This window comes from Trachypithecus francoisi, unplaced genomic scaffold (genome assembly GCF_009764315.1).
Source record: "Trachypithecus francoisi isolate TF-2019V2 unplaced genomic scaffold, Tfra_2.0 Lachesis_group14, whole genome shotgun sequence".
Taxonomy (NCBI): domain Eukaryota; kingdom Metazoa; phylum Chordata; class Mammalia; order Primates; family Cercopithecidae; genus Trachypithecus; species Trachypithecus francoisi.
In genome coordinates this window covers 29,155,209-29,294,274 of record NW_022681459.1, presented here as the reverse complement: position 1 = coordinate 29,294,274, position 139,066 = coordinate 29,155,209, and the positions used below count along the sequence as shown (strand labels likewise).

Here is a 139,066-nt window from a genome sequence, read left to right as displayed (position 1 = left end):
CAGAATTACACCCACTCAAAAGTACAAAGCAAATCAGTGGAGGATGGACAGCTTTTCCAGCAAGAGCTGCTGACGCATTTGGGTATCCATGGGCAGAAAAAATGAACCTGGACTTAAATTTTCTTACATAAAAGTTAACTCAAAGTGCATCATAGATGTGAAATAACCTTTCAGGAAAAAAAATATTAGGAGGATATCTTTAGGATCCAGAGCCAAAGAGTTCCAAAAGCATGATCCATAAAATGAAAAATTGATAAATGGGACTACATCAAAATGAAAAGTGTTGACTCTGAGAAAGATCCTGTTAAGAAGATGAAAAGATAAGTATTAATAATAGACCAGGAGAAAATATTTGCAAATCTCATGTCCAACAAAGGATTAGGATTCATAATGCCTGAAGAACTCTCAAAATTCCCAAATATTCTACATTTATGATGCATTTTTAACTTTGGTACAAGAAAATTTAAGTCCAGGTTCTTTTTTTCTGCACATGGATACCCAAATGCGTCAGCAGCGCTTGCTGGAAAAGCTGTCCATCCTCCACTGATTTGCCTTGTACCTTTGAGTGGGTGTGATTCTGGGTTTTCTATCCTGTGTCATTGGCCTTTGTGTCTGTCCTTTTGCCAATAGCAAACAGTCTATGCCAAGAGATAGCTGTGACTGTTGAAGTCTGGGCACTGTGGCTTACACCTGTAATCCCAGCACTTTGGTAGGCTGAGGCCGGAGGATCGCTTGAGCCCAGGAGTTCAAGACCAGCCTGAGCAACAGGGTGCAACCTCATTTCTATAAAAAATTTTAAAGATTAGCCAGGCATGGTGGTGCGCACCTGTAGTCTCAACCACTCAGGTGGCTGAGGTGGGAGGATCGCTTGAGCCTGGGAGGCAGAGGTTGCAGTGAGCTGTGATCGCACCACTGCACTTCAGCCTGGATGACAGAGCGAGACCTTGTCTCAAACGAAAAAAATAAGGGAGAGAGACTGTTGTGGCTGTTGAGTGAAATTAAGATGTGGGTGGCTAAGTTACCTGGGAGCTGCCAAGAGAGGGATCGGGGGAGGGAGGCGTGCATGCATTCAGCAGCGTTGCACCCTAAGATCACACCCCTCCTCTAACCTGCCGGCCCCAGTTTTCACTGCTCATCTTTCCCCAGATGGCTTTACTCCTCCATGCTTCCTGTGCTGAACTGTTGTGTAGAAAGTTCTGCAAGGAAAAGCAGGTGGATGCATGCACAAAGGCACTCCCACCAGCCTGAGATCTTCAACCCTAGGTTTGTAATATTTCAATATTCAGGTTTTCACTAACATGAAACCCATCTGAATTTACATATTGATTGTCAACTTCCCTTACAAGTCTCTGGGAACAGCCTGGTGAGGGAGTCAGAGGAGCCTGGAGCAGAACCCTGGCCCCTATACTCAGTAATGGACCAACCCGAACAAAACCTGATCCCAGGCACGGTCCGGGGGTGGGGATCCATCTGTGGGTAAACGCTGCTGCCGCGTGGAGCTGACATCGCAGAGGGCAGGGACAGGCACCGGCACACTCAGCAGGACTCCGCGCCATGCATGGACCAGGAGAACCACAGCATCAGGATGAAGTGGTTTGGGGGACAAGGGCAGAGTTCAAGTCCCCAGGGTGGGGTGCCTGGAGGGATGACCCTGAAGGGCAGACGTGCTGAAGGCTGGAGACGCGGGTCCCCTATTTGCCTCGGGCTGGCCCTTCCCCAGACTACACAGCAGGAGCTCCCGCAGCCCATGTCAAGAAACATCTCTAGACTACATCAGGCCCACGGAACGAGTTGAAACAAGCCCAGCCTAGATCTGAGCTTTAGCTTCCAAATCCTTCCATGTCTCTTCTGACCACACTTGAGGGCAGGGCTCTCTCTGTTTTGTCCACCCCTGCGTTGCCAGCATCAAGAACAGCTCCTAGCACAGGAGTGGCAAGTGACAGTTAAGCTGCATCTGGTGGCAGGCTTTATAGTAGCAAGTGAGTTGAAAAAAAAAAGCACAATATGCTGGGCTTAATGCCTAGGTGGTGGATTGATAGATGCAGCAAACCACCATGGCACACGTTTACCTATGTAACAAACCTGCATATCCTGCACATGTACCTCGGGACTTAAGAAAAATGAAAAACGATAAAATAGAAATAAAACAAAATACAATAAGCACCATAGGCAGGGCGTGGTGGCTCATGCCTGTAATCCTAGCACTTTGGGAGGTCGAGACAGGTGGATCACTTGAAGTCAGGAGTTTGAGACCAGCCTGGCCAACATGGTGAAGCCCCACCTCTACTAAAACTACCAAAGATAGCTAGGCACCGTGGTGCATGCCTGTAGTCCCAGCTACTCAGGAGGCTGAGGAAGGAGAATCACTTGAACCCAGAAGGCGGAGGTTGCAGTGAGCTGAGATCACGCCACTGCACTCCAGTGTGACAGAGGGAGACTCTGTCTTTAAAAAAAAAAAAAAGGGGCAACATAAAAGTATTGCACTTGAATCATCCCGAAAGTATCCCTCCACCCCACCCCCCAAACCATGGAAAAATTGTCTTCCATGAAACCAGTCCTCGGTGCCAAAAAGTTTGGGGGTCATTGATCTACGAAGACTGCAGGTAAAACGGTTGAAAATTGAAGCCCCACACTTCCCAGGAAGACTGTATTCATGCCCAATGCTTGATCCGAATTCTTCTCCACTGGCTGAGAGGGGGAGGCTGGGAAGCCATGGGATGTACCCAGAGGCTTCTCTGGAGGGATATAGAAACCTGCTGGGACCCTGCAGAGGAGGAGGCAATCCAAGCCACCAAGCCAGCCTCACCCCGATGGCCTGGCTGGCTGCAAACGCTCACCAGGGACCATGGGCAGCCCTGCCGCAGGCTCACCTGAACTTGTGACTCCTCTGCACCCACCCTCACAGACACCGAGTGCAGGATCCTCACACCAGAGCCCAAGTCCTCAGGGTCCCCCTTTCTCCCTCTCATGTCCTGGACTCTGACTCATTCTCACTGCATCTCCCAAATCCAGGCAGTTCACCAATATTTGCTGTCTGACTGGTTAGGTCACAGATACTTTACATCACAGTTTAAGTCACAAATGATTGCTGCCTGAACTAGGAGACGTGGCTTACATTTTTCTTAATCGAAATCTAGTTAATTACACTTTTTCCATACATTTATATTTAAAAATATTTTCTTACTAGAAAGCATTTTGTCAGTGGCTCACCCACAAACATAGGTAGTTCTGCTGCTGCCCTCTGAAGGGACATATATTTATTTTGCAATTAATAAAGGGAAGAAGAAACTCCCCTAAGTGGGACAAAATTTCAGTTTTCACCACTGCAGGCATGTAAAAACCCCAAACTACAAATGATTCAGTGTCTGTGTAATGCTACAGGGAGGATTGTTTTAAAATCACCATGATGCAATTCCATGTGTAATAATATTGCCTAATGTAATTGTTACTGCAGAAAACAGGAAGTGAGCGGGGTTACTAAAGGGCAGTTCTGTTTCCTCCCAAGTTACTGGGCGTAAAACAGCACCTAGTACCTGTCTACAGAAGGACCCAAGTAGGAAAGTCTACCCATCTCTCACTTTTGGTCAGATCATACGTTTTACATTTGTGAACATAGTGGAATTTATTTTTTATAACACACATTGAAAACAATTATGGCAAAAATTGAAATTCCTCTGGGTCTACAGTGTAATAGTTATAGGTAAATCAAATTTTTGTCTAGATTAACTTTAATGACATATCACAATACCTCTAGCCAACGATTATTGCAGCAACGTGGAGGAAAGTGAGCTGGTGAAGCCGCTGAGATCTCAGCCCTGGAAGGGAGTTTAGCGGAAACCTGGAAGCAAGGATGAATGGGATGGAGGCTGTATTAGGTGCTCTGTGCTGAGACCTCTATCCATTAACTCACTTAACCCATCACAGCTCCACGAGCCAGACGCTGTTATTATTCACAATGGGGAAGTAAGGCACCAATGATTTTACTTGCCCAAGATCACAGCAAGAAAGTACCCAATTCCAGAGTCAAAACAGGTGGGTGTGGCTCCAGATGCTGCCCTTTTTTTCCTTCCTACAGGGCCTTACTTTCCTTTTAAGTAAAGGGCATAAATCTTTCTGTAAAGTCTGATGAATATTACATGCCTATACACCTGTATATTCACCATCCCCATCCTGATATAGACCATTTGCATTGTGTAAAAATGTTCCTGTTCCATTTCCTAACCAATTACTATCTCTAGAGGTAAACGTTATTCTGGCTTCAATTACCATAGATTAGTTTTGCTTATTCTCGATCTTTATATAATTGGAATATAGTAGTACTACTTTGTGTCTGGCTTCTTTCATTCATATGTTTCTGTGATTCGTGCATGTTGGTGCTTGTATCCATAGTTTACTCTTTTACATCACAGAGTAGCTTTTCATTCTCCTATTGGTGGACATTAGGTTTGTTCTCAGTTTAGGTGCTGCCTTTCATAAGATTTAGAAAATAGTTATTATTTCTTCAAATCCTGCATCTCCCTGTCTCTCTCTCTCCCTCTCCCTCCCCACTCTCTCCCTTTCTCTAGGACTCCAGTCACACCTGTGTTGGTGTTGACTATATCAACATATTGTTCTGTTTTTACCATTTTTTTCTCTCCATGATTTGTTTTGGATATTTTCTATTGATCCGTCTTGAAGCATATTAATCTTGTGTTCTGCTAAATGCAGCCTGCTGTTACGGCCATCTGCAATACCCATGTCAAATATTTATTTGTGCTTCTGGAATGTTCACTGGTGACTTTTGCAGATTCCAGTTCTCCACTGGGATGCTCTCTCTTTGCACCTTTGCACATGATGTCCATCTTTTCCTCTGTTTTTAGCACATTTACAAGCATTACTTTTCAGTCTTTGGCTGCTCACTTCCTTCTCTAGAGCATGACCCTTGAACACACAGCCGTTTCCAGAGGGGAGGAGGTGAGGCTGGCCTCCCACAGCTGCGCTGCCTCTCACCCACAGCCTGCTGCTGCTGGGGTCAGCTTTGTCTTCCCACGTGTGCATCATTTCTTAGAGTCCCCAGCATTCCATTTCCAGGAACCAGGCCAGGAGCTGAATGTTGCAACTCGTCTATAATAACAGCAGTGCAATCACCCAGACTGCGGTGAGGTCACCGGCCTGTGATTGACAGCCAGGGGTTGTCTTTCCTTTTCCACAAACGACTTGGGAACCTGTCTTGGGCAACACCAGGTCTATACATAAAAATTGTTTTCACCATTTTCTTGAATCAGCCCATCCACATCCAGCAGGACACACCCTTCAGCCTCTGCTCTCTGGCCACCTAGCTTTGGGTGCATTTGGATTCCTCAGCTCCCCCCATAGGAAGTTGTGACTCCCCCACCCCCAGCTCGCCTGAGGGGCCTGAGCGCCCCAGAGGAGAGCAGGACCCACTTTTGAGACAGCACCTTTCCTGTAGCCTGAGATCAGTGCAGCTTCCTTAGCTGCTGGCATTGTCCGCAGGCGTCTCCATGAAGCCCATCATGTGTCGTCCGCCCATGCTCCTGCAGCACCTGCCCTTGGCCGGCTCCTGTGGCTTCTCCAGCCGGGGCAGCTGTGGGTGCCAGCACCTCTAAGGAGCATCTCGAGTGGGAAAGGCCTGAGTGTGGGGCTGCCCGGCGCTGACCTGCGCCTCCAGCCACATTAACTCGCTTTATGTGTGCTTGATTCACTCCCGAGAGGTGGAGGGTCAAACACTGAAGGTCCCTCTCTGTTCTCTGTTCAAGCCACTGTCCTTTCCTGTGTGGCAGCCGAGTGTGATGAAGGGGCATTCCCAGCATCTGTGAGCCCAGCCACAGCATCAGAGATGTGGGGAACAGAGAGATGTCCCTTCCTTCCCTTTGCTCCATCGCCTCAGGCATCGGGATGATGGCACGTGCCTCTCCATCCCTGGGTATGCAGTGTCCTTCTTCTCAAACCCAACTCCTGTCCCCCTGCAGGGACCTGGCCCAGGGGGTCTCCAGCTCCCTGAGTCCCTCCCCCCAGCCCTTTCCCAATGACCTAACTCCATGCCCCACCTCCTGCATATGGCAAGGCCCACAGCCTGGGATCCCTCAGAGATTCTGATGGTGAGACTGGGCATCTCCCCAGGTGATTCGAGTCCTCCTCCCAGGCAGTGAACACCTGAAGCTGAATGTGTGCAAGAATCGCCCGGAGCTTGCCCAATGCACTGGCCACATTCTGACTTGGTGGGTCTGAGACTGCACATTTCTTTCTCTTTCTTTCTTTCTTTCTTTCTTTCTTTCTTTCTTTCTTTCTTTCTTTCTTCTTTCTTTCTTTTCTTTGTTTCTCTTTCTCTCTCTCTCTCCCTCTTTCTTTCTTTCTTTCTCCTTTCTCTCTCTCTCTCTCTCCTCTCTCTCTCTCTCTTTCTTTCTTTCTTATTATTTTTTTGAGATGGAGCCTTGCTCTGTTGCCCAGGCTGGAGTGCAGTGGCGCGATCTCGACTCACTGCAACCTCCACCTCCCAGGTTCACACCATTCTCCTGCCTCAGCCTCCCCAGCAGCTGGGACCACAGGTGCCCGCCACTACATCCGGCTAATTTTTTGTATTTTTAGTACAGATGGAGTTTCATTGTGTTAACCAGGATGGTCTCAATCTCCTGACCTCATGATCAGCCTGCCTCATCCTCCCAAAGTGCTGGGATTACAGGCGTGAGCCACTGCACCCAGCTGAGGCTGCACACTTTGAACCAGCTCCTTGGGTATAAGTGCCCACAGCACTTCTGTATTCCTTCTTGAAAATGGTATCAGCGTAATGTCGTCCCTGGCAGAGCGTGCCAACTCCTTCCCTGTCTGTCATGAACACCTAACGCTCCAGCCCCACTCAGACTAGCCAGGCCTCCCTGCCCCTTGCACAGTGACTGAGTGTGATGCCATCACAGTTCTGAAGCCAGGCTACCCTGTGGAATCACCTGGGGAGTGACGGTCACCCTGAGCCATAAGGCAAGAGCTCAGGGTATGGGATCCAGGAACAGGGACTCCAGTGAGCAACCAGGGTTGAGGGCCATGCCTCAGGCCAGTCCTGAGCCACTGGAGGTGGCATCGCTGATGGTCATTGTCCCCCATCTCTTTCACAATACTTTGCCAGTCCCCCTGCACGCATACCTCAGCGGCTTTACACCCCTGCTGCAAGTGGCCATCTGCTTTCCTAACCTGGTCTGTTGGTCTAAGCCCGTCGGGCTGCCCTCGCCGCCGGCCTCACCTGCTGGTGCAGTCTGAGGTCACTGCAGGCGGGATTTGTGTATGAGGTCAGGCCACGAGGACATGAGGATGAGGGTTTTGCTTTGTTTTTTCCTGATGAACCACAGGATAAGAAATGATTCACTCTTTGAAAAATACATCACAGACTATTTTCTTGCTCTGCTAAAGGCTCAACAGGTCTGAGAAGAACCACAAAACAAGCAAGGAAACTGTGGCGTGGAGACTGTGGTGTGGTGGCTGGCTGGGATGATGACAGGCAGGGGAGCGGCTCACCTGCGGGGGCTTCACACTGCTGGAGCACCGTAAGCCACACTGGGAAGGGCAGGGGCTGTGTCTCTGAGGGCCCCCCCGGAGCCTCCTGCGGGGACCTCCTCTGGTCACCACCCCTCTGCATCTCTGGTGTCCTTGAGGTCAGTCATCCTCTCCTTAACTTTCAGAACCTGCTCTTGGCATCTGAGACCAGCTGTTTGGCCCTTGCTCCTCTCAGGGGTACTTGCATTCAAGCTGTGCTGCGTGTTGTGGAACTGAGTTCTGCCATTTAAAGCCATTCTGGCAGCAGTGGAGGAAGCTGTCTAATGGGGGGGGGGGGGGTGGTGTCAGGTACAAGTCCTGGAGCAAACATGGTCCTTTCCATGTAAATAGCTTGATTAATAAAGAATAATGAAGATTATGAAGTTAATGACAATCAGTGTTTTCAGCATTAAAAAGATGTCTTTCTCTAAAGCAGTCATTTTCAAACCACTGAGTTGTTTTCTGTAGTCCTCCTGGAGTCTATATTCTAGAATATTCTGGGCAGGATCCTGGGAGGAAACCCAGAAGAGAGCAGGGTAACTGCAAATGCCTTTGGTGGGCAGGGGAGGCTACAGCTGGGAAAGAGAGAGCTTGAGATGTGGAATATTTTTCTTCTTAATAAAAATAAGGAGAGGATTGAAGAAGGGCCCCGTGGGGAGTCTAGCGAATCTATGCCAGCTTGACGCACCTGTCCTTTTTGATTCACAGAAAGAGCTGCCCTGATCGCTGACTCTGGCCCACTTCCAGAAAGAGAAACTGGAAAGGTGTGAAAAAAAAAAAGAGAGAGAAGGGTTTGGGAATAGGAACACGAAGAAGGAGGCCAGGGGAAATGGATTTGACTGCAAGGAGGCAGAGGGGGTGGTGTGGGAACAGGGAAGTCTGGTCACAAATTGTCACACGTAGTGGTTTCTGTACAATAGGTTTAGGGAGGGGGTGGGTAAGCGAGGGAAGGAGGGGACAGCCAGGTCCAAAGACAGCAAACACAGGGCCCAGTGGCTTCACTGCTTTGCCCTGAGGCCGGCTGCCCTGCCTTTCCATATTCTGATCTTTGGAGAACCTGCCCAGGCAGTGTGATTTAGTGAGCGAGCGTGGCTACGAACCAGACTGACACGTGGCTACGAACCACAGTGAGTGTGAAGGCACGCCTGGAATGTAGGCCCCTCCGTTTGACTGGACACTGCGGACACATTTGTCTGCAACCACAATGACCATTTTAGATATAGCCTCTAGTGGGAACCCCGCTCCCAGGAGCTTCGACTTGGAGAGAACTGGGCTCCTTCATGATTTCATTTGTAAGCCTAGGAGGGCTTGAGGCAAGTGCAGACTGGCCACACCTGCTTTCTCAAAGATTTTCACTTTCTGCACTGCTGTTGGCCCTGTCCTGGGATGTTAACAAATGTCTCGGGCTCCGGTGGCCGATGAGTTCTGGGATGTACGCTGCTGTTGGCAGCGGGATGTTTATTGTGTGCTTTCTATAGAGAAGCAGCTGCCAGGATGAGGACTGTCCAGAGCAGGTCAGGTAAGCATGAGCTGGGACAGAAAATGAAATCCTGCCATCAAAGCCAAACGTAGAAAGTCATGTTGGGACGGAGCATTAAGCTCCCCAACACGGGAAGAGGGTTCCTAAGAGGTTCCCAACTGACAGCAGCGGAATCTTACAGCCACAGCACCTATTAAATAATTGTAGGATGTGGAAAATGGAAAACCACGTAAAAATATCTCATGTAGCTGGGGTTGAAAGACATATGTGTGTAGTAGGCTGCCATTTGATATAAATCACAGACTGTTTTTGACCAAATCTCAAATCTGCTCACCAAGACAGTCCAGGTGCTGCCCACATGGTTGGAACAGTCCCAGCGGCTGCAGGAAAACCAAAAGGTCATTTGTGCATCATGGGAGCCGAGAGGACAGAAAAACAAACCCAGTCAGTGCCTCCCCAGGGCCCAGAGGGTTTTGAAGGCAGTAAGTCAGGCAGCTTGGGGTCTAGATGAATGCTCCTGCTTAATGTGCTGTGAACCTCCCACGGTCACCGCTGGATGTGGATGGCTGTTCCCTACCTTCAGGTCTCCAGCGGATGGCAAGGGGTCCGGGGATAGAAAGTGGAGCTGAGTGGAGTGGGCTGCACAAGGTAGCATGGAACACCTGATGTTTGGGGCCACAGAAAGCTCACCTGCTGCCTGGAACCCATGAGATCCTGAGCTGCTCAGAGCAATGGGCAGGGCCCTTCCAGCAGAGCAGAGCCAGAGGCAGCCAGGGACTAATAGTGTGATTCCGTTTCAGCCTTCCCAGCTCCTGGCTGCGCTCTTTAAAAGTCAGACTGGGGGCCCTGTGTACAAATGTGCCCTGATAACAAAGGTTTTGTCTTTAGAAACCATTGAAATCTTAACTTAAGAACTTCGAATATTCGGATCTCTTAGCAAAACCTGATGGAGCACTGGACACAGGATCTTTAAAGTTGCTGGGGCTGAAAGCCCACCTCCTCCTCAGCCCCAGCTCTGCAGCAGAGGCCCCAGCGGCTTGCAGCAGGCGCCACTGTCCACTCCTCTGGTCTGTGGGCAGTGCAGGCCATCCCGTGTTGGCAGTCCCAGGCCAGCCAGTGCTTTCGTGGGCTTATTGTTCAGAAGTTAGAATGCATTTTCCCATCTGTGCAAGGGTGAAGTTCCCAGGCCAGTCCATAAAAGCCTGTTTTTGTTTCATTTGTAAATAGATTGCCTCACTGTAATTCCTCATGGTACCAAACTGTAGGACTCAGTATAGAGAGCTCTGCAACACTGTGGGTGTTGGAAAAATATTCCAAATTCGGCCCCTGGCCTCCAGGGCTATAGGCTTGGTCTTCCCTTCACACAAGATCTCCAGCAGCCCACACACCACAGCCACACAGGTGCTGAGGAGTCCACTGGGGCCAGGCGGGGTTTTGTGTAGGGGCAAGTGTGGCCCAGCATTGCCTACAGGGTGGTTCTTGGCCAGGGGGGCAACCACAGGGCCAAGGAGGTGAGATGGAGATGACAGGATATTGGTTAACACTGTCATTTCTGAAGGTTGAGACTTGAGAGTTCTGATGGCTTCTAAACTGTGCAGCAAGGGCTGATGAAGCGAACACTGACAGAGCTCCCGTCAGCACAAAGGATCTCACCTGGGAGCAGGCCATTCAGGTTCATCTCACATGCCCAATCAGATCCATTGGTAAGGCTGTCACTGCCTTAATTCCTGTGGAGCCAAGTCCATACTCAGCAGGGCCCCAGGCTCTGATTGATTAGTGATGTCTGCCACGGAACGGGGCAGGGACACTGCTGGGAATTTGCCAACCCTGGCCACATCTTCACTGGGAAAGTCAGTACCTGCCATACTTTTAGAATTCCCCATGGAAAAATGTGTTCTTAAATGCAAGCTGACACTGAGTCATTTTCAGAAGTCCATACTAGAAGCATTATTCGTCAAGGATTCTACAACTGGGCACATAAATCTAAAAACGTTCTATGCCAAATGGCATCTATGCAATGTCAGGGAAAAAGCAGGCAGTCACGTTCTGGGGAAAAGGTTCTGTTTTCTCTACACAAAATTAAGTGTAGTCTAGAGAGCTGAAATCACGAGTTTTGAAAAGTTGAACATGTCCCACTTCCATGTCCGGAAAAACTGAGCTACAAAGTATGTTTATAGCCACTGTGTACTGCACCTGAGTTGTTACTGTAATTTTATGTTGCCATACTTCATATCTCTTCAAAGTTGTATAGACACTAATATATTTTGGGACATTAAATAATACATTGTCAACTGATTTACAACATAATTTAAAAGATGTGTTATAACTGAAATGTTATAATTCAACCTTTTTGTTTGTTTGTTTGTTTTGGAGACGGAGTTTCACTCCTGTCGCCCAGACTGGAGTGCAGTGGCACAATCTCGGCTCACTGCAGCCTCTGCCTCCTGAGTTCAAGCAATTCTCCTGCCTCAGCCTCCCAAGAGCTGGGACTACAGGCGTGCACTGCCACGCCCGGCTGATTTTTTGTGTTTTTAGTAGAGATGGGGTTCCGCCATGTTGGCCAGGCTGGTCTCGAACTTCTAACCTCAGGTGATCCGCCCGCCTCGGCCTCCCAAAGTACTGGGATTAAAGGCATGAGCCACTGCGCCCGGTCCAATCATTGTCAATTTGAAGTGTTTTTCATCTATAACTGTCCTCTAAGATGTTAGGTGTCAGTGAGTCTGGGAACTTCTCCATAAGCAGCTATTGAAGGACAAACAAATGATTAAAGTTCTCAAGGGGAGTTTCCTGGGAATTCTAGGATAGCAGAGGATCCTTGGCTGACTGCAATATTCATGCCGTCCCATTGCAAGAGTGTGCACCATGGCACAGCTCAGCTCAGAGCTGAGACAGGGAACTGTTGACCCAGAAGCGTTCACAGGGCTTGCGACCTGCTTCCCAGTGGATGCAGGTGTTGAGCCTGGGGCTCATGTGGGAAGGACTGGCTTCTGACCCCACAAACATCAGCTTTCCAGTGAAATCCACTGCACAATGTTCATGCCTCTTAAATTAAAAAAAAAAAAAAATCTTTTTAGCAACATAATTGAGCTCAACCAATATGAAGCAACCATATGTAGGACCTGTTTTTGAATGAAGGAAGGAATGAATCAATGAGGAACAGATCGATAAAGAGATAGATAGATGATAGATACATAGACAGGTAGGCAGAGAGAGAGAGAGATGATAGATTTCTGAATGAGTAAATGCCTTGCACAGCCCCCTTCTCCCTGGGCTATGTCTGACTTCCGCTCTTGGTTTCCATCTTAGCCCGCAGCCAAAGCTCTTCCTGGTTGCTCAGCCTTAGAGCCAACTTCTTAACTGTCTCGCTGTTGCAGCCTAGGCTGTGTGACTTGATCACAGGAAATACACTGGTTTCTCTTTCTGGCTGAGTTGTTGCTAACACTCCTACAGCCCTTCTCTAACTGCAGAAGAGAAGGAGACAGTCGGCGAGGCCTCCACAAACTCTAAAAGCCTAGCGGTTCCAGACTGTGGGTGGTGGACGGTTTGCCCTCCTGGAGCACTGTCTCCACCTCACATGGCCTTCCTGAAGAACAGCTGCTATGTGTGAATTAGACTTAGAGGGGGCTTGGTTATGGGGAAGGAGTGTGCCTTTTGGCCAGCACTGGCCTTACCTAGTTAAGTAAAACAAAAACATGAACTTCCGACCAGCCACTTAGATTGGCTTCTTTATCATCACTGATCTCTTCTGTAAACCAGATTTTAATGTTTCATACTTTTTCCCAAGCAGATGTCTGTAAACTGCTTCCATTATTATGAAAGCAGTAACTACCTGTTACCAAGTGCCTGCCCCGTGCTCAGCACTTTACGCTCAGGACAGCCTAGCACTTTGGGGATTATTTAGGGTGGCTTTGCCAGGACTGGGAAGGAGGGGAGAGGAGATCCTGGAAAGTGGGAATTTCAGGAGTTTGAGACCAGCCTGGCTAACACGGCGAAATCCCGTCTCTACTAAAAATACAAAAAATTAGCTGGGCGTGGTGACGCACACCTGTAATCCCAGCTACTCAGAATGCTGAGGCAGGAGAATGGCTTGGACCCAGGAGGTGGAGGTTGCAATGAGCTGAGATTGCTCCACTGCACTCCAAGCTGGGTGACAGAGTGACTCCATCTCAAAAAAAAAAAAAAAAAAAAAAAACCGCCAGGGGTGGCTTCGAAAGCATCACAAATTAGGCAGACAACTGTAAAAACTTATATAAACTATTATGAAATGACTTAGTAAGGTATTCAAAGCCAGTGGATTGTTAGATGTCTCCATGTGTTTTAGAATTGTGGTTTGCAAGCTTATGTTGCATGAGAACTTGGATTTCTGTTTTTTTGTCCCCCGACCAAGGAGCAGCTCTGGGCCCCATCTCTGCCAGCTCCCTCCCATCCCAAGGCTCACCTGGGCCAGGCTCCTTCTCCCCAGGGGCTAGGGCTTGTCTAGCAGAGTTCTCAACACTGTGACACCCATCCCCATCTATGACACGCATCACCTCCCTTGCCCACAGTGGCCTCAGCTGAGGAGCCTAGCCCAGCCCAGCCAGCAGCAGCAGCAGCAGTTTTTTCTCAGTCACTTTCGACAGCAGGGCTGGCCTGACCCCTGCCCTGCTTTAAGTAGGAATGCTGCCTCCTGCTGAGGCAGGAGAAGGGCGTGAACCCAGGAGGTGAAGCTTGCAGTAAGCCGAGATGGCACCATTGCACTCCAGCCTGGGCGACACAGTGAAACTCCATCTCAAAATAATAATAATAATAATAATAATAAAAGATGTGAGTATCTCAATATCTTAGGTCAGCCGGGGATAAACAACATGGTCATTCAAAGACAAATAAGCCCAAGTTGTTTCAAATATAAGAGGAAAAAATACTGTAAAATTGTCCATTTCTTAAAAGCAAACTACTAGTTAAGGGAAAACCATGACTAATAGAGAAGAACATATTATTGACCATTTCTAGAACATGCACACAAAAGAAAAAGCTAGAGTTGCCAGTATTAGTATTAGCAGGAAAATTACGCCAGTAACAGTATTAGCAGAAAAAAAAAAGGCAGCAAATTTCATGTTCCTACATCAGAGAATAGCTGAATAAATTGTGGCACTTACAATTCAATGAAAGATGATGTGGCTAATAAAATCATGGGTGGGATCTGCACATAGGGCCATGGAATGCTTTTGTGATATGGAAAAGGTAACATGGCTAGTACAATTCCATAGTGATTTAAAAGAAAAACTACCTCACAAAAATCACACACACACACACACACACAGTCACAATTACTGATGTGCTATGACTAAAGGGAAAGTTATGGAAGGATGTTGTTTTGGTCTGCTTGGGGTGTGATACGGTTGGGCTGTGTCCCCACCCAAATCTCATCTTGAATTCCCACGTGTTGTGGGAGGGACCCAGTGGGGGGTAGTTGAATCATGGGGGCAGGTCTTTCCCATGTTGTTCTCATGATAGTGAGAAGTACTGAAGAAATCATTCAATGTAAGAGAAGCAGAAGAAATTATTAAACAAAGAAAAAAGATATAAAAAGAGAATCACTTTAAAAATTTTGAAAATGAAGAGCAGAATAATTGAAATTTAAAAAAAAAACCTTACACCTGGCAAAAAAGTAAAAAGAAGGAATTAATATAGATAAAAGTAGAAGTTACTGAGTTAGAAATCAGACATAGGTAGAATGAACGAATGGTCTGGTTCTTTGAAAAACATCTCCAGGAGAGAAAATTAGAAAGTCAACTTAGTTCTTTAAAAACAGGTTTAAAATACAAAAGTTGGTTTTCTGCTCATTCTTAAAGCTGCATCATTGTAGTCTGTTACATGATTCTCTCTACTTTTATGTTTAGACATTTTTATATAAAAAACTAAAAAGAGAGAAGAGAAATAGCAAAAAAAAACAGTAACCAAAGACTACATGTGAGTAGCAGAAAAATAAATGTAAGGCAAAACCATGAGCAATAAATAGAGTATCAGCATTCAATGACAAAGCTTCAGTTCACCAGGACAATAAAACAAATATGTCTGTAGACAGGAGGGGGCCTTTCCCCAGCTCTCATCCTCACTGTCTCTTGGGTTTTCTTAGGAGTGTCAATTCCCAAGCACTTCTGGCCTGCCCTGCCCTGCCTTCTGTAGCTCCAGAAAAGCCCTCTGACACAGAGATGCAGGCATTGCTAGTTAGAAGTAATACAGAACATCCCAAAATGACAGGGCCCCAGAGATATAGGTGACACCAGCCACATCTGTGACATGAGAGAACACAGGCATGTTTCAGGCACAAGCAGAACATTTACAAAAATTTACCTAATTCCAGGACACAGAGCAAAACTCAAAAAATGTTAAAAGTTTGGTTTCATTAACATCTTATTATTTATCCACAATTAATAATTAAACACAAAAGATAACTGGGGATAGGAAGCACATATTTAGGAATTAACAAACACACTAACTCACTTATGGGTCAAAAAAGAAACTATGTTGAAATTAGAAAATAATACAAAAATTACCTCAAGATGGATTAAAGACTTAAATGTAAAACCTAAAACTATAAAAACCCTAGAAGAAAACCTAGTCAATACCATTCAGGACATAGGCATGGGCAAAGACTTCATGACTAAAACAACAAAAGCAATGGCAACAAAAGCCAAAATTGACAAATGGAATCTAATTAAACTAAAGAGCTTCTGCACAGCAAAAGAAACTACCAACAGAGTGAACAGGCAACCTACAGAATGGGAGAAAATTTTTACAATCTACCCATCAGAAAAAGGGCTAATATCCAAAATCTACAAATAACTTAAACAAATTTACAAGAAAAAAACAAACAACCCCATCAAAAAGTGGGCAAAGAATATGAACAGACACTTCTCAAAAGAAGACATTTGCGCAGCCAACGAACATATGCAAAAAAAGATCATCACTGGTCATTGGAGAAAAGCAAATCAAAATCACAATAAGATACCATCTCACACCAGTCAGAATGGCAATTATTAAAAAGTCAGGAAACGATAGACGCTGGCGAGGTTGTGGAGAAATAGGAACGCTTTTACACTGTTGGTGGGAGTGTAAATTAGTTCAACCATTGTGGAAGACAGTGTGGCGATTCCTCAAGGATCTAGAACCAGAAATACCATTTGACCCAGCGATCCCATTACTGGGTATATACTCAAAGGATTATAAATCATTCTAGTATAAAGACATATGCACATGTATGTTTATTTCGGCACTATTTATAATAGCAAAGACTTGGAACCAACCCAAATGCCCATCAATGATAGACTAGATAAAGAAAATGTGGCACATATATACCATGGAATACTATGCAGCCACAAAAAAAAAATGAGTTCATGTCCTTTGCAGGGACATGGATGAAGCTGGAAGCCATCATTCTCAGCAAACTAACACAGGAACAGAAAACCAAACACTGCACGTTCTCACTCATAAGTAGGAGTTGAACAATGAGAACACATGGATACAGGGAGGGGAACATCACTCACCAGGGCCTGTCAGGGCATGGGGGGCAATGGGAGGGAGAACATTAGGACAAATATCTAAGCATGCAGGGCTTAAAACCTAAATGACGAGTTGATAGATGCAATAAACCACTATGTCACATGTATACCTACGTAACAAACCTGCACATTCTGCACATGTATCCCAGAACTTAGAGTAAAATTTTTAAAAAAGAAACCAGAAAAGAATAGTTTAGCCATAATAAATGATCTTAAATCTTAAAGAGTGCAGATTAAATGTTTCTTAAAGTGATATTTAGAACCCTAAAAGCTTACATTAGAAAATAGGAGAGGCCAAAAAACAAAAAAAAAGAATTAAGCTTCCAGTGTAAGAAATTAGAAAAAGACCAAGCAAATAAGCACAAAAATATCACAAGGAAGAAAATAATAAATACCAAATCGACATTGATAAATCAGAAAGCAAACTGCACCAGGCCCCTGTGCACATCTCAGATCTATGCAGTTTCTGTCTCGTTCCAGCTGTGGCCTCAGCCAACAGCTGCATGGGGGCTCCATTCTCTGCCAGCTGACGGCCTCTCTTGTTACCTGGACAAAGAAGTCTGAGGGAATTCCATGCCCTCCTCAGCAGGTCCCAGCAGCGTCAAGAAAAAAAAAATTCAACAATTGCTCACAGCAGTGGCCAACATTTTAGCATCCAAGAAATAAAATAATTATTTCAAGCACATGGAACCAGGTTAAATAACTGTAAATGAAGTTAAAAAAAAAAAAGTTTCAGCAAATTTTTAAAATTACCACCATTCAGAGCACTTTCTCAAACCTCAGTGCAATTAAGTTAGAAATCAACTATACAAGCACTTCAAAAGTATGTTTAGAAATTAAGGGCCAGGTGCAGTGGCTCACGCCTGTAATCCTAGCACTTTGGGAGGCCAAGGTGGGTGGATCACCTGAGGTCAGGAGTTTGAGACCAGCCTGACCAATATGGAGAAACCCCATCTCTACTAAAAATACAAAATTAGCCAGGCGTGGTGGCACATGCCTGTAATCCCAGCTACTCGGGAGACTGAGGCAGGAGAGCCGCTTGAACCCGGGAGGCGGAGGATGTGGTGAGCCAAGATCGCGCCATTGCACTCCAGCCTGGCTCCATCTCAATAAAAAAAAAGAAAGAAAATAAAATGTCCTCTTAAATGACTCTGGGGTTAGGAAATGGCAATTTCTAACCCAAGAATCATTTGGGTTAGGAGATGCCAGCTCCACCTGAATGGATGGATGGCAAGAACACGTCATATTGTCATAGATGAATATTAGCCCTCGAAGCAATTAAAAAAATCAACAAACTCAAAAGTGGGTTCTCTGTAAAAACTAATAAAATAGACAAGCATCCAGCCAGAATGACATAGAAAGGGAGGGAGGGGACAGAGAAGACAGAGGGAGAAGAAGAGGGAGTAAAGAGAACAAATTATGACTTAAAGCACATCTCTGAGATACTATGAATTACTTTGTCCAATGAACCTGAAAGCAGCAATGGAATGGATAATCTTCAGAAAAGTAAACATCACCAAAACCGAATCAAGAAGAAATCAAACTCCTGGAAAAACCTATAACCGTTAACACACATTGATTTGATAATCAAAACTCTCCCACCCTTCTAGAGATCTTAGACAGAATTTCAGATGAGTTTTTATCAAATCCTCAAGAAATAGAGTATCTTTATCATCCACAAATTGTGCTATACATACACACATTAGCATTTATAAAAATGTTAAATCCTTCAGAATCCCTGAAATCAAATTCGAAGAGTATTGGTAGAACACTATTCTTCATAGCAACGCTTTTAAGATGCTAGTGTAAGTTGAAGGGAATATACATGTACAATTCGACCAAAAAGATTTAACATCTATATAAGAAATTCAGGCCAGGCATGGTGGTTTACGCCTGTAATCCCAGCACTTTGGGAGGCCAAGGCTGGAGGATTGCTTGAGCCTAGGAATTCAAGACCATCCTGGGCAATAAAGTGAGACCAAGTCTCTACAAAAAATACAAAAATTACCTGGGTGAGGTGGCTTGCACCTGTAGTCCCTGCTACCCTGGAGGCTGGGGTGGGAGGATTGCTGAAGCCCAGGAGGTTGAGGCTGTAGTGAGCCAAGTTTGCACCACGGCACTCCAGCATAAGCAACAGAGACCCTGTCTCAAAACAAAACAAAACAGAAAACTGATATTGGAAACATGCAATGGATATGAACAGAAAATTCACAGAAGAAACTCAGATATCTACCAAACACATAAAAAGATGTTCAAATTTGTCAGTAAACATGGAGCTGTAACTTAAAACAATGACAGACCATGTCACACTTGTTCACATGCTTAGACATATTGAGCCTGTCAACAACAAGTGTACCCAAGCATGCGGATAACAGGATTTCTAGCACATTCTCAGTGGAGAACAACATGGTACAACCACCTTGGAGGGTAGGTTCATGACATTTGGTGAATTTGAGGATGCGTATCCTCTATAACCCAGTCCTTTTAAGGGTAAAGGAAAGGACACAGGTGGTCAAGATTACAAAATCAGTGCATGGCAGTGCTCCGCTCCATCCAGGGCTCTGCCCTGCCCATGAGGCACCCCGCCTCTCAAAACAAGATTAATCATGTGAGATGATCAATCTCTAATGGCATTTGGACATTTTTAAAAGTCCATGTTTTGTTCACTCTCATGATCGCATGGTTTGTTTTCTCATAACTTATAAAAAAGAAACTCCAAAAGTGTTTAATCCAAATGGAAAATCTAATCATCAAATGTTAGCTCCGTGAGTGTGTCAATACAAGGGATGTCAATATTACAAGAGGAGAAGAAAAAAAAAAACGGTGGGTGTATTTTGAGCTTTAATGTTAACACAAAGTATTCAGTGCAATCATGTGAGAATGTTTCCAAGAACATTTCAACCACTTAAAAATGGCCTGTTTTCTAAAAAGAAACCAAATGTATTTTGCTGGAGGAAATCCATGCTTCTACGAAGTCAAAGTGGATTGCTCCATCCTATAAGGGCTGAATCATGTAAGGGGCTGCTTCTAAATGATTCCCCACCAATCCTGCACACGTGTTTGTGTCCCTAAGATTTTTAGCTGAAGGAATGTGGGGGCCAGGTGCAGTGGCTCACGCCTATAATCCCAACACTTTGGGAGGCCAAGGTGGGCATATCACCTGAGGTCAGGAGTTCGAGACCAGCCTGGCCAACATGGTGAAACCCTGTCTCTACTAAAAGTACAAAAATTAGCTGGGCATGGTGTCAGGTGCCTGTAATCCCAGACAAGAGAGACTCCGTCTCAAAAAAAAAAAAAAAAAAGAAGGAACATGGGAATCCTCATGCCCAGCCCCTTTCTCCGGATAAGGAAAATCCTCTGTCTTTTCCCCTATTTCACTGTGAGTCTGAGGTTAGGCTTTGTGTCTCCCCAGTCACCTTGTGATCCTTCTCAGCTCTGGGAAGCGCATTGGCAGCCTGGCAGGAAGGCTCCAGTGAGCCTCAGCTCTTCTAGGGAATGCACTGATACCTCAGTGTTGGGTTTTGCATGTTCAGATCTTGAATCTTAAAGCATGCACCATTTTGAGGTTCCAGAAAGAAATACCGAAGCAGCTGCACTGTCTCCCGCTGTGACTGTGTGGCCATTAAAAACCCCCAGAAGGCTCTGGCAGCTGAGCAGGTGTAAGAGCAGGCTGGTGGTGGGGGTACTGTGGCTTCAGATCTGCGAGGGCAAGGTGCAGACACGGGAGTAGAACAGAAGGAAAACACCTTTGTAAATCTTGAAGTAGGTCTTGAGTTCATTTAAAAGTGTTTATTGAGTGCTGGCTAGGAAGGCACTGTGCAGAATCCAAAGTTCTGGAACACTTGGTACCCAACCTTAAGTTGGCAGGCTAAGTAATGGAGCTAAGTTTTGTGCACGTGCACACACACGTTCAGACACATGAATGTGCACGCCCACTCGAGCATCCAAAACACGGCAAACATTTAAGCAGCATTTGATCAAATGTCCATGGTTTGCAGAAGCCCAAAGGAGACAGCACTTGCTGTGAGATGGAGCAGGATCCCTTCTAGATGGAAGAGGGAAGAGTGTCATGTCTATATTGGGGTTAAATCCACAAGCATCATACACCCACTGTATGCAGGGAAGAAGCCACTCAGCGGATGGCCAAGTGAGCAAAGGAGCAAGGTTAGGTTCCCTGACTAAAGATCTAAAGCGGTTTGTTAGTGCTTCATAAAGCCAGCTTCAAAACTGTGGTTTGAGGTCTTTTCTTACTCAAATAATCAGATTTTAAAAATCCACATGGTAGCCAAGAGAAAGCATGTGGAGCCAAGAAGCTGAGAAGCTTCGAGGGGAAGTTGGAGAGATTGCAAGGCTTCTGCACAGGCAAGTGGCTTGGGTGAAGGGGTGCAGACAAGTGCTTGCAGGCCACTGGGGAAATGGATTTACATTTTTAAGGCCATGGCTAGGAAGAGTAAGGACATCCATGGAGCTCCTCTGCAGGAGGCATTCCTGGCAGGTTGAAGGTCAGTCTGTTAAGGAATTCAAATAACCAAGGACAGTATGTAGAACAGTAGAAATTGCCAGGATGTTTCAGTGTTAAAAAACTCACTACTTAGAGGCATTGAGGGATGACTTTGCTAAATCTCTCGGAACTCTTTTCCCTCCCTCCCTCCTTCCCTCCCTCCCTCCCTTCTTTCCTGCCTTCCTTCGTTCCTTCCTCTCTTTTTTGACAGAGTCTCGCTCTGTCACCCAGGCTGGAGTGCAATGGTGTGATCTCGGCTCACTGCAAATTCCACCTCCTGGGTTCAAGCAATTCTCTTGCCTCAGACTCTCAAGTAGCTGCGATTACAAACACTTGACACCACGCCCAGCTAATTTTTGTATTTTTAGTAGAGATAGGATTTCACTATGTTGGCGAGGCTGGTCTTGAACTCCTGACCTTGGGTGAAACATCCACCTCAGCCTCCCAAAGTGCTGGGATTACAGACGTAAGCCACTGTGCCCGGCCTCTCAAAACTCTAAATCGAGTTTGAAGTGTATATCGCTAGAACAAATGACCTATATATGAAGAAATAAAGCCAGACTAAAAGCTAAACACAATCAAGGCAGTAACAACAGAGACAGCAGGCAACGAGGTTTTAAAATAAAACAGTGTATAGTTATACATTTATGTATTGAGACCCAGCCTTATTCCAGGAAGGATTAGGAGGGTATCATCCACACCATTCGTAGGACTGTCAAGATTAAAGTCATTTAAGACATGAACTAAGGGCCAGAAAAACAGGGTCTGGTGACTTTTGTGTGTATAGTACCCTTTCGTGTCTTACTGATGTTAACCAACTCCTTTTCCCAAGAGGGATCCTTTCCACCTGGCCCAGACGGGACTGACATCTTGCCAACCATATGGTCCAGACCTGACCAATCAGAGCACCCCAACTCCTGGCTATGGTATTGGTTTAAACCCACTCACGTGACTCAGGCTGGGCCAATCAGACTCTCTCCTGGCCAGCACTGGAACCAATGGGAAAAGCTCTCTCCCTTCATAGATGTGTTGCACCAAGAGGAATGTGAAACCCAAGGGTCTATGTGCCTCCTCTCCAGCCTGGCCCAGAAAGCGACTTTGAAAGGTAAGAGGATCGGAAGGGGCTGGGGGAGACTAATGACATCATTAGAGCCTGGCCAAGGGCCACTTGGGTGCACCTGGACTTTCCATTTGTGTAAGCCAAGGGGCTCCCTGTTTTGTCTGGGCTGGTTTGAGATGGCTGCTGCTCAGACTAATACAGTCTTTAATCATAATGGGGTGATAAACGACCTTTTAAAGAAACTCCAGCTAATAATTCCCCAAAATAGAAACAGAACTAGCCGTTAATTCAGGCCACCGAGAGAGGAATGAGCTGCATTTTAGAGTTGTAGAGAAACCTTTGCGTTTATACATTATTTCTCTAAAGTAACTCTGTGTCTCTCTCCTTCTCTCTCCCACCCACATGCATTTTAGAGAGTGTTATGAGATGAAACCAATGTTCTCAGGTGCTAGAATGTCATTAAATACTCCAGAGTAGTCATTAACTAAATGATAGTTGATCATTTTGGAATGAGTTCATGGAACTTCTAAAACAATACCTGGCTCGCTTTCTTAGAGCAGTTTTTGAATTGGTTGAATCAGGCTAAACACTTCTAGAAAACTCTAAGCTCTAGGGATAATGGCCTCTTTAAAGGCAAAGGAGATACTGACCCTATCTTCTGTGACAGAGTCATTGGAGGTCTTAAATGATGATCTGGAATGTTCTGGAACAGATGGGTTGCCTCTCCTCTTTGATGAACCACATAGGGTATTTCCCGCGGAAAAAATCCTGTCCCGATTCCCCTTGGAGGATCTCCTGGTCTCTCTGCCATTCCCTGCCATTCTCTGGGCAACCTCTAAACGAGAGGTCCCCTCTCCCATGCCACCACACCTGGCAGGTTTCCACACTGGCCAGGGCCCAAATGGACCGAGAACAGGCTTTCTCACGGGATCCTAGCCTTAGCCTTCAAACTCAGAGAGGTTCTGGGTTCCAAGACTCCCTGGATGCTGGGAGCCCTGGACACTAATTCAGCTGGTCACCACTGCTCAGCTGGTCAGGACCTCACTCACATGCTCAGCGGTGCTGGTGCTTCTCAAGGCATGCCCTCTCTTCCACACCGCCACTGCTGCCCTCTCCGAGAATGCGGGTACAAGGGAAACCACACAGGCCCAGGAGTCAGAAGACCCCTATCGAGGCCAGCTCTGTCGCGGCAAGGATTGAGGAAGGGGTGCAGGGGACCTTGGCAGGTCACAGAAACTCACCGAGCTGCATTTTCCCCATGTTTAAGTGAAGGCAGTAGCCGAGGTCAGTGGTTCTCTACCGCCCACTGCGCAAGTCTGGGGAGAGCAATGGGGAGGTGGTGAGAGGCAGAGCCATGAGCCCTGCCCCACTGCGACCTGCGGCTCCACTTCCACTTGGATCACTGAGCAGCAGGCCCCTGGGCTACAGAAGAATGCCTGAACCACCATGGCGCGTGACCTTCGAGGGCTTGCCGGTTCCGTGATGCAGTGGTAAGAGGCATTTCTACGATCCATACATGTGTGGGAAACACAGAAGCACGCCGGGAGCAAATGCTGAGCACTGGACAGAGACCTTCCTGCCTCCCTTCAAGCGAGTCACCCCGTGGGTCTTCCATCAGAGTCACGGATGACAGAACCCACCTCTCCCCATCCAAAATGCAAAAGAAATCCGTGCTCAATAAATGAAACAGGAAACAGGAAGGCTGTTGAACTTAATTTTAATTTTACATTTGAAAGAAAATTCTTTAGTGTTTTAAATAATGCTATAGATGCCTTAAACATCCCTCTATGAAATAAGTCCTCTTCTATAATAGAAAGTTGAAACCAGCTGGGGGCCGGGCACAGTGGCTGGCACCTATAATCCCAGCACTTTGGGAGGCCGAGGCAGGTGGATCGCCTGAGGTCAGGAGATCGAGGGCATCCTGGCTAACACGGTGAAACCCCATCTCTATTAAAAATGCAAAAATTAGCCAGACGTGGTGGCAGGCGCCTATAGTCCCAGCTACATGGGAGGCTGAGGCAGGAGAATCGCTTGAACCCGGGAGACAGAGGTTGCAGTGAGCCGAGATCGTGCCACTGCACTCCAGCCTGGGCAACAGAGCGAGACTCTGTCTCAAAAAAAAAAAAAAAAAAAAAAACTAGCCAGGGAGGGCAAGAGTATTATTTTATTGTTTTTGGTTTTTTGTTTATTTATGTAGAAACTTTTATTAAAGCACATTGTGAACATTTTTCTAATCATTCCAACATTCAAGGATTAAAAAATTAGAGAAAGGTCAGTAAAGCAGAGTGAAGTATAACATAATGCTATCATTGTTCTGAACTCAAAATGCTAGAAGAGAAATACTTCCACATCCTCATTTTTAGAACTGAGAACACTGTTGTACACTGTGAGGCAGCTTTAACTATTCCTGTGGCACACAACCGCTTTAGAAAGCATTTGGGGTGTATAATTTTAAAGCTCTAGGCATGAAATTTTTATATCCCAAACAACTAACACCCACATTATTAAGTATTCAATGCTCCACTTTAGTTGCAGAGAATTATTTGCAGTTGATGCTGCTGCTAAGATGTCTCAGTTTCCCCAATGAGATCAGGAGCAAGCATGGGCTCTGGGACACTTTCCAGGCCCAGCTAGGACACCGATCCAGAGAGACCCACTCTGTTTCCAGACCCCACCCACAGTCACATGTGTTCACAACACAGACACATCCAAGGCCTCCAAACACAATGACGCACGGAACAGGGCCACGTTCAGCAGCTCCTGGCAGGCAGCCAAACTTAGGGTCCACCTGAGTCCTATTTGTGACGTTTAAAAGTCCATTCTCTTTAAGGCACTCTTCAATGGTCCATGATTTCCTCTTTCCTCTTGCCAAATTTTAAATGAGAAGCTGAGCATTGAGAGGTGAGGACAGAGGGGAGGAGGCGCACATAAAAGTTATCAAGGGGGAGGGTGCTTATCCGGTTGTGTGTGCTAGAGCCTGCCCCAACCTGCGTGTGGTACGTGTGCTTCCGTAGGCTTATCATTCCTTCATTCATTCAGTCAGTCACTTGGACAGTCAGAAAATCAGTGATGGTACAACATTTGTTGACCTCCTGCTGAGCGCCAAGCATTGTGCTAAGGTTACGAGATGAATAGATATTGTTTCTACTCTCAAGGGCCTTATTGTCTAATGCAAGAGAAAGACAAATAAATAATAACAGCATAAAAATGCTGCAACTGAAGTACAAACAATACATTCTAGAAGCAAGAGGAAGAAGGCCATGTAGTTGCTGTGTCATTTTGATGTCTTATGTTAATATTTGTATTTAAAAATTATTTTTCCATTAAGTTGTGATTGTAAAAGAAGTGCTAAAAAATGATGTGGAATGTATTGTAGGATTCATGTGTATCCTACATGTGTAAAAGTAAAATGTATGAAAACAATAATACAAAGGGAGGGTGGGGAAATGAAAGGACACAGTTATAGTTGTAAGGTTCTTATACTACATGCGGAAGAGGTGTCCTGTGATTTGGAGGTGGCCTGTGACAAAACTGAAGATGGCCTAGAGCCTAATACTAAAAAGCAACAGAGCAACCACTAAATAACAAAAAAAGTACAACCAACAAGCCAGTTGTGGAGATAAAATGAAATGCTAAAAACCACTCAATTTAACTTTTAGGTTATGAATATTTTACCATGATTAAAAAAGATACTGAATATTCAATTGATCAAAATAGGGGAAGAAAAAAGGAAAAAGAAACAGGTAAATTATGGGACAAATGAAGCAAATTACAAGATAGTAGACTTAAACTCAACCACATCCAACTTATCTCACATATAAACGGGCTAAGCACTGCAATTAAAAGACAAAGATTGTCAAATTGTACAAGAAAGCAGGGCCCAAATTTATGCTGTCTACAAGAAACTGACTTTAAATCCACATAATGACACAGATAGATTAAAGGTTAAAAAAATGGGAAAAAATATACCATGCGTATACTAGGCATGATATTAGCTGGCGTAGCTATGTTAACATCAGGCAAAGTAGACTTTAGAACAAGGAATATTGCCAGGGATAGAGAGGGACATTTCAGAATGATAAAGGAAGAAATGTATTACGAGGATATAACAATTCTAAATGTGAATGTACCTAATTATAGTAACTTCAAAAACACATAAAGGAAAAGCTGACAAATCTCAAAGAAGAAACAGACAAATCAACAATTAGAGTTGGCAATTCTCAGTAACTGATAGAACAAGTACACAGGAAGTTAGCAAGAATATGTTTCTTACTCAGGAACAAAGTATTAGCCACTATCAACCTGCTTGCCCAATTCACAATTACTGACACTCCACCCAACTACTGACAAATAAATACACAATCTTTCCAAGTACATGTAGCATGCTTACCAAGATAGACCATATCCCAGGCCACTAAACAAATCATAATAAAGGTAAAGTGGTTCAAATTATGTAATATTTGTTTTTTAACCATAAGATAATTAAACTAGGAATCAATAAGAGAAAAATATGTGGAAAATCTTTCAAGTATTTGGAAATTATAACACAAATTTAAATAGCCCATAGGCTAAAGAAGAAATTACAAAGGAAATTAGAAAATATTTTGAATTGAATGAAAATAAAATCACACCATATCAAAATTTGTGAAATGCAGCTAAAGTAGCACTTAAAGGGAAATTGATAGCATTAAGTGTTTATGTAAAAAAAAAAAAAAAAAACAAAGGACTCAAATCAATTATCTACAAGAAGGAAGAGACAAGCAAATTAAACTCAAATTAAGGAAGACAGAAAATGGTAAACCTAAGAGTGGAAATCAATGAAACAGGAGATAAAAAAGGAATAGGAAAATCAATGAAAATAAAACCAAGTTATTTGACAAGATCAACACAATTAATACATCTCTAGACAGGAAAACAAAAAAATTTTAAAAAAGAAGAAAAACAGAAGTCACCAATACCAGGAATTATAAAGAGGACATTACTATAAATACTATAAATTTTAAAGAGTGATTAATAAAGGAATATTATGAATAACTTTATGCCAATAAATTTGACAAGTTACTTGAAAACATTTCTTGAAAAACACAAACTACCACAGCTCACTCAAGAAAAAAAATCAATAACCTGAATGTTCCTCTATCTATTAAAGAAATTGAATTTGTAGTTAAAAGCTTTCCTCAAAGAAAACTCTAGCCCCAGATGGCTTCATTGGTGAATTCTACTAAACACTTTAGGAAGAAGTAACATGAATTCTGTAAAACTCTTTAAAAAGCTTAGCATTCTTTTTTTGTAGAAGTTGATAAGCTGATTCAAAAATTTAATATGGAAATGCAGAGGACCTAGAACAGCCAAAAGTTTTTTTGAAAATGAATAAGTTAGAAGACTTCCACTACATACTTTTAAAGCTTATAAAGCCACAGTGATCAGGACATTGTAGTATGGGTATAAACATAGACGTAAAGATCCATGGGACAGGACAGAGAGTGCAGAAGTGTACCCTCAATTAATTGTTGACAAAAACGCTAAGGCAATCAAATGGGGGAAGGGATAGTCTTTCCAACAAATGGTACTGGAACAATAGGGGGTCCATATGAGAACAAGAAAAAGGAACCTCAAACCTTCCCTCAGGTCATAGGCATAGAACTGTATATTTACAATGGATGCATTGTTGAATGTGCAAATTACATCTCAATAAAGTTAATTTTTCAAAAAGGGCTGTTTATTTTTAACCAATTCGCTGATTATTCCAGTGTTGTTCGTGAATTTCCTCACAGATGAATGTTTCAAGACTATTATTCTTAGTCTTACTCATCTGTAAGCACATACACAAATGTTCACAGTGGGCAAGTACAGAAATATTGATACACAAGTGTTCACAAGAGCATTTAGATGACAAGAATCGATCTAATCTTTTTTTTTTTTTTGAGACGGAGTCTTGCTCTGTCACTTAGGCAGTAGTGCGATCTCAGCTTACTGCAACCTCCACCCCCCAGGTTCAAGAGATTCTCCTGCCTCAGCCTCCTGAGTAGCTGGGATCAGAGGTGTGTGCCATCATGGCTGGCTAATTTTTGTAGTTTTAGTAGAGGTGGGGTTTCACCATGTTGTCCAGGCTGGTCTCGAACTCCTGACCTCAGGTGATCCACCCGCCTCAGCCTCCCAAAGTGCTGGGATTACAGGCGTGAGCTCATCTAACTTTTTACTTTACAAAAGAAGATACATGATGTCCAAAAAGCGCATGCAAAAATCATCAGCATCAGGAAAATACCCATAAGCCACAAAGAGATCACAACAAAATGGCTAAAATGAGAAAGAAAGGCAACACCAATTGGTAAAGATGTGGTATGACGAGAACTCTCACACATTGGGAGGCAAAATGGCACAGCCACTTTGGAAAAATGTTCAGCAGGATCTTACAAAACTAAACATGTACCAGCCATGAGTTAACCTCCCACTCTTAGATATTTACCCAAGACAAGTCAAAGCAAATCCTGGACTCAACTTGTGTGTCCGTCACCAGGAGAGCGAATTGACAAGCCACGGTGCATTCATGCCGTGGAGCAATACTCATGCATCCAAGGCTTGGCCTACCATTGAGTGCAACAGTGTGATTCTCAGAACACCACGCCATGTGAGAGAAATCTTACACAAAAGAGTACAGACTGTGCAACTCCATTTATAGGAAGGTCTAGAGCCAGCAAAACTCATCCCCAGGGAAGAAGATTCAGCACTGTGGTTGCCTCAGTGGTTCCATAGTGCCTGGGAAGGGTCAGTATTGTGAGAGAGGTTTGGATGAGACTTAGAAGTTATGCACATTGCTGTTTGTAAATTTTATTTAAAAAAAGAACTATAAACTCATAATGAACTCTAATGAATGATGTGAATGCTTAAGCGTTTGCAAAGTGAAGCGTATTGGTGTCTACAACTTACTTTAAAATGCATCCGAAAAACCAGTGGATTTGTCAACAGGTAGAGGAATTGACAAATGTGTGATAAAGCAATAATAGAAAAATGTTCACTTTAGAATCTAGGAAGAGTTTGGTACACTTTTCTATAAAGGGCCAAATGCATATTGCAGATTTTATGGACCAGACAATCTCAGTCACGATGGCTTGACTCTTCTTCTGTTGTTGCAAGAAACCAGCCATAGTCACTATGCATATGATGAGTGCGCCTGGGTTCTGTTGTAAAATAAATGCAACTTCATTTATAGATGTTGAAAGTTGAATTTCATGTAATTTGTATGTGTCCCAATATATTTTTTCTTTTGACTTTTTAACCATTTAAGAACAGAATAACCATTGCTATCTTGCAGCCCATACAATAACAGGTAGTGGGTGAACTTTAGACCATGGGCTATAACTTGCTGACCCATGACATAGGAGGAGGGCATGTGGTTGTTTCTTGTACAATTCTTTCAACTTTTCTGTGTATTTAAAACATTTTCATAGTCAAATATTGGGGAAAATACAAAAAGTAATTAAATACATTACAACCGTTATTTTCTTTACAGTGTCCTATTAGCATTGTGGCCCCACATGTATCTCACTGTATCCCCCACGATTTTCACCCTATGCATGTTGAAGCACCTTTTTGGTACATAAATATTTGTAGTTGGGACATATCTGTTGTCAACTGCATTCTTTATGATTCTAAAGAGCCCATTCTGGTCTTCCTTGGTACGTTTCTCCCTGAACTCAGCCTTACCTGACTTTAAGGATACAAATCCAGCTTCCTTTCTGTTTGGGGCTGTCCATTCCTTCTTCACCATCCTTTCATTTTACCAGCTTTCTCGGTCACAGAGCTTTAGAACTGTCTCCTGGACCGGCACGGGATTGAGTTTTTGAGTCTTCTGTTTATCTCATGTATATTAAATGACCTGACATGTTTGATCTTGATTCTCTCATACTTGTACACGGGAGGCTTTCTCTTTTTATAATAAAAAGGTACAACATCAACACACAGCTTCCTCTTTGTATGGTTTGCTGGGTAATTCTTCATTCAGCCCCACATCTTCCACTTCGCAGAACCAACACAGGTGCAGGTGCCCCTCTGCCTGCGCACGGACCTCATCTCCCTGCTACATACCGGCTTTCGCCTTCGTGATGCGATCCTTCATGGCCTTTTCTGAAATGTGCAGCTGCAAGTTTCTGTCTCCATTTCTTCCTGCACCCTTGCTCTGCCCAGGCTGGAGTGCGGTGGCGTGATCTCAGCTCACTGCAACCTCTGACTCCTGGGTTCAAGAGATTCTCATGCCTCAGTCTCCCAAGTAGCTGGGATTACAGGGGCCTGTCACCACGCCCAGCTAATTTTTGTATTTTTAGTAGAGACGGGGTTTTACCATGTTGGGCAGGCTGGTCTTGAACTCCTGACCTCAGGTGATCCACCCACCTCGGTCTCCCAAAGTGCTGGGATTACAGGCGTAAGCCACCGGGCCTGGCCAGCTACCGCTTTTGAAATCTCTTCCACCTCTGTGGCTTGAGGTCTCACGTACACCCTGATTTTATTACAGATAGAGTTCATGTTTCTTACTCCTCTTGTTGTGTGCGGGTCTTCCTAGATGTTAAGGGGGAAATTACGCCTTTAGACGACTGTTTTTGTTTGTTTTTTTTTGAGATGATATCTTGCTCTGTCTCCCATGCTGGAGCGCAGTGGGCGGGATCTAGGCTCACTGCAACCTCCACCTCCCAGGTTCAAGCGATTCTCCTACCTCAGCCTCCCAAGTAGGTGGGATTACAGGCATGTGCCACCATAACCAGCTAATTTTCGCCATATTGGCCAGGCTGGTCTCGAACTCCTGACCTTAGGGATCTGCCCCTGTCGGCCCCTGTCAGCCTCCCACAGTGCTGGGATTACAGGTGTGAGCTACCACACCTGACCTAGAACACTGTTTTTAAACTGAAAGTCTTGCAGTGTATTTTAAATCAGCTTTAATCATCGTTAATAGTCTTACTGGATTTTTTTCTATTTAAGAAGAAAAACAGATGTTTTCTGTATTCAAAGAGAATCTAAAGCCATTCTTTTATGTTGCTGCTTGTGTTATTAAAACGAATTAGTCCATAGGTTAATGTAATATGGTTGGTAGGTAAGCCCAATTTCCTATAAAGGCACAAAGCATGAGTAAATATAAGTAAATATAATTTCTCCACACAAGTAAGTAAAACGAACATCATAGTCTCCAGGTTAAAGTTATATACAATAAACCATCTGAGTTTGAGTAGACTCTCATAGGGAAGTTACTTGCAATAAGTGACTCTGTTTCATGATGGCAAGATGCATAACTAGTTTTAAGTACAATTTCCCAGATAACTAAAGGTCTTTTTGTTCTCTGCAACTGATCTGCACGCATTTCAGCACAGTCTGCCTATCTACACGATGTCAGACACGTCCACACTGGGACTCGAACTCTCAGATGCACTCGTCTTGCACCTCCGCACCCAAACGTTCTCACTTGAGTGTCCTTGCAACTTCTGGGCTCTGGTGCCAGCCATAATTTTACCCAACATCGAACCAAGATCTGGGGGTCAGATTAGTCTGTTTCTTTCTCCTTCCTCTAGCCACAGTTGCCTGACTTTGGACAGCTGCCTTTGATGCTGTGTGCAGGCTTAGAGGTTGTCAATCAAGCAGCTCCACCTCCTGGCCAAGTGTGGGGTTGGGACACAAACCAGGCCAAGGAGACTCTAGTTTGGAACCCTGATCAGGGTGATGGAGGGATGGGGGTGAAACTGTCAAAAGCAATTCCTCCCAGGGCAGTGACCTGCAGACTCAACTACCTGGATCCCCAGAGCTACCTGGAAACTGCTCTTTCTTGGTTGGTTCTTTAGCTGTTCCCCCAATTCTGAGTTCCCACATACCCTGGCCTCTTGGATTCTCAGCCAGATCCATATTCTGTGGCTTGCAACCAAAGACCTTGAATAACTCCTCTGATCACTAGCCTCATTCTAAAACCCAGAGGCCCACGCCAGACACTGGGTCAGGGCTAAGGGTTCTCCCAGGTGGTCTGCAGGTTGGTAGACCAGGCTTTCTAATTAGGTCAAAGATGGCTTAGAAATCCAGGGCAGGAAAGTCAGGGGCATGGCCACCATGAGGAGAGCCTGGGGGCCAGAGCACAGGGCAGAGAGTCCTGTCAGGCAGGATGCTATCACAGGCAATGGGAGGCGGGCACATGAGATCTCTGTATTATTTTTGATAACTACTATCTTATCTACTCTTCTTTTTTTGTTTGTTTGCTTTTTTGTTTTTTGAGACAGAGTCTCGCTCTGTCACCCAGGCGGGAGTGCAGTGTATCTTATTTACTCTTCTTACAACAATTGTCTCAAAATAAAAATATTTTAATGGCAGAAGTCAACAGGCTGGTACCCATTAACTACTCACCACACTCCCCAGGCCATGCACTCTGACCTGGGTCTCAGCTCTGGCTGCACTGAGGACTGGGCACCTGGCACATCCCCCATAACCAACTTCCACTCCACCAGCGGGCCCGACCCTGGACCCCGCACCCCGCACTGAGCCCTAATATCTCCATGTCCACTCACGTTCCCTCCTTCACCACTGGCTCTCCATCCGAAGCTGGCAGAGCCCTCTGCTCACAGCGACCCATTCCCCATGTCTCCAGCAGCTGCTCTCCAAGCCCCTCCTCCTCCCCCTCATCCAGGCTGTGTCTTCACCTCCTGCCCTCCAGTCCACAAACCTGCCCATCTTGCACAAGGCGAAAACAAACCCTTCCCTGCAACCAGGCGCCTCCTCAGCAGCTGGCTGCCTCTTAGCATTAGCGGCCCAGGTCCCTAAGGAGCAATCTGCTCTTTGCCTCCATTCTTCATGCCTCATCCACCCCTGCGCAGTCATGCAGTCTCACCCTCACTAGCTCCTGCCAAGCCATGTGAGTCTCCCTCTCTCACACACCCCTGCACAGCCCTCTGAGTCTCCTCTCACTCACCCCTGCCCAGCCATAGGAGTCTCCCCCTACTTACCCCTACCCAGCCATGTGAGTCTCCCCCAACTCACCCCTGTGCAGCCATGTGAGTCTCCCTCTCTCACTCACCCCTGCACAGCCATGTGAGTCTCCCCTCACTCATCCCTGCCCAGCCATGGGAGTCTCTCTCCACTCACCTCTGCCCAGTCATAGCAGTCACCCCCTACTAACCCCTGCACAGACATGTGAGTCTCCTCCTCACTCACCCCTGCCCAGCCACATGAGTCTCGCTCTCTCACACATCCCTGCCCAGCCATGTGAGTTACCCCTCACTCACTCCTGCCCAGACATGAGTCTCCTCCTCACTTATCCCCGCACAGCCACGCGAGTCTCCCCCCACTCACCCCTGCACAGCCACGCGAGTCTCCCCCACTCACCCCTGCACAGCCACGTGAGTCTCTCCCATTCACCCCTGCACAGCCACATGAGTCTCCCCCAACTCACCCCTGCACAGCCATGGGAGTCTTCCCTAACTCACCCCTGCCCAGCCACGCGAGTCTCCCCCCACTCACCCCTGCACAGTCACAGGAGTCTCCCCCTACTTGCCCCTGAACAGCCATCTGAATCTGCCCCTCACTCACCCTCACTCCACTCTGTCCTGACAAGTCCACCTGCAGAATCCGTGGCTGTGCTGGTCCTCCACCTCATGGGTGACTCTGTGCCTTCCACCAGGTCCCCCTCCCCTGCTCCCCTTCTCTGGGCTTCCGGATGCTGCCCTCCCCGCCCCCGCTCTGCCACTTCCTTCATCTTCTCCCAGGCGCCTCCTGGACTCCTTGTTCCTTTGTCTAAAAAATAAACTGGGGAAAGGCAGCCTCCTCCAGACATCGTTGGAGGGAGGATGTCGTAACGATTTTGAAAACTCAAACGGGCTGATGAAGGGGATGTGTTTGGCGGTGTCTGTACAAACAGAGAGGCCGGTGGAAGGTGGGTGCTGCGTACGAAGTGTGGCCTGTGTGGCCTCAGGGTGGCATGTGTGCCTGTGTGTGAGGCTTTGTGTGTCTGTATGTGGCTGTGTGTGTCTGTGTGTGTATATCTTCTGTGTGTGATTCTCTGTGCATATGTCTGTATGTGTGTGTGTGTGTATCTTCTGTGTGTGATTCTCTGTGCATATGTCTGTATGTGTGTCTGTGTGTGTGTATATCTTCTGTGTGTGATTCTCTGTGCATATGTCTGTATGTGTGTCTGTGTGTGTGTATCTTCTGTGTGTGATTCTCTGTGCATATGTCTGTATGTGTGTCTGTGTGTGTGTATCTTCTGTGTGTGATTCTCTGTGCATATGTCTGTATGTGTGTCTGTGTGTGTGTATATCTTCTGTGTGTGATTCTCTGTGCATATGTCTGTATGTGTGTCTGTGTGTGTGTATCTTCTGTGTGTGATTCTCTGTGCATATGTCTGTATGTGTGTCTGTGTGTGTGTATCTTCTGTGTGTGATTCTCTGTGCATATGTCTGTATGTGTGTCTGTTGTGTGTATATCTTCTGTGTGTGATTCTCTGTGCATATGTCTGTATGTGTGTCTGTGTGTGTGTATCTTCTGTGTGTGATTCTCTGTGCATATGTCTGTATGTGTGTCTGTGTGTGTGTATCTTCTGTGTGTGATTCTCTGTGCATATGTCTGTATGTGTGTCTGTGGTGTGTATTCTTCTGTGTGTGATTCTCTGTGCATATGTCTGTATGTGTGTCTGTGTGTGTGTATTCTTCTGTGTTGATTCTCTGTGCATATGTCTGTATGTGTGTCTGTGTGTGTGTATCTTCTGTGTGTGATTCTCTGTGCATATGTCTGTATGTGTGTCTGTGTGTGTGTATATCTTCTGTGTGTGATTCTCTGTGCATATGTCTGTATGTGTGTCTGTGTGTGTGTATCTTCTGTGTGTGATTCTCTGTGCATATGTCTGTATGTGTGTCTGTGTGTGTGTATATCTTCTGTGTGTGATTCTCTGTGCATATGTCTGTATGTGTGTCTGTGTGTGGTGTATCTTCTGTGTGTGATTCTCTGTGCATATGTCTGTATGTGTGTCTGTGTGTGTGTATCTTCTGTGTGTGATTCTCTGTGCATATGTCTGTATGTGTGTCTGTGTGTGTGTATATCTTCTGTGTGTGATTCTCTGTGCATATGTCTGTATGTGTGTCTGTGTGTGTGTATCTTCTGTGTGTGATTCTCTGTGCATATGTCTGTATGTGTGTCTGTGTGTGTGTATATCTTCTGTGTGTGATTCTCTGTGCATATGTCTGTATGTGTGTTCTGTGTGTGTGTGTATATCTTCTGTGTGTGATTCTCTGTGCATATGTCTGTATGTGTGTCTGTGTGTGTGTATCTTCTGTGTGTGATTCTCTGTGCATATGTCTGTATGTGTGTCTGTGTGTGTGTATCTTCTGTGTGTGATTCTCTGTGCATGTCTGTATGTGTGTCTGTGTGTGTGTATATCTTCTGTGTGTGATTCTCTGTGCATATGTCTGTATGTGTGTCTGTGTGTGTGTATATCTTCTGTGTGTGATTCTCTGTGCATGTCTGTGTGTGTGTGTGTGTATATCTTCTGTGTGTGATTCTCTGTGCATATGTCTGTATGTGTGTGTTTGTGTGCGTCTGTATGTGTTTCTCTGTCTGTGTCTGCGTGTATCTATGTGCATCTCTGTATGTGTCTGTGTGTCAGTGTATGTGTTTGCGTGTATCTCTCTGTGTGTGTCTGTGTGTATTTGTGTGTGTGTGTCTGTGTATATGTTTGGGTTTGTCTCTCTCTGTGTTCCTTTTTTTTTTTTTTTTGAGATGGAGTCTCGCTCTGTTGCTGGGGCTGGAGTGCAGTGGTGTGATCTTGGCTCACTGCAACGTCTCCCTCCCAGGTTCAAGCAATTCTCCTGCCTCAGCGTCCCGAGTAGCTGGGAATACAGGCATGTGCCACCACACTCAGCTAATTTTGTATATTTAGTAGAGATGGGGTTTCACTATGCTGGGCAGTCTGGTCTCAAACTCCTGACCTCAAGTGATCTGCCCGCCTCGGCCTCCCAAAGTGCTGAGATTATAGGCCTGAGCCACCGTGCCCAGCCTGTGTGTATTTCTCTGTGTGTGTCTGTGTGTCTGTGTCTCTGTCTTTGTGTGTCTGTGTGTTGTGCATGTGTAACACGCTGAGGTCAAATACACACACTTGGTAGCCCTTGCCAGTGAGTCATTGTCACCTGAAGCCCAGGACTGCTGAGCGGAGGTGTCTCAATCATGTTTGCAAACTCATTGACAAATCTGTGATGTTTCCAGCTGGGGCTACCCAAGAACAGTTCTTGCCCCAGCTTACCGTCCACCACCCTAAATTTCTCTGGACTATAAGGAACTGTGGGTCCTCGTGCCACAGTGACCTTGTTGTCTCCAAAAAGAGAGCTGAAAAGGGGGGTTGGCAGGGGGCAGATGCTGGGCCCAGCTGCTGGAGGCCGAGTGGGAAGGGCCCATCTCTCCTCCCGAGCGACCCTCAGGCCAGTAAAGCTTCCTGGAGAACATCTGGGGGCTAGAGCCACTCAGGCTCCAGGACTCAGAGAGGCGTCCACCATGTCCCCAACACGGGCTGCCCCCCTGGCCTGGCACCAGACATGCACTCAACACCTGTGCTGCCTCAGTACTGCCCCACAGCTCCAGGGAGGGCATTTCCTTCCGAGGTGAAGGTGTGGGGAGGGCCCTCACGCTGGCTCAGCAGCCCCCCACCCAGCCCCTGCCTGCGGCACCTGCAGAGTGAGCAAGCACAGGGGTTAGCGCCACACTCTGTCCCAGCGCACGTCCACTGATTTCACACTCCACGTAGAGGAAGAGGCAGAGGAGGCGAGGGCCTCCCAGGATGGGGGGCACCACCTGGTGGGGGTGGCAAGGACAAGAGAGGAGCCCCCGCCTCACAGCCACCAGGGCTCCGGATGGAGAGGGAGGGCAGAAGGTGCCACAGGCGCCTGGGCTCTGTGGGAACCACAGCCTCCATCAGAGGAGCTTGCAGGTGGCACTGAGTGTTTTACGATCATGATATGGAGTATTCTGTGGTGGTTTCAGGGCCTCGATGGAATGGCTGTCCTGGTGCCAACATTCACCGGGCGTGCAGACTTCAGTCTCCCTGCTCATGTGTCAAATGGGCATAGCCCTGAGAGTGTCCATGTGGACTTGGACACAGGGAAAGGGGCTGCCCCTGCCTGGCTTTGGAGGCCACCAGCCAGCACTGCCATCATCACAATGACTTCACTTGGCATCTCTGGGACCCTTCAGGTCTCCCCTCCAACCTCCCACCGTCATCCCATGATGAGCTGCACCCACAACGTGAAGCGAAGGAACCCCATGTGGCCCCCAGTGCCCCACCATAACGGAAGCCCACACAGACGGCCTCCATGCCTGGCCAACTGCGCTGGGGCTCCCAGAGGACTGCCTCCCAATTAACTGCCTCACCTGTTTATCCTCTGAGCACCCCTGGCTGCAGGATCGTGGCTCCCAGGGTCCCTGGGGGGAACTCTACTCTGCCCGCTCTGAGTCCTGGGTTCCACACCCCTCGTGCATCTGCAGAAAGAAATGCCTCTGTCAAGAAACTCATCATGGAATTGCAGGACATGATGTCAAGTGAAATAAGCCAGGAGCAGAAAGAAACACTGCATGAACTCTGTCAAGGATGTCAGGTGCCTGCTCTGTTGAAGCCAAAAGGGGTCCAAAGGGCCCTCCAGACATAGAAGCTGAGACGTGGCATTCCCCAGTGTTCCCCACCCTTGTGCCCAAGAGTCTTCATGTGCCAGGACCCAGGGCCCCTTCAGAACCACGTATCCATCAGCGCTTTACCTTCCCTTGTCTGTTTCCTTCTGTGTCCGGGAGGAGACCTAACTCTGCATTCAGTCAAGAATGCAGCTCCTTAAGTGAATATTCTGTTTGTTCTATTGAGTGAGTGTTTATTGAGCATCTACTATGTAGGAAATGTGCTAGATTCTGGGGCACAAAAGGAGAGTTGTACGGCCCCACCAACGAGGCAGCCAGGGGCCAGTCCTAAAGACAGAGAAGCAAGCACAATTCCCGCAGGGTGCAGTGGGGGAAAGCCTGGGACCCCCAGAACACAGAAGGGCACTGACCCAACCCCGTAGCCAGGACAGCCTCCTGAAGAGAACAGCTGAGGAGACCAGTAGGATGGGCCAGGCAAGGAGACAGGGTGGTTGGGGTGGGTCATCCCATGCTGCACAGAGGGCATCGGTACAGCAGGAGGGCTCTGGAAAGTGTTCGTGGCTCAGAGGACGTGAGCACAGAGTGTGGGGCTGGGAAGGTGAGGCTGGCGGGGTGGGAGTTGGGAGGGAGGTGGTGGTGTGCTGGTAAATGTTTAACAACCAGCTCTCTGCAAAAAAGATGTGTGTGTAAACATCTGTACATCCGTCCATTCTAAATTTTATTGATAAAAAGGAAGCACGCAATTTGCAAACAATAAATATACAGGATTTTTTACAATAAATTCCATAGAGCCAATTGGTCCACATGGATGCTTTTGTTGGTTTTGGCCAAACTCTCATATTTGTAGCCAACCTATAGCTGCAATTCAACTACGATTTGACAACTTTTTGTGATATTTACAATGTAACAGTTACAAGCATAGCACACTTGTAAATTAATCTGCATTAATTGAATATTTTTATCCTCATTTTAAGTCTAGATAATCAATAAGACAATAAAATCAAGCCCTGATTTGTAGCACATGCTGATTTTTGCAACGTAAATGCTCTTGCGATGGTATGTTCCAAGCAGTGGACACGACGAAGCTCAATGCAGAGACCAGTGTGCCCTAGCAAACCTCCTGTTACCAGGATTTCTGCCATACAGATGCAAGAGAGGTAATGACTGCCACAGCATGATTATCATACAATTACATCATAATAATACCATAACATGTACAATTAACAAATTGTATTAAAACAAAGGTAACAAATGATCAAAACTCATGTTACTTTTGTTTTAATACAATTTATTAATTGTACATTTCAGCTATTCCCCACTGGGCTCTCACAAGCTGGTGTGAGCTGACTCCAGCACCTGTCCCTGCCAGCAGGGACAAGACCCCAGCAGGACTGCCAGGCCAAGGCACAGAAAGGCCATAGAGAGCACAGATCTGAATGCATTAACCCGACTGAAGCCCTTTCCGCCTCCTAATCCTGGAACCTGTGACTCAGTTGCCTTACCTGGCAAAGTGAATTAAGGCATGGGGGAATGAAAATTGCTAATCTACTGACAAAATAAATCAGGAGTTTATTTTGGATTATCCTGTTGGGCCCAAAGTGATCACCAAGATCCTTAAATGTGAAAGAACAGGTGGAAGAGGAGCTCAGGGGGATGAGATGTGAGAAGGCCTCCACGCCAGCGCTGCCTTTGAAGAGGGAGGACGGGCCGAGGGCCAAGGCCTAGAGGGCAGCTCTAGAAGCCGGGAAAGGCAGGAAGTGGATTTTCCCTAAGCCGAGCCTCTGGGAGGAACCAGCTCTGCATACCTTGATTTTAGCTCAGGGAGACCTGTGTGTTTGGACGAACGGAGGCAAGATGGTGCACTTCCGGGTTCTTCATCCCCCGCCCCCCCCAACTTTTCCCCCGTGGGCGAAAATGCAGCCGGCGCCCAGGACGGTGCAGACCAACTGGGCATGCGCCAGGTGACGTCAATCCGAAGAGACCAAGATTTACCTGGTCGCACCTGCCGAACGCCCCCCGACACGCCCGTGCCCCGCCTATTGCCCTCCCACTCCTAGAAAAGCCGCTCCGGAGGGACGCCATGCGCAGCCTTCCTCAGTCCTCCACTCCTGTCGGGTGTCAGGACTGCAGGAACTCCGTCCGAGAGCCCCACTGGGGGGCTCTGTCGGCCTTTGCCGGAGGCGGACAGACCTCTTCCCCACACCTTAGGTGACCAAAATAAACTTGCAGTTTTGCTCCTGCACTTGCCTACTCGCTGGTTCTTTTGTGCCCCCTCTGGTGGTCTTAGAAAAACAAATCACTGTGTTGGACTTCAATCTCTAGATCTTTAAGAGAATAAATGTGCATTGTTTTAAATTACCAGTTACGTGGTCCTCTGTGACAGCACACAGAAGCCCCTAGCACAGGAGCCCTCTGCATTTGTATGTCCCCTTCTTTCACCACTGTGACCCCAGGCTCTGGGGGCTAACAGCTGGGGGGCTCGGGCTGACCGATCCTGGGGCCCTAGGCAGTTCCTCAGCTTCCTGAAGGGGAGCAGTGACAGTGGTATTGACCTTGCCCGATTGCTGTGAGGATTAAATGAGATTATAAATGCGCAGGGCTCAGTACAGGACGGGGCACTATGAAGCTCTCCGCGGCTGTGAGCTGTGATTATCGTGAGTACAGAAGGGTTGTGTCCTTATTAAACCCGCTTCTCTGGCAAGACTGGGCCCTCTTTTTCCAGAAACAGCAGTGATTGAAAGGCAGCCTGCGTCCTCGGGACAAGGGCCACTGTGCATTGTTTCCCAACAGATGCAGCAGAAGTCCGCTCAGCCCCGCAGGCGTCATGGCCCGGGGCCAGCCAGGCTGATGGTGTTTTCGTGTTTGCCTTTGTCTGTCCATGACTTAGGAGAAAGGCATCTTTGGGTGTTATTCCCTTCAAACAGATCAGCAAAGTGGAAAATGCCCCTTTTCTCGGCCACAGCTGGACTGTGGGTATCAGGACTCCCACATCTGGAGTCCCCAGCAGCCTGCATTCTAGGAGGATCTGCAGGTGTCTGCTCCAGCCTGACTTGCATTCTCACCTGGGAGAAGGTTGGGGAGGCAGGGCCGGTGCCCTCAGGACCCAGGGGCAGAGGTGAGCACCTGGAGAGCAGACCTCATCTTCACAAAAGCATCTGCGGAGACAATGAGGGGTAAAGACCCAAAATCCAGTCTTCTGTGTCCAGGGCACCCCACACCCCACCACGACAGACTCTACCCTTTACCTTCTAGTCCCTGCCAATTTGGCAATCCCGGATCCTTCCAGATCAAAGGTTTGGGCCTCAAAGTCTGAAAAAACCATGGACTGGACTTGCTGCTAGCAGGGTAGACTGAGGGCAGCAGGAGCTGGGGGTCTCAGGTTCCCCTTTTGTTTGTTTGTGTTTTGAGATGGAGTCTTGTTCTGTCCCCTAGCCTGGAGTACAATGGTGAGATCTTGGCTCACTGCAACCTCCACCTCCCGGGTTTGTTATGCCCAGACCGTTTATTCCCCGAAGAAGACCACCAGAGTCCAGAGTCAAAGCCAAGCGGCAAGGATCTTTACTGCAAGTTCGAACTTGGTCCCTCCGTTCCACAACATACAAGAGGGCCCCAAACAATGTGTGCGCTCGCTTTTTATAGCCCGATGTAAATAGGACTTGTAAGGTTACAGAGGAACAAGGGAATTCTTTGGGTTACAGCATTACAATTGGTTAACATTTTAAGTTACACATTTAGCAGTGATCTGTTGGTTCCCGTGCTTTCAGTAAAACTACAAACAGCTGTGTCGTTATCAGGGATTTTTCCAGGTGGTGTTTTTCTAAAGTTGAGATATATGGTGGGACGTGTTTGTACTGGGCTCAGGAACTTGAGACGTATGAGAGATATATGTTGTTTGTACTGGGCCCAGGACTGAGGAATGTGCCTGTGTTTGTACTGGGCCCAGGACTGAGGAATGTGCCTGATTTCTTTCAGGTTCAAGTGATTCTCCTGCCTCAGCCTCCCAAGTAGCTGGGATTACAGGAGACTGCCACCACACACAGTTAATTTTTGTATTTTTAGTAGAGACGAGTTTTGCCATGCTGGCTTGGCTGGTCTCGAATTCCTGATCTCAAGTGATCCGCCCACCTCGGCGTCCCAAAGTGCTGGGATTACAGGCATGAACCACCGCACCTGGCAGGCTCCCCTTTTAGCCTCTGCCTCCTGGCCCCTCCTTTGCCCACCCTGGTCTTATGTCTCTGATCTGTTCCTCTCTCCAGTCTAATCAGTGTCCAGGCAGACGGGATTTGGGAGGGAGGACAAGCTCCGTGACCCTGAGTGTGAGAATCGGGGCCACCTCTCCCTCGCCAGCAGGTCGGGGAATGACCTTTTCCCTAGGAGGAGGCTGGGCCTTAGGAAGAAGGTGAAAGCTTTGCCTGGGGAGGTCATGTAGACGGCTCCTACCTGAAATCAGTCCTGGAGAGCTGCGGCCTGGGTAGTGAGTGCCTGTGTTGCTGGCTTGTCTGAAGTTTTGGGACGAGGTTTGAGTGTGTTCACAGATTCCCACGCACATTGTCCACGACCCAGAATTGCAGGGAGACCCACAGCCTCTCATTTCTGCGGTATTGCAGGGAGTCCAGACGTTCACTGCGGACAAGGGAGAAATGCCTCCTTGCTCTGCTGCCCACAAAGAAGGCAGCCACAGTGCACTGCGGGATTCCAGTGACCAGGCAGCCAGGAGAGGAACTCTCCAATTGCCATTTCTCAAAATGCCCCAAGTGCATGCGGGATGTCTCTAGGCGCAAGCAGAGGGGTCATTTGCAGGGCTGGGCCCCCAGGCCAGGCCCCCAGGACAGGCCCGGCCCCTGCTTTTGGGATCAAGTGTGTGACGTGGCCCCTGTGGTATCACACATTTTAATTATTCTGACCCCACAGATGGGCAAGCCTGGGCCGGCCACCTGCCGCTGGAGAAAGGGCCGAGTCCAGCACGGCCTGCATGTCCCCGCTACAGAACCGGGAAGGGCTTCCTCCAGCCACGGCCTCCAGTCAAGCTGAGCTTTTCGAGGTTAAATTTACGGCCTCATTCTCCGTGATGATGTAAGCATGTCACGTGGACAGTGGAAGGGACACTGGCCCCCTTGGACTGTCACCAGGTTGTCTCCTCTGGGCCTTCCCCAGGCCCAGCCTCTTTCTCAGCCCCCAGCAACCCCCAGGGGTCTATGAAGGTGGTGCCTGGGCTGTGCACCCCGGGAGCTCCAGCAGGCTGACCCCTCTCGGCTCAGCCCCATGGGCGCAGGCCTCCCAACACCCAGCCTCGTGCCTCTTCCTTCATCCGTTCACTGGGACCAGAGAACTTTCTGGACTCCATTTAATGGGAACCGCAAACCCGCAGGAAGGGAACCTCGAGTGCTTGCGGCTTGGCTTGTCTAAGAATTCTAAAATAGCTTCCACAAAACATTTATTCTCTTACTACCAGTCACAACCCCAGCTAAGACCCCGGAGACTATATGAACACGCACAGACCCCAGCTCACGCATTCCCGCCAGCAGCAGGCCATGCCTGGGGGCCCCTCTGCTGGAAGACTCAGGGTCTCTGGCCACCCGCCTGGCAGGAAGTCCCCTTCCCTGTCATCTCTGTGGAAGGCCCTGTCCTGTGGCTTATCTACCCCACTGCTGCTTAACACACCACCCCAGTCATCTCCTGTTACAGGGTAGGGAAGGTTCAAGCCTCAACATCTTTGTCCTAACAGAGGGGGGACTCCCATGCCCTCACACCCCACTCTTAACTGACACTCTCAAGGCTCTAACCTGGCGGCATCGATCAATTTTCCATAGAAGATTCTGCATGTTAATTTGTTTTCTCACACTGTTAGTTCCTTAGAGTTTTGTTGCTGTTGTTTCTCTCTCGCTCTTGCTCTCCCAAAATCCACAGAGAGAAGGCTGGCGTGCACCGGTGAACTTTGGAATATGTGAGCTTCTCGGCATCGTTGCTCTGCAACGAAAGCCCAGGCAGACCGTGGGTCCAGGCCCGAGGAAGGAAGCCTGGCTGAGCGGTGCCCAGGTCTCCGGCCCTGGGTCCTAGTTGGGTAAAGCCCCTCCCCAGGAAGCTAGTCGTGGCCTCAGGAGACCAGCCCGGGCACCAGCAGCTACAGCCCCTGTCACTGTTGAGGCCTCCCAGGTCACAAAACAAGGGCAGACACCTGCAGGGAGCTTGGAATTCCAACCACCAGGGGCTGTGAAGGGTTTCAATCAGGTCTAGTCCACCTTCAATTGAATCCAGCCTTTAGATCCATGCCTGTGCCTCTCTGTCTGCCTGAGGTCATTTCTACCCAGTGCTGGAAGGCTGAAGTCACCATGGTTACCGATATGTTTATTTTTGCTGGGTCGATGGCGATTTCTGCTACTCGAAAAAAAAATTATAAACACCTTCAGGGATGTGTAAAATACGATGCAGCCAAAAACGAAAGGCGTCTCCTCTCAGCTGTGCGCCATCAGCTGCACACACCAGTTGTCCCTCCAGCACGTGCTCATCGTTTCTGCACAGCTGAAGTCAAGGAGCTCTGAGCTTGAGCTAATGCCCCCCCTTGACCTTTACTCCAGCTGCGCCTGGGTGCCTGGGGTGGGGCAATTTCCCCACCCTGCAAGGAAATCAGAGCCAGACACAGGAGGTGCTGACCCCCAACAGCTGGGACACGCTTTTATGAGATGTCAGTGCTCAGAGGGCGGCTCCATGGACATAGGCATCCTCAGACACTAGTGCCCCTCCCTTCCAGACCACCTGTCCTCTGTGCTGGGAGGCGCTCACTCAGTGGGGCTGGGCATCCAGACCCTGCACATTCCACAGGACTGGCTCCTGCTGGGCCTGGGGAAGACCTCTAAGCCCTTGGAATATCCTGCCCGACAAGCGTGTCTTTATAGACCTAGGACCTGGGGCCCTGCTGGACGGTTTACCCTAACCAGGGGATTTAGGGTAAAGGTTTGGCTTGGTCTTCCAGGGCCCTGGGCCACACTGTATCAGTTTTGACCTCTTGGGGGCTGGGGGCTGAGAAGCCACGGGCAGTCATGTGGGTGCTCCATGCTTTCATGGCTGACCCCCCATAAAAATGTGGACACCAAGGCTCAGGGCTCCTAGGGTGGTGGCAAGGAACTGTGTTGTCACACATGGACGCTGAGGGAACGAGTGCTGACTGGTGACCCCACTGGGGGAGGAGCTGAAAGTTTGTGCCCGGTCCCTCCTGGGCCCCACTCTGTGCCTTTCTCATTTGCTGATTTTAATCTGCCTCCTTTTGCTATAAGTTACTGTGACTTCTGTGGTGAGTCTTTCCATAGAAGCATCAAGCCTAAGCATGGTCCTGGGGGGCCCCAGCACATCCTTCTTCCCCCATAAACTGCCCTTGACTAGAGCCTCTGTTGGAACAGGATGGAGATGATCCTGCCCCCTTATGAGAGAAGGATTTGCTGAGATTTGACACCTTGTATCACAACAAGCGTTGGGAGGAGGTAGCTATGGGGTGATGAGTAAAAGGGCACACTGGTCCCCAGTCCCCATGACCTCCTTCCCCTGCCACTGAGACCTGAGAGAGGGCCATGCACACTCGGCCCAGCTCGGGTCCCAGGGCTCAGGCTATAGAGAATCAGGGTGTTAGCTCTCCTGTCCCGTATTCCAGGGCTCAGTCTCACACAGCCTGGTGCTGCTCCTGCCAGTGGGCCGGGGCTCCCCAGCCCGGCTTCTGAAGCACAGAACCTTGGTGACCTGCCCAGGTGTGTTGTGCTAGATCAGGCCTGACACTGCTCATGGATGACCTTGGTCAAGCTCCCTTCTCTCTGCATTCAGTTTCTCTGTCTGAAGAATAAGGAAAACGCTTCCTGCTGCCAAGAGCACACTCAAGGGCATCATCTCTGTGAAGTGCATCACTGCCCAGCACATAATAAACGTTCAACAAACATTGGCATTAGAAACCTTGCCTCTGCCCAAGCCAAGGAATAGAGTCTCACTCCTGCGTCCCAATCAGCCAGCCTGGCAGTGGACAGCACTGCCCCTGGATGGGTGTCCCCAGCTGCCTGCCTGCCCGGAAAGCTGCGCTGCTGCCCCGATCCAGGTGCAGCCTGGGTGCTGAGTGTTGGACACGTTCCTTCCTTGCAGTGCCACCCTACGCCCTCTGACTTGGTGTGGCTTTCTGTACAGTGGCCACTCTGCTAAGGACCGAGTCCTGCCTGCAGCTGGGGCCACCCCCAGGATTTGTCCTGATATAGCTCACCCACCCTGCCTCCTCCAGATGCAGTTAAGCAGGACACCTATAACTGTGTCCAAAGCCACTGCAGCCGGCGACGCCTGGGCTGACGTCAGGGGAAAGGCAGCGCTGCAGACGCTAAGCTCAAGCTCTGGGGTCAGGGTGCCTGGGCTGGAATCTCAGCCTCACCGAGTTGCTCATCCTCTGTGAGCTCCTGAGTGCCCACCTGTGAGATGGGGGTGGTAGCAGTTCCCAACCCGTGGTATTCTTGGGAGGTGTCATTAGATCATGTGTGTAAACTTCTTAGCACAGCATCTAGCCCTAAGAACGTAACCAATCAGTATCTGCTCTTGCTATCGAGGTTCTAAGGGCACTGGTTATGCAGCTTCATGAGGCCCCTTAACATGCCTTGGCATCAATTCCTCACCTATGAACCTGGGAGGATATTCCCCAACTGCACAGCCTTTGTGAGGATCGATGATCAAACGTGCATGAAGGTCTCTAAAGCCCACAGTCCTATACAGTCAACCAATTGTACTACACTCTCTAAGCACATGTGGACAGACTGGGTGGTAGGGTTTAGTTTTGAATAGGCCAAACGCTCCTTCCAGGAGCACAGGTAGGGCCAGGGCCACAGTGGAGGAGCTGGAGCCAGATGCTAAATCGGAAGCAGATCAAGGGGCAGCCCAGAGCACCAGGCAGCTTCACAGCACAGGAACTACCTAGCTGGGCAGAGCACAAAAGACATGGAGACTCGGCCTGTGAGAGTCGTATCCCTGCAGTTCAGAAGAGCTTGAAAATAACTTGAAGGAGAAGTAGAGAAGTTGAATCTAATCAGTTGTACTCCTCCAATTCAGAAGAGCTTGAAAATAACTCGAGAATAAGCAGAAATGTTGAATCTAGTCGGTGAAGTCACCAGGTGATGGGCACAGACTAATCTGATGGAAGGATCAGGGAATGATTTATCTGAATCAGGACACACCTGGGAGACTGGCCCTTCAGGAGGATGTGGAGGTCTATGTCAGGGCAGCTTTCAAAGTTCTCATCAGTGGCATCACAGAATTATCTGGAAGGCCTGTGATCCCAGGTCTCAAGTCCAGACTGAAATCACGCACACTTTGAGAAAGTAATCCCATTCTTGCTATAGGAAATTGCTTCCATAGTGAAGAAAGCTCTTCAACCCCAGAAAGGTTTACCATCATTTGCAGATGATGAAGCAAATTAAGCCTATCATATTAATACTTTCCTGCTGTGTCCTAAAACAGTCCATGTATGTGTTTGAAAGTGTTTACAGTGTGTAAGAGAATGAGGCATACTAGAGGCTCCCACAGCACACACTTTCCAGTTTATTCCCCAGAATAGCTGATTCTAGTTTAAAATGTGCGATTCTCTACAGACTAGTGATTCTAAGTTGAAAGGTGTGAGCAAAACAAACTAGATATATCAGTAGAATTGGAATGTTTCCTGGAGTCTGGGAGCCGCCTGTTTACAAAGGTGTCAGTGGTTTTCTCAGAGTCCTCTGAAGTACTTGGGTCAGGCAGCTGAAGTGTCTTAAAAAGAAAATCAAATAAATGTATAAGTTCTGTGTAAATGTCTGAGGGAATTTAATTAACAGAATTGACTATGAGGTTTTTTCAACTGAGTTGGTCAAACATTAATCAAAAGTCCCTCTGAAAGAGATTGCCAAAAGCTCCCAGATGAATATAAAACAAATAAGATTCATGAATTGAGTTTACTTAAGGAAAACTAATTGTTTTTTTAAAAATTAGCCTCAATAAATTATATATTAAATGTTCAAGCAGCCATGAAGATGTTTTCTGTGTACAACAGCCTCCTGGAACAACCAAGCCCTTGGCGGCCCTGGGCTGCCCCAGGCAGGAGGCCGGAGCCATGAAGACACGGAACTGAGGGCCGAGGAGAAGCCCAGGAGCCAGTGCAGGGCAGCGGGGAGGCTGGGACGGTGACGGGGATCCCGGTGCCACCTCCTCCCCTAGCAGATCTCTCCTGCCCGACTGCAGAGGGGCAGGTACGGGAGGTGCCCGGCAGAGGGACCCAGCGAGCTTGGAGGGTGTAGCTGTCACTTTCATGCCCCATGGACAGCCCAGCGCCTGCCTTTCCCCAGCAAGGAGGGGAGGACAATGAGGGACCTGTGGCTGGGAAGCCGAGGCATCTGGGTCGTGGGGCTGCCCAGAGCGGGAACCAGAGGAATCCCTGCAGACGAACAGGCTACTGAGGAGGGCTCGCCTGGGTATGTGGGGTCCTGTCTGCCTGCATGGGGATGCAGCCAGCCCTTGTGAAACCTCAGAGTTTAATGTACCTTCCAGGAAGGAAGAGGATTGCCCAGGAGGGGCTTGATGGGTCACATAGACTCAGTCCCAGGAAATGCTGTGCGTGGTCAATAGGAGGAAGTCAGATCATTGTGACTCCGATAAAGTGGGGCTGCCACTGGGGAAGAGCGGACCTGCTCCGAATGAGACCAGTGCCTGCGTGGGCGTGGGGGAGCCGCAGGAGCCACAACCTTCCCAAGGCAGCTCCATGGCACAGGGTGCAGACAGTGGAGGCCAGAAGCCACCCCAGCCACCTGGTGATGCTGGCTGCCTGGAGGGTTGAACAGAGAGCGCCTGCTCCATCCTCAGCCAGAGCTCCAGCGCTGGCTTCCCCCTAGGTCGCCAGCCTCCCTGAGCAGGACTCCCGCTGTGGCCGGGAACTGGTGGTCCTGGGAAGGGAAAGTCCCACCAAGGACAGCCCCTGGAACTGTTGCCAGGCTCTGTCCCTCTGCCCATCCCCTGGCTGATCATGGCTGTTGCCAGGAAGGCTCCATTCCTCTGCCCCAGCCCCTGGCAGATCATGCCAGGTAGTGACCCCCCCCCCACCTGTCCTGGCTCTACCCTGGGGAGGAGGGTCCTGGAGCCAGGGCAGGCATGGAGCCAACCTGCATCAAGCCCACTGGGGCCCCACATCGTGCACGCCTGTGTTACGTCTTTAATATTCTCAGTCACTGCCCCGAGCACTCAAAACATCTCTTTACAGAAACTAAGAGTGAAGGTGGAGGTGCAGCATAGCCAGGTGGGAGGGAGGCCCTGGCCTACCATGTGGTACAGGGGCAGAAAATCCGTCATCAAAACCAGTGTGGTCTTGTTTAGCCCAGACTCCCACTCAATGATGCCCATGGGAAATGGTGCCTAGGACACGACCATGGGCAGCCTGGGCTCTGGTCTGGCCTCAGCTGTGTGATCTGAGGCAGGTTACTAATGTCTCAGGGCCTCTGTCTTTGTCCTACCATGTGGGGGTGCCAGCACTTGTCCCCCAAGATGGCCTCATGGAGAAACGCACATGTGTGCAGCTCAGCAGCTCCGGGCCCTGGGGCGTGTGGCGTAAGCATCACTGACCGCTTTGAGGATGAGCACGGGTGCTTGACGCCGAGGAGAAGGGACTTCCTTGGCATCGCTCTGCTGCCAAACGCAGGGTTCAAAGGGGACTCAAGTAGATGATCCGAGGTGCCCCCAGACCCTGGACACACCCCCCTCTGCCACCATCAGGGGCTCTCACCTTCAGGGCTTCTGAGTCGGAATCAGAACGCTTCTCACAGGAACAACCCAGTAAGAAGGCACTGCTTCTCCCCCGAGAGCATTATCAAAGAACTATGTGACCAGGCTCTGCTATCCTGTCTTCCCTAGCTCCCAGAAAATGTCCTAGGAGATGAAGCCTTCAGAACCTGGAGCTGAGCCAGAGCTGGAGCAAGGTCAGAGAAGCAAATATCAATGCAGACACGTTCAAAAGACACTCAAGTCCCCTTCTCCATGTTTGGGTGCAGGCTTGGGTGCTGTGAACCCAAAACACAGAAGCTGGTCTCTTTCCCTGCTGTGTCACCTTCCCGTGGCTTCTCACTAATGAACCAACAGCATGAGGCCTTTTGCCTTGATATTGCAAACGGCCCAGGCCTCAGCCCATCAGCAGCACCCAACATCCTCCTGGCCAGAGCGATAGGCCTGGAGTTGGGGACATCACGTAGGACATTTCAATCAAGACATAACCCCAGCATTTTTTTTTTTTTTGAGACTGAGTCTCATCTCACTCTGTTGCCCAGGCTGGAGTGCAATGGCACGATCTCAGCTCACTGCAATTGCCGCCTCCCGGGTTCAGGTGATTCTCCTGCGTCAGCCTCCAGAGTAGCTGCGATTATAGGTACGTGCCACCACACCCAGCTGATTTTTGTATTATTAGTAGAGACGGGGTTTCACCAATTGGCCAGGCCGGTCTGGAACTCCTGACCTCGTGATCTGACCGCCTCAGCCTCCCAAAGTGCTGGGATTACAGGAATGAGCCACCGCACCTGGCCTAACCCAGCCTTTTAATCAGCAGTTGGGGGAAGACCTGTTTTGTCTTCAGCTGGACACACACAAATGAGCAATTGGTCCTGATTACTGCTTGGGAGCTAAGAGGGAGCTTTGGGTTAAACACACACCATGGAACGTAGAGCAAAAGGCAGACAAAATCTGAGCCATAGAGAGCTGCAGGAGCAAGCCACACCTGCGGTCCACCCTGGCCTGGACTTCTCACTTGCAAGGGGTCATAAGTTGGCTTTATCCTTAAAGCCTGTTGGAGTTGGCCGGGCGCGGTGGCTCAAGCCTGTAATCCCAGCACTTTGGGAGGCCGAGACGGGCGGATCACGAGGTCAGGAGATCGAAACCATCCTGGCTAACACGGTGAAACCCCGTCTCTACTAAAAAAAAAATACAAAAAACTAGCCGGGCGAGGTGGCGGGCGCCTGTAGTCCCAGCTACTCCGGAGGCTGAGGCAAGAGAATGGCTGGAACCCAGGAGGCGGAGCTTACAGTGAGCTGAGATCCGGCCACTGCACTCCAGCCCGGGTAACAGAGCCAGACTCCGTCTCAAAAAAAAAAAAAAAAAAAAAAAAGCCTGTTGGAGTTGACATTTCCATTACTTCTTGCCAAAGTTCCCTAACCAATGCTAGCAACACCTTCACTTCACAGGTGGGGTAAATGTGAGGAAACAGGGACTCAGAGCGATTGGGTAACATGCCCCACATAGAAGGCTGAGATTCAACCTCCAAACTCTCACAACTGTAAAGCCCACGCCCTTGGCCTCCTACAATCTCACACTAGCTTGTGGGATACAAACTCTAACTATTCCCTGGGTTAGGAACCTCCAGGTCGTCTGTCACTTTCTTTCCATCAGAACTGAGGCAGGAGAATAGGGATTAGGGTGACCAAGGGTTAAGGCAGAAGCAAAAGAACAGCAGGTGCAGCCAGTTCCAGGCAAGATTAGGCAGCACACAGGCCACAACCTCACTCCCGTGATAGCAAGACAGAAGTTTCCACTTCAGCTTCTGATTGGTCACAGGCCAGTCCTTCATAGGGTCTGACTAATTGGAGGCTTCCAAAGGGCACCTAGGGGTGTTACCAGAGTCTTTGAGCTTTATAAAAACCTTAAAGAACATTGTAATGGGGGCTCCTGAGCCACCTGCTCCAGCCTGCTCCCACTCTGTGGAGTGTACTTTAGCTTCAATGTACCTGCACTTTCGTTACTGTTCTTTTGTTGCTTTGTCTTTCGTTGCTTCCTTCTTTTTTGCTTTGTTTGTGTGTTTTGTTCAATTTTTTGTTCAGCACAAAGAGCCTGGATGACACACAGTCAAGACCTTTTGTCCGGTAACAGAACCACTTTGGTGTTCTGGGTGTCGCAAGTGAGGATCTACAGTCCTCCTCCCCAGGAGTGACAGAGACAGGGCGTGGGGGGTGAACAGCAGATATTTAACACTCCCTCTCTGGGACAAAGCAGGTGCTCAAACTAAAGAGGGTTGCTAACTACCCTATCACAGCCGAGGACAGGCTTGGGGAGCCCCTGTCCAGCCCCTCTTATCTGATGGCTTATGGCATGCATGGCTGTTCTGGATACTCACTTCTGGTTTAGGTGCATATGTGGCTAACTTAGTGGATTCTGTCACCCTCCACAAAAGACAGAGGTGTCACTGGGCATTGCAGGCATCCCTTCCACATGCACAGGTCCTCTCCCGAGCCACAGGTATCTCACCTGGGCCTCCCCAGCACCAGCTCCTGCGGCTGCTGGCTCTCTGCCACCAGTCTTAGTCACCTATCTGTCTGCCCCTTTCCTCCCAGAAATGGGAAGGGAGGGAAAAGACGTCTCCCATTCTTGGGAAATCCAGACGCGAGACTGGACGTCCGTGCTGTGGTCCCCACATAGCCTCATTTGTCCTGCACTTGGCCATCACTCAGTGCTCTGAAGAAGACTAGCCTCACTTTCTGAGCTATTTACAGAGCCTCCAGGGCACCACCTTTGCACACATGTGTCGGGCCTGGACCCTGCAGGTCTGCAGAACAATTTCAGACACGCAAGAGGCTCAAATCCAGTGAAAGAGAACAAACAAGAGAACCCAGGACTGTGGTTGCAGCGGAAACCAGGGGACCCTCGGTTTCCAGTGTGGACTATGGCTAATGTCGCCATCTAGTGGCCAGCATGGAGAGACGCAACCTGGGCCAGAGGGCCCATGGAAAGCCCTAGTCATTCTCTACCTCCATCAGACCCTCCTCCATCAGAGCCTTCACCTCCATCAGCCTCTCCTCCATCAGATTCTCTCCCATCAGACCCTGCACTTCCATCATATCTTCCACTTTCCAGTGATTCACAGCTTGGGATTCTGGGCCAGGAAGATTGAGGTCCCAATAGTGTCTGAACATGAGAACCTCCAGGGACCCAAACCCCAAGAACCAAAAGCCCACTGGCCTTGGGGAACCCCTAAGCCCTCTTTCCACAACTCAGAGGTACTCTGAGTTCTAAAATCTGCAAAGGCCCTCCTTCCCATCCCCCACAGAAAGCAGAGGGTGGCATGGTTTACATTGCACCCAATGGGCTTGGTTTAAATTGCAGCTCCTTCACCGGCCAGCTGTTTGGCTTCAGAAAAGTTGCAAACTGTCTCCATTTCCTCAACTGTGAAGTGAGAACAATCATTTGTGGAGGGCTTATAATGCAGCTTGTATAGAATATGTCTATGTCAGTCTCCCCACTTCCACAGACAGGAGGACTTGAGTTGCCCACTCAGTCTGTTAGGAGATCTTCTGGGGAGTCTCCAAAGCCCTGAAGTCTGGCCTCACAGGTTGTGCACTGCACAACCCTGGGGTGACATCTGCCCTGGAGAGCAGTGAACAACTTCCACAGACATCTAAGGGCCACCCTGGGGCTCTCCCTTCCTCCTTCTGTTTCCATACACTTTGGATTTAATCCCTTAAGCCATGCCAGTGGGAACAGCCTGGGATTGGAGGGTTTAAACTACAAGCAATATGCATGCTGAGAATATTCTCAAATAGCAGTCCTGACATGGCAGCACCCCAGAGCCCTTCCAATGAAGTAATGGGAACAGGTGCACAAGTCCATATGCATTGACTTGCATTTTTCCGTTTCTCTCTCTTCCTTCCTCCAGAGGCCTCCCTGGACTTACTGCATGTATTATAGTATCCACAGGGGTTTTTCCTCATATGGATTGTGAATACTTGAGGGCAAAAACTCTGCCTCATTCTTCTTGTCTTCCTCTTGTCAGTATATAAACTGGGACTCAATACACATTCCTTGTTTGGATGGATGGATGGATGGATGGATGGATGGATGGATGGATAGATGGTTGAGTGGATGGTATGTCAGATGGTTGGGTGGATGGATGAGTGGGTGGGTGGATGGAGGTGGATGGATGGAGAGGTGAATGAGTGGGTGGATGCATGGGTGAGTGGTTGGATGAATGGATCAATGAATGGTTGAATGGATGGATGGTTGAATAGATGAATGGATAGTTGAATAGATGAATGGATGGTTGGATGGATGAACAGGTGGATGGATGGGTGAATGGGTGGATGGATGGATGGATGGATGGACAGACGAGCAGATGTGTGGAGAGGTGGACAGATGGGTAGATGGGTGGGTGAATGGATGGGCAGATGGTTAGATGGCTAGCTGGGTGGATGAAGGGACCAGGTGAGAGGCATCTCACAGCACACATGCAGTCATCACTTTCAGTACTTACCATGTCTCTCATCATCTGATTTCAGCATCTCCCTCCCCAACAAGGCCTTGCGCTCTGTGAGGGCAGGGCTTGGTCTGCCTCTCTCACCACTTTGCCCAGAGCACTAAGCTCAGGGCCTGGAGCACTGTGAGTGCTCAGAAAGTGTTTGTTGGAGAATAGACTTGGATGGGAGAAGTAGGATGAGAGTAAACCAAGTTTTCATTATTTCAGAAAACACAAATGAACAGACATGGTCTATGTATTAAGATTACATGAGGCCAGGCACAGCGGCTCAAGGCTATAACCCCAGCACTTTGGGAGGCTGAGGCAGGAGAATCACCTGAGGTCAGGAGTTCGAGACCAGCCTGGCCAACATGGTGAAACCCAGTCTCTACTAAAAATACAAAAATTAGCCAGGTGTGGTGGCAGAAGCCTGTAATCCCAACTACTCGGGAGGCTGAGGCAGAAGAAGCGTTTGAACTTGGCAGGCAGAGGTTGTAGTGAGCCAAGATCATGGCATTGCACTCCAGCCTTGGCAACAAGAGCAAGACTTTGTCTCAAAAAAAAAAAAAAAAATTACATGAAAACTATAGATGAAGTTTGAAAGACAGGGTTTTTAAATATATGTCAACGACTTTATCTGAAATCCAAAGAGCCACACAGTCATGGGGCTCAGCAGCTGGTTTTACTGAGTATGTCATGCTCTTCCAAGAAAGGCAAGTGAAAGCTCCTCAGCTGACTTCAGAATAGCTTATAACAGGTTATATTAAAAACCCAGGAGGATGGGTAGTGGAGGAACCACCAACCCGAGGACGTGGTGTCTATGTTTACTGGAGAGGGACAGATCAAGCCCCACATGAAAAGGCAGCCACTCCCAGAGTGCCCAGTGGAACGGTGGCCGTGGGGCTGTGCCTACTCTCGGGCAAGCGACACTCCCACCACGCCGACTAGTGGATATGACTTGGGAAGAACCAGAGATGCGTTCCTGGCCTCCCCAGAGTGCCCAGCATAGCACTGGTCCTCGGTGGATGCTCAGTGAGCCTGTGATGGACCATCCCAAATGGAGCATCCAGCACAAGCAGCCACATTTCAGTGTCTTGTGTGATTGATTCTACTTGATCGGAATCTGTGATCCACACGTATTAGCCACTGTCATTCTTTACTGACTCTGAGAATATCCAGTAAATCAAAATACTCCTTTCCCCAAAAGTTCTGTATGGATGACAATTATATTCAACAAAATTAGTCTTGTGGATTGGAAGCTAAGGCCATGTTATAATTCTAAGTTCATGGAGGAAAAACACTCTACTTTCAGGCGTGAGCTATCTAATACAACTCCAATTTATTTCAAATATAGTACAGAGCATTATCTCTTAGGATGATATAATGGAGAAAAGTCTAGACTGAAATACTGAGATTTTTAGAACCATTTTCTTGCTAATTCATTCTGTGACCTCAATTAAGTAACTCATCAGCTCCTCTGGTTTCGCATTGTGTCACGGGTAAATCACACCTCCCACTGGGGTTGGATTATATGAAAAAACGGCTGTGAAAATGCTTAGAAAAATGTGAAGAGTGATATGTGCATATGTTATTTCTACTTATTAAAAAGGTTGTCACATTAATAGAGTGCCTTTTGAGCCACTGTTGTGTAAATAAAAGCAATACCTTGGTACACAGGAGAAAAGTCAAAGAGCCTAAACATCCACTAAAAATAACATTGGCAGTATATTTCTAAGACTGACCTATTTTTAAAGGAGCGTCACGAGCACTGTCGGGTCTCTCTGAGAATGTAAATATTCTATATTTGCCAAAGGGGTGATGGACGCCAAGCAAGAGCAAGCCTGGGAGGGTTCGGTGGACTGGTGTGGAGGGTCGCAGGTCTGGGGGTCCGGGCTGTGGGGGTTGCATGGGTGGTGGTGGAGCCAGAGCACCCCCAGCACTGCCCCCGTCTCCCATAGCCCCTTCATCTGCCTGTGGGCTGTGGCTCCTCTAGGACCTACAGGATGGCCTGCCTCTTGGGGGCAGGTGGTGGCTGCTATCATCCCCTCTGGGTTCACCCAGGCGCTGGCAGAGCACATCCATCAGAGCAGACCCCTGTTAAGGCTTGAAGAGTTAAGAACAGAGGGATGGGTGGAGGTGCAGAGAGACACTGGGGATCCCAGGGGAGCCCGCCAGGGAAGCTCCGAGGTTCTGGAGGCAGGTTGACTCACCGCAACCTGTGTGGAGAAAGAGGTCCCCTGGGTCAGCTTGCATGCAGGAAAGGTAAAGTTAATACAGAAAACCCCAGGAGGATGGGCAGTGGAGGAACCACCAACCCGAGGACATGGCATCTATGTTTACTGGAGAGGGACACATCAAGCCCCACATGAAAAGGCAGCCACTCCCAGAGTGCCCAGTGGAACAGCGGCCGTGGGGCTGTGCCTGCTCTCGGGTGAGTGATGCTCCCACCACGCCGACTGGTGGGGGTGGCTGGTGCAGATACCTGAACCGGACGAGCACACCTGGGGCCCCTGCACCTTTGCACCATCCATGGAGAACCCACTAGGACACTGGGAACATCTCTGAGTGGGGCTGCCTAAGGGTCAACCTGGTGGGGGTGGGCGGGTTGGCTGATGGTTTTCAAAGAGCAGATGTCTGCAGGAACTTTAGAACTAGTGAGACAGTTCTCACTTCAAGAGACAGGAGCTCCAGGAAAACAAAGGAAGACGAGAGGCCAATTTTCCCTTGGATGTTTTAATTTCGAGGAGGGGAACATTCAGCACGACCTTGGCACCAACCCACCAGATTTCCTTAGAAACCCAGCAGGACAAGTGTTGGCTTCGTCGCCGGGATTCACATCTTAAATATTAAGTAAAAGGCACTGACATTTCCTCGTAACTCTATCTAGGGAGGTGACTGGCCTCTAGCACTGGCCTCATCTATGCGGTAAGGGTTACAGAATAATGCGCACGTTAGTTACCGGGAGTCCTGGCAGGAGAGAGGAGTAAGACAAAGCTAACACAAGCTTCCCCCTTGCCTGGGCAGAATCACATCCACAAGCGGGTGGCGTTTTCTCTGAGGAAGTTGCCCAGCGAACGCAGCATGGAGGTTGCCTTTTGGAAATGTGTGCTGTAGTCTGGGCTTTGCTGTGTGACCCGGGAGGATTTGCTTGAGTTCTCTGGGCCCTATTTCCTCATTTTAAGATTGGAGCCAGTGTCTACTACACTTTGCTGAGTTGCTTCAAAAATCTGTTACCTCAAGAAAATAAGGACCTGAGCACAGGGAAGACGGGCTTGCCTGGGGAAACTGTCAGCCTGACAAAAAGGGAGCAGGCTGGTACTGACAGTGTCCCCTGCCCAGGATGGGAGGCAATGGGCTTGGTGAGGAGGGGGTCTTCATGGCCCAAACCCCATGGACCCCAAACCAAAGGCCAAAAGCTACCATGCTGAGGAAGCTTACTTATTTTTCACTATTAGAGTGTAAAGTTGAACTGAAACTTCACTGCTGTTCCCTGCCCCTCTGGGATCCTCAGAGGTGGCTGAGGACCCAGACCACAGCTGAGCAGCAGCGCCTGGCTCCCTGGAAGGTTCCTTCCCTGTAACCACAACAGTTTCTGCCTCTAACTGGGACACCTGGTGCCTCTACTGCAAGAATTAAGAATTATGGATTCCCTTGCACAGCTGCTAAAATACAAGTTCTCCAGGTCACTGATAAAGCAGAAAGGCAAGGGGCATTGTTCTAAGGGTCCATCAGTCATGTGAACACTAGCCTAAGAGAGGCTCTAAGCTTGGCAGCTAAGAGAGCTGACCCTGGAGCCAAACGGAAATCCCATGCAGCCCAGCTCCACCACCTCCCAGCCACACGACCTGGGACATCTATCCCTTCCTGCCCTGGGTTTCTAACTATAACACAGGATGCTAATAACAGCACAACCTCACAGGGATGTTGGGAGACAACAGACATTGTCAGTACCACACTGCACCTTCTTCGTTGGGCAGGCAGCTTCTCCAGCCAAGCCCGTCTTCCTGTGCTCAGGCCCTTATTTTCTTTCTTTTTTTTTCTTGAGATGGAGTCTCGCTCTGTCGCCCAGGCTGGAGTGCAGTGGCACAATCTCGGCTCACTGCAAGCTCCACCTCCCGGGTTCACGTCATTCTCCTGCCTCAGCCTCCCGAGTGGCTGGGACTACAGGCACCTGCCACCATGCCTGGCTAATTTTTTGTATTTTTTAGTAGAGACGGGGTTTCACCGTGTTAGCCAGGATGGTCTTGATCTCCTGACCTCGTGATCCACCTGCCTCAGCCTCCCAAAGTGCTGGGATTACAGGCGTGAGCCACCGTACCCAGCCCCTTAAACAGATTTTGGAAACAACACAGCAAAGTGTAGTAGACACTGGCTCCAATCTTAAAATGAGGAAATGGGCCCAGAAAACTCAAGCAAATCCTGCCAGGTCACACAGCAAAGCCCAGACTACAGCACACATTTCCAAAAGGCAACCTCCATGCTGCGTTTGCTGGGCAACTTCCTCAGAGAAAACGCCACCCGCTTGTGGATGTGATTCTGCCCAGGCAAGGGGGATGCTTGTGTTAGCTTTGTCTTACTCCTCTCTCCTGCCAGGACTCCTGGTAACTAATGTGCGCATTATTCTGGGGTCTCAGAGCCCTTATAGCATAGATGAGGCCAGTGCCAGAGGCCAGTCACCTCTCTAGATAGAGTTACGAGGAAATGTCAGTGCCTTTTACTTAATATTTAAGATGTGAATCCCAGCAACGAAGCCAACACTTGTCCTGCTGGCTTTCTAAGGAAATCTGGTGGGTTGGTGCCAAGGACATGCTGAATGTCCCCTCCTGGAAATTAAAACATTCAAGGGAAAATTGACCTCTCGTCTTTCCTTGTTCTCCTGTTGGCTTAGATGGCGGGCAGTTGATATGGTGTGGATCTGTGTCCCCACCCAAATTTCATGTTGAATGTGATCCCCCTGTTGAAGGTGGGGCCTGATAGGAGGTGGTTGGATCATGGGATGGATCCTTCAAAAATGGTTTAGCACCATCCCCTTGGTGCTGTCTCATGATAGAGTTCGCATAAGATCTGGTTGATTAAACGTCTGTAGCACCTGCCCTGACCCTTCCTCCTGCTCCAGCCATGGGAGAGGTGCCTGCTTCCCCCTGGCCTTCCGCCATGATTGTAAGTTTCCTGAGGCCTCCCAGGAAGCCGATGCCGCCATGCTCGCTGTACAGCATTTGTAGTCAGCAGTCTCACACGCTGCCAGATAAGCCTCGTAAGTGCTTCTCTTCTTCTTTTATTATTATTTATTTATTTTTGAGGCAGGGTCGCCCTCTGGAGTGCAGTGGGGCAGTCTCAGCTCACTGTAACCTCCACCTCTTGAGCTCTAGCGATCCTCCTAGCTCAGCCTCTGAGTAGCTGGGACCTCAGGCATGTGCCACCACACCCAGCTTATTTTTGCATTTTTTTGTAGAGGTGGAGTCTTTCTGTCTTACCAAGGCTGGTCTCAAACTCCTAGGCTTAAGCGATCCTCCTGCCTTGGCCTCCCAAAGTGCTAGGATTACAGCCATGTTCTTTTTTTAGAAAAATCTCAAAATTTGGCCTGGTACGGTGGCTTATGCCTGTAATCCCAGCACTTTGGGAGGCCGAGGCAGGTGGATAGCCGAGGTCGGGAGTTCAAGACCAGCCTGACCAACATGGAGAAACCCTGTCTCTACTAAAAATACACAATTAGCCGGGCGTGGTGGCGCATGCCTATAATTCCAGCTACTCGGGAGGCTGAGGCAGCAGAATCGCTTTAACCCGGGAGGCGGAGGTTGCGGTGAGCTGAGATCACGCCACTGCACTCCAGCCTGGGCAACAAGAGCAAAACTCCATCTCAAAAAATAAATAAAATCTGAAAATCTTTACAGAAGTCACAGTCTTGGCATTTCCCACTGAAGGTTTATACCAATGATACTGCCCTCCATAATGCTTGTCACTCATTTGTGGTGAACTATGTGCAAGCCCAGGAGAAACAGAAATCCACAGGAGCAGATCAGAGAAGCATCTTTAGCCTCCAAAGGACATATATAAGTTGGGGCTGTGGGCCTGAGTAGCAAGGTGTGGGGGATCCACTGTGGCATCCACACCACATGTGACAATCCCTGCGAGTGCCAGGTTTCAGGGACACTCGGCTGAGGACGATCCTTAGGATCCATCAGTGATCGAGGGTGTCGGACCCCATAGCGGGGTCTCTTGGGCATCTTCCCATTTGAATGTCACACCCTCTACGCGGCCGGGACTGTTACCATGATTTCTTTTACAAATGATGAAACCGAGGCACCGAGAGGCTCAGGACCTTGCTTAGGCGGCCCAGAGACTAGGTGGCAGAGACGGGATTTGTGGTAGGCCCCCGGGTCCTGCGGTCACCCACATAGCACTGCCACCGGTATCACGGAGCCAGTCCAGTGGGTGTGTGAAGTGACTGAACCTTCTCCAGTCTGCCTGTAGTTTCCCCTCTGTGCCTGCTCGTGGTTGCTTTCTCAGAAGGGAGGCTGCATGCCCCGTAAAGGGCCACAAAACACAGACACATACACAAATCTACCCTTGGCCGAATCCTGCTCTGCCGTCCCCATCACCGTGGGTGGCCGAGGCAGGACACGCATATCAGATGCCCCCACTCTGCACCCACCTTCCTGTCAGCCTGCGCCTCCTATTCGTAGAACCCCTGGTAGCTGAAGTTGTCGGACTGGATTTTAAAGTTGTATCTCCCATTCATTCTCCGGTAGTGCATGATCAGAAGGGTGGCTGCCCCCGCTACCAGCGCAAAGATGGCCACCACAGCGAGGACCACATAACCCGCGTCCAGGCCTGCTTCTGCACGTGGAGGCTCACCTGGGGGAGGAGGCAGGCACAGGTGAGAGATCTGCCCAAACAGGAGGAAGGCGATGGAGTAAGCCCTCTACCCGGATCTGGGGCTGATGGATCTGAAGCACGGGGAGTGCAAGGCCCACGTGTGCACCTGTGTGCCTGTGGGTTACCAAAGGCGAGGCAGGTGTCCAAGCCCAGGATAGCATTGCAGTAAGGACAGCGCAGCCTGGTGAGGCCTGGGCCACAAGGGTGCGACTGCGCAGGACCAGCAGGTCCTCCTGGTGGGAAGGGGCGAGCCCAGTCAGATTCCCTGCATGGAGACACAGGCTGGGCCTACACAGGCTCCACAGCACAGAGGAGTGAGCCGTCCCCAGACCCAGGGGAACAATTAAAAGATAGAGAGTGTTTTCTGGGCATGGTGGCTGACGCCTGTAATCTCAGCACTTTGAGAAGCCCAGGTGAGCAGATCACAAAGTCAAGAGATTGAGACCATCCTGGCCAACATGGTGAAACCCGTCTCTACTAAAAATACAAAAATTAGCTGGGCGTGGTGGCGCAAGCCTGTAATCCCAGCTACTCGGGAGGCTGAGGCTGAAGAATAGCTTGAACCCGGGAGGCGGAGGTTATAGTGAGCTGAGATCATGCCACTTCACTCCAGCCTTGCGACAGAGTGAAACTCCGTCTAAAACAAAAAGAAAGAAAGAAAGAAAAGAAAAGAAAGAGAGAGAGAGAGAGAGAAAGAAGAAAGAAGAAAAGAAGAGAGAGAGAGAGAGAAGAAGAAAGAAGAAAGAAAGAAGAAAGAAAGAGAGAGAGAGAGAGAATGTGGACCCTAAAAGACATGAAAACAGGGATTCAAACAGCTACTTGCACACCCATGTTCACAGCACCAGCCCAAGGGTGGCAACAACCCAAGTGTCCGCCAGCTGGTGAATGAATCAACACACTGTGGCCCCACAGTGCAATGGAACGTGACCCAGCCGTGAAAGGAATAAAGCGCTGACCCGCGGCAACATAAATGAACCTTGAAGACGTCACGCTGAGTGAAAGAAGTCAGGCCCCAGAGGTACCTATAACATGACCCTGTTCATAGGAACTACCCAGAACCAGAGAGAAAGCAAATGAGTGACTTTCGGGGACGGGCAGAAGGCGGATGGGGAGGGACTCTTGAGTATGAAGTTGCGTTTAGGGTGAGGAAAATGTTTAGAAACGACAAGGAGTTGATGGCTATACAACCCTGTCAATGCACTAAATATCATTGAGTGGTTTACTTTAACACAGTTAGCTTGAGGTTATGTGAATGTCATCTCAGTTTAATTTTTTAAAAACTGTGCTGCCTGAGAACGATGCCAGCTGCCTGCTGGCTCTCTGGCCGGCCCCCATCAGCCCAGGGGCAGACGTGACCCTCTGCCCACCGTGTGTGGGTGTAACTTGTTGTCAAGGGCATCTATAGCCAGGTCACAGCTACATCCTGCACCACGCAGTCCCCTCCGTCTCGGGGTGTTCATCCCCACGTATCAGGAAGGTCTGCTTTGGAAAGAGCCTTTCAATGCAACCAGGAGCATTTGAGATCCCGTTTTCATTCCCTGTACTGATTTCCGGGCAGTCTGCCCAGAGTGGACGCTGCTGTGGGTCCCCCAGGGAACTGCATGGGGGTGTCACGATCAGCAAAGCTGTCCAACAATGGCACTGGGGGATCCCTGGGGTGCTGAACATAAGCCAGCTAGAACCACACCCCTCCTCTTCCAGAGAGAGGGACAGGGAACACCTCCCCCGCTCCAGCCAAAGTGACTCCAACCTCCCCACGCAACTGAGGCCCCCAGATCCTGGCCCGCCACTTCTCCAGACAACTCCTAAATCACGATGGCCACTAAATCCAGCCCCCAGGGGCTCTATAGTGGACCTTCCTCCTGTGCCTCCAGAGACGGGCCACCTTGCCAGTACAAGGAGTGGGGGGTGCCACCCTGAGGATGCTGTAGAGAAAGACCAAGGAGACCCACTTCTCCTGGCCACTTGCAGCCTGGAATGGCCCCAGACTCTCAGCCCCAGGAAAGACCCATCCCTGTTCATTCTCCGCCTCTCCAGCTAGGTTTCTGTGACCTGCAGCTGCATGCTCCGAACTGAACCACTAGCTAAGGGCTGGCCACAGGAGGTCCCCAGGCCAGTGCTGCCCACTGACTGACACCAAAGTCCAGGAATGGTTACTCCCCATGGCCAGATTAGCTAGAAGTGGAAAGCAAGCCCTGAGAACTGTGGATGGTAATTTCCCACAGTCACTGGCAAGGCATCTGGCCAAACAGGGCATCTCGCTGTTCAGGGAGGCTCCAGGCATGTGGCGTGAGTTGCATATGTGTCATAACCGCTGGACCACACGCCAGTCCATGATGCAGGGAGATGTAAATGATGGCGGAGACTCAGCAATGGCTGCTTTTGTAAAGGGGGATGTAGCCCAGTGAGGGAAAGGGAAGATGGCATGTGGGGCTTAAAACCTAGATGATGGTTTGATGGGTGCAGCAAACCACCGTGGCACATGTATACCTATGTAACAACCTGCACGTTCTGCACATGTACCCCAGAACTTAAAAAATAAAAAATTGCCAGGCGCGGTGGCTCATGCCTATAATCCCAGAACTTTGGGAGGCCGAGGCAGGTGGATCATAAAGTCAGGAGATTGAGACTATCCTGGCCAACATGGTAAAACCCCCATCTCTACTAAAAAAATAGAAACAAACAAAAAAATTAGTCAGATGTGGTGGCGCATGCCTGTAGTCCCAGCTACTCAGGAGGCTGAGGCAGGAGAATTGCTTGAACCCGGGAGGCAGAGGCTGCAGTGAGCCGAGATCGCGCCACTGCACTCCAGCCTGGGCAACAGAGCGAGATTCTGTCTCAAAAATAAATAATTAATTTTAAAAATTAAAAAAGAACCTGGGTGCAGAGGAAACAGGGCCCTTCCAGGGGTTTGAGTCCCAGCTCAGCCACCGGCTGGGGTCCTCAATCTCCTCACTACTGAGTGGCCTCAGTAATTGCCCCAGGCCCTTCCTGCTGGGACACTGAGTACTCCCTGGACACTATCCTCGAGCTTTCTTGGCCTTTTAGCACAGGGACCCGCTCATGAATATGAAATAACTAGGCCAGCTAGGAAAGGCCATGGAAGGTTTCCAAACACTGAATATGCAAAAATTATGATGCTGATATACTATTTGTTGGTAGTAGACATTCAGGGAAGATGCCCAAAGGGATTCTTTCTTAAATTGTCAATACACAGGGTTGTCTGTGTGTTGAATTGTGAACCCCTCACCCCCTGCAAAAACAGATATGTTGACACTTTGGGAGGCCGAGGCAGGTGGATCATGAGGTCAAGAGATTGAGACCATCCTGGCCAACATGGTGAAACCCCATCTCTACTGAAAATACAAAAATTAGCTTGGCGTGGTGGCCCACACCTGTAGCCCCAGCTAGTCTGGAGGCTGAGGCAGGAGAATCGCTTAAACCCGGGAGGCAGAGGTTGCAGTGAGCCAAGATCACGCCACTGCACTCCAGCCTGATGACAGAGCGAGACTCTGTCTCAAAGAAAAAAAAAAAAGACAAAACAAAAAACATATATGTTGAAATCCTAACCCCTAGTACTGTGGGCCATGGCCTTATTTGGAAATGGAATTGTTGCAGATTCAAGTAGTTAAGACAAAGCCACACTGAGGTAGAAAGGCCCCTCATCCAACATGACTGGCGTCTTCACAAAAAGAAGGCCACGTGCAGACGGAGGCAGAGACTGCAGGGAGGCAGCTGCAAGCCAAGGTCCACCAAAGATTGGGCACATCCAGCAGAAATGAGGTAGGGGCAAGGGAGGACTCGGCCTTACAGTGTTCCGAGGGACTGGGGCTTTGCCAGCACCTTGATTTTGGACGTCTGGCCTCCAGAACTGGGAGAGAACAGATTTCTGTTGTTTAAGCCACCCAGGCTGCGGGACTTTGTTATGGTGGTGCCAGGACATTGTGAGAGTGATGTGAGGGCTGGGGTGGAGGGAAACCTCAAAATGCAGCCAGCCCAGTCCCCAGGGGACAGAGAGAGGATAGCAGGTTATGAATAGCCTGGATCTGCACTCGCAGGCCCAGCTCATGTGGGCACCAACTGTGGGAGCTTAGGCACATTCCCTAAAACCTCTGAGTTCTTCTCATTTCTTCCCTGAAGTGGAGGTGATGGTGATGGCAGGGACAGAGCATGGGAAGCTCAGAGGCCGTAGATAGTGGTGAGGTCCTCAGGAACCTGTCTGCCAGCCTCCTCTCACCTCTGCAGTCTCCAACAGTGTTTCTGTTAATATACACTATTAAAATGTAGCGAAGTCCCCACCAACTGGGAGATTCCATGTGTCTAAATGATTCTGCTGTATATTTGTATGATAATCATAGATCAAGCAAAAGCTACTAACACAATGAGAAAGAATGTTGAACAACATGAATATCTACAGTCCTTGTTCTTGAACCTGAGCAATTACACCCCTATTACATTCGGTACTTCCTGCCTTGGTTATGCCAGTGTAGTGCTCTACTGGTTACAAGTGAAAAGTAGCACTTAATCAATAACTTCTATGGGCCAGGCTCTTTATGAAGTAGGAATTATTATTATTCCCTTTTCACAGATGAGGAAAATAAGGCACAATTCACATGCAGCATGCACAAAGCCACAAAATTGTTAAGTGTCAGAGCCAAGTTGTGAATCCAGGGAGTCTAGTTTCTGAATCCAGGGAGTCTAGTTTCAACCTCACAAATCTTAGACTCACAAAGGATTCTTAGTTACTGTTAGACACTCACAACAACCTTATGAGGTAGGCAGGGCATGTTGCAAAGAAAAATCAGAGTGTCTGAAACATAGTAGATGAATGAATTCATGAATAAGTAGATGGATGGATGAGTGAGTGGATGGATTAATAGACAGATGGATGGATGATGGAGGATGGATAAATGGATGGATGGATGAATGAAGGGATGATAGAAGGGTAGATGATAGATGGATGAATGGATGATGATAGATAGATGGATGACAGATGGATAGATGGATGATAGTTGAATGAATGGATGGATGGATGATAGATGAATGGATGGATGGATGAATGGATGGATGGATGGACGGATGATGGATGGATGATAGATGGGTGGATTAATGAATGAGTGGATGGATGGATGATCAATGGATAGATCAATTGATGGATGGATGATAGCTGAGTGGATGGATGGATGATAGATGAATGAATGGGTGGATGGATGGATGACTAATGGATCGATGGATGGATGGATGATAGATGAATGGATGGATGAATGGATGGATGGATGGATGGATGATAGATGAATGCATGATAGATGAATGGACGGTAGATGGATAGATGAATGAATGGGTACATGCATGGATGGATGGATGGATGGATGGATGGATGGATAAATGATAAATGGAAAGATGAGCAGATAGATGTATGAGTGGATGATGGATGAACCACATAGCTCATAAGTGTCAGAGCCTATAATCAAACTCAGGTGTCCCAACTCCAAGTGTAGTGCTTGTCTTCCCTAGTTACGACATTCCCTACAATATCAATGAATGAAGGAGGAAGTTTAATTTCTATTCATGAAATAACACATTATCTATTAATAAGAATGCATTTCACACATATGCTATTTCTTATAGGGTTAAAGAAATAGGTTGACCCATTCTTCCCAGCAATTTAAGAAAATGAAGAGTGAGGAAAAGCATGTTGTCTTAGCACCTTGACCAACAGTCACCTGATGACCAGCTCAGGGGCCTGGGACACAACTCTAGAGATTCTGAGAGTGTAGGCCTGGGGTGTGGCCTGGGACCTGTGTCTACTTTTTCAGTTTCCCAAATGCTTTGAATGAGAACCAGCAGTTGAGTCACTGGCCAAGACTTCCCTCCTCCTGTTCCCCAGCTTCATGGCCAAGACCTGAGCAGCATTCAGATTCCGGTTCACACCCTGCATCCAAACCTCAGAAGTTCTCATACAGGGAGAGAAGGGAGAGGGTCATCAAGATTAGGGGAAAAAACAACAAAAAAGGAAAACCAACTAGGATTAGGCTAAGCAGCAAGAAAGAGAAAAAATCAAAATAGCAGTGGCTTAAAGCACGTGGAAGTTTCTTTCTTTCTGTAATAAAAATGGGGCCAGGCCGGGCACAGTGACTCACACCTGTAATCCCAGCACTTTGGGAGGCAGAGGTGGGCAGATCACGAGGTCAAGAGATCGAGACCATCCCGGCTAACACGGTGAAACCCCGTCTCTACTAAAGATACAAAAAATTAGCCGGGCGTGGTGGTGGGTGCCCGTAGTCCCTGCTACTTGAGAGTCTGAGGCAGGAGAATGGCGTGAACCCAGGAGGCAGAGCTTGCAGTGAGCTGAGATTGTGCCACTGCACTCCAGCTTGGGTGACAAAGCGAAACTCTGTCTCAGAAAAAAAAAAATGGGGGGTCAGAACCCAGGCCTGCCTTGGCCACTTGCCCACAGTGTCCTGGGGAAGCCGGATTCCTCCAAGGACTGGGCCCCATGGCCCTAAAGAAGAAAGAGGCAGAGGATAGGCACAGACGTCTTTTAAGGAGGGTGCACCGCTAAAAGTTGTCACATGAGTTTCCCACTTAGATCTCATTGGCCAGAACTTATTCACATGGCCGCACTTAGCTGCCAGGAGGTTGGAATTACAGTTTTTATTCCTAGCAGCCATGTACCAGCAAAAGCTGGGGTTGCCATTCCTATGAAAGGGGAGGAGAACAGATACTATGGGACAACTAGTGGTTTCTCTCTTAATACCCAAAGCACACAATTTCCCCCAAACCAATGTGTTTTTTTCAAAATAAGATGATGGACCATACAGAAAATAAAATGTTTTTCTGGAAAATTGATGTGGAGTTTTGAAAATACATGCAATGTAATTGGCTGATGGAGGTTTTAAACTGAGGGGGAACAGACATGTCATTTTTTGCATCTTTTGAATAAAACAGCTTTTTGTTGTGCATGCATTTGTGCGCACGCGCGCACACACACACGTTGACACGGTCTGATTATAGCTTGCGTTCTTATCTCTTAACAACCCACTGGGCCGGGCGCGGTGGCTCAAGCCTGTAATCCCAGCACTTTGGGAGGCCGAGACGGGCGGATCACGAGGTCAGGAGATCGAGACCATCCTGGCTAATACAGTGAAACCCCAGCTCTACTAAAAAATACAAAAAACTAGCCGGGCGACGAGGCGGGCGCCTGTAGTCCCAGCTACTCGGGAGGCTGAGACAGGAGAATGGCGTGAACCCGGGAGGCGGAGCTTGCAGTGAGCTGAGAGCCGGCCACTGCACTCCAGCCTGGGCGGCAGAGCAAGACTCCGTCTCAAAAAAAAAAAACAACAAAAAAAAAAAACAAAAAAAAAAAACAACCCACTGGATGTATCATTTACCCAGTGTCAGAAAACTTCACCAGCTTGATATTATGCAGCTCAAAACATTTCATTATGTAACTTTGTGCCTGGCCTCTTGAAGTCTCAGTCTTTCCATCTGTAGCATGGGTACAGTAATAGCTTGTGCTCCTAGGGTTGCTGAGAGGATCATATTACATTCTGCATGTGAAGAACTTAGCGCCAGGCTGACACATAGCAGCTCTCAGTGAATAGTAACTATTAGTATTTCTATTATTATAAGCCTCCTTAGAAGTCTCTCAAGAGTTCTGCATTTCAAAACAGTTGCTTTTTTGTTCACATGCTGGTGAAAAGGAATTGGTTGCATCTTTTCTTTTGTTGTCTAGACCAAGTCATCAACTCACCTTCAGACCTGACGAGGGGTCCCCAGGACATCTGGTGTGTGGCAGAGGTTTCACTATTTTGCAGCAACCGAAAGTTATTGCAATTCTGGTTTTTTCCAGGGAGAGAAACATCAAATTAATTGAATAACACTTATGAGAAAGGAGCTACTATCAAGGATGCTAATGTGATACATGCGATTTTATCCTGCTAGAAGTTGCAAGGCAAGGGGGCTAAGTTTAGACAGAGGAGTGGGAGACCTGGTGAGACCAGGGTGGTGGGTCCTGGTGCAATAAGAGGCAGGCCCAGGTGTCAGCGGGGAAGGAGGTGAGGTCTGCAAGAGCAGCAGGCTGGAGGAGACCCCTTGAGCTGCTTTTGGTTCCTAGAGCTACTTCCTTGGGTCCCTTGAGGACTATGTCTTGGTCACAGCCCTAGGAGTCCCTCTGTGTTCTCCAAAGGCCGCTGCAGCCATTTGCTCCCCTCTACACCTTTGCCTTACAAAAAAGACTGCCTGGCTCAGTGACATGGTAGGATCTGCTCACTAGATGCCTGAGATGGGCTGCAACATGTCCTCCAAAAAGGTATGGAAGTCCTAAATCCCAACACATGTGCATGTGACCTTATCTGGAAACAGATAATCAAGCTGAGGTCATCAGGGTGGGCCCTAATCCACTATGGCTGGTGTCCCTATGTAAAGGGGAAATTTGGACACAGACACAGATGTGTACTGAGGGAAGGTGATGCAAAGAGACAGCAAATGCCGTCTACCAGCTAAGGAATGCCTGAGGCCACCAGAAGCTGGGAGAGAAGCCTGGGACAGATCCTTTCTTTAGAACTCTCAGAGGGAACCAGCCAGCTGACACCTCCATCTTGGACATCCTGCTTCCAGAAACAAGACAACATGTTTCCACTGTTTAAACCACTCAGTTTGTGGTACGTTCCTATAGCAACCTGGAAAGCTCATACCCTATCCATCCTAAAGGAGCTTGAAAAAACAGTGTGCCACTCCTCTTGTAAGGAATCCTCTTGTAAAGAACTTGAGAGCCAGCTGCTCCCTGCAGAGACCAAGCCTGGCAGTGGCCGTCCGTGCACCAGTCATCTCTGAGGCTCTGATGGAACCAGGGACAGGCTCCTCGTGTGTGGCCCTCAGCCTGCTGTCATTAGGACCTGAGGTTCCTTCTGTCCCATTGCTCAGGAAGATCTACCATCTGAGCAAAAGGGACATGAACAGAATCAGCCTTCCTTGTGTTGCTTCTCTATCCACGTCCCACAGAGGCTCAGAGCTTGGTCACCCAGGAAAACAGCCGCGTTCTGCGACGCATACTCAGATGAGCGCAGGAACAAGCACTCCCTCCGAGGAGAGAGAAGCATTCGGTCACTGAGCAAAAAGCAGTGTGCACCCTAAGACGTCCACTGCCTCGGACGACAGGTGACCAACACGTGGGAACCGCATGTACTTGTCTGTGATATAAAGCACAGCTTTCTGACCTCAGGATTACAAAGCCTATTTCAAATTCGAAAGTCTAAGGAAACCGGAATGTAAAATTAGCCCTGCCTGAATGTTGAAGAAAGGAAAGGGGAAAAAAACTTTATTAAATAACAGAGTGGCTGATATTTAGTATGTTCCATCAATGTGGTTAAAAATAATATTTAAAAAACATTTTTACACCTAAAAATCACCTTAGAAGCACTAGGTATCATGGCAAGGCAGTGCCAGTGTGACAGCCAGTGGAACATTATGGCCTCAAGAAGGAACTTAGCTCAGCCACTGAGAAACAGGAAATGCCCACCAGTTCACATGAGTCCGCCGTGCAAAGGCTGCCTGCTGTGGAAATACCATTTCACACTCCGGGTCTGCAGGACAGGCACAGCGACTCTTCCCAGAGGTCGGCCCCGAGCCACTCGAGCCCCAGGCTTCTATCAACAGAGCCTTGCATTGAAACAATAAGCAATGTGAATCCAACCAAACGTTTAGAAAACCAAAAACACACTTACGATTTTGCACGTGGCCCCGGGGGATTCCATGCAGATGCGGAGTTTGCAGTGCAGGTAGACAATGGAGTTGTTGATAAAGGAAAAGATCCTCAGCTTGAACTGAGCCTTGCTGGAGTTGCCATTCTCAATCACGTTGGTGTATGTGTTGGGCAACGGGCAGCTGAGAAGAGAGGAAAAGGGACTCCTTGCTTGTCAGTGAGCCCCGCTGTCCTTGTTCTCAGATAAGGTTACTCACAACTACATCTGACAACGCTCACAGACCCCACAGGCTCCATGGGAGTCTAGGACTGGCCACCTCATTTATTCCCCAAAACCTAGGTCCATGACAGCACTTGCCTGAAAATCCTGCAGCGTCCAGAGCCGGCCACACAGCTAGGCCAGGCAACGGCAGTGCCTGCTTGAGCCCTATGCGTTCTTAATGAAGCCCCGGGTATTGCTGGATGGGGGTGCTTGCACTCCTGAGCCCTACCTGTTGTTAATGAAGCTGAAGGTGACCGGGTCCCGGGCATTGCTGGACGGGGTTGCCCAGCACTCCGTCAGGACCACCTTGAGGTTGCTTTTCTGCCTGTAGAGCCCCACTTCGATCTTGACGTCGTCACTGGCAGACACGCTATAATTCTGAGGTATGGGAGAGTCCCCAATGAACAACTGCATTTCGGTAACAAAATTTCCAGCGCCATGGAGGTCCTCAATGATGGTGTAAACCCTGCAAGAGGAAGCAGCTTGCAGGAGGTGGGTTTCAGGAGGTGCATTATTGTGGCCCCTCTCGTTCCCACTTCTCCCCCAAAACACAGCTCCAGAGGAGAGTGCAAATGAACGAGAAGACCCCCCCACTGCCAATGAGAGCACACGGAGGCCATTTGTTCAGGACTGGCTGGTCCAGGGGTTGTCTCCCTCACTTGTGTTGGTGGAGACTCAGTGGCAGGTGCAGGGGCCACCTAGCATAGGAATAGTGGTGTCTGGTGGAGGCCGTGGGGGGTGGCCTGCCGGTGGCTCACTGGAAGTGGGGCCATCCCATGGGGTTGGCCAGGGGACGTATTTGGCCTCGTCTGGCTGGCCCTGAGTGGGAAGTGGGAACAAAGGTTGGGGAGCAGCCCAGCCACACCCATTTGTATATTCCATCTCAAGGAAGGGTCCTTAAGTGGTTGCAACCCTAAAGAACCCTGAAAGCGCAGGTGCTCTAGAGGCACGGGGCTGTGGGGCAGCGGGGGCATTTCTCCCTCACCCCCACTCCGGGGTGAAGCCAGAGGACGTCAGCAGATCATTCTGGAAGGCACAGTAGATGGGGCTCAGGATCTTCAGGTGGTGGATGATGCCCTCCGGGGACAGGTCGCTCCTCAGCGTGGTCCTCACCACGGTGTTCGTCACGTTCTGAGCATAAGGTGGGGTGTGAGGAGCTCCCAGGCCCCAGCCGGCCCCCCATGCCCTGCTGTCAGCCACGGCTCTAGGTGCTGGGGGGACCGGGGATGAGGATTCTTCTCTAGAGCTTCTCCCCAGGAGCATCGAGACTCTGGCGATTCTCCCAACCATAAATCACCCAAGAGAGCCTAAGGGCTCAGCCTCTACCCATTCCCTGTGGACCAGAGGAGGCAGAACCTGAACCTGTGTAGATTCCGTGGCCGTTGCACAAATAAGTCTTTCTGGGAAACTTAGTTTTTGACAAGTGTCAAAAACCGTCAAGAGCTCCTGTGGATTCCAGGGCCTGGGTGACTCATCAGAGACAAATTTCCCTTTTCTTTCTACGTGCCCCAAACCCTGCTGCATTAATAATCAAGCCAAGCATTAGTCTAGCTCAGAAAAACACAGAGGGAGCTGCCGACTGCAGGCTCTGCCCGGGGCCCCAGCCCTGGGAGGCGCTGCCTCCCCACTAGAGCTGCTGGTGTGTGGGTGGTGCTCTGAGCACCAGGCAGGGTGTCCTGCACCCTCAGCCCTTCCACTTGGCCCCACAGCCCTGCAAGAGCCCCGCATAGGCTCGAGGATGCCACAGTGGCCCGCTCATGTGCACCTCTCACCCCAGACCTCCCTCACCACGGAAGCTGCCGGAAGCCACTGATCACTGCCCATCCCCCTTGCAGACATCCCCCCTGCTGCCATCACCTGGCCTCCAGGTGACTGTCTAAGAATCTCTGAGGGAGTAAACTAATTCTGGGCAGTTCTCCTTAAGTCGTGCAGTTTGAGGGGTTGACGGATGAGGAAGGTTTTGTAGCTGTTGAAACAGTGCAGATCACTCCTTCAGCCCAGGGAGGGTCCGAAGAGCTCCCGAGGGAGCGGAGTGAGCTCAGCAGAGTGAGCTGTGCCTCTCAGGCAAGCTTGTGCTCTGTAATGTCCTCATACACGTCCATGTGAATCCCTCAGCTTCCTGGCCACCCTCAATCCCTGCTCCAGGCTCCAAGCAGGCTCCACACCATGGAAACACCTTATGTCCCCACCTCCCCACCTCATCCCTCAGCCTCTGGGGCTTTCTGGCCTCTGCTCCCCAGGGCTAGCTCCTTACTCAGCCCCGAGGTCCACGTCCCAGCCTCCGGCTCAGGATGTTCACCTGGTTCCCACCTTGTTGACTCCCAGAGATTTACACCCCATGCCAGGACTCTGGGTTTCATCTGCCAGCTTTACCCCACCCAGGGCCAGAGGCCACCGTGTCCCCACTAGGGAGTGTGTCCAGAGCCCCAACCAGAAGCAGCATCCCCTCAAGGTTTCTCAAGAGGCAGAGCCACAGGGATGGGGCTGCTTCTCAGTGCAGGGCGACTTTGACTCTGAACTCCCATGGACCCTGCTGAGCACCCAGGGCTCAGCCACAGATTGTGGGTGATGATGCCTGACCCAGGGGTTCGCTAAGGGACTAAATGTCGTCATGCACGTAGAACTCCCAGTCAAGCAGGTCCACGGCAGTTTCAGGGCACCACACCTCCCAATCCCTTTTTTTTTTTTCAGAATGCAATGCCTTGGACTGTTCAAAGGCCCTGAGGGACAGAAGCCCAGGGCCCAGAGTTCCTGCCAACGACCAGGAACCACCATTCCTGCCTAGCTCTCAATGAGGACAATGTCTCCGTTAGGAGAGCCTTCTGGCCCTAGCTCCTGGGCCAGCCAGACACTGCTCCCTGCTCAGCCCCATCCACAGCCTCAACTTTCACACCAGGCCTCATACCCCACCCTGCCCACGAGTCCACCCTTCCATCCCTGCCCACCTGGCCAGAACCACTCGGGCAGACTCTTAACTCTGCCATGGTTTCCAGCCTCCCTCATCTGGCTATCCTGGCATGGCCCTTGGATACACTCACGGCTGTCTCACCCATGGCCCTTGGATACGCTCACGGCTCTCTCACTCACCCTTGGAACGACGCTGGCCTTCTTTCTAGGTCGAGCCCCTTCCCAGAAGGCCACTTCCCCAACCCAGAGCCGGCACGGGCTCCCTCTGAAGCCGCCGGCCCTTCCATGCAGCTTCCCTGATCAACCCTGCACGCCCAGGCCCATGCAGCCCAGGCCCCTGTGCCCAGTACTGGGCTGAGCTGATGGAAGGTGCTGGCTCTCCCCTCCTTTTGTCCCCCCAGCAGGGCCCTGAATATGAAGCCTTTGTGTCCCGTGTGGCCAAGTGGGGTTGGGGATGAACGAGGGCACGCGTGGGAGCATTTGCCGTGACACAGAGGCACCCTGGGAAGAAGCGGGACCTGAAGCCAGGTCGGCTGCCTCATGGGTGCCACACACTAGAGGCTCAGAGTAGACCCAGGACCCACTGGCCCAGAGTCACCTGCAAGGGGAGATGCCAGAGCTCATCTATGCACATGGAGGTGCGAAGGTCTCAGGCCAAGAAAAACTGCTTTCCCTACCTGGGCTCCCTCTGTCCTGGGAGCCCTGCAGCCCGTCCAGGACCCTGAAATAGACAGTGTTGGCTAGGAACACAGTCCCTCCAACAGAGGAGTTCTGACTAATGCCACCCAATGCCCCCCAAACACACACCCATACATACACACTCACACACATGGACAAACACATCCACACATGCTCAACTCATGCACACATGCACATACACACATTCTCACATTCACACACTCACACATTCATCCATGCATGCACAGCCACATGCACATAAGCATGCGATACACATGCGCGCACACACGCACGTACATTTACAAGCACAGCCATGCATACACATTCGCACACAGAGATTCACACGTGTACACACATTCACATACATGCACACCCCCACATACACAGACATATTCAGACACATGCAGACATGCACAGATGTATACTCGCACACACACACTTTCACACACACAGTCTCATATCCACACACAACTCCTTGGCTTTCCTGCCTCTTCCTATCCCACTGCCTCTCCACCCTGTCTGTGCAGGGAGGAGTTTTAAGCCCCGACTCTGGAGCCTGCCCCAGCACTTGGCACCCGAGTCCCTCCTGGGTGGACTCACAGCTCCCTTCCGATTCTGGGGTGCAGGCTGGTCCCTGGTTGAGAACTCAACCCTGTCCTGATCCCCCTTGCTGGGTTCCCCTCGGGGTGTAGAGTCTTGCCTGGCCCTCCCCTATAGAGGCCCATGTGACCTAAAGCCCCCTGCACCCTGGCGTGCATCCTGAGCCTGGCTCTCCTGGCCTTACGCTCTGCATGACGGTCCCGCACTCGCTCCAGCCGGCCTCCAGGAGCACGTGTGTGCCATTGCTGTGGCTCACGTTGCAGGAGGGGTGGCTCAGGTACAGCGAGGACTCGGGGATGGATTCCTGCTGCAGGAAGCGCTTCTGGATGGCGACAACCACCTTCTCGATCTCACAGAGCACCCTGACTGCTCCAGTCAGGTTCAGCCGCCGGGGCAGGCCTTGTGGGGTGGGGCTGGTGTCTTGAACAAAGGCAGCCTTGGTCCCTGCTGTGGTGAGAGGCCTCTCTGGGCTGGTGGCCCAGGTTTCGTTGCCATGAGAGTCACCTGCAAGGCACAAGGAGGAAAAGGCAAAGAGTGGCTCTGTGTTTGGGGTTGGCATGGAGGGGCAGGGGTAAGGAGCAGACTGGAGCTGCCCTGCACTCTGCAGCAGCCACACCTGGGAACCGCATGTTCCAGCCACAACTACACGTGTGCGCACACACACGCACACACATGCACACACGTGCACGCAATGCACACACACACGCCCACACACATGCTCACGCATGCACACACATGCACGTACACACATATGTGCACACATGCACAGACACACACACACACACATGCACACACATGCACGTGTTGCATATCTCCATCAGCTCAGGGAGCCAGGCTCACCATGGGCCCCCGAGGGCCAAGGACCGAGGGACCTGATGCCAGGGATGTGCCAAGCCAGTGGACACAGGGTGAGTCATCTGCTCTCAGAGCCCTGAGTCTGTTCTCTAAGATGGGGTAATGATGCCTCCTCTTGAGGCCCTTGTGCCCAAATTTCCCACTCCAGCTCCCTTCTTGCCCCCAGAGCAGGTTCAGTTTCAATGACTAGGAGAACAAGGGGGCCCAGAAAGGTTTCCGATCCACCCACCCGTTCTCGGGGTGCTCCCTCCCTGGTCTATATGGAAGCAGACCCCAGACACAGCTCCGCACGTGCCCTGCACCCTCCTTCAGCAGTGGCTCTATCATCTGTGGGCCTGGTTTGTGCCTTCTTTTATCTCAGAGTGGGGCTCGCCCAGCCCCAGCACCCTGCAGCTCTACCCAGCTCACTCCTGTCTCCAGGCTGTAATCCAAACCATGGCTGAGGCCTTCAGTTGGCTGCTGCCTCACCCGCCTCCCTGGGCAGCCTGCTTCCTGCTCTCTACCACCCATCTCCTGCAGGTACCTGCTTGTGAGATCATGCCCGTCAGCAGCTCTGTTCTCATCACGGCACCCACCCACCATGCCCTGCCCTCCCTGCTGGGTGCCGTCTTAGCTATCCGTTAAGACCAGCTTCAAGACACCACTTCCAGGAAGTCCTCCCCGGCCACACTCACTGGACTGAAGCAGCTTAGCCTCCTCTGTGCTTCCTGATTCTACTTCAAGCAGGACACGTTCTACAGCCCCCCGGATACTGCCCTCACTAGTATAAACGTCCACCTCCCTTTACTTGACGCAGATTCCTGGATAACAGTGGTGATCTTGGGGTCAGCGCTAAATCCACTAAGACCCTGTTTTACAGGGAAAGAGCTGGATAGAAAGAGTGGCCGAGAGGAAACCTTCCCCTTGTGTCGTGTGTCCCACGGCTGCGTGTTTCACAAGACGGTCGCTCAGCATCTGCATGTTCACACCTCGTGTGTGTGTATTTTCTCTTCATGGATATCAGAGCTAGCTCTCGGAGAGATAAGGCACTGCCCAGAAGCCTGGACACGTATGAAAGAATGGGAAGGAACATGCATACGCATGTACACACACAGACACATACATCACACACACACACGTGCACCCACATCACACACAGGAAACTTCCCCAGGACACAGAAATATGACCTCATAGGGACAAGAAGCCCTTTGCACGTGAATGTCCTTTAAAAAAACTGATTATGGGCCGGGCACGGTGGCTCAAGCCTGTAATCCCAGCACTTTGGGAGGCCGAGACAGGCGGATCACGAGGTCAGGAGATCGAGACCATCCTGGTTAATACGGTGAAACCCCGTCTCTACTAAAAAAATACAAAAAACTAGCCGGGCGCATTGGCGGGCGCCTGTAGTCCCAGCTACTTGGGAGGCTGAGGCAGGAGAATGGCGGGAACCCGGGAGGCGGAGCTTGCAGTGAGCTGAGATCCGGCCACTGCACTCCAGCCTGGGCGACAGAGCGAGACTCCATCTCAAAAAAAAAAAAAAAAAACAAAACTGATTATGAGCTAGTATTCCAGAAAAAGAACCTCTGATATCATTACCTTCGCAGGGTCTCCCAGAATATTCCACAGGGAAATCGGGGGCTCCTCTCTCACAGCTACAAGTGAAAGACCCGAGCGTGTTTCGACAGGATGTCCCGGGCACACAGTCGTCCTCCTTCCTTTCACACTCGTCGTAATCTGCCAATATTTAGAAGACAAAACAGAAGAACATCCCTGGGGGCTGGCGGGTCACAGAAGCCTCAGGGCAGAGGGCATCTCACAGACAATGCTGGAAACTCCAGCCACAGCAGACTGCGGTGGAGCTGGCCAGTTCTGGAGACTACAGGAGGCTTCCTGCCGGTGGGGCTGGGAATGGCTAGGGACGTCTGCAGGGGCTGTTCTGGAAAGAGGAGTCTGGCCCAGAGCTGGGATGGAGATCTGGGCAGAGGAGGGCCAACCCTTCCGTTCCCAGGAGTGACCAGGAGATGCACAGGCCCTCAGACCCACCTCGGTCCAGCCCAAGGGACCCAGGCCACAGGCCCAACCCTGGGCAGAAGGCCCTCAGGCCATTTGCCTTTCACCACGACACTCGGTTGATTATTGACAGCAAAACAGGTTTACTGCAGAGCATGGACAAGTACCAGAAAAGTATGACCAGGGGCATGTTGGCATGTGGACATATTTCCTTCCGGCCTTTTAAAATGCAGGCATGCGGGCCGGGCGCGGTGGCTCAAGCCTGTAATCCCAGCACTTTGGGAGGCCGAGACGGGCGGATCACGAGGTCAGGAGATCGAGACCATCCTGGCTAATACGGTGAAACCCCGGCTCTACTAAAAAATACAAAAAACTAGCCGGGCGACGAGGCGGGCGCCTGTAGTCCCAGCTACTCGGGAGGCTGAGACAGGAGAATGGCGTGAACCCGGGAGGCGGAGCTTGCAGTGAGCTGAGAGCCGGCCACTGCACTCCAGCCTGGGCGGCAGAGCAAGACTCCGTCTCAAAAAAAAAATAAAAATAAAAAAATAAAATAAAAAATAAAAAATAAAATGCAGGCATGCTCTGAGAGCATAGCTTGCTTCTGCCACCACCTAGCTCCATGCAAATACACAAACCTCGATTCTCATCATTGCACAACAGCCCAGGGCAGGGACACCTGGTAACTTAGCACCTTCTCTGTAACTGGATGATTGGGACTTCCAACTCTTTTGCTTTTAAAGTAACACTGAAGATGAACATCTTTGTATGTAAACTATGGTCCAAACTGAGATCAAATTGGGATATTTTAGAATCTGATATTTCAGAATCAAGGTGGATGGCCACTTTGAAAGCGCTTGATTTATATCACCAAACTGGTTTCCAGGAAGCGTGAGCAAATCCTTCTGCCACCAGCAATCTGTGCAAACACCTGCCTCGCTACACTTTCACCAGTATTCATGTCAGCAGGAAAAAGACCTTTTTTTGCAATTTGATGGGCAAAAAGTGCAACGCGTTTTAATGGGGATGTCTTGGGTCACCACATCTTTGTTAATCATTCATATTTCTTTTTTTATACCTTGTCTGTGTACATCTTTTGTGCATTTATCCATCAGGTTCTTAATATTTATCATCTATTTGTATGATCTCTCTATATATTTGGGATACTAACACTTCATCAAATTATTGAATTTTTTTTTAACTTTGCTTTAAAATGGTGCCTTTATTTTGATTTATCTCTGCATGTAGTCAGTATCTCATCCTTTTCCTCTGAAAATCATATTTTCTTTGAGAAGTCCTTCTTATTCTAAAATTCAAAAAACTAACATTAATCTTCAATTTTTAAAAGGTCTTTGGTTTCTGATACATGTGACTATAAGCCATTCATCATCTATTTTCAAGTGTGATAGGAGAAAAGAATCTAAATTGTCTTTTTCTCCCTGCTTTTCTCGTTAATTATTTTTACTGGGATCTCCTTGGGAACTGTGCTTGGGAGAGGGTCTGGCTGCAGAAAGGGATGCGTCTGCCCTCAGCCCATGGAAACAAGCAGCAGGGAAGCAGTAGACCCCAAAAGAAAGCAGCACCCCTGGGCACCTGCAGGTTTACCTGAAGATGTTTTCAACACTTCAACCTTTACAAAATTATCATCACAATAAGAGGGACAGAGAGGGTCCTGTCTGTTTCACATCTTCATCTAATTCCGGGGGAAGGAGGACTATATGGGCACAACACAACATCTTTCAAAAGCGAAAGGTAGTGGCTGCGCTCTGGCTGCCTCTGGTTCCCGAACACGGGAGAAGCTCAGGCCCAGCCTCTCATACCCTGTATGAAGGTGTCGCCTCTGATCACCTCCAGCAGAGGCGTGGTCTGGAAGGCGGTGAGGAATGCAGCTGACACCTCCTGGACAGCCACATCTGCGATTATCAGCAACTGAAACTCCACCATGACGCTGCCATTGGTGACGCCGACGACTTCCATCCTGACCCCGCCGGCGTCCATGTGCTGATGCAGGGTGGCTGGCAGGGAGCCCCGCACCTGTGAGGAAAGAGGCCATGTGAGGAGGTCCCCACGCTGAGAGGAAACAGATGCCCGTCTCGAGGCGGTTCCTCCTGCCAGTCTGCCCAGCAGCAGGGCTGGCCCATAGCACAGAGGTAAAAGCCACACGTTGGTTCTGGGCTCCTTTCCTGTCTGCCATGTTTTCAAGCCCAGCACAAATGCCTGGGAGTGTCTGTGATATGAGAACAGCCCTGTTTCCCCCCCAACCAGCAATCAGCTTCAGAAAGATGCCTGTGGGGTAAGTATGGGGCTTGGGGCACAGGCAGAGACCCTACCTCACGGGGCTTAAAATTTGCTGGGGGCTCACAAGGGCTTCTAGAACTTCATACTCCTGGTTTGCAGCCACCGAGGGCAGGAGGCTGAGTGTGGGGTCATGGGGAGGGACACCACTCCCCAATGCCTTCTCTGGAACAGCCATTTTGCTGCTGACGCTGCAGAGCATATCCCCTTTCATTCTCCCTCCCTGCCTGTCCCCAGACTCTTCCTGTGAGCATTTCCAACATCCCCATTAGGACAGGGGGTTCCTACCCCCAAATGCCCCACTTTCTACTCTGTCTCTTTGGACACAGTCACACATCACACACTATATGATTCCACACTAACCCATCATGGTCAAAACACCTGAGGCAGGAGAACGGCGTGAACCCAGGAGGCGGAGTTTACAGTGAGCAGAGATCGCTCCACTGCACTCCAGCCTGGGCGACAGAGTGAGACTCCGTCTCAAAACAAAACAAAACAAAAACAAAAAGCACCCAGAAAGGCAAACAATCTTATAATGAGCTTCAGTCACCCTCAATGCAAACCTCCTATGGAAAGGGCACCTCCAGCGTTTGTCCTCACAGGTGCGGTAGCTCAGGGCCCGGGTCATGGACTTACTCCCCGGCTTCTGGGCCGCCAAGGTGAACAGATCCATTGTCCCTCTCAGAGTCTGTGGACCCCAGGGAGAATGCAGCTGCCCTGGGTTGGCTCAGTAGATGACTGTTGTCGTGACCATCTTCACAATCAGATATTCCCTCTCTCTTTCTCTCAGAGGAATCTGTCATAGTCTTGGATTAATGTGACCTTTAGCTGCATTTCAAACCAACCTCTAAGCAAAGTTCCAGGCCCCTTGCTAGGAAGTGGTGAAGAGCCAGGGACCGAGGCACGCAGCGGACACCTCCTGGACATCCATGTTTGCGATTATCAGCAAGTGAAACCCCCGAAATTTCTCTTAACATCCTACTTCTGTGATTAAGTTGTGTCATTATTTGCTGTCCTGAAATTCTAGGCAAACAGAAAAACAACATCCCCAAAAATGGGCAAGGGAAGAAATGGTTCAAAGAGGAAAGATTAATCAAGAAACTTGGGAAGGAAATGGAGCTGCCTCGTTTGACCACTAGAGCCAGGTGGAAGGATTCGGTGTTTGTTGTTTAATATTGTAACTACTATTTAACCTTATCAATGAAATCACATTATTAATCAAACCATATTATTAATCAAACCATCAACAATTCTTGAATGCACAAACCAGGAGCTGGGAACGAGCTAAGCCACTGAGGCCGGTCCTAAAGGCAGCTCTTCTCATCTGTGGGTGAAGCGCTGGGGTTTGCAGTCCTGCTACAATATTAGCACGACAGGCCACTAGGCGGCAATGTCATACCTCTCTGTGCTGAGCCTTAAACTCCCAGATTCAAGAAATCTGCAATGTGAGATTCCACGCCAACAAAATCACTAGATTATGACAAGGGCACTCCCTCTACCTCAAAAAGTCCACAAGAAGGCACGTCACTAAATGGTAACAGATAGCGTCCCAGAGAATGCTGAGGGGATGGCAGGGAGGAATGCAGGAAAGAGCAGGAAAAGAACTTTCTCTGAGGCAGGGGCATTGTAGCACTATTTATAACAGACAGAAGCGGGAGCCGCCCAGTGCCCTCAGTGAATGAATGGATGAGCCTGCATGGGTTATGTCCCAGCCATAACAAGGAATGCAGTGCTGACACATGCTGCCACGTGGATGAAATCCGAAAACCTCATTTTAACTGAAAGAAGCCAGACACAAAAAGTCACAATTCTATTTCTGTAAAATGTCCACAATGGGCAAATCCATAGAGATAAAAAGCAGCTTAGTGATTACCAGGAGCGGGAGGAAGTGGTGAGAGAGAATGACTTCCTTTTTTTTTTTTGAGATGGGGTCTTGCTCTGTTGCCTAGGCTGGAGTGCAGTGGCACGATCTCAGCTCACTGCAACCTCTGCCTCCTGGTTTCAAGCAATTCTCCTGCCTCAGCCTCCTGAGTACCTGGGATTACAGGAACCCACCACCACGCCTGGCTAATTTTTGTATTTTTAGTAGAGACGGGGTTTCGCCATGTTGACCAGGCTGGTCTCAAACTCCTGACCTCAGGTGATCCACCCGCCTCAGCCTCCCAAAGTGCTGGGATTACAGGCGTGAGCCACCATGCCCAGCTGGGAGTGGCTTCTAATGAAGTTTCTTTTTGGGTGATGAAAGTGTTCTGGAATTAGTGGTGATGGTTGCACAATTTTGCAAAATAGTCTAAACCACTGAATTGTACAGTTTAAAAGTGTAGATTTTATGGTCTATGAAATAAATCTCATTTCTTATAGGTTAAAAAAAAAAACATGGAGGGACTTTCTGCTTCATAGGTTCCACAATTGAGAAACAGATTTCACTGGACAGAAAAGCATGTGAAATAATGATGCAGCAGAGGAAGAGCTGTGCCTCCTGTCTGCTGACCGTGTCTTTGCCAGGGCAGATCCAGAGACGCTCAGGGAGCCAAGCCAGAGCTTATAGTCCTGGCTTCCTTCAGAAATGAAGAGCTCATAGGACCTACAAGTCAAATTCCTAGTTGGATGAGACTAGAAATTTTTTTTTTCCCACAGGGTCTCACTCTGTTGTCCAGACTGGAGTGCAGTGGCATGATCTCAGCTTACTGCAACCTCTGCCTCCTGGGTTCAAGAGATTTTCCTGCCTTAGCCTCCTGAGTAGCTGAGATCACAAATATGAGCCCCCGTGACAGACTAATTTTTTGTATTTTTTTGGTGGAGATGAGGTTTTGCCATGTTGCCCAGGCTGGTCTCAAACTCCTGAGCTTGGGCAATCTGCCCGCCTCTGCCTCCCAAAGTGCTAGGATTATAGGTGTGAGCCACTGCACCTAACCTAGAATTCTATCAGCCTTCCACCCTTTCCCTCCTGAAAGGAATTAAGGGCTGATATCACCAACTCACCGTCCTGAAGAACAGTTCTAGGAAATCTCGATACTCCTGGCTGCTTCCGTTGCGAAAGGATTCTGAGTACCTGACATTTGCAATTCTGACCTTTCCAATGAGCTTCCGGGCCGCTGCAGGATGGAGGATAAACACATTTGGAATGTATTAGATAACAAAGTAACATTTCAATATTAATAAGCGTATTTTCATGTCCGTGAAGAGCATCACACCAAGGCCGCCCTGTGTTCTAGGAAGAAGGAATAGTGCCAGGGCTCAGTGACACAGTCCATCAGATGCCAGAGGACACAGGACACAGTGGGAGAACCTTTCAGAGGACGCAGCCAGCTCGGCCCCTGCAACTGTGTCCTCAACACACACACCCTTCCTTCCTTACTGCCGTTACCCATGCTGGGGCGTTCAATTTACCAGCAAGCTGGCATGACTTGAAGCATGTGGAGGCACCGTTAAATAACTTTGCCAGGCCACAGGTACAAACTGGGCTGTCCCAGGTATACCAGGACTTAGAGCCCTGGCCAGGCCTCTACTCAGAGTCCACAGGGCCACAGGGTGCCCAGGGGTCTTGTTTACAGCCAGCCCTTCTTCCTCCCCCAGCAGCCCCACCTCCCCTTGTCTATGGGCAGTCCCTGTTTTGGCATCATCTGTCCCATCTGAATCTTTTCCCTCCGTGGAGGGCTTCTAGGAGTATGTGGCACACAAATGTGGTCCAGGAAGGTCACCACCCCATCCTGGCCCTGGCATGGCAACCACCCCAGTGTTCAGTCAGTCCCTCACCAAATATTTATGAAGCAGCTGCCATGTGCCAGAGGCATTCTAGACAGTGAAGGAGACAGACACAGCTCTCCCCTCAGGGGGCTTAGAGTCCATCTCCTCAGAGCTTCTCACTCAGGCTTAAGACAAACCACAGAGCCATTCTGCTATGCATTCCTGGGGGAACCCCAAACTCTCCATCCTTGAGATCATTTTTGTGGCTGCCTCTGAGGGCCTCTGGTTCAGTCTCTATGGTTGGCATGGGCAACCCAGTCTGAAAGCCATCAGTAGCAGAACAGGTGCACAGGTGAGAGCACGTATAAGCCTGCCCACAGGTTCGGGTCCCCCATGTCCCGTCCAGAGCAGCTGAGACCTTCAGTGGCCCAACTCTGGTTCTCAGACCCCAGGGCCACCCTGCCTGACCGTCCAGCCAGCACTGATCTCCCTCTTCTCCAGCTGCTCATGAACTTGCACAGTTCACGTCATGCACTCCCTCTGTTCTCTAATTTCTCAGGCCATGGCTGATTAGTACTTTAAAGCACAGACATAGAAGTTCTCAACTTCTATCACTGCATCCCAATAGGCCATCTTATGCCTCCCTCAAGGGGTGTGCGCCCCACCTTGCAGACCACTGCTATCAATGCTGCCCATGGTGTGAAAACCATCTTACACCTCCCTGAAGGGGTGCGCACCCTACTGTGCAGACCACTGCTACTAACACCTGGGAAACTGCCACGGTGTGAAAACCAGCCTGCAACATCAGACGTGCCCTTGACTATCCAGGTAAGGTACACATAAGAAAATACCCAGGTGGCGACGCTAACGAAAAGAAAAGAGGAATTTCATCCAAATATATGTAGTGTTGTCACCACCCAGCTTGAACGCAGTGGAGTCTATGTTTGATTCATTATTGCTTAATTCTTTAGTTTGTGGCCCCGGGCTCCGGCGGGCTGCTCACAGATCATCCGTGCGACTGCCGATTTTCAGTTGATATCCTTCCTGAAAGCCAAGTCCTCTGAGACTGTTGAGATCAGAGGGAGTGGATGCAGCTCAACAGATGAGTTGCTTCCCCAAGAGGACACAGGGGAGCCACACCCGCCACCTCCCAGGCACAGTCTGCAGCACTCTGCCACCGCCTCAGAGCCTGCGGGTTGCCTAATGCCTTTTCCTGAATAAGGCGCCTCCTGCCTGGCCATCGTTGCATGCCTGCTGAAGCCAGCCAGATGTCCCTAAGCTGAGAGGAACAATGACACCTAGCAGCCCACAAACTAATCCAGCTCTCTTAAGCCTTAACCCATGGAAAGTCTTTTTCATACTTTTTATTCCTCTCTTTGAAAACAAATGGGAGGCCGAGGCGGGTGGATCATGAGGTCAGGAGATCGAGACCATCCCAGCTAACACGGTGAAACCCCATCTCTACTAAAAATACAAAAAAATTAGCCGGGCGTGGTGGCGGGCGCATGTAGTCCCAGCTACTCGGGAGGCTGAGGCAGGAGAATGGCGTGAACCCGGAAGGCAGAGCCTACAGTGAGCTGAGATTGCACCACTGCACTCCAGCCTGGGCAACAGAGCGAGACTCCGTCTCAAAAAAAACCAAAAACCAAAAAACAAAACAACACAAAAAACCAAATGGAAGCCCATTACCTGTCCTCACTTTCAGATGAGCTCTGGCACCTTCTTTCCAACATGCTTTGGCCACGATCTCAACCAGGTGCAAGACCCCAGGCTCCAGCCCCGACAGTGTCACACTCATGTTCCAGGTCTCTAGGACCACGGTGGGGCTCTGTGCGGAAGTCAGAGTGAGCTGGAAGGCGGAGTTCAAAGCAAGACCTGCCTCCCATGCCAGGTGGAAGCTTGTGCTGGTCACATTGGAGACCATGATCCTCCCAATGGAGACGGGAACTGGGAAGTGGAATAGAAACACCAAAATTAAAAATCAAGCCATTTCTAGGAGAAAAGAAGCCTCGCCCAATGCCAAAAATCAAATTCATCACCATGGGGACATGAGCGATTTGCAGGTGATGGCCGCCAAGGTGATGGGTGAGGAGGATCCTGTACAAACCTCCCAAGCCCGGGCTTCCTGGGCCTGCATCCTTGCCCCTCCTCAGGATGATAGCAAATGGCTTCTGGTTTGGTTTGGTTTCAGCAAATGGCTCATATACATCCCTGAGGCCCCTGGACTCCCCAAAATGAAGGCCTCTTGAGCAGGTTCTTAGTGGCGCCTCAGATGGACCGTCTACTCTTGACCCCTGGGTGGATTTACCCAGGATCCAACTTGGGGTCGATAGTGGTGACAATGCTGGCTAGAGAACCATTCTTACAGGAAGACCTCACGTCCCTCGGTAATACTGACTTACGTGGGCTTAAGAGTTTAGTCTTAGAGCCTGCTTAGCAGAGGAAACGCACTGAGGAAGATCACATTTAACAGTTCATTAGCATGAAATCCAGAGGCAGACTAGCTCTGCAAGCTCACAGGGCTGTCATGGCCGACACCCAATTCCTGCACAGAGCTGTTGTGACTCTCCTGAGATGTCACCTGGGGGCTTGGTGATGGCTCAATCTTCCACAGGTAACATGGAACTGCTGGGGTTACGGTATGACTAGAGGTGCAGAACAGCTGAGGGGTACAGGAACCCTGGATGTGTAGAGCAGATGGGGGTACAGAACACTTAGGGGGTAAAAAAACAACTGGGGTTGTAGAACAGCTGACAATGGAGAGCATCTGTGGAGGTTCAACATCTGGGGTGAAGAGCAGCTGGGGAAGTACAGAACCATGGGTGTAGAACAGCTGAGGGAGCACAAAGCAGCTGGGAAAGTGCAGAACACCTATGGAGGTGCAAAACAGCTGGGGAGATACAGAAGAGTTGGGGAGATGTAGAATCTCTGGGGCATATAGAACAGCTGGGCAGATACAGAGCAGCTGGGGAGACACAGAATAGCTAGGGAGATGCAGAATCTCTGGGGCGTATACAACAACTGGGCAGATGCAGAACAGCAGGGAACATACAGAACAGCTGGGGAGATGCAGAATCTCTGAGACATATAGAACAGCTGGGCAGATACAGAACAGCCGGGGAGATGCAGAATCTGAGGCACATAGAACAGCTGGGCAGATACAGAACAGCTGGGGAGATGCAGAATCTCTGGGGTGTATAGAACAGCTGGGCAGATACAGAACAGCTGGGGAGACAGAACCACTGAGGAAGTGTAGAACAGCTGGGAGTACAGAAGAGCCGGGGGTGCAGAAAAGCTGGGGTGCAGCACACCTTGGTGTGCAGAGCAGCTGCAGGGCTGCAGAATGCTTGGCAGGATGACGGAACAATGGAGGGGTGCAGAACAGCTATGGGAAGGCAGCATTACTGGGGGGGTGTAGAGTTGTTGTGGGGGTGTCATCACACTGATTGGTGCTGGGGCAGGCGGGGGCACAGCTCTGCTAGGAGGCAGGACAGCGGGGGTGGTCAATGCCTCAGGGGATGGCTCCAGTACCTAATGCGACAAGTAAGCCCCAGTGCCTGCTCCTGAAGGCAGACCTCTGCCCCAGCGGCTGCAGACAGGGAGCCCTAAGACGTGGGGAAGAGAGGGCTGGGACAGGCAAGGGGACCAAGCTGTCTTCCTAACTCAACCAGAAACCAGCTGCTGGGCGCCTCCGTTTCCTCACACACAAGATGAGGATGCTGCCTGAGCATTGCTAGCAGCCTGCAACCACGGCTGCGGGAGCTTTGCCACCAGAGGCTCACACAGGCTATGGGTCCTATTAGTCCTAGTCCCCATGCACCATCCGAGGAACTCACCACAGGCGGGGGTCTTCAGAGGTGTGAGGGTGGGGGTCGATGGCAGGTCTGCAGAACCGGAGGGTCCACTGTCCTCATTTTGCACCCACGTGGGATTCAGAAGTGTTTCCCATGTGGAACCGGTGGCATGCCACATGACGTGGCCGGTGGGGTCCTCAGTGGGGGAAGGCCAGGAGGGTGGCTCCATGGTGGAGTTTCCCAGTAGCTGTCCAGGGAGGGCCAGTGGGCCATCTGTGGCCCCAGGAGGGAAGCTGTGGGTTGACCCAGGAGCCTTCAGGGAGGAGGTGGTGCCTATCACCCCAATAGTGTTCCTATGACCGGGGCTCACCTGGCTGGGGCTCCCCTGGCTGGTGCTCGCCTGGCTGGTGCTCGCCTGGCTGATGCTCCCCTGGCTGGGGTTACCCTGGCTGGTGCTCTCCTGGCTGGGGCTCGCCTGTCTGAGGCTCCCCTGGCTGGGGTTCACCTCGCTGGGGTTCCCTTGGTCCATCCCCAGACCCAGAGCAGTGCTGGGCGCCTCCTGCTCCTCGCCTTTTCCTGTGCTGTTCCTGTCATACCCGACCACACTGCTGCCCCCTCTCCTGGACGGGGGCCCTGGGACCCAGTCCTGGCCTGCTGCCGGGGTGCCCTGAGGGTGCCCAGGGCTGGGTGACAAGTTCTCTAGGCCGAGGGCTGCTGTTCCCATGCCAAGAGCTGGAGCCGTTACCCCTGTCGCCGCAGACAGCCCATTGTCTGTGGGGCTCACCAGGTCACCTGCCAAGAAACATCCACTGTCAGAGCCTGCTGGATCCCACCCATGACTAAGAGCCCTCCCAGGAGGGCAGCACAGCCGTCCAGCAGGACTGCTCTGCATCCCCGCGTGGACCTGGCCAGGGACGCAGGTGGCTTCAGCCAGCATTCGGGAGAGTTTAATGGGCTCATGTTTGCAGGCTCCCCGGGAATCTCCAAAGGCAAGTCACGCCTCTCTACTGGATAAATGAAGAGACTGAAGCTGAGGGTGAGGGATCCACCCGAGGGGCTACAAAACCCGGACTTGAATGCAGGGCTTGGTTCTCACAGGCCTCGGATTAATCCAGCAGGACTCTGGGAAAATGGGACAACTTCCCCCAGATTTGCGCTCAGTGTGGGACTTGGTGCTGGATGCTGTCATTGACTTGCAGGACATTAGGCAAATAAGAAAAACAGGAGAAGACAGGCTGTGGGTGTTAGGAAGCAGAGCAGCCCTCGCAGTGTCTGAGGAACATTCTCCCCAGAGAACAGGTATCGGCTGCTCCTTCCAGCTAGAAAGGCCTCAGTGGGGGCTGGCAAGCCAGTGGCTGGGCACCTCTGCCATGCCTGCATCCAGGCCAACATGGCTCATCAGTCACTGCCTTTTAGGTCCCCACGTGGCCTCCTCCTGCTGCTCAGCTCAGCACCCCAGGTATCCCCAACCCTCTCATCAGAACTGGCCCACAGTAAAGACTGGGGGCTGATACAGCAGGACTAGAGCTCAGCGGCCCCCATCGAGCCCCTCTCCAGCTTCTCTGGGCTTCCACCCCTTCTTGGACTCCAGGCCACCTAGGGAGGAATCCTTTGCCCCGGGCTGCATCCTGACTTCTGTGGACCTAAGGAACTTGGCCTTCATGGACCCCTGTATCCCTCCACTTAAAAATCTATCAAAACTTACATTTTATAACGACATCTGGATGGCAACGAGTGTAATCCAGGCTAGATTCATTGTTTTATGCATATTTACTATCCTTCTATTAGTTTCTTTCTTGTGATTTTAAAAGAAATTGAAATGAAAACATTTCTGTAGGTCCCTAACATTACCATAGGTCCTCAGTGCTGTGCCAATGGAGAATTGGACCTTGCCCCACCCCCAGATTCTCGGGCAGGGGGGTCGACACGTACCCTCACAGGCCCGGCCTGCACGGGAAGGGGTGGCATCCCTGGTGGTGCGGCACTGGCAGGTGTAGGAGCCCTCCAGGTTGATGCACCAGGCAGCCGGCGAGCAATCGTGCTCTGCGCTGTCCACACACTCGTCCCAGTCTGCCAGGGGTAGACACAAGACAAAACCCATGAGAAAATGGCCAGAGGGTGATCAGAAGACAGACCCATGCTGGAAGGAGTCCTTCCTAGCCATCTTTGCAGTGAACGGCCGGGAGCAGGGGCACTTTTGGGGCAGAGGTGGGGCGTTTGTCCAACACTCTCATGATAAGCTTATGGCCTGCCCGTGCCCACCTTCACATCGGTTGGCTTATTTGGGGGCAAAGATTAGGAAATGTTGGTTCCTTTGGATGATATTAGTACCCACAGGTGTGCATCTAACCCTTTCTTCTTTATTCTCTGTTTCCACACCCCAAAAGTTGAAATGCTTTCTCCTCTGTCTTTGATGTGCCAACATTCTCCAATACTTAGTGTCTCAACCAAGACATAGAAAAGTAACTGAGCCGGGGGTGGGGTCCAGCTGAGTATAACATGAGCTTCCCACGCCGGAGGTGGGGTCCAGCTGAGTATAACATGAGCTTCCCATGCCATTCTAGAGCACCCAGGTGTCTCTACAGGTGTGCTCCTCCTCCTGTGCCTCAAAGACATGTGACGTGATGTCACTGGGGGGCCCGCCTTGGGGAGAAATGGGGAGGGCAAGGACAATGTAGTTCCAGGGGGGTGGCTGAGCTCATCAGGGGCCAGGCCCCGCTGGGTGGTGACAGGGCCTTGTGTGGTTCTGTAGAGCTGCCAGTGGAGGTACTCAGGAACGAACTCACGCCCAGCATGCCACAGAAGTTCCAATTCAGTTGGAATTTAAGCCATGATGTGGGACCAGTTCAGTTCTGTGCAAAGAAAACCCTGCCGCTGAGTGCTCAGAGTCTCGTTTCGTGGCTTTTTTCTGTTGTGCTTCCTGTGGTCTCCACAGAAGCAGCTTCCCTGGAGAACAGCAAGCTCGTCAGCGGCCACAACAGCTACGCCACCACCCTGGCACGGCCTGGGGGCTGCCTTGCCATCAGAACACTGCTGGTGCTAACCCACACCTCTTCCTGGGGTGCTACTCAACCTCCAGCTTACCAGTAACTCTCCTAGGGGTGCTCCGGGTTGGGTTTGGAGCCTAGGCTGGCTGGGTTGCAGTCCATGGAGGACAGCAGAGGCACCAAGCAAGCCGCTGGCTCAAACCACCAAGCCCCTCGTGTCTATTTTGGTGTGTGGTGATTCACCTAGTCTTCACTCCTCCGTCCCCCCAGACAGCTCCCACGTGAGCTCAGAGGAAGGTGCTGGCAGCTGTATTTAGTCTTGCATTATGCCTGGAGGCTTGCCGGCCCTCCAGTTCAGAGGAAGAGGCAGGTGTGGGAGCAGACAGAGCTGCCAGCAAGCCTTTGCACCCTCCCGGGCTGGCCAGGCAAGGGCGCAGAGCAGGCAGGAGAATCACTTGAACCTGGGAGGCAGAAGTTGCAGTGAGCCGAGATTGTGCCGTTGCACTCCAGCCTGGGCAACAAGAGCAAAACTCTGTCCCAACAAAAAAAAAAAAAGGAAAGAAATAGACCCACATGTGGGCAGTTGTCCAGTGTCCTGGAAGTGCTGGGGGGCCCTGACCACAGACACAGTGAACTTCTGTCCCTTTCCCCCGAGAGGACCTTCCAGCCCCATTTCACTCAGGGTCCTGGGCTGATGGATGAGACACAGGTGGGCTGGCTGTTGAGGGCTACTGCCCTGGCCCCCGGTTCTGGTGGAGGAAGGTAGAATAGGATTTGCATTTCTTTACTCTTTTAAATAAAGGAAAGACTGACTCAAAGTCACCAAGAGGATTTCTGAGCTGGAGGGCACCAGGCAGCAGGGCCGGTGGCTGGGCTGTACCTTGCACACGTGTCCCCTGCCGGTCAATCTGGAACACTGTGCTTGCCAACAGGGGCTGGAGCATGGGGGCCAGCGTGGAGACACTCACGGGAACCCCAGAGTCCTGCACGGTGAGCTTGAGCCTCACAACCACGCTTCCCGCCTGGAGAGACACTATCTGCATTCTCAGTTTCCCACTTCGGTACAAGTCAGATACCGCCGGCGGGAAGGAGCTCTCGACCTAGCCAAGAAGAGGCAACAGCTACTCAGATAGCAGACATCCATCAACGTCTTCACGACCGTTAAGCAGGGTTCCAGGTGTGATCAATGGATGGTTCATGGAGCCATTTCCCTCCTCTGTAATCAAGAGGAGGCACCCAGCGACCGACCTCTCAGAGCAAGCAGAGAGGTCCATTCACAGCACCTTAGCTGAGCTTTCCCTGGGACGGCCAGGCCTGGCCTGGTGTGCGCTGGGGACTCACAGTGACCACTGCAATCAAGCTCCCAGTCATGGAGCATCAGATGGACAATCCCCTCTGAGTGTCCTGAAAACTGGTGTGAAAGTTATTTGTGTGAGTGTGTGAGAAAGACTATTGGATTGATTGATAAATGGATTGATAGATGGAGAGGCCCCATCAAGGAACAATGCCTACGGCTCTTTGGAGCTGTCCCCCCACTTACTAGGCTGTATCCCGCAGAAAACATGCACACAGAGCCAGGTGCTTAGGGTCACCCACGCCCAAGCAAGGGAGACACCAGCCTGATTCCCCGCCTTTCTGCCCACCCATACTTGCACACACAAGCGAGTTAACATTAAAAAAGGGAGGGAGTTCTCTGAAAACAATGAAAACTGGATTCCCCCTGCAGGCGAATGTTGGGAAGCAACACTCTGTGGGTCTGGCATTTCTTTTTTTTTTGAGACGGAGTCTCGCTCTGTCGCCCAGGCTGGAGTGCAGTGGCCGGATCTCAGCTCACTGCAAGCTCCGCCTCCCGGGTTTACGCCATTCTCTCGCCTCAGCCTCCCGAGTAGCTGGGACTACAGGCGCCCGCCACCTCGCCCGGCTAATTTTTTGTATATTTTTAGTAGAGACGGGGTTTCACCGTGTTAGCCAGGATGGTCTCGATCTCCTGACCTCGTGATCCGCCCGTCTCGGCCTCCCAAAGTGCTGGGATGACAGGCTTGAGCCACCGCACCCGGCCGGGTCTGGCATTTCTACACATCTTGCAAATAGAAGCACTAACTGCCCTTTTGTTCCAGAATATCTTTCCAAGGATGTTTGCATAGTAAACAGCCTTGGGAGGGAGAGATAACGGCTCCCTCCAAAGCAAAGGGCAGGTTTGTTACTGTCTGATGTAACAGATAATGTCTCCTTCTGGAGCAAGTGCTTGCACCCATTATAAAAGATTCAGGTTCCCTAGGGGTGGGGTTCCTCAGCTCAGGTGCAGACTCACTTTATGTGCTTCGTGCCCCGGGGCCCTCTGCATCACCTCTGTGGGACTCGGGTGCAGGAAGGGGAACTGGCACAACCGCACACGCATGCTGCCTGCTGTGCTGTGAGTAATACAGTCTTCTGTCTCTGGCCCAGGAGTCTCGTATCTTCTGCCAGCATGCATGACACTGTGGTAGACTCACTTGTTAGTTTGCAGGGAGGGTAAAAACTCAGACCTTATGTGATTCTTGGCAGATTAGGAAGTCACTTTTCCCTCCAATGCACCATCTGTGGATAGATGTGCTTCCCACTGGCTTGCTTCTCCCTAGCTGTCTGCTGATGTCCCCCTTTAGTCACAAGGGAGGAATGGATGCTGTGATTGCTGGTAAATGCTTTGCTAATGAAGCTACCCCAGAGCTGGAAGACAGAGCCCTCAGACAGAAGGTTCCACAGAAAATCCAGCAGTAGGATTAAATGGTGTAGACCATTTGAATAAAGGTACATATTTTAAAGATGGATCGGCCCCGTATCTGGATTAAGCACCCCATAAAAGCAGGGGGGAAGCTTCTGAGTAATCACTGTGCGATTTGGGTTTGGCCTCCCCTGAAGCTGCAGTAACATGTATTTTTGCCACAATCCCAGAGGAAGAGCTGGGCAGGAATTGGCTTGTGTTTGATGTTCTCACTCAGAACACCCAAGAAAAGATTTCTGTGTCTGCACTGTGGCTTTACCTCGTGAAGCAGTTGTCTAGAAAAGTCCTGGAACTCCATGCTGCTGTGGTTGAGTAACCTCTCTGTCAGGTTGTGGTTTACAATCTTTATTGTGACTTCAAATACCTGGGCATCTGAGACAGACAGTGAAACAAATTACCCTGTGGTCAAAAGTCACACACTTGTCTGTTAATGTTTTCCGTGAAGCCTACTCTTTGGCGGAGAACTTTTTTTAATAGGTTGGGGCATGAATCTTAGATTGAGGTATCCTAATTGGGGGAAATAAATGTAAGAAACAAAAGAATAAACAACCACTTTTATGTCCAGGGCAGAGACATCCCAGGAAGGAGGTGCAAACGTCACACACAGCCCGTACCCACAGGAACTGGGACTCAACCAGTGCATGGAGGGTCCTTTCCCATGGCATGGCTGCTGCTTTCCTTTGCCCTATTCACAACCACAGGGCCCAGCGGGTACTCACACAGGGCCCTTACTCAGGCCCCCAACCTCAGGGTGACCAAAGGGTTCCAACCTGCCTGGGACGTTCCAGAATTTAGCTCTGAAAGTCCCATCTCTCAAGAACGTACTCTGCCAGTCAAACTGGTAGGGTTGCTCACTTACAAAGGAGGTTGCATTATTTTTGGACATAAGCAAAGATGGAAAAAAGGCTCAAGATGGGACACGGGAATATTCGTCTCTCATTACGAGAAGAAACTCAGCATGCAAAACCCAAGCGTCGGCAGGCACAGGAGCAGGTCGGCCACAATTCTGCACCTTTCTCTGGTTATCTAACAGCCACCCGCAGCTGTGCCCCACCCTGGCTCTCTCCCAGCTGGCAAACTACGGGCCATCAGAGAGTGTGTCACCTATGCACGCCACACTTAAGGCTGTAGAAATGCCACCAATGTTGTATATTGTGTATTTCCCAGTTGGGGCTCCTGTGAATCTCCCTTCTTAGCAAGAGGGAGGAGCACCCCTTGTGGTCTCCGATTCTCAGGCCCCGACATATCGCAGAGCCTCATGGACCAGCGGCCTCCTCCAGGACCCTGGGAATTGGACTCCCTGGAGGCTCTGGGCATCAGGTGCCACTGTAACACCCGCCCTGCTGCCTCCCGGCGTCACAGGCTCATGACAAGGTGGAATTAGACAAGGCCTTTAAAGGAAATTGGGCTCCTTCAAAAAGGGCTCTACAAAAGAAGGACATTTTTATAATCCGGAAAAGGAGAGAAAATCAAGGCTGGGAATTGGAATAGGCTGGTAATTCAGGAGTCTTCTAGACCCTTCCAAATTATCTGTGCCTGACATTGGAATGTAGGTATTTTTTCCTGAGGGCATGGGGTTGGTGGTGTGGGGAGAGTGAGGGCAGGGGTTGGTGGGTGGGGAGAGTGAGGGCACGGGGTTGGTGGGTGGGGAGAGTGAGGGCACGGGGTTGGTGGGGTGGGGAGGGTGAGGGCACGGGGTTGGCGAGGTGGGGAGAGTGAGGGCACGGGGTTGGTGGGTGGGGAGAGTGAGGGCACGGGGTTGGTGGGGTGGGGAGGGTGAGGGCACGGGGTTGGCGAGGTGGGGAGAGTGAGGGCACGGGGTTGGTGGGTGGGGAGAGTGAGGGCACGGGGTTGGTGGTGGGGAGAGTGAGGGCACGGGGTTGGTGGGTTGGGGAGGGTGAGGAGGGCATGGGGTTGGTGGGGGTAGGGAGGGTGAGGGCACAGGGTTGGTGGGGTGGGGAGGGTGAGGGCACGGGGTTGGCGTGGTGGGGAGGGTGAGGGCACGGGGTTGGTGGGGTGGGGAGGGTGAGGACATGGGTTGGTGGGGTGGGGAGGGTGAGGGCACAGGGTTGGTGGGGTGGGGAGGGTGAGGGCACGGGGTGGTGGGGTGGGGAGGGTGAGGGCACGGGGTTGGTGGGGTGGGGAGGGTGAGGGCACGGAGTTGGTGGGGAGGGTGAGGGCACGGGGTTGGCGAGGTGGGGAGGGTGAGGGCACGGGGTGGTGGGGTGGGGAGGGTGAGGGCACGGGGTTGGTGGGGTGGGGAGGGTGAGGGCACGGAGTTGGTGGGGAGGGTGAGGGCACGGGGTTGGCGTGGTGGGGAGGGGAGGGCACGGGGTTGGCGGGGTGGGGAGGGTGAGGGCACGGGGTTGGCGGGGTGGGGAGGGTGAGGGCATAGGGTTGGTGGGGTTGGCAGGGAGCTGCAAGTTCCTATTGCGTTTCCCATAGAGATCAATTATGCACCCTGGAGGATGGCGCTATAATGGAACTGCCTCTCAGACCTCCGTTTCCAAAGAGGGAAAAGAGTCCCTCCTCCCCTTAGCCCGGCATACTTTGGAAATGAAATGAGAAGATGAGGTGGAGTCAGCTTGGAATGGGAAGCTGCGTGCACAGTGGAGAGCTTGTGTCGAGAGTGGCCGGGGTGCTTCGGGGCTTTCTGGATGCCCATGCTGGCTGCTATGAGGACTTAGCTTGAGGTTCACCCCAAATCAGTTTGAAAAGGATGTAGGGCTGAGCCACATTCCGCCATTCATTCTCCGCCACCACTCACTGTCACTAGCATTAACCTCTGTGAGTGAGAAAGGCCACAGTATGGTCTGTATGCAGCAATTTCTATGCTCTGCACTCTCTGCTGAGACATGAAGCCCAAAGCCCACAGCCGAGGACTCCCACCGGCTCTACATCAGGGACACACACGTCGAGAACCCAGGACCAGAATGGAGCCCCAGCAGGCCCACATTCACATCCCACAGCCACAGAGGCCAGCCTTGGGGAGAACTTCCACCAGCCAGGCCTCACCTGACCAAGTCTAGGCACCACTGGGCACCAGGCAAGTGGGGAGCAAGTCACGGGCAGAGCCAAGTGAGCCACATGGGACAGACCCAGATGGGCCACACCGGCTCCTTCCCGACAAAGTGCTGAGTTCATGTGTGCCTCGTGTGTTTTGGGGACAAAAGTTTCCTCTTGGGATCACTCGAGCCCAGGAATTTGGCACCAGCCTGAGCAACATGGCAAGATTCCATCCTTACAAAAAATAAAAAAATTTAGCCGGGTATGGTGCTATGTGCCCATGGTCCCAGCTACTAGGGAGGCTGAGGTGGCAGGATCACTTGAGTCCAGGGAGTCAAGACTGCAGCGAGCTGTGATCGCACCACTGCACTCCAGCCTGGGTGACAGAGCGAGTCCGTCTCAAAAAGAAAAAACATTTTGTCCCAGCACAAATGTGGTGGGCACAGCATTCGCTTAACATGCACCACGAGGGAAGCGAGGCATGAAAACGTCAGCGATTCTCCCCTCTCAGAGAGGGAACTTAAGACAGCCTCAGTGCGGTGGGATAAGCAGGCAGGGTCCTGATCTGCCTGCCAGGAGCTGCCGCCTTCTGCTTTATTATTATTTTATTCCTTTGCTTCACTCTAGCTGATGCCTTATTGGTTCTTCTGATTCCACATGTTGTCCCCTCACACGGCAGAGTGAACCCGGAACAGGATGAGATGCAGGGAAGGGAGGGAGCACGTGAAGGTGCCAGCGGGCTGGTGCAATGCCGGGCAGGCAGTGGGATGACTGGGAGGAGAGGTAGGAAGTGTGGGGCGGTCAGTGACTTCTGGGGCCCTGGTTATAGGAAGAACAATGCGACGTGCTAGGGCCATGGAACTGGTATAGAAAGACAAGCGCACAAGCTAACGTGGGTCTCTGACTGGGGGCCTTACCGGTTTTGACAGTCAGCATGGTGGAGACGTCGGCCCCACACCCCTGGTAGCTGGTCTTCACCCTGTACAGCACTCCAGCCTCCAGCCCAGCCACCGCCAGTGCCTGGCCCTGTGTCCTGGTGCTCCTGAGCAACTCCGTACCCCGGTAAACCCAGACATGGAAAGTGTGGTTCTGCGTAGAATTTAAACGCCAGGATACTTGAAAACTGCTACTGGTGATGTTGAGGACCACGTAGTCACTGAGTGGAGGACAATCTATGAAAGCACAGGAAGAGAAGACGAGCAAAGGGTCAGCGAGGGCGGCTTTATCTTCTGAAGCAGGTAACACAGCCTCGTCTCAGCTTGGTTCTCACTGATTTATTGATCAAGTTGATCCATGCAGGACAGCACTCGCTGTTTTCTTTTTTTTGTTTTGAGGCAGAGTCTCACTCTGTCACCCAGGCTGGAGGGCAGTGGTGCGATCTCGGCTCACTGCAACCTCCGCCTCCCCAGTTCAAACAACTCTCTGCCTCAGCCTCCCGAGTAGCTGGGATTACAGGTGCTCGCCCCCATGCCCTACTAATTTTTTTGTATTTTTAGTAGAGATGGGGTTTCACCACGTTAGCCAGGATGATCTTGATCTCCTGACCTCGTGATCCATCTGCCTCAGCCTCCCAACGTGCTGGGATTACAGGTGTGAGCCACCACGCTTGGCCCACTCGCTGTTCTTTTTGTTTGTTTGTTTGTTTGCTTTTCCAATTATAAATGAAACCCATTCATTCAAAACAGAGTATCAATCTTCTCTCTCTCCAGGCTTCTGAGTAATTTTGGAAGGTAGCTCAGGACTGCATTCAGTGATGGGGATATCTGAGATGAAATGGAGAAGCAAGAGGTCTCAAGTTGAAATCTCAGCCTCTCTATCACTGAGCCAAGTTAGAGGGTTGGAGTCATCCAAGTGTGCCTCTGTCTACACAATGAATAGCATTGAGTTGTGGGGCTCCTTGGGATCCAGAATCGGTGGTTACTAGAAAGTCAGAAGACTCTGGGGACCCGTTGGCAGTCGTTGTACAGAAAACATTGGTAGCAATGGCCACGACAGTGTAAGGTTTCTGTGCCACGTCTACAAACGCTGCCTTACCAGCTTCTCCAGGGCCCTGGGCTGCTCTGATTCATGACAAGCATTTGGTCATTTGCACAAGAACGTCTGCACTGGGCTGACTCATCACGCCGTAAACGATGGCCTCGTCAGGAAGCAGGACTCAGAAACCAGGCTGAGCTTCCTTTATTGCCTTTTTTATGCTTTCCTATTGAAATCCATGCCTCAGGGAGCAAAGCTCTGATGTACCAACCTATATATATGCCAGTGCTCAAATAGCATTGAAGCTCTTTTTTGGTTAAAAAAAAATTCTGGCTGTACAGCAAGTATCTGGGCAGCAGGAATTATATAAAAAGTAGATGGCCCCCAGTCTAGTCACCAAAATTTTCACATGAGAGTTTAAATTCTATAAAAACAAGCAATGAAGAATTTTAAAAAATATATATGTTGCAAAACCATGGTAAAGAAAATAATAATTTTATAATGTGTGGCTTCCCAAAGCCTTTTATGTAAGGATTGGTAGGATATATACTTTCTAGTATCATGAAAAAAATTCTGTTTTTAGACACATGTGCCTGCTTTCTCTCAATAACAAATTGAAAAAAAACCAACACTATCCAACTCATTTCCCTTTTCGCCTTGGCTGCCAAGAGGCTCAGAATCCAATTTAGTGCCCAGTCACCACCACGCGACATAGCCCTGCTGTTTCTTCCTTCCAATCCAAGACTGAGCTGCCTCTTTTGAATCTTGGGCCCTGTGTAGGTGAGCTCCCCAACCCTGCCACTCCGCCTCCCAGTAGATGAGCATCTGTTACGGGAATCTGGACAGGCTTCACTCGGACGGGATCAGTGACATCCACCCAAATTCTGATGTGTCCTAATAACAATTCTAGGATGTGGGGTAGAATGTATTTTTTAAGACACATCTATACTTTTTACAGGATTATCCAGTGATTTTTGGCATATTGATCAGAGACACCGACATGGATTCATTCTTTATGATATTTTCTTGAGTGGCAAGAAAAGCAGAAATGCTTCAACTGAGGGTGGCCCAAAGCTTGGGACCTGAGATTGTGGGTGGCACCCCCCATCTCCAGGGTCACCAGAACCCAGGAATCAAAAAGACCCCCCACTGCCTGGCCTTCTAACAACCACCCGGCTTTTTAAAGTCTGTTCCTTGGGAACATATGTCTCACTGAAAAAGGAAGGAAGGGCTACAATTTCTTTTCCAAAAAGTCTGCTAAAAGCACTGACTGTTCTATTTTTGTACAGTCAGGACACAGCCCCAAGCATTTTTTTATCCATGTCCGTGGAGGATGGTGTGACAGCAAAATGCCCTGCAGACAGGAAAGTAGGGCGGCCACGAGCAAGCCCAGCGGCTTGAACAGCAGCTCCCAGTCCACACCCAGGGCTCCAACCTTGCCTCCTTGTTGCCATTCAGATATCAAACTTGACGCAGAGTGAGAGAGCACATGGGTGGGACAACAGATGGCCATTTAAAAGCACATTCTATAAGGGGTGCTTCTCAGCAGAGCAGAGTTAAAATTAAAAGGACACCCACCCGTATGTATTTGAAAAGAACGCAGAGGAATGGTGTTTGGAAAGAAGTCTCAAAGGGTGCAGAGCTGACAATGCATGCTTTATCTCTCTTAATAACAATGTTTACTCTTTAAATTAAGATGCCAGTGGGTTTTTGGATCACTGGATGGGGACCTGCAAATCTGGCATTTCAAATGCTGTGAAAACCCTCGGAGGCATCTGCAGAAGCTGCCATCAGTGATTTCTGCAACTAAGAGAGATTGTGAGCATTTGGGGAAAGAGAATCTCATCTAATCCAAAGAAATGCATTATCCCTGAGGACAACGTTCCCATCCAGTATCTGTGTGGCCCTTTTCCAGTCTGTTACCTTGAAGCATTTGGAATTGTCCATATTTGACCACGTTTGTCCAACAAGGGCACCAATTTCTTACAGCTCAATTTTTTTTTTATTGAGCATCTACTGTGCACCCAGCATCACCATAAACACTGAGGGAACAAGGATGAGTTAATGTCCACAGGGTCCAAGCTGCGCAGTATGCATTATAGCAGCAGTAGGAACTTGCAGGGAGCTATAAATTAACTCCCTGGTCTGAGCCCCCCACAGTACTCCCTCCCACGACATCCATGTCACAAACCAGCCATGCTATTAGTGACACAGTTACAGGTGATGTTTCCTGGGTGCCGTGTGTACCAGGCATGTTATCCTATTTAGTCCTTACAGCAATCCCAAGTAATAGGTTCTTCTAGGATCCCCATTTTACAGAGGACAAAACTGAAGCCTAGAAAGTTCAAGTAGGTAGTATATGGCAAAGCTGAACAATAAGAAATAGCAAAGTTCATTTGCCTTACGACTAAGCTTTCCTATCACCAGTAGTAGGCTGAATAACAACCTTCAAAGATATCAAGTCCTAATCCCTGCAACCTATGACTGTGACCTTATTTGGAAAAGGAATCTTTGCAGATGTGGTTCAGTGACGTATCTTCAGATGGAAAGATAATCCTGGATTTCCCAGGTCCACCCTAAATGCAATCACAAGTGTCCTTATAAGAGAGAATCAGGGGAGATTTGCACACAGACACAGACACACACACATGCACACACACACACACACACACACAAAGGAGAAGGTGGTATGAAGCTGGAATAGAGAAAGAACAAAGATGTTCACCTTGAAGATGGAGTAGGGCTAGGCGTCGTGGCTCACATCTGTAATCCCAGCACTTTGGGGGACCAAAGTGGGCATATGGCTTGAGCCCAGGAGTTTGAAACCAGCTTGGGCAATATAGCAAGACCCCCATCTTTACAGAAAAACACAAACATTAGCCATACGTGGTGATGTGTGCCTATAGTCCCAGCTACGTGGGGGGCTGAGCTAGGAGGATCAATTGAACCCTGGAGGTGGAGGCTGCAGTGAGCCGAGATTGTGCCACTGCACTTCAGCCTGAGTGACAGAGCAAGACCCTGTCAAAAAAACAAAACAAAACAAAACAAAACAAAAACAGAAGAAGGAGGGATGCGGCCACAAGCCAAGAAATGCCGGCAGCCACCAGAGGGCAGAGAGGCAAGGAATGGATTCTCCCAGAGCCTCTGGAGGGCACAGCCCTGCTGGCATCCTGATTTGGGCCCAGTGGTAACTATTTCAAATTTCTGGTCTTCAGAACTGTGACAGGATACATTTCTCTTGTTTGAAGCCACCCAGTTCATGGGTCTTTGTTAGGGAAACCCAGGAAACTTACATATCTCCCAATCCTTCTTTAACGAAATTTCACTGCAGCTGTTCCCGTGGCTGGACAGCACAGCTTGGAGAGTTTTCTTTGTGTTGTAAAACCAACCAACCAACTTCTAACATGCTAAGGCCAATCTCTCTTTTGTTGGACAGATCTTGTGGTATTTTAAAACTAGAAATCTTCCTTCTACCCCTGACTCCTCTCTTCCAGGGTAGGCCCCTATAACTTGATTTTTGGTTTTCATTAGCCAGAACACCCTCTTTTGGTCACCCTTAAATGGGGACCCTTTTCAGTGTCCCCCTTAAATGTGGCCTAGAAAATGATTCTCTTGACTCTGTGTTTGCATGACCCAAGGCCACAGCAATGTGGTTAATCTAAACTTCAGGCCCCAGAGCCCCTGCTCCACAGCCCTCCCCATCCACAGCTAGGAACACAAGTTCAGAACTTTGCCTCTAGCTGGGTAAAGCACCCTGGGTTCTCCAAGTCTGACAGTCTGGCCCTTGTTTCTTCCGGGCAGCCGTGACTCATCTCTGGTTCAGCAGGGAAGGTGCCAGGGATGCTGTTTCCTTAGCAATGTGCAATTGGAATTCACTCTAAACTGCTGAACTGGAAACACTGGATTAGTGTGTCCTGCCCTATTAGAAGTGAAGCCAGGACCGCGCAGCCTCCCCTGTTTGTGTTTGGCGGTCGCTCGAGCGGCCGTGTATGCTGACGTAATCTGGCAGCTCACTGCGCCAAGCAACACGGCAGAGTGCGACTGCCAACAGACCTAACCGTAAATAGAATCTAATATTTTTCCAGATGACTGACCAGGGTAAAAATAACTATTCGGAAAATACCTGTTTTCCAACCTTCTGCGCTCACGAAAGGGACAGGATTCTCACCCTGGAAGCCACAGAGCAGGAATCTACAGGCGGTTCTCTGCAGAGCTTAGTGGGGTGCCATGGGGTGTGCATGGGGTGCGAAGTTCTAAGTGGATCTCAAGGCCACGTGCTTGGGGTACAGGAGTGTTCTCAGTGTTTTGCTGCCAGAGCTGGGCTGGAAATTTTTAATACCTGGAGACCCTTGGGATGACCACTGTGGAAACTTCTCTTTCTGTGACTGATCCAGGAAACGTTTGTGGAGTGCCTGCTCTTTGCGGGGCACCAGGGATTCATCTGCCAGGGTGGAAGGCAAGGCCACTCTCCCCACACAACCTCATTTTGATAGGAGGAGAACATTCCTGGTGGTAGGGGGAACGTCTGACCCTGGAGCCCACCACATCCACAGCTGGCTCTGGGGACTGGTCCACTCCCTCCACCCCTCGCCCACAGGACAACGAGAAGAGCCAATCAGAACCTTAGGCTGAGCATGGGGGCTCCTGCCTGCAATTCCAGCACTTTATGAGGCCAAGGAGGGAGGATCTCTTGAGGCTGGGAGCTTGAGACCAGCCTGGGCTACTCAGTGAGACTTCATCTCTACAAAAAATTTTAAAATGACCCAGCTGTGGTGGTGCACGTCTGTGGTCCCAGCTACTCCAGAGGCTGAGGTTGGAGCCTGGGAGCTGGAGGCTGCAGTGACCGGTGATCACGCCACTGCACTCCAGCCTGGGCGACAGAGTAAGACCCTGTCTCTACAAAAAATAAAAAATAAAATTAATTAAATAAATAAACCACAACCTTAGACTCCTTTTCCTAGTTCAGCTCTGGAACACCAAAGAAAATAATTCAAGTCTTCTGGACCTCTACTGACTCTTGGTCCTAAGCACTCATGAAGGTGGGAAGGGCATGGTGGTTTCCCTGCGTGCACCAGGACAAAGGACAGCTCCCAAGGATGCGGAAGAGGCCATCACACTCTCAGGCAGGTCCCCTCCAGAGGGCTGCTAGGGAAGATGGCCTCGGGATGACGAGGGTGGCAGGGAGTCATGAACAGCTGGTTCATGTGCGTCTGCAGAGAACCAGCCTTGGGGTTTTATGCAAGAACATCGCCTTCGTCTCCCTCAATTTTCTCTTCTGAAAAAATGAGCGTAAGAAGAGTAGTTGCCTCTTGAGGTTATTCTAAGAATCTAAACGAAGCAATACCCACAGAGTGCTGAGAGCAGAGCCCAGTGTATGTGAAGTACCGGCAACTGCCAGCTGTGCTGTTACTGTGAACAAAGGGATGGTCCTCACTGTTGAGTCCTTTTAAGGAAAAAGAACATGCAAATTAAATGATTAGCGAATTCAAATTGGGTATAAAGAGATTCTCTGTAACCCTTGTCACGATGTTACAGTTCCAGACTCCTGGAAGCAACAAAAGTGCTCCTGTGAGGGGAAAGAATATTATATGATTGCTTTAGAAAGCTGTTAGTTTTCAACTACCAATAATCATCATGGTGAAAACCAGGCTTCTTCTTGGAAACTTTGTACACACTATAGGAACTGAAGAAAGCAGCTTATAAAATTACACATATAGCAGGATTTAAATAAGATTAAAAAAAAAAAAAACTTGTATTCAATAAAGTCAAAACCTGGAAAGGAACAGGAAATAGAAAGAGATGGGATCAGCGTTGCCTGAGAGACCCCCTGGGAGTCCACAGCCTCCTCCACACCAGGCTTTCCTTCCCTTAGCCTCTTCATAGTCAAGATTCCCTGCAGGATTCTCAGTTGTTCTCTCTTCTTTTTCTCCTCCAGCTGTCTTCCTAACCTGGGCTGCTGGCTGCTTCCCTTCTGCTCTCCTGAAGCCGGCACCAGATCCCTGCAGTTCCCACGGGCATTTCCTGCCCCGCTGTTACCCACGCATACGCCCTCCCTGCTTGCCGTCCAGCTTACCGCTTGCTCGCCTGGGGCTTACTGAGCCTTCCCTGCTGACCTGACTGCACACGCCCGTCCAGCTGTTTTCCTGCCTTACCCCTGTCCTCTGCAGCCTCTCCTCCTGCACTGACCTGGCACTGTTGGGGTTCTCTGGCCGCAGGCCCCAGGCCTCTTCCCTTCTCTCAGCCATGCCATGGTTTAAGTGTCACCTGGAGGCGAGTGACCCTGGACTCACATATGCAGCCCAGCCCCGCCTCTGTGCTCTAGCACCACGTGTCCAACTCAGTCAGCATCCTGGCACCTCCACTCACTCCATCTCAGCTGTAACTATTACTGACAATAATAACAACAGCTCACATCTTCCCCATCCACTCCAGTGCAAACACCCTCTACTCCATGGTTCAATCAAGATATCTGGATTCCGTCTCCTTTCCTTTATCCTCTTCTTCACTGAATTAATCAGTACGTTCCAGAGGTTCTACCTCTAAAATGTTGCCTGAATCCCTTTCTCCACCACCTTCTACACCCTAGACTCCTGCATGCAGTGTATCATCTTTATAGCGCCTTCCTACATTTCAGATTACACAGTTACTTCTTATTCCAAGCTGCTTGCTGGCAGAGCCAATCCCGTGTGCCAGTCCTGGTTGGTACATCCCTCCCCACTCCCAACAGGGACAGACCTGGGCATGTTTTTCTACGTGCTTCCCCCTACGCCCAGCCGGCTCTTCTGCTCCCCAGGCTGACCCCGCGATGCTAGGGATAGTCCCAGCTTATCCCCGTGGTTCCAATGCAGACATCAGTCATGCCCTTTCATGCGCCAAAATGTCTCCATTTCCACAACTCACTAGACAGACAGAGATTAGGACCTGCTTCTTCATGCTTCCATTACCAGTACCTAGCACAGTGAATAGCACCTAAATCAACATTTCCTAAGCCAAAGAATGGAGGCAAGAGTGGCCCACTAGGAGACCAATGATGGTTGAGAGAACTAAGTGTATTCTGTGCCTGTGAGCCAGCCGTTCCCTCTCAGCAAGAAGAGTCTCTGTGGTCTAAAGACTATCCAGCCTTTGAAAAATGCCTTCACCCTTTTCCCGTTTCGAAGACAAAAAGGGCAGCTCACTGCCAACACTCATTTAATTTTACATAAACACACCCTTTGGGGCTAAAACAAATCTGATTTTCAATATGAAAATAAAATATAAAAACTGTTCTTGGAGTTATTTCTAAACAGAACTAACCTCAGAATTGTCTGAATCATCAGAATCATCTATTTCAGAAAAACAGGTTCAGCAAATGCATCGTCGGCCAACAACTTGTCTGAGAACCATGTTAACAACACACGTAGGAATGCTGTTTTCTAGGATTTGACATTTCCAGCTATCAAGAATCACTATATTTTGTAAATGGAAACACCACTACTAAAAACAGAATGCTATAAGGAGAATTGTGTCTTTTGTTTCCAAAGTCGACATACCAGAGTGATGCGAAAATAATAATAAAAGCAAGATATTTCATGGCAAAGTTATCTCGGGGTAAATGCTGCAGCTGCAAGCACTGCTGGTGATTCTGGGGGCAAACGGGAATTAAGCCATTCCCACACCATTTGAGAGAGCCTGGCCGTTACCTTCCCACTCCAGGTTGAGCTTCCGCGGAGGCGTGGCTGGAGCTCCCTGGTGACAGATGCACTGGTACGAGCCCTCCAGGTTTGCGCACAGTTCCCTTCCAGAACAGGCGTTGAGCTCCTCGTAGGAACACTCATTGACATCTACAGGGATGGACAGCAGGACCCACACTCAGCAGTTGCCGCCACCTTGCCGTCCTCATCTACCTGCACACGCACGGCCTCTGTGGACTCGTGCCGTGGATTTGTGCCACGTCGGTTGAGGGGTGCCTTGGGCACTGGGCCCAAGAGGGACTATAGAAGCCTCATCTTAGAGGGCCCCGTGCGGCTGCTGGCCATCTTCATCCAAGCAGTGGCCCATGTTCAGGCAGGGCTCGCGGCTAGCTCACTGGGCAGCCTCACATGAGCAAATCACTCTGGGCTGGACTGAGTCTGGGTGGTCATGAAAAGACGGGGCCAAAACATCCCACCCCAAGGGTAAAGCAAATCGATGGGTGTTTTCTGTGCCAACAAGGAAACCCAGAGCTACCCTTGACATTCTGAGGCTGGCCCAGGCCTCCCAGACAGAACCATCTCACAGCGACCAGCCTCTTCATAATGCTGTCTAAGCACAGACAGTGATAAGCTCATGTGTCATCCACAAAATACGAACGCCCCTCTCTTGGCCCAAATGAGTGATTCTTAGTTCTTCACAAATTATAGCTTATCTTTATGCAATTGTGCCCGTCTCATTTGCTTAGATGTACTGAGATTCCCAATCATGGAGTTGCCTCCATTTCCTGACAGCATTCAATTCAGAACAAAATCACACTTCCCTAGACCCTCCCCAAACCACCCGATCACAACTCACATCCTGTAACAGTTTCTTTCTAACTATCTCTTACTGAGAGGCCTCATGGTTTTCCATGGTATGGGTTCTCCCTTGCTGCCTCGAATAAGAAACTCAACTGGTCCACCCACAGGTGTGCTCCTGCAACCTCTGGCCGAACGTCATTGACAGAGCAGATGATAGAACGAACACTTTGCTTAATGGCACTAGAGCAATGCAGCTTGGTTTTGAAGAACATGTGTGGATCTGAAGGGAGATCACTGCAATCGCTAGAGCTTTCACATGGCTTTGAGCCCTGGCATTGTCACGTGCCTCCTCAGTGTCATAGAAGAGGCTTCGCCAAGGCGGCTACCCTCCCGCAAAGCCGTGGGAGCAGCAGACTAGCCTGGCTGCCTCCTGCTTGGGTACAGGAAGCCGTTCAGGAGCCCGGTGGTTTGATTGCGGACTGTCTGTGGCTGCTACCACAGCAGGGCTGAGTCATTGAGACAGAGATCACGTGGGCCCACAAAGCCAAAAATATTTACCATCTGGTCCCTTTTAGATAAGGTTTGCCAATTCCTGACATAGGACAACAACAATAAAGAACAGGTAATTTCTTCCAGAAACAAGGGCACGTCTATGTGCTTTGCCAGTGTATTTGTCAGTGTATTTGTCAACTTTAGACAAATTCTGCTGAAGGAGCCTTTGGAGTACAAGGATGTCCTTGGCAAGGGTGGGAAAGAGGCAAGAGGGAAATTTAGGAAACCAAAGAACTGAAGAAACAAGTTCTTTGTGTGTGGCTCTGGGATTTGCCCTCCAGTGTCCACTAGGTTGGAAGGAGAAGCCTGCCGAGGGGGAAGGAGTCCAGAGGGATCTGAGGAGAGATGGAGGGAAGGGGAGAGGGGCCAGAAATGGGGGGCAAAATAAGTTCTAGAGGTCTGTACTTGGGGACTTGGAGTTTACAGGGTGACCTGAAGGCAGATCCCACCCCTGTGGGATGAACACACTTGAACCAGTTATTCGTTCACTCCTGAACTTAAACCTCCTTTAAAAGACAAAGGACTGGTCTGGCTTCAGCATCCACCTTGCATTTTGGCTGTTCAGGCCCCACCCTGCAGCCTCCCCAGAGGGAGGATCGAGGGAAGCCCAACCTTGCACCTGGACGCTGATCACTTCATAGACACGCTTCGCAATATCACCCAGCAGGGCAGAGACATCGGCCACAGGCAGTGGCTGCAGCAGGCCCAGCAGCAGCCATGACACCGTGGTGGAGGCGTCCCCAGGGGCCGAGTGCAGGTGGTGGATGGTGGAGGCCATTGGTTGTAGGGCGCTGGTGACCTGTGAAGCCAGAATCAGAGCATCACACAGCAGAAGCACACCCTGTCAGACAGACAAGGAGATTGAGGCCCGCAGAGTTGAAATGAACTGTCCACACACACACACCATTCTGCTCCTCAGCAAAGAACCTCTACAGTACTTATATATCCGTCACTAGCCTAATAAAAGTCCTACAAACCAGAACTATCAATACCTTTCAGCACCAGTTGCGATGAGCTGAATTCTGTCCCCTAAAATCTATATGTTGAAGTCCTAAGCTCCAGCACCTCAGAATGTGACCTTATTTGGAAATAGGGTCACTGCAGATATAATTAGTGAAGGTAGGTTCCAATCCAATATGGCTGGTGCCCTCATAAAAAGGGGAAATGTGGACACAGAAACAGATACGAATGGGGGAAGACAGTATGAAGAGACGGAGAAGACAGCTGCCTGCAGGCCAGGGAGAGAGGCCTGGAGGCCTCAGGATGAACCAGCCCTGCCGACACCTTGATTTTGGACTCTCCAGTCCCCAGAACTGTGAGAGAGGAAGTTTCTGTTGTTTGAAGCCCCCAGTCTGTGGTCCTTGGTAACAGTGGCCCCAGGACACTAATATAGCAGCCAGCCCCAGGACCCTCAGTCTCCCACCCTTGCCAAGACTGCAGGTCTCTTGCAGCTGACGACAGAGAATTAGAACTAGAATTAGACAATTTGAGATCACAAGCCACAGTCTCCTGTTGTGTACATCCAAACATCCAATTACTTTTTTGAGGTTTAATGATCACTTTCCTCATTTCAATGCATTGTTTTTATTTCAGTTTAATATCTTGAATCTCAACCCTCGGGAAGCCAGGCAAACCGGCAGCTGCACAGCCAGACCAGCGGTCACCAAAACAAACTTTGTCAGCGAACCCCGAGTCTCCACTGGGAGCACCGAAGGAGGTTTGGGGAGAGCTGGGGTCCTCTGATACACACTTGAAGCCTCTTCCTGGGAGGAGATGCAACTCGTAATTTAGAATACAGAAATGGGAACCAGCCCCATCCTCGTTGGAACCCCTTACTCAGCAGCAGAAACAGGCCTCAGAGCCCAGCCCCTGCTGCTGTCTGACCCCTGGGCAAGGCAGGCGTTTCTGCAGGGAGTAATGGGCTGGTTGGAGACACGAAAGCTGCATACACAAGGAGACAGCAGGTGGCACACAGCAATAGTGAAAACACAACAACCACAACATCTCTGGCCCTACACACATCAGGAAGCTCAGGAACCATCTTGAGCTCTTTACATGTATGATTTAAACTCATAGGCCCTGTCTCAGGCAGGGTTATGATTATTTCTATTTACTTACTTACCTATTTATTTATTTATTTATTTAGAGACAGAGTCTCGCTTGTAGCCCAGATTGGAGTGCACTGGCACGATCTCGGCTCACTGCAACCTCCACCTCCCGGGTTCAAGCAATTCTCCTGCCTCAGCCTCCCCAGTAGCTGGGATTACAGGCACGTGCCACCATACCTGGCTAATTATTGGATTTCTAGTAGACACGGGGTTTCGCCATGTTGGCCAGGCTGGTCTTGAACTCCTGACCTCAAGTGATCTGCTCGCCTCGGCCTCCCAAAGTGCCGGGATTACAGGCATGAGCCACCACTCCTGGCCGATTATTTATATTTAATGGAGGAGGTATCTCAGGCACAGAGAGGTTAAGTGACTTGCCCAAGGTCACACAGCTGATAAGTGGCAACACTTGGGCCAGGCAGTGTGGCTTCAGAGCTAGCTTCTAACTGTCCAGTTGGACAGCCCCTCAACAAGCTAAGAGGAGACAGGAATCAGTCCTAGGCCAGGTTGTTAAGACCGAGGCTGCAGACTACCTGTCTAGCAGCTCACTGGCCAGCAGCCCAGAACAACGGGAGGTGTGCACCATCTGATCTGGGCTCCCAGCCAGCTTAGTCTAAAGGCCAAAGAGTGCCCCAACCCTGGGTCTAACACCAAGACACCCAGACACACGTGGGACACACAAAAGATCTGAAGCACAGAAGAGCTACACAGATGCCGAAGGAAAATGCGGGGCCCTTCGTCTGAAAAGTGTTCGGCATTTCCAGAGGCAACGGCAGCACTTTAGACCAAGCTGAACCCTCTGAGCGCAGGCCCCTGTCAGCAGCCGGCCCTAAAGTCAGACCATCTCCCACGGAGGGTCGCCTTGGGGGCACGCAGTGCCCTGTCCATGCTGGGATTCCCGAGACTGATGGTGGCCTCAGCTGGAGAAGACATCCTGGTTGGCACTCACTGCTGATGGGCCAGAAAGTGTGAGCTGTGTCATCAGCAGGGGTCAGCAAGGGTGTTTGTTTTTATCCCGAGGGGACAATGGGTGACCTCTGGAGACAGTGTTTTGCATGTCACCCTGGGGTGTGCTTCTGACTTGTGTGGAGAGGCCAGGGGCACTGCTAACCTGGGACCCCAGGGTGCTCTCCAGCCCCAGGCTACAGTTCCCATCTCAGCACTCCCAGGACGGTGCCGGCTTCCATGAAGCAGGAGCCAGAACTTGAGAAAGTTGGGAGTGAGGGTGGTGAGGGAAGAGCTTGGGGCTTAGGCTGTCTTTGCTGGGACTCCAGACGCCTGCAAGCTTAGGGATCTGCGTTCTCCACCACAACAGGTGGGCCTACAAAGGTACACACATCACAACTCAGCCAAATACACGCTTCAGTTGTGTGCATGTTGTTGCATGTAAATCATACCTCTTTGAAGCTGTTTTGTTTAAGAATTAGAATTTGGTTCACAGTCAGTCATTTGGGGCCACTTGTGGAACGTCACCCTCCCCACCCCCAGGTCCCTTCCACGGCCCCACACCTGCGTCTGCCTGAGCAGCTGCTGAAAGGAGCCTGCAGGGAGCCTGTCTTTCTCACCCACCAAGGAATGCAGAAGGCGCATGTGGTTCAGGAGCCTGGGGTCCACTTGCTGGAGTTCCTTGAAGTCCATTTTCACCAGTATGGTGACGTTGTACCAGGAGCCCACAGGGCCCCTCTCTGGAGCTGCACGAGGGCAAACACGGATGATTATGGACCCAGGACAGGTTGAAGTCACAAGAGCTGCTGGGGTGGGAGAGGGAGCAGGAGAGGGAACCAGAGGCCATGAGAGGCCCTGGTCTGCATTTACTTCCCTGCAAAAAGACATCTACCACAGGAGACGGGAGGATGTCCCCACTGCCTGCCCCTCGCTCCTCTCCATCCTAAGGTCCCTGAAGACCACTGACCCCTGCTCAGAGGCGAGCTGGGCCTGGGACCCACAGCAGCGGGCCTTGCCTTGAAGACATCTGCTTAGGAGGTAACTAGAGCCTATCAGCCTCATTATACTGTCATAGTATGTTGATATAGAAAATTACTGTATACTGTGCCATTATTTTATTGACACTACAAATATTGGATAGTATAATAATATGTAATATGGTATGCACTATAGAATAGCATGTGGTATAATGATATATTATCACATATTTGATATTATGTATACTATTGCTTTATTACTGCATACCATACTAATGCTATATTTTACATATTAAATAATATGTATAAATACATATTAAATAATACGTACAAATACATATTAAATAATACGTACAAATACATATTAAATAATACGTACAAATACATATTAAATAATACGTATAAATACATATTAAATAATATGTATAAATATTAAATTATATGTGTGTGTATGTATATATATATAATGTATGTATATAGACCATCCCATTCTCCTGGATGCAGACCCCAATCGAAAGAGAACTTTCCAGACCGGCAGGCGTGCATTTGAGGCGGCAGGGTCTGCCTACAGCGTCGTAGTGCTCATCAGGCCCCTGTGGCACTGCAGGCACAGCCAGCTCCGCACCTGTGACAAATCTGCCTGGAGCCCCTGGCCTCTCCAGGCAAACTGGGAAATCCGGGTCTCTGCTCCACCAGACATGTCTTCCCATTTCAGGGCCCCTGAGAGCGCCGTGAGCTTTTCTCCCCTGAGAGTTCAGGGGCCAGATTTTGACTAAGAAATTATCTAAGAGCAGGCGCTGCCTGTGCACACAGTGGGGGCTCCTGGTGAAATCGGTCGCTGCTCCTAGAAACATACTCCTCCCTGCACCTTCCCACAGACCAGCCTCACCGAGACCCTCCTTTGCTGCCTATCCGTGAGCACGGCCTGCAGCAGCCTACCTTGGGGTGCAGGGGCCATGCAGCAGCGCCCCCCTGACCAGGGGCAGCACTTCTGAAGTCCAGGACAGTCGGTGTCCAAGCTGCAGGGGGAGGTGGATGGTTCAGGCCCCTCTGCAGGGCAGACCCCGGGTCTTGATGTGAACTCTCTGGACTGATTCAGAGCTGGGAGAAAATGGTACAGTTAGTGATGCTGGCGATCAAAGACGAACCTCATTTGCTTCACACGGGCCTCACGTCGGCGCTTCCTGGTGCTGAAGTCTGTCTGTGGGTCTGTGGCCCGTTCAGGGCCCATCCCCATGCCTGGGCAGACCCACCCCATTGGCGGGCCGCTGGCTTTGGCTTTCATAACTTCTGCCCATCTGTCCTGCCAGGGCAGCTTCAGTTGAGGTCCTAGGTGTCTCTGTTTCTTCCAGGCCTCAGGAGTCCAGGTCCAAGAGGCTCCACCACCCCTTAGAGGGCCCCTTGCTGCTTCCAGTCCTGATAGCTCATTCATTCATTCATTCATTCATTCGATATTTGTTGAGCACCTACTATGTGCCAGGCACAATCCCGGGTGCCCAGGGCCCAGCCTTCAGGGAACTTATATTCCCGTGGGGGAATAACAGTGCAAGGCGATCTACAGACATTCAGACAGGGTGAGAGCCTCGGGGGATGAAGCAGTGTAGGGGATGGAGGTCTGGGAAGGCCGCTCTAGAGAGGGGCTCATGCCTGGGCTGGGCAGAGGGGAGTTCGGAGCAGCCCTGCAGACATCAGCCCTGGCGCCCACGAGGTGAGATACAGGCCTGGTGTGGGGTGTGGTGGAGGCTGGCCCAGGTGACAGTGCAGACGAGTGCAGCATGGGACCCTGGGGAGATCAGGTGGGGGCGTCCACAGGATGTGCTGACAGACGGGATGGAGTGTAAGAGAAGAATAAGCTTCAGGAAGGCTCCCAGGTTTCGGGGATGGCATCCCTGGGGCTCCATTCCTGAGCTGGGGAAAGCTGTGGGAAGAACGGCCTGGGGTAGACCAGGTGTGGCAGTACAAATGTGAAGTTGGACACATTCACTGTTTGCCCACGTGGAGACGCATGGCAGAGTGGCACTGGAGGTGGCCACTGAGGCCAGCCTGCCGGCTGTTGGCTGCCCAGCTCCCCTCGCAGTGTGAATGCAGCTCAGATGCAGCTCCAGACACAGAAACACAGCGAGCCTCTGCAGGAGGCAAAGATGAGGAGGGCAAGAGGCCAGCCCGGTGGGGTCCCCATGGGAGGTACACTGGTCCTGGGGACCAGACCTCAGTCAGGGCTGCAGAGAGAGGTCATGGTGGGCTTTCCAGAAAAGGGGCTTGTAGAGCTCTCAGAAAGCGCTGCAGGAGTCTGAGAATCCACCCAAAGGGAAGCTGTCAGGAGTCCGGGGGCTGACGCTCAGGGCTCCGAGAAGCACAAGAGGAGGGCAAGGAGAAGAAACAGAACCCCAGGGGACAGGAGACAGCGGAGCCTGTGCCCGATGCCGCAGAGCCTGCAGTGTGCCTTTGCCGAGACAGCAGAGGTGGGCCCAGGGCAGGAGACGACCCCATCTCCCAGGACGGAAGGAAGCTGAGAAGACGGGAGCTCCACAAGGCAGAGGGCAGCCATGAGGAGGACACAGAGGGAGGAGGGACCCCCGTTCAGGGCCCCAGAGAAGGCTTGCCCCGCTCTGTGGCCTCCATAGTCAGCCATCCTGATGGTGAGTGCCGTGCTCCCCCTGGGGCTTTACTCAGAGCTGTCCAATTCATGCCCAGATGCATGGCAAGCTTTGTGTGTCTATGGCCCAGGGATGTTTAGAAGCACAGCTTGAGACCTCTCAGAGCCCAGAAGACTAGAGGAGGCCAGCTGGTAACTGGGTCTGAGACTCACCCCCGCGAGGGTGGGGAAAACTTGTGGGATTGGCCAAGTGGAAGGGCAGCCTCAACAGGCTGCAACCCCAGGGACCGGCCTCTTGGGTCCCCCAGGGTCTCTGCAGAGCACTCCGCAACCAAGAAAGAAAGTGGCAGCCCTGGTTTCTGTTGGGACCGCATCACCAAGGACACTGCTCAGCTGGCCAGAGCAGGGGGAGCCAGAGTCGCGGAATATGCGGACAGACTGCATCCCCACTCTTCTCACACAGCCCTGTCTGCCTGGTGCCTGGCCTTGCTGTGGGCATTCCTCTCAGCCACACTCTTTCTTGCGTTGTCCCTGACTCAGTCTTCTTCTCCTCATCATCCAGGCAGCTCTACCAATGGCCGTGCATGAGAAATGAACGTTGGGTGCAGCTCGAGGAGGGCAATATCAGGAGCCTGGTGGAGGCTTGCCGAGCATCTGAAGGTCTCTGCTTTGTCTCCCAGTGCAAAAAGCAAAGGCCTAAGGGTTAAGCAGATGTGTGGACTAAATGGAAGGTGGGCTCCTGGGACAGAAAAAGACATTCTGGGGAAAGCAGGGAAATCCAAATAAAGTATGGAGTTTCTTGGCAACGCCCAGTGCCGGTTCCTTATGACAAGTTGTCCCGAGAGCTGTAAGATGCTAATGTTAGGGGAAGCTGGGTTGGGGGGTACAAGACCTTTCTGCATTATCTTTGCAGAAAGATAAAGACTTCCCCGCAAATCTAAAACTCTTCTAAACTAAAAGGCTATTTAAATAGAAACAATCCCCCCAAAATTGGCTTCCAAAAATAGTTGCCTAATCACCAGAGGCATGTTTTTGAGTGAAAGGTTTGCATCTTAACTGGGTACTGCCGGGAAGCCCCTCCATCCCTTGGAGCTGGCCAGCTGACTGAGCGCCCTAAGAAAGCTGAACAAGTCCAACTTGGTAGAAAGTCAAAAATCTCCTTCTTCCCTAACTCAATGCAAACAATAAAAGAACTGCTCAGCTCCTGGCAACACTGTTAGTCATGGTCCAGTGAGGCAACAGGGGAGCTTTCTGTTTGAGCAGTAAAACCCCAGGCTCCAAGGGCTGAGGACTGGATGAGCTGGGGAGGAGTTGCTCCTGTCTCCCTCCTCCTTCCTCAGCGCCTCTTCGCCTGGTCAGGACAAGAGGTTCTCACCAAAGGGCCCCTGGTCATCAGCCTGCGAGGACAAGAAGTTTTGGGGAGTCTCCTGGTCCCGTGGGGTCCTGGATTTGCCTAACAAGGCTGAGTTTGCCAGGAGGTTGATCCTGTGCAGAATTGGGGTGTCACTGTAGTTAGGGAGCACAGCTAAGATGCTGAGTTCCACTTCTCAGAATTCATCCTGACCACATAATCCAACTTGTGCACAGCCGCGTTTGTACCGTATACTGTTCATCACAGCATTATGTATGCTAATGAGTAATTAGAAACAACTGAATGTTAAGTGGCAAGAACTTGCTCAGTGAATGCTGATGTGCGTATGAGGTAATGCCATGTGGCCGTAAAAGCATGCAGTGGAGTCATGTTTATGGATATGAAAGCTGCTGTGGATACATTGCTGAGTGGTAAAATCATGCTACAAACGTCTTGGATACAGTGGCCATCCTCTTGTGAAATGTCTGCCCCGGATAAAGAACATGTGAAAGGTGGTTATTCGTGAGCAGCAGGCTTGGGATCGTTTCCTCCTCCTGTTTTCTGTGTTTCTAAATTTTCTGCATGGCTCATGTATTCCTTTCTGTAATTATATTTTTTAAAACTTAAAATAATGCACCAGGTGTCATTGCGTTCCAAATGCTGGAATGAAAAAGTTGAAAAAGTCACTGAAAATCATATCACGTGTGTGTGGATGCTTCCCTTCGCTTTTTTGCATAAGTCATGATTGAGTGGGAGGAGAAAGGAGGAAACGTGTGGCATTTTACCACTGTCTGGGGGATGGGACTCCGAGGCGCAGACTCCCGGGCGGCTGAGGTGTGAGTCACCCACACTCCGGCGACCTGGAGGCCCCGCTGCAGAGGAAGGAGCATCTCCTGCCCTTCACACCTCCCAGTATTTCCAGGTGCCCCCAACATCTGCCAGGTCCAGCTTCAGACCTGCTTCATTCTGTACAAATCAGAGTTGCAGTGCTCAACAGGCCACTTACTGGGACCATCTCACGTCCAGCTCCAAGGGGTCAACCTACCGTGCGGCATCCCAGAAAAAGCGGCTTGGATCAAAAGAGCTGTGCAAGCATAGAGAAGGTTGTGCTGCCAAAATCCGGGGTGTAAATCTGCCCACCACAGGCACCTTCACACTACCAGCGTGATGTCTCTGACCTTGGGGCTGGGAAGAGATGGAGGCCCACGGGATACAGGCCCTCCAGCAGCAGGAGCTGCAGACGCCTCATGGGCTATGCCCTTCACCAGGTCCCGGCACAGGCAGGGACCTTTCTGAGAAAGAACTCCATGTCCTCAGTGCCCTGAAATGTTCCTCCTCCCACAATCGCCACAGCCACAGCATTCAAATGCCACAAACTCCTCTACACTAAAGTGCAGCTCGGTAAACCCCCAAAAATCTGCCTGGGGGTCAGAGAGCCCCGGGTCCATGTCCCGAGCCAGGCTTCCCAGAAATGCGCCATGGTGGTGGAGGCACGGGGCTACCCTAGCCTGGATCTCCGCCTGCAGAGCCCGGGATGCCTATTCTTTTGGTGCCTGAGGGATTGGAGGGTTTCCTGCCCTGTCCTCTTAGAAAGAATGCACTCAGGCAACGCCTGTTCCCCTCCCTCTTCTCTTCCATCCTCCTAGGTCTGCCCTCTCTTCACTGTGCCAGAGTGAGCCTTCTAGAACCTGAGGGGCCATGTACTGAGGGGCTCAGGGCCCGCAGAGTGAGCCCACTTCCTCTCATGCCCCACGTCCCTCCCTGTGGCCTGACCCTCCACTCCCTGCAGCTCCCCATAGCAGCCCACTCTCACCCACGGGACTCCCTGACTGCAAAAGCATCGCCCTGGTGAGCCCCTAATTAAAGGTGCTAACACTCTAACAGTGCGGTTGATTCCCACAAGAGGCAGTTCCTGGAGGCTGTTCTGTGGAGGAGGATGAAGGGCAGGTGGTGGGGAGGGGCCTCCCTGTCTTCTGGGAGGGAATTAACTTGTTTGTTGCAGCAGGCCAGGGTCTCTTACAGAAGGTGATGGTGGGCATGGGTGGGACTGGTGTGGCCCTGCCAAGCAGGGGGCAGGAAGGGGCTGCTGATCGGCCTCCCCCAGGGCCTCCTCCCCTCACTAGTCCTGACAACGCCAACAGGTAGGAAGAGGTGTGGCCTCCACAGGTAAGACAGGACAGGACAGGACAGGGCATGTCCTGGATGCAAAGTCCACATGCTCTACACCAAGGTGCCGTGGCATCAGCACCTGTGTCCTAATGGCCCCCGCCATCCACTAGGAGTGGAGGCTGCTTGCAGGGCAGGGACAGCAGCAACTGTGGCTCAGCAGGCCCCTCTGTGTGTGTGGCCCTCAGAGAAAGGGAAAGTGGAAATGGGGCCAGGCATCAGGACAGGAAGGGTCTCCTTAGACCAGCACCTGAGCAGCATGGCCAAGGCATAGCCTTGTCCTGCCGGTGGCCCTCTAGGGAAGCAATGGGAGTACAGAAGGCCATTGCTCTGGGGTCAGCTGGCCCCACCTGGTTTCTATTGGTGATGGAGGTATTGGTCATGGTGGTATTGTTTTAACACTCCTCAAAGAGGAGTGTGCCTGTTAACAGCACACCCGAAACCATCAGGCCCTCTCTGGGCCTGGGCCTCTGAACAGGGCAGCAGAAAAGCGTCAACTCTCCCTGTCATCTGTGAAATCGCACCGGGGGCTGAGGGAGGGCCCACTCAGGATGGCCCAGCATGCAGGTCTATGCAGACCCCAGACTACAACCTGGGGCCCTTGGTTTCTGGAGGAGGCAGGCACCCTGGTGTGGGGAGTCTGCACTCCATTCTGCTGGTGTCCTGGTCTCAGGCCACAAGGATGGGTCCTGTAGGAGCCCCCTTGGGGCACCCAGGAGCTGGTGGCTTCTGCACTCTGGAGGCCACAGCCCTTGTGTCTCAGTGACCCTGGCCAACACCAAGCTGGAGCCACACACCCCCATGTCCTTCCACAGTGGGGGTGTGAGGCAGGACCTTCTGACTATACAGAAACTCATTGCAGATCTGGTATTGACTCAAAATTAGCAACCACTAAACACACACATACACACACACCCCTCCCCTGAAAGAGATCACCTGCGTCTCAGTAGGCTGAGCCCTGAGTCCCCGCCCCCTCCCAACGGCTCAGACCCTGGCCTGGCCTGACCACACTGGTCACCCTGGTAACTGACCCCAGGCATCCTACAGGACAGCAGCTTTCAAACTGCACTGAGAAGCGGGAGGACTTGGGGCCCTCTGAGAATAACAGAGGTTCTCAAAGTGGGGTTCCTGGGCCAGCAGCATCAGTGTCACCCAGGAACTTGTCAGGAGGGTAAATTCTTGTACTTCAGCTCCACCCACGGACTCAGAAACCTGAGAGTGGGGCCAGGGGCAAGCCCTGCCGATAACCCTGCTGCTTGGTCAAGGCTGGGAACCGTGCTCCTGGAAGATCTAGCAAGTTCCGGGCCGATGGGTGTCAACGGTGACTGTCCCATCAGGAGTCTCGACGGCAAGGGTGGCCCCGCCCCAGCCCGGCAGCCCTGGACTCACGCAAGACACAGTAGAGGCCGAGCTGCTCATAGCCCTTACAGCAGTCGGTCACATTCCTGGACTCGGGAACCTCCACTACCAGGTACTGGGTCTGGTAAACAGTCTTGGGGCACCGCCTCCAGGGGATCCAGCCACCGCAGGACGCATAGGTTGTGTAGGACGTCTGCACAGCCTCCACCTTCTGCACAGTGTGGGTCACATGGTAGCTGCACAGCTGGTAGCCCAACAGGGAGAGGCCTTTTTCTAAAAGAGGCAAGCAAGGAGGCAACTGAGAACACCAGGATCAGATCCATGCGAGCAGTTATCCGCAAGGCGTCCCTCTGCAACAGCAAGCGAGACCACACCTCCCACACTCGGGCAGGCCTCTCGGAAGCTGCCCACCAGCCCTCTCCACCGGCCTTTGCCTGCTAGTGCACCAGGAAGGCTGTTGCATGAGTGAGCACAGAAGAATAAAGCATCAACATAGCCTGGCCTGCTAAGAAAGCCGCTGTGACCGAGGAGGAGATGCCACCTGGGCCCCACACACGCTTCCTGAAGCACAAGGTCTCACAACCAATATACGAAGGAAAGAGCACAGCACTGGAATCAAGGCTTAGAGATCATGTCCCTTTGTTCTGCTCCACGTGGGCTGATTCCACAGGCCGTAGAATCTCGTGCACGTCTATCTCTTCGTCCCCCTGAGCCTCAAGGTTGCCACATGGGAAGTGAACGAGCAGCAGTCCCCGCCACAGTGGAAACTGAAGGATACTGCGGCCGGGACATGACAAAGACGGCTTTCTTTTCAGTGAGGTGGAAGATAAGTAAGCAGGTACTTAAAGCACGTGTGAGAAGTTTGTTGATGATAAAAGACCAGCTCAGGCCGGACGTGGTGGCTCACGCCTACAATCCCAGCACTTTGGGAGGCTGAAGTGGGCGAGTCACCTGAGGTCAGGAGATCGAGACCATCCTGACTAACACGGTGAAACCCCATCTCTACTGAAAATACAAAAAATTAGCCAGGCATGGTGGTGGGGAGCTGTAGTCCCAGCTTCTCGGGAGGTTGAGGCAGGAATATGGCGTGAACCCGGGAGGTTAAGGTTGCAGTGAGCCGAGATTGTGCCACTGCACTCCGCCCTGGGTGACAGAGGGAGACTCCCTCTCAAAAAAAAAAAAAAAAAAAATTAGCCAGGTGTGGTGGGGCGCACCTGTAATCCAAGCTAGTTGGGAGGTTGAGACAGAAGAATTGCTTGAACCCAGGAGGCAGAGGTTGCAGTGAGCCTAGATCACGTCACTTCACTCCAGCCTGGGCGACAGAGCAAGACTCCGTCTCAAAAAAAAAGACCAATTCAACTGTTCAGCTGTTACCATTGTGATCAGGAGGAGGCACAGTCACCCCCGCTGCAGGACAAGCATCAGATTTACCATATCGGGCCCCATGCATCTCTCACCAGAGCCTGGTTCCTGTACACAAGGCCCATCACCCCTCCATCAACGTGATTACTCTGTTCTCGAGACCCCTGGCCCCATGACATTCACCACGAGACTCTTTGTCATGGACATCCCCTGACGTGTGCCTGGGCTTCCCATCTCCCCGGGAGAACCCTATTGCCTAATTTGAATACATTGTGTTCCTCTAAAAATTCGTATATTAAAGTCCTAAACCCCAGTAACTCAGAATGTGACCTTACCTGTAGCAATGTCTTCTGGAGGTTATCAAGTTAAAGTGGAGACATTAGGCTGGGCACTAATGCAATATGACTGGCCCTTATGCTAAAGGGAAATATGGAGACAGACAGGCACACAGGGAGAAGAAAGTAGAGACTGGGGTGGTGCTTCTACTGCCAAGGAACACCAAAAATTGCCCCAGAAGCTGGAGGCCCGGAGCAGAGACTCCTGCAGCGGCTTGGGAGGAGCCTGCCCTGCCCGCAATTTCAACTTAGACTTCTGGCCTCCAGAACTGTGACTGAATCCATTTCCGCTGTTTAAGCTGCACCAGGCTGTTTCTTTGTTCCAGCAGCCCTAACCAGTGAACACAGGGATGGTGAAGAGTCCTCTCCAGCTCCCGTGGCACCTAGCAGGGGACTCTGAGTATACGGACTCTCAGTGCCTAATGAACGGAGGATTTGACATACAGTGCTTGCATTTCAGACACTCAACCCCTGAGCTCTAAGCTTTACTAGACTGTACAGCCAAGAGCTGGGGGCTCAGTATTACAGTTTATTTCCCTCAATGAGTAGCTGGATTGATTTCTGGGGAGGAACACAGAGATGGGAGCAGAAAGGATCACAAAACCAATGCTGTCCTTATTCCTTCCACTGGGGCAGCATCTCTGAAGATTCCCTCCTTGAACCTCACAGCAACCTATAAGTGTGCAGAAGGCGGGACTCCGGGGGCTTGTTACTCACCCCAGGAAGAAACAGGGCAGAGCTGGCCCTCAAACCAGGTGAGGGAAGAGGCTGCAGCTTTGCTCTGGGCGGAACACAGGTGCTGGACCACACGCTTGCGCAGAGCGACCCCACTGCACAAGCAACAGGGACTGGAGCTGCAACCTCCTCTGGGGGCTGAACCCCAAACCACCCTGCGGGCTCAGCAGGGCCTCTAGGGATGGGGACCACCTGCTGTTTGCCATCACCAGTGGGGTAGTTACCGTGAGCTCTGCAAAGGAACAGGAGGTCCTTGTCGTACGGGGTGGAACAGGACACATCAGCTTCCCGGGCCAGGACAGCTGGGCTGAGAGCCTAGAGGTGACTTGCATGAGGAACGGTGGAGTATGGCCAGAAGGAACGCACTCACCTACTCAGTGACCACGCTGAGCAAGGCAAAGGCTAAGGACTTCCTGTACCAAGAATTTAGCAGGGTGGATCTAGCTTGTGTTTTTCATCGTAACCTGAGCAGAGATGCCAACCACATTAAGGACACTTGCAGCTCCTGGTCTCTAGAGAGCTGCCAGGGCCCCACCTGATCATTACATGGACTCAGCTGGTCCACAGCAGAGCCCTCCTGCACACACACGCACACCTGCATGTGCATGCGCGCGCGCGCACACACACACACACTCGTCTCCTGTGGAACCCAGGAGTTGTCCTGTTTTGTTTTTCACATTTATCTGAGGCCATGTGCCATCCCAAGCCTGGCTTCTTGGCAGAGCCCAGAGAAGAAAACGTTTAGCAGATTCTGCCATTCTGCAAAGCCCTGCAAGGGCCATCAGAGCAGGAGCGCGGGGTCTTGGATTCCAGTCTCAGACGTGGGAAAGCCTAATGCTCTGGGGCCGAGAAGAGTCCTGGGGTCAGATGGACCTGCGCTCACACCCTGCTGTGTGATTGCACCTGTGTCATGCCCCCCCAGTGCCCCCCTCTTGTCATCTGTGAAATAACATCCATGCCCTGAGGCAGCAGAAGGCTGAAGTGGGGCCATGCCCGTGAAGGCAGTGCTGGCACCCGGGGAAGATTCGGGATGGGCACATGTGGGGTTGCTGAGGTTCTGCCCCGTGTCCTCATCTACAATGAGGGGTTCTGGAAACACCTCCTAAGACCTTCTCCAGCTTCCCAGGATTCCGACCCATTATGTATCTGAACTGTGGGGTCTACACATCACCTGTTCCGATGGGAATATCCATTTCACAAATCACAAAGCAAAATCCTGCTTCTGGGTGAAAAACTTTAAGGTAGTACAAAAACATAGTGGATTTTAGAAACAGAATGGATTCCTTTAAATTTGTAACTGAATAAGACAGATTTTAAGAGGAAAACTATTTTAAAATTCTGCAGTCCCATTTCCCTGGATTCTGGGGTTTCAGAACCCCTATGTATTTTTTAGCAGCTGCTCTGCTCTCCGCATGCCTGAAGACTCCAGACAGAGCCCTGGTGCAGCCGCTGGCTCCTGTGGTGACTCTGCACTGTGAGCTGTGTGGCCTGGGCGAGTCCCTGATCCATTCTGGGTCTCCCTTTTTTTTGTTTTTGTATTGTGGCTTTTCTTTGTTTATCAGGGGGGTTTTGTTCTGCTGCCCAGGCTGGAGTGCAGTGGAGCAGTCTCAGCTTACCGCAGCCTCGACCTCCCAAGCTTAAGCGATCCTCCCATCCCGGCCTCCTGTGTAGCTGGGACCACAAGTGTGCACCACCATGCCTGGATTTTTTTTTTTTTTTTTTTGGTAGAGACGAGGTCTCCTTTTTTTTTTTTTTATCTCTAAGTGAGGACTTGAATGCACCAAGGTTCAGGAGACCTTTCTTCTGCGTTTGTAGGAGCTCACTGTTCTCAGTGGGATCTGAGGACCCACAGCATCTGCATCACCCACAGACATGCAGAGTTCCAGGCCTTGCACCCCAGACCTGCTGGCTAAGAATCTGCATTTTACCCCTACAAACGCCCCAGTGATTCAGCAACAGGTTCCCACTAGGGAGTCCTCTTCCCAAAACCATACCTGGCACTCCTGCCCCACCTCCACAGCTGCTACCATGTGCGCTTGCGGAAAAGCTCGTCCACCAAGGAACAGATGTTGCCTCTTCAAGCAGAGGCATCCTTACCCACCTAGGTCTCAGCAGGGGGCTGTCCTCATGAGACTCATGCCAGGGAGCCTCCCTCCTCGAGAACTGCCCATGCCAAGCCCAGACCCCTCACCTGTGAAGCCGCTGGCCTGGCTTGAGCCCACAGCACAGACCAGAGCCAGCAGGGCCAGCCCCGAGGTCCTGAGCATCATCCAGCAGTGGTGGCAGCGCAGGGCTCTGGGCCTCTACCAAGAAGCCTGGGTCTCTCCTACACCAGGGCACGTAGGGGCCTGAGCCACCTGGACCCGGAGAAAGCGCCTTTCTGTCTCCTGTGCTGCTGCAGGTGGCAATGGCTTCAGAGGAAGCACCGCTGGGAGCAGTCCCTTATGCCTGCTCGTTAACACCCACCACTGCCGTCGCCGTTTCCCCGGGGGCTCCTGCGTGTCACAGCCTATTCTGCTCCAAGCAGATGGCATCTTTTAGGAAAAGTGAGTACCCAACAGCCCAGACTGCATCACTGGATCCCATCTCGTTGTTACGCAGAAAACACATTGGAGACCCAAATCTGAGTCTCTCCATCAACACAGAGTATTCTCTTACCCTATCATTCTGAACTGGCAGGAGAAAATAGCGTCAAATCAAAGTGGTACATCACATTGAGAAAAGTGTCCTTCACACGGTTCCACAATGCAGTTCAAAAGTCACAAAAATGTCCAGGTGCTTTGACCCAGTCCTCTCCTCCTGGAGCTTGGGCTGAGAGCACGAAGCTGTGGTCACGGGGATGTGCATTACTTATTATGACTTAAAGTGGAAAATTACGTAATTGAACAGCCACAGGAGAACGGGAGAGTAATTCTTACAGAGCATCTGGATGCAGCATTACACGGGTGTTGAAATGCTCACCATGAAGTTTTAGTAGCATAAAAAAATACTCAACAACGTGAAGCCAAAACAGCAACGCACGCAATTTCATCTCCATGAAAGTGACAACTCTGTACAGTTATATAAGCATGGAGAAAACTCCAGAAAGGGCCATGGGACGGGAAGAAAACATTTTGAGGAGTGATAAGAATATGGGTGATTGATATTTTATTTCAGTAACCATTACGGTATACGTGACATAGATTTCTAAATTTCATGTTAAGTTCTTTCAAGCTCATGATGTTTTCATATTGCACTGTTGACTGCCTCTTATTGCTTGGTGTTGACTGCTGAAGCCCAATTTTTTTTTTTTTTTTTTGAGATGGAGTCTGGCTCTGTCGCCCAGACTGGAGTGCAGTGGCGCGATCTCCGCTCACTACAAGCTCTGCCGCCTCCTGGGTTAATGCCATTCTCCTGCCTCAGCCGCCCAATTTTTAACACTGGATGAAGAAGATCTTGTGGATTTTACTGAGGAAACATTCCGATGAGTTAACAAAGATTCATCCTGGCTGTATGTTTCAGGAGCATAATTCCTTGGTGTTCTAGATACAAAACAATCCCTCCAGAAGGGAACTTCTCGCCTGACTCCCGCACCAACGACGCTACCTCTTTTATTCTCCGTACATTAATCTCTGAGATGATGAACTGCTGCATTTGCTTGGCTAATGACTAAAAGTCAGATGCTATGACAAGAATACAAAAAGGAGTCTGGAAATGATCACACAGCAAGGGACTGCATACCACGGGTGTCCTTGGAACACAGCAGCTTTTATAGAAAACCAAAAGCTTCACGCAGAATTGGCTCATTACAAAAAGTTTTCGGCCGGGTGCAGTGGCTCTCGCCTGTAATCCCAGCACTTTGGGAGGCCGAGGCGGGTAGATCACAAGGTCAGGAGATCAAGACCATCCTGGCTAACAAGGTGAAACTCCGTCTCTACTAAAAATACAAAAACAGCCGGGTGTGGTGGCGGTGCCTGTAGTCCCAGCTACTCGGGAGGCTGAGACAGGAGAATGGCGTGAACCCAGGAGGCGGAGCTTGCAGTGAGCCCAGAATGCGCCACTGCACTCCAGCCTGGGTGACAGAGTGAGACTCCGTCTCAAAAAAAAAAAAAAAAAAGTTTCATAGGAAAAGAATAAATGTTAAAGCTATTGTACAATACTCAAAACAGTCAAATTTGATTAACACTAAAAGAATAAATTAAAAGTATTATAATTTAAGTAAATCTGAACACTTTAAAATGCAAGACGAATGTGTATTATATTGTATATACCATCTCAATGTTTGCTACTATAATGTATGAATGTTTCTATAAAATACCAAGGTTAATCAGGGATAATGTTACAGGTTAAAACCCAATTTGGTGCACCATTGTCTCTCATCTTCACGATTACTCTATGAAATAGGTCATTTGTCCCTATTAAATAGGTGAGAAAACAGGTTCAGAAAGGCCACACAGTCAGTAAACAAGAGATTAAACCCAGACTTGTCCAAGCCTCAAGCTGCAGTTCTTCACACTCCACTCCACTGCTGGTCTGTCATGATTTAACCACAGACCCCAAGACAGGGGAAAAAAGTCAAGATGTTTTACCAATTGAGGACTTCATAATAATTTACAATCGTCCATAAAATGTCATTGTAACATGCTGTCTCTTTATGTTAAATGATTAAAGAAAAAAGTCTCAAAATTAACAGTCTGTTTCTAGCTTGGTCTCTCCTTCAACCTCCCTTTCATTGAGGCACAAAGAAAGATACCTCTGCAGTGTGTGTGTGTGTGTGTGTGTGTGTGTTTCTGTCTGCGTTTTGTCCACAGAAGGAATTTTTCTCCAGTTATCCTTTATGCATATTTTTCTGCGTGATGGCCAGAGGGATTTTCCATGTTTGCACTGTCCATGTAAACACTCTGAGGAGAAAAACAACCCCATACTGTAACCCAACAGGGACAGTATTCTCGAGCACTAGAGGTCTGACACTGCCGGGTGTGTCTTCCACAGTCCATCCAGCAGAGAGCCCCAAATTCGCTCAGGGCCTCTGTGCGGAAAGGCCAGCATCCCCCACACAGCATCCAAGGGCTGGAGAGCCAATGGAGGCCACTGGTGTGCCATGCTGGCTTTCAGGGCACACATGCCAGGCATTCACACCCTCTGACACTCACATACATGCACTCACACTGGGCGTAAACACAGACACATCCACACTCACATGTGCACCAACACATACAGACACACTCACACAAGTCCACACACATACTGACACACATTCACACTTACGCTTACAAACACAAACTCATATGCCACATCACTCACTCATGCATGCTCACTCACACATGCACACACACACATGCGCACACACATGCCCACACTCACACATGCCCACACTCACACATGCCCATACTCACACATGTGCACATATTCACACCCAAAAGCATATGGGCATTCACACACACACATTCTCCCCCTCCACTCACGCACACTCACATTCACCCTTGAATCTGCACACCCACACACATGCTCATACAATCACACACATTCACACTCATGTACTTGCACACACACAGCTGCCCACTCTCACATGCACAATGCAGGAACCAAGGAAGTGCTTCCCATCCCGGGATGCAGCGTCTCCCTGGGCGTGTGCTACACCTCCTGTCTTGAGTGTAGGCGCCTGGGCCAGCAGCTGCCCTGTTTTCTCCATCTCTAGAAGGAACAATTTGAACTCAATGGCCTCCAGGGGGCCTTTCTCATCTCAGGTCAGACTTCTAGGACCCTACGTGTGCAAGCTCACAGAGGCTCAACAAATCATACTGCAAAATCACACGTCTGTCATTACCCTACGACCAAAATGTTCACAGCCTCCTCTTTGTATCCCCATGACAGGCAGCCATGGCAACAGCTGCCAGGCAGGTGCATGGCAGAAAGAGGCAGGGCGGGAGAAGCCCTCGTCTCCAAGGGGTGGCCAGGTGGGTTTATTTTCAGGGAAAGCTGGTTGTGTTGGAGAATGTGAGTAGGAGCTAGGGAGGAGAGTCATGCAATCGAAAAATGTTTTGGACTTGGAGGAGACCTTGAGTCATCCAGCCCAGCATCCAGCCCATCCAGGTGGCTCTCTGACAGTGGCCGTGACATAACACCCTGTTTCTCGGGGTGTGGCTGGAGACCACCTGCATGGGGAGGGGACCTATAGAAAATGCAGGCTCCCAGCCTCGCCCGTCGCTCACTCAGGCACTGGAGCATGGGCCCCCGGCATCCCGGTGACTCGGTGCTCACACGACCTTGAGGACGGGACAACGTCCTCCTGAACACCAGGCCAGGAATCCAGTGGGATGGACCCTTCTGTGGACAGATGGCTCTGCCAGAAAATTCCTCCCGATGTAGAATCACGGTCGGCCTTCCTGCCGGAACGACCACACCCGAGGAGCCTGGTCCACCCTCACACTGGACAGTGAGTGCCACTCCTCCATGTGGCAGCCTGCGGACCCTTCTGGAGAGTTCTCCGGGCCACCTCTGTTTTGCTCCCCTCCCCCATCTCTCTCTCCCTCACTCACGCAGACACGTGCCCTCCTCTTTGTCTCTGTTCATTTCTGTTTCTGTTTGCCTTTGCAGAAGCTCAGCTTTCGTATCACAGCCCAAATGACTTTTCCTTTTTCACATTCCACTTCGGAGACTGCGGCCCTCCATGGGCAACAGTTGTGGGGTTGGATGGAAAGTGAGGGTGTGGCCTGGGGTTGGGACATTGTCTCCAGGCCCCGAGGAGCAGTGTGGGCATGCCGCTTTCTCCTGGTGAAGCCAGAGCAGAGCGGAAGGCGAAGAGACACAAGAAACTCCCAGAAGAGGTGCCTGGGGCCTCAGAGGTGCTTCTGTAACACAACAAAGGCGTATCTAAGACCAGGGGGCAGTGGACACGCACATGCCACCGTGTTTTCAAACCCCGTGTGCCTCACAGTGGAACCTGGGGAAAGCCCTGGATTAGGAGCCAAATACCCTTGGTCCAGTCCTCATTCTGCCAACAGCTGGACAGGGTCCCCTGGGTGGCATTGATCCTCTCAGCGCCTCGGTTTCCTAAATGGGAAATTACCAAAAGGGAATAGTGATGCCTTCTAATTTAGTGGTGTTTTAATGCCTCCTGATTTTATGAAAACCAAATTAATTAATGTATGGGAATGCCTTCCAGAACTAGAGAGTATTTTAAGTATCCATCATTTATTGTCATTAAATGTAGGTAAGGCCATTACTGGGGAAATAGAATTAAAAATAAAATGTGCTGGCCAGGCACAATAGCTCACGCCTGTAATCCCAGCACTTTGGGAGGCCAAGACAGGTGGATCATGAGATCAGGGGTTCAAGAGCAGCCTGGCCAAGATGGTGAAACCCCATCTCTATTAAAATACAAAAATTAGCCAGGCATGATGGCACATGCCTGTAATCTCAGCTACTTGGGAGGCTGAGGCAGGGAACTGCTTGAACCCGGGAGGTGGAGGTTGCAGTGAGCCAAGATCGTGCCACTGAACTCCAGCCTGGAGGACAGAGTGAGACTCCATCTAAAAATAGAAAAAAAAAAGGGTGCTCCCAATCCAGAAAACCTCTCCACAAAGGTGGAAGAGAAAAGTTTCGTTATTGAATAGCCATTAAGCCAGAAGGTGATATGCATCAGAAGCAATGGCTAAGAGATTGCAAAGAAAGGATCTTATCCTTTTAAAGACCCAAACAGATACAACTCACTGCATGAGTGTTTTCAACATAAACAATAACTAGTCCTTAAGAAAGAGGCCCTGACAGTGCCATTTGTCACACACCATTGACCCCAGAGCCACCTGGTCATTGGGGTTACCATCTGTGTTTGTTAATTGCCTGTATCTAGAAGAAGAATAAACTCCTATCTTCATGACAGGAGGTAGTTTTGCAGCTTGGAGCAAGATGGACTAAGTTAGGCTCTTGGCCTCCCTCGGAAACCAGAGAGGCCAGGAGACAGTTTGGGAGACTGAGCTGGGCAGATCACCTGAGGTCAGGAGTTCAAGACCAGCCTAGCCAACATGGAGAAACCCTGCCTCTACTGAAAATACAAAAAAATTAGCCAGGCACAGTAGCATACACCTGTAATCCCAGCTACTCAGGAGACTGAGGCAGGAGAATCGCTTGAATCCAGGAGGTGGAGGTTGTGGTGAACCGAGATGGCGCCACTGCACTCCAGCCTGAGTGACAGAGCGAGACTCCATCTCAAAAAGAAAAAAGAGTCATGCTCAGAGAAAAAGGAGAGAAAAATCTCTTCCCTTCTTTTCAATCAGGAGAATTAAGCCTCTATTTTTAATTTGTCTCTGTCCTTGAAGGCCATGAGGTGGTCTCAAGGGCATAGGGCACTTACTAGACAAGGTTGGCCTCGGTACATGCCAGGGCCTCTTCCAACTCTGAGATCATTAGCATCAAGGATAAGCTTTGGAGCTTATTGATAACAGCTTAAGTACCACGATCAGGAACGCTGTCAGTGCTAACAAGTAACATCAGGACGAAGAATTCACATTTCACGTAAAGGAGCGAATGCAAGTCAGAAACAAAAATCCACCCATGTCTTGGTCCTGGGACCTGGCTGCGGAGGGCAGTGTGGTCTGGAGAACAGAGTGCCAGCCAGGCCTGGTCTCCCGACTTCTAGCCAGGACTCTGGCTTGTCTGTAAGGGTTGGTGCAGTCTGAACACAGCGGCTCACGCCTGTAATCCCAACACTTTGGGAGGCTGAGGCGGCCAGATCATGAGGTCAGGAGATCGAGGCCCTCCTGGCCAACATGGTGAAACCCCATCTCTACTAAAAATACAAAAATTAGCTGGGCATGGTGGTGCATGCCTGTAATCCCAGCTACTCAGGAGGCTGAGGCAGGAGAATCACTTGAACCAGTGAGTTGGAGGTTGCAGTGAGCTGAGATCTTGCCACTGTACTCCAGTCAGGGTGACAGAGCAAGACTCCGTCTCAAAAAAAAAAAAAAAAAAAAGAGTTGATGCAGTCCTTGGCCACCTGGATTTCAGGGTCTTGATTCCAGATGGTGAAGATAACTGGCTCGATCCATATCTGCACCAGCATTTCATGACTGGATCATTTCTCAGGATGGGTCAGACCATGGTGCCTCTAGATCCTTCAGGGCCACTCTGCACCCAGTAATGGATATCATCACACCGCTTTGAAATAATGAAGCAAGAGCAATAGAATCTGAACTGAAATGCAATAATTACATGAATGAGTTTATAGTGTGACATCTTAGAAAGCTTTCTGCTGGAGGATTCCAAATAAGTGACTCCAGACTCAGAGGGGACCATTCCCCGCCAGTCCTCATCGCAACAGGCAGCTGCTCCAGGAGAGTCACTCCTGGAAAACACCAGTGTCCCAAGGTGCAGAGACTTTCCGCCGGGGCTGAGGTTGGGATAAAAGGACATCACAACAGTGAGTTGCCTCTACCTTGAATCAGCCTTTAATTTTTAAGAGGAAAAGAGAGAAGGTGTACATTCCCCCAGCCCCAAGGATTTTCAAAAGTATAAACAGAATACAATAGATTCAATAGCTCCAATAAATGATTTTTAAATGATCAGATATGCACTCTTTGTCAGGATTCTCCAGAGAAACAGAAAACTGATTTAAAAAAAAAAAGAAAGAAAAGAGAAGAGAAGAAAAGAAAAGAAAGAAATTTGTGGGCTGGGCGTGTTGGCGCACACCTGTAATCCCAGCACTTTGGGAGGCCGAGGCAGGCAGATCACCTGAGGTCAGGAGTTAGAGATCAGTCCAACCAACATGGCAAAAACCCATCTCCACTAAAAATACAAAAATTAGCCAGGTGTAGGGTGGCGGGCGCCTGTAGTCCCAGCTACTCAGGAAGTTTAGGCAGGGGAATCGCTTGAACCTGGAGGCAGGGGTTGCAGTGAGCCGAGATTGCGCCTTTGCGCTCCAGCCCAGGCAAAAAAGCGAAACTTTGTCTCAAAAGGAAAAAAAAAAAAAAAAAAACAGAAAAGAAAGAAATTTGTGATTATAAGAAATTGGCTCACACAGTTATGGAGTTGACAAGTCCAACACCACCTGCAGGGTGAGTCAGCAAGCTGGGGCCCAGGAGAGCCCACGTGTAGTTCCTGTGCCCACGCAGGCAGACTCAAGACCCAGGGAGAGGCAACGTTTCAGTTCAAGTCCAAAGGCAGCAAAAAGCTGATGTTCCAGTTGGAAGGCCATCCAGCAGGAGGCGTACTCTGCTCCTCGGGGGCGGGGGCAGCCCTTTTGCTCTTTTCAGACCTTCGGCTGATTGCACGAGGCCCACATTCTGCTTGACTCAGTCTATTGATTCAAATATTAATCCAGTCACATCACAGGAGGGACCTGCAGAGGCATGGCCAGCAGAGAAACTGTGGGGCTGGACTGTCAACTGAGAACACCAGGGATCTGATTCACCAGCAGCCTTGGGGACATTCACCTTGGGCTCCACAAACTGCCAGAAACCCCCCAAGCCCAAAGGCATCCATAAAATGGCTAGGTTATTTCAGGTTGACGATGTCCTAATGTACAAGTCAGCCCACACATCCCACGGGCATTGAGCGTCTCTTGTTGTTTACCCCAAATAAACTCTGCTGAAACTGGGGGGCCACAGGGTGTGGAGAAGAGGGAAGAAGGGCAGAGGGCAGAAGTGGGTGGTTTGCTGTGCTCCACCCATGGGAGGCTGGTGCACACGGCTGCTTCCGAAAGGGCTTCCTGCTTTAACTGCAGTGCTGAGACACAGGTGGCTCTCACACCCTCTAATTCAGGCAAAGCCACCACTAGGGCCAAGGGGAGCTGGGGGACAAGCAAGTGACCAGTTGGGAGCACTGTTCATGATGGCTCCTAGCATGCACCAGCCCCAGAGTCTTAGAGGGAGGGATTCCTCCAGGGGGACTGAGGCCAGAGGTTTCCACTACTCCTGCCCTAACGATCCGGTGAGCAGCCTCCCTGGGTTCCTGGGTCTAAGGCATCGCTCAGGAAGAAGGACCTTCACTAGCTTTGCCAGGAAAGTCTTCTGATACCGAGGATGGGCTGCTCACCTGCTGGGAAGCTCTCTAAAAAATCCCAATGCCTGGCCTCCAGCCCCAGGAAAGCAGTTTAGAATCTCTTTGGGGGACACCTGGGGCGACTCCAAGGGGCAGCAAGGTTGACAACCTCAACACAGTCCAAACACAGGGCAGCTTACCAATGAGGAAGTGAAAGCAAAGGGCTCTTGGCCAAGGTCACCCTGTGCAGTGGGCTGAATGGCACAAGGTCACCCTGTGCAGTGGGCTGAATGGCAGCCCCCGGCCCCCCCTGCCAAAGATACGTCCAAGTCCTAACCCCAGGTACCTGTGAATGTCAACTTATTTGGAAATAGGGTCTTTTTGCAGATGTAATTTAGATGAGATCATCCTGGATTTAAGGTGAACCTAAATCCAATGACTGGCATCCTTACAAGAGGAAGGAGAGGGAGACTTGAGGTGCATGGAGGGAAGCCCTGAGAAGCCATGGAGATTGGAGTGATCCATCAACAACGAGCCCGGGACGCCAGGAAGAGCCTGGGAGAGGCAGGGGATGGTTTCTCCCTCGCAGCCTCCAGAGGAAACCAGCACTGCCAGCCCCTTGATTTCAGACCTGCAGCCTCTGAGCTGCGAGAGTGCAGGTCTGTTGTTCAGCCTCCCAGCCTGTGGTTCTTTTTTGTACAGTACCCCTAGGACGTTGGTTAGGGGTGCAGTCTCGTCGCTGTCGTGGGACCCCTCCGTCGGCTCTTACCACCCACTTTTGACCTCTACCTATCTCCCCTCTTCTCCACCCCTGCGAGTCCCGCCCCAGTTCCAGCAGAGTTTATTTGGGGTGAATAACAAGAGATCCTCAGTGCACGTGAGGTGTGTGGGCTGACTTTTACATTAGGATGTGTGTCAATCTGAAATAACCTGGCCATTCCCTCAACGCCTCTGGGCTTGGGAGCATTTCTGACAGGTTGTGGAGCCCAAGGTGAATGTCCCAAAGGCTGCTGGTGAACTGACTCAGATCCCTGGTAGTTGCGACTGACAGTTCAGCCCCTCCCTGGTTTCTCTGCCAGCTGAGCCTCCGTAGGCCCCTCCCTTAGATCTAACGCATCTCACTGAGAACCCTCTGCCTCTGGCAGGTTAGGGTAGTACTCAGGGTTGGATGTATTATCTCACCACATCTGCTTCAGTTTCCCTTGCAGAGACGGCTCGGCGTTGGCTCTGGTGCTGGCTGGGTACAGCCCTAACCAACTTGCTTCTTTGCGATCCTTCCCCCACTTTCATTTGGAAACGTTCTCATATTCTCTGCTTATTGTGACCTCAACAGTGGGTGATGTTGAGAATGTGTCATTTTTGTCCCAAGGACTTTCTCTCTGTTGGATGATCCCAGGGCTCGGCACAGCGGCCTTAGCAGGGCAGAGACAGAAAAGGCCAGGAGCCCAGCACAGGGTGCAGTCCAGGGTCCCAACCCAGATTCTCTGCCTGCCACGAGTTCGTGTGGGGAAGGCCGATTCATCCTGAGGAAACCACAGCTCAAGTGCTCACCGTGATACTAATGACAGAGGCCGTCAGTCCCCACTGCCCCGCTGCTGATCTTGCTGATTTTCTGATACAGAGATGACCTCAGAGCCTCTCGGGTAGAGAGGAAAGCTCCCAAGATCAAAGTCAGGGCCGGCCACTGGGTGCCACTATGTAGAATTTTGCCCTGGAGACAAGTGGAGGGAAATGAGGGTGCAAGAAGACGCTGCCTTTCCTGCCGCTGAGAGAGCCCAGAAGCCACATCGCCCCCATGGGGCAGTGTTCAAGATCCCGCTTCCTGCAGGGCAGGTGCTGGGGCTTGCTGGGGACATGTGTGGGATCTGAGTACAGGGACAGCCTCCAGCCTACAACCCGTCGCCACTTCCTCCTTCCAAAAAAAAAAAAAAAACACGCCTCGCAGAGGCAGGCCGAGGCCTGTGGGGTTTCAACTTCTGAAGCAGTTCAGGCGAAAGGCAGAAAACAGGAAGTGAGACTTGGGTGATGGGAGGAAGGTGTGGGCAAGCGGGAGGGATGCTGATACAGAAAATTCACATGTAAGAAGAACCCAACGTACAAGAAAGGAGAGGGAAACAGAGAGAGAAGATACCAGCACGAACTCCCCGTGGATATGCTGAGCTTTTCTTCAGCTGCCTGTCTGAGAGCCAGCCTCTGCCCTGTCCCCACTCCATCTACACACATTCACCACCCTGCCTGCTGCAGGCCACCCCAGGGCCTCAGTGGGACCTGCTCACGGCCTCCAAAAGCCTTCAAGTCTCTTGTGGGCTAAATTGTGTCCCCCAAAAAGATACGCTGAAGTCCTAACCCTCCGAACTAGTGAATGTGATTGTATTTGGGAACAGAGTTTTTGCAGGTGTAGTTAAGTTGAGGTCAAACTGGAGTAGGGTAGGCCCTAAATCTAATACGTTGTTATAAAAAGAGAGACATTTGGATGCAGATGAATGCAGGAGGGAGTACCATGAGACAACAGAGGTGGAGGGGCAGCAAGGCAGCTGCAGCCAGGGCACACCAGGGACCACCCGCCCCTGCCCGCACCAGCACAGGCCAGAAGGGCTCTGCCCAGATACCTGGATCTTGACCTTCCAGCCTCCAGAGCTGTGAGGGAATCAACACTGGTTGTTTAAGCCCCCAGTTGGCACTGCTTTGTTCCTAGCCCAAGCCGACTCACACAGAGTCTAATGGGGAAGAGGTTAAACAGGTTAAACATAATCCCCCCGCCTCAGTCTCCCAAAGTGCTGGGATTACAGGCATGAGCCACCATGTCCAACCCTCACTCCTTTTTTGCTTGTTTGGTAATTGGCTGCTTTTGTTTGTTTGTTTTTGTTTTTGTTTTGTTTCGTTTTCTTGAGACAGGGTCTCTCTCTGTCACCAAGGCTGGAGTGCATAACAGTATCTAGACTCACTGCAGCCTCCACCTCCTGGGCACCGATCCTCCCACCTCAGCCTCCTGAGTAGCTGGGACTACAGGTGTGCACCTGTAGGTTAGACACAATCCCATGCCCAATTATGCCCAGACAACAGGGTCCGTGGTACCAACACTGAAGCCTGAAGGGAGAAGAGTCAGTTGGACTCTCCAGAGAGGCTGGGGCCGGGAGCTGGCCTCACCCAGGAACCTATGCAGAGGGCAGGGACCCCAGAGCACAGGACACAAGATGCATTTCTACCACCCCATCACTCCACCCTTCCAGCCACACGCCAGGCCCTGGCCTGCCCGGCACCGAGGACAATGTAGGTGCTGAGAGGTCTGCCTCTCTAGAAGTGGGCATCAAGGCAGGGCATCCGTGAAAGTGGCCCCGGTCACCATCAGTTCCCATGAGCAGGGTGCGACCCCTCACAGGCGTCTGGTGACCGAGGCCTCCAGGTCACTTGGGGCAGAATCAGAAGAGGCCAATTCAATTTCAGCAGGAATTCAGGTCAGATAATGAGGGCTGTTAAGCCCTAGCCTGTCTTGTCTGCGGCGCTGTGATGAGAAATGCTGGCACTGAGTGAATCTGCCAGGCAGGCAGCCCTCCCCTACCCACTGTCTGTCCCCAACGGGGCCTTCCAGCCTCCATACCTGAGTGAGCAAGAGTGAGCAAGAGAGGCTCCTTCCCGAGTGGGCGGCGTCAGTGGAGGGCAGATAAGAATCTCAGTTCTGAGGCACAAGATGCAGCGCCTGAGAAACAGAGACATCAGGAGCTGCTGACCGCTGAGGAAGACGAGGAGGAAGAGGGCTGCCGTGGCCTTTGCCTTGCAGAGCCAGGTCTAAACCCAGATCCACTGACGTTTGTTTTCTAGGTGGCCTTTGGAAGACACTTGGCCTGGTATCGAATTGGCAAATGGAAGAATAGTACATGCCTAAAGGTGGCAACTGAGCCAGCTTGCACAGAGACCTCAGGATGCAACTGGCACTTCGGAGAGCCAGGCTTCCCTGCTTCCTCCTCAGGAAGAGCAAGTGCAACAGTGACCCTGAAATCAACCTTCCCTGCTAGAAAGGGCTGCGTCATGTCCACCGCAGTCACTGTCCAATCTGCTGTCACTGTTCACGGTCCACTGTCCAGGGAACCACTGGCCAGATGGACTCCTTGCCATTGGTGGTCTCTAGGGACAGGCAGGCAGTGAGGGCCTAGCCTAGAAGTGGCCCCCAATAGACCCCGACGAGAGCCGGCTGGTGCTGCAGGAGGTGTCCCCACAAATGGTCAGGGGACGGGACACTCAGCCTGGGCCAGGTCAGGGCTTCCAAGGGTGTTCAGCAGTTGCCGGCCAGGGTTGAGGCAAGCAGGTGACAGTGTGGTGGGCAGGACAGTGTGGATCACAAAGACATAAGGCCACAGACAGGGGATCGGGGCTGGGGACTAGGCAGCTGGCCTCGGGAAGGTCTTCCAGGAAGTGGCAGGGCTGACTCCAGACCCAGAAACTCCTAACACTGGGACAAAACATGGCAAGAGCCATCCCCAGAGAGGGTGAGCCACTGAGCAGATGACCAGAACCAGAACGCAACAGAGGCAGAGCCAAGCGGCAGCAACTAAATCCAGGGCCCACGTCAGCCTGGGGTCAGAGGCCACGTTCAATCTGCACAATCAGGGCACTGCCTAGCGGGCCACTAGGGCCACAAATCAGCATCAACCCAAAAGGGGAGAACTGATATTAACCCAGTCAGTGCCAATCCAAATACTCATTCCAATCAGTGCCATTTCAAACACTCATCCCACTCAGCACCAATTCAAATTCTCATTCCTCCCTGCTGCCCTTTGGTTCTCGGCCCACCACCATCCCACTTCCCGACACCTGAAACAGCACTTCGCTGTCACCTCTCTGAGGTCACTGGTCCCTTTATTCTGTGACAATGTGAGTGAAGGTCTCCCCTGTCCTGATAGGTGAGGGCACCACAAAGGGAGGAGTCAGGGCCTGGTGCGGTGACTCACGCCTGTAATCCCAGCACTTTAGGAGGCTGAGGCAGGAGGATCACTTCACACCAAGAAAGCTTGAGATCAGCCTGGACAACATAGTGAGACACCTGTCTCTACAAAACAATACAAAAGAAAAAATTTGCCAGGTGTGGTCGTGTGTGCCTGTAGACCCAGCTATGCAGGAGGCTGAGGCAGGAGGATCGCTAGAGCCCAGGAGGTCTAGGCTACAATAAGCCATGTTCAGGCCACTGCACTCCAGCCTGGGCAGCAGAACAAGGCCCTAACTCGAAAACAAAAGCAAAAGGAGGAATCAGGACCTAAGACTACTTCCTCCCGGGGCCCAGCCCATGTCTGGCATACAGTAGGTACTCAATAAGTACTTGTTGAATGGCCTGGGGTCAGCCCACATACACATTAGGGGAGGACCAGGAAGCAGCAGGCAGAAGAGGGTTCCCCATCGCCACTCATCGCTCCCACCTCCCGGGCATGCATCTTATTTTAAGCACCTCTTCCATGGTCTCACAGACCGACAGCCATGCTTCTCAGAATAGCCCTGACCAGCAGGAAAACACTTCATTCCGACATTCAAGGCTCAGACGGGTCGCATGTTCTTTCCCGTGGAGATCACAAACCAGGAAACTCACTTTTTCAGCAGCTCTCTTCATCTACCTCCTGCCAAGAGAATCCAGGAGTGAGAGGAAGTCACTCCCAGCTGAGAAACGGATGCCCTTGGTCTTGGTAATATATTTAAATGCCGTGTGATTATATAGTTACAATTCTTAGAAGGGCGGTGGTTCCCTCTAAAGCTGGCCATTTTACAAACCACTGGCCTAGAAAAAGACTCTCAATATTGAGCCGTAAAGATGAGAAGGGACTCAGAAGCTGACGGCCCTTCATCCTCCCGGCTGCTCCGCCTTTCCAGGCGTGCAGAATGCTCAGGCGTGGGTCGCGAGAACCACGATGCAGGGCTGGCACGGCGCGGGGGGCTTTTCACGGCAGGTCGGGAGACCCACTGGAAAATCCTGGCCAGGAATTCAAACGCATAACCCAGACATAACATGCGCAGAAACCGCTGCCAGAAACCCAGCCCTGCGGCAAGACAATGCCTTCTTAGCATGCTGGCAGGCGAGGTGACCGTTTGGTTACAGGTCCTAGAAACTTGGAGTTTCCTTCCAGATGAGTAACTTCTTTTCCATTTTCCAAAGGTTAAGAGGTTTTTGTTAAGAAATACATTTGAAGTGACGTTAGGAAAAACCTACCCTTTCCGAAAACCCCAAAGAATGTGAAGAAAGTCCGTCTGCATTCAGCAGTGGCGTGGCTTTCCCGGGGAAGGGCGGGCGTGGGCCCTCGTGCTAGCATTTGCATAGTAAATGAGAGAATGTTTACCAAGCAGTGTTCAGTGGTTCGAGGCTTATATAAATAAAAGATAGACAGATGAGGAAGCCCAAGTGGAAAGACCGGCTTGGAACGTCTCACTGACTGACTGGTGGAGCCATGGGGAGCGTTTTTCCATCCCAGAAGGAAAAAGAGAGAGCATTTCCAGCGAGACTTCCAGGGAACCTGCAGAACTCGTTAGGGAGGAATGATCTATGTGGTGTCTGGGGACACCACCTCATGTAAGGGTCTCCACAGAGTGTTTGAAGGGAAAAAGAATAAGCTGTGAGGGGTGGGACACACCCTGAGAAGGAAGAGGTAACAAAGATATGTTCAAATAATGTCTCCCCAAAATTCATGTCCACCCAGAATCTTAGGATGGGACCTTGTTTGGAAAGGGCCGTTGCAGATGTAAGGACAGAGATGAGATCATCCTGGCCTAGCATTGCCCCGAATCCAGGGAGAGCGTCCTTCTAAGCGACAGAAAAAGACTCCGAGGAGGCAGAGGTTGG

At 50.3% G+C, this 139,066-nt stretch overlaps 1 protein-coding gene across 2 annotated transcripts; it reads right to left on the bottom strand.

Annotated features, from left to right (window-relative positions):
• Positions 1-55,287: 55,287 nt before the first annotated feature.
• Positions 55,288-123,560, bottom strand: UMODL1 (uromodulin like 1). 2 transcript variants are annotated; one of them, XM_033232550.1, is made up of 22 exons: positions 123,485-123,560; positions 118,892-119,134; positions 112,329-112,490; positions 111,037-111,158; positions 107,975-108,161; positions 106,019-106,159; positions 97,283-97,537; positions 93,619-93,731; positions 91,479-91,698; positions 89,544-89,681; positions 87,654-88,403; positions 85,507-85,764; positions 83,113-83,225; positions 79,656-79,869; positions 77,425-77,562; positions 75,178-75,497; positions 71,794-71,939; positions 71,038-71,274; positions 70,569-70,728; positions 68,597-68,681; positions 60,620-60,822; positions 55,288-56,183 (listed from the first exon to the last, which is right to left on the bottom strand). In XM_033232550.1, the coding sequence occupies exons 1-21, from the start codon at positions 123,558-123,560 to the stop codon at positions 60,641-60,643; spliced, it is 4,260 nt and encodes a 1,419-aa protein (XP_033088441.1). In that variant the 3' UTR covers positions 55,288-56,183; positions 60,620-60,640. The 2 variants fall into 2 exon arrangements, with proteins under 2 accessions (XP_033088441.1, XP_033088442.1); XM_033232551.1 differs by lacking the exons at positions 107,975-108,161; positions 111,037-111,158; positions 112,329-112,490; positions 118,892-119,134; positions 123,485-123,560 and adding an exon at positions 106,900-107,098.
• Positions 123,561-139,066: the final 15,506 nt, after the last annotated feature.

What these genes read in the sequence shown, in the direction of transcription:
- UMODL1 (XM_033232550.1), bottom strand. Translation starts at nt 123,560, where the DNA reads ATGCTCAGGACCTCGGGGCTGGCCCTGCTGGCTCTGGTCTGTGCTGTG. An exon ending in CTAGACAACTGCTTCACGAG is followed by an intron (nt 91,699 to 93,618) that starts GTAAAGCCACAG and finishes CTTCTTGGCTAG; the next exon opens with GTCGAGAGCTCCTTCCCGCC. An exon ending in GCAGGGGACACGTGTGCAAG is followed by an intron (nt 89,682 to 91,478) that starts GTACAGCCCAGC and finishes TACCCCTGGCAG; the next exon opens with ACTGGGACGAGTGTGTGGAC.